The sequence below is a fragment of the Lissotriton helveticus genome, chromosome 5_1 (assembly GCF_964261635.1).
Source record: "Lissotriton helveticus chromosome 5_1, aLisHel1.1, whole genome shotgun sequence".
Taxonomy (NCBI): domain Eukaryota; kingdom Metazoa; phylum Chordata; class Amphibia; order Caudata; family Salamandridae; genus Lissotriton; species Lissotriton helveticus.
The window spans coordinates 250033929-250178107 of NC_136065.1; positions in this window are offsets into that span (position 1 = coordinate 250033929).

Sequence of the window (144179 nt, forward strand, 5' to 3'; positions counted from 1 at the left end):
CTAGGTTCCGAACTGGGCAGCTTGCATTACCTGTGGCCCTATAGCATGACCTGGTAGCCCCTCCTGGCCTGGTCCATCTTGGACCTGGGAATATTAATTGCAAGAGACCTGGACCCATCCAACCACTGGAGTTTCAACCCCCAACCAGTGTCCTTCTTGTTCTTGGCTACCAACTCGCTCACCCAGATAGCACCATAAAAGGCAAGAATAATAACCGCCCTAAATAAACGGACCTCATCCAGTGACCAACAGCTCCCAGGGACCCCAGAATCACTGTTAACCTACCCGTATGAATGGGCTGCATTGCATCAGGATTTGGCCTCTCTAGGCGTCCCCATCCCCGTAAGGACCTTTGAACCATGAAAGACCTGTTACCGTTAATGTACCCCAGCATTTTGGCGAAGAATGATATTGAAGCTATTTGACTCCTGGCAGAAGCCACCAAGTGCCCTTCGCCTCGCAGAGCCCTCGGGAATCCCTTGACTGACAAGTAGGTAAACCAAATCCCGGCCCATGCCTGCCCCAAGAAGTCACAGTAAGCACGGAATGCCCCCTCATAAACCCGCCTGGTCCTGTAAGCTAAGCTGACTGGCACGAGATTCTGTAAGCTTGGGCATTAAGCTGCCACCGATGGTTCAGGAAGGGCGAAGTTGAGTCAGCTGCTCCTGCGTGATGGAACCTGAAAGCCTGCATCTTGAAACGAGACAATGTATTAGCAGCGTTGTTTAAGACACCTGCTTGGCTTTGAACAGCACATTTATCTTCAGACACAACAAAACAGTTTTTTTAGCAACCTTAAAATAATTTTGCATTTTGCAGATTGCTGATTAATGCACTCTACCAAAGTCATATTATCAGACCAGAACACGACTGGCTGATTGCGGAACTGTCTGGCCAAATAGGGAGTGCTAACAAAATAGGAAACAGCTCAAGGAAGCCAATATTGTGAACCAGACCAAATTGTACCCTCTCCCTGGGCCACCACTGCGCACACCATGCTGACCCTAAGATGGAACCAAATCCCTCATTTGCAGCTGCATCTGTGAAAAGACCAAGCTCCTTTGGGTTGCCTGGGCCACACCACTGTGCAATTAAATTCCTTTAGAAATGACTCCCAGATTCTCATATCCTGCCTGACTTCCCTAGACAGCCTTGTACGATGATACTTAACCTTAAAGCCTGACATGGCTTGGGCGATGGATTTAAAAATTGGCATCCCATGGGAATTATCCATAAAATTCAGCTGCCCAACCAAGACCTGCAGCTGGTAGAGCTTGACCTTCTTAGCCCCCAGACATACTTGCAGAGCACAGGAGAAAGTGTGGACTTTCTCCATAGTAAGCCTGGAGACCCCAGCCACCAATCCAACTCTATTCCCAGAAACTCAATCATAGTGGTAGGCCCCAGTGTCTTGCCCTGAACCAGAGCTACCCCGAACTCAGAAATCCTTGAAACGTTTGCAGGGCCCCTGCATAGTGCCCCAACCCAGGTGGCCTCAGGAACAGGAAATCATTTAGATAATTCTGCACCCATTGATGACCCCACCTACTACTGAAGACTAACCATTGGTAACTTCGCTCCACCAGCGGAGGTTACAGAGTTTTGCCTACTCCGCGCTCTATTGCGAATGCGGAGTTTAGGCAAAACTCTGACTCTGTGGTGGAGCATAGTAAGCCAGCCCTTCCACCGTCCCAAATTAATTATAATTTTTTTTAAATGCACTCACCTGCTGTGGCTGCCTCCTCCTTGCCATGGCAGCTCTGCTTCCTCGTCCTCGCCGTCCTTGTCCATTGGTAACCCCTACATTGTACGTCTTGCAAGGCTTACAACGTAGGGGTTGCCAATGGACAAGGACGAGGAAGGAGAGCGGCCATGGCGAGGCGGAGGCAGCTACAGCAGGTAAATGCCTTTTAAAATATATATATATAATTAATTAGGGAGGGGGGAAGGAGCGGAGTTCCACTGAGTTTTTTCCAACTCCGTGGGACTTCGCGTAGAGGCACTACACCAGCTCCGCCCGGGCTTACTGAAGACCCATTCCTGGAAGGCACTGAGCTTCTCAAAGTATAAGCAAGATACCAAGCAGCCCATGGGCATACATTTCTCAAAATAGAAGCCACCCTCAAATTGGAAATCTAGCATGGGAAAATCCTGTAAATACACCGGTTGCAGGCAGAATGTGGATTCAACGTTAGATCTAACCAGCAACGTCCCAGGTCCCAGCTCTTGATACACTGATCAAGGGAAGTATAATTCACAGAGTAAAGAGCCCCATTGATAGCCTCATTCACTGACTGCCCTCTGGGTGGTGACAGGTTATGATTAAGCCTAAACTCCCCAGGTGCTTTCTTAGGAACCACTCCCAGAGAAGAGCACATAAAACCCTCCAAGGGGATTGCACCAAACGGACCCACCACCCTGCCAAGACCCAGCTCCTTCAAGATCTTCGCACTGGCCCTGAGCAGATGTTGTTTTTTACAGTAGGGATAACAAACGTAACCCTCTCTGGGGATCCTAAAACCTTCCTTGAAACCTTCATACAATGTCTGAGCCGCCAAATGATTACTGTACATATTGAGCCATGGAACCATTGCCATCAAGAAAACCGGTGAGGGAGCTTTTTCTAAAACAACATGATAAATCCTGCTTCAAGGTACCTTTTACTTTGGACTTACTCAAACACTTGAGTTCTGGATGTGAGGACAACTCACAGAAGGAGCAACAGTGCTTAAACCTACAACTCCTCGCTGGTTTGCTACAGGAGCGCTTGTTGAAATCCTAACAAACCCCCTTCCTCGCCCCCTCCTGCTGGGCTGTTAGTAGACAGTGATCATGCACAAAAGCCTCTAAGCGGAAATGCTTCATGTGACGGACCAACGTGATTACTTTGATCTGATGCCATGTTAATGCTGGGCTAGTAGCCTTACTCCTCCAGAACTCCTTATGGTACTCCTTCCAGCCCACCCCACTATACACATTGTGAGCGCACACAAACCTATTCTGGTAGCATGTGAGTTGGGCACCCAGATTACTAAAGCGAGACGCTAATATAGCTTGGTAATTTGAGAAGCCTCCAATCCAGTTCCCCAAAGTCTCCTCAACTTTCTTCTTGGCAGCAAGTGACCACATTCCCTATAGTGTGGACATTCCTTGCAACGCTTGGCTTCTTCCCTATCCAATGTATCCACCAATAACTCAAAGATATCAACATATGCCCCCTTCCAGATTTTTTCATTGACCTCAATTGAAGCATGCCTGCCTAGCTGGTCACGCTCAGTTTGCACTTCACCCAAATCGACGGGCGGTAAAGGAGCCCCTGTACGTGATTCAGCTGTTGCCTGAGCAAGTAAAATCATCACTGTCGCTGCAAACTCCTGGGCAACCTGCCACTTGATGCGGGGCCCAATGTCATTGGCACCTTGCCCCCCCACCAGCTGTGGGGTCCCACCCCTAAGCCCTGTTATGGTGAAGGCACCAAGCACACCCCCTTGACTCCATGCGTAAGCTGCCACAGTAACCACAGGCCCCCCCACTGGTCCCACAGTGGCCCCTCCAACCACTGCAGTCCCCTGGGACACCTGGGCCCCCCAAGAACCATCAAGATGAGCCACCAAGAGCCTTGCCTTTTCCAGGTTATCTCAATCACTAGTCTCCTTAAGGGGCAACATCCCAACTCTAGAGAGGAATGGCAACACACTCGCTAAGTTATAAACCAGGTCTGACTGTGCATGTCCTACTATGGGCATAGCCACAACGACTGTGCAATCAGTGCCATTCTGCACAATGCCACCGCCTGTCATCATTCCTATTATTGCAGTGACAGTACACTGTGCTGTACCTTGGCCCGACTCATCTGGTTCTGGGGTCTGACTCACCGGGGAACTCCCTGGTGCGAGGGGGTCCTGAACATATGACAACTTAAAGGAAGGCACCATCTGATCCTACCCTGTCCTCTTGCGCCTTCTCGGCATCCTGACCCTCTTCGGGACTGGGAGAAATGCCTCCTTGGGAAGCACACCCACCCTTTGAGGTCTCTCAACCTAGTCCTTTGGCGCTGCTACCCCTGAATTCTGCAACTTCATTGCGGAACTCGCCACATCAACAACGGCAATACTATGGACCAGTGCCTCCAAAAGCACCTCAGTCCACAAGCACTTAGCTTCAAAGAACTGCATCTATCATGATGCTCATGGGGTACACCCGCTGGTGGGTGGAGTAGAGTGCGACCTATGGACTTTCACTTAACATGGCTCCCTCGAGCCACACGAGCTGACGAGCTCAGGTAACGCACCTACGCGCCGTGAGAGGTACCAGACCGGATAATACTTGGCAGCCTGCACAGCAAGCCCCGAAAAACTGCCTACACTCTGCTGATGAAGGACAATAATCCTGAAACACCGGTGTCCAGAGTTGGCCTGCAACTTTGCCTTTACACTCCAGAATCTAGGATAAGCACACACGCTTCAAAGAACTGCATCTACCATGATGCTCATGGGGTACACCCGCTGGTGGGTGGAGTAGAGTGCGACCTATGTACTTTCTCTTAATATGGCTCCCTCAAGCCACACGAGCTGACGAGCTCAGGTAACGCACCTACGCGCCGTGAGAGGTACCAGACCTGATAATACTTGGCAGCCTGCACAGCAAACCCCGAAAAACTGCCTATACTCTGCTGATGAAGGACAATAATCCGGAAACACCGGTGTCCAGAGTTGGCCTGCAACTTTGCCTTTACACTCCAGAATCTACGATAAGCACACACGCTTCAAAGAACTGCATCTACCATGATGCTCATGGGGTACACCCGCTGGTGGGTGGAGTAGAGTGCGACCTATGGACTTTCACTTAATATGGCTCCCTCGAGCCACACGAGCTGACGAGCTCAGGTAACGCACCTACGCGCCGTGAGAGGTACCAGACCCGATAATACTTGGCAGCCTGCACAGCAAACCCCGAAAAACTGCCTATACTCTGCTGATGAAGGACAATAATCCTGAAACACCGGTGTCCAGAGTTGGCCTGCAACTTTGCCTTTACACTCCAGAATCTACGATAAGCACACACACTTCAAAGAACTGCATCTACCATGATGCTCATGGGGTACACCCGCTGGTGGGTGGAGTAGAATGCGACCTATGGACTTTCACTTAATATGGCTCCCTCGAGCCACACGAGCTGACGAGCTCAGGTAACGCACCTACGCGCCGTGAGAGGTACCAGACCCGATAATACTTGGCAGCCTGCACAGCAAACCCTGAAAAACTGCCTATACTCTGCTGATGAAGGACAATAATCCTGAAACACCGGTGTCCAGAGTTGGCCTGCAACTTTGCCTTTACACTTCAGAATCTACGATAAGCACACACGCTTCAAAGAACTGTATCTACCATGATGCTCATGGGGTACACCCGCTGGTGGGTGGAGTAGAGTGCGACCTATGGACTTTCACAAGCACTTAGCATCCTTTCTCGCACCAGACAAAATTGTAGTGTACGGAAATGAAACTCAGAGGCTCGCTATGCAATATGGGCCAATCAGGCAGGATGCTGTGAGCCACTCACAGGTCATCCCAAGCACTCTCCAACCCTAGTAGAAGGCACCAACGAATCCCAGCTACCCTACAATTAATTGTCTGCTACACCAAAAATCACTGCAGCAGGCAAGACTACCCTGAGCACAAAAATGCCACTAAGGCACTACACTGGTACCGCTCCCAAAGTGTGGCCCCAAACCTGGCGCCTCACAGCTGACAAGACACCAAAGGCCCACTGGTAAAAGCTGCCCCACAAACAAATGAACAAGTAGCCCCAACTGCGCAAACCAGCCAAAAAAGGTAGACAATCCTCACTAAAGCGAGCACTCCTAATGTTGCCACAAACTGACAAAGAAGAAACAATTCCTCACTAAGAAAGGCAGCCTCCCTAAAACGGGCAGCCTCCACTGCCTACGCTCTTAATGCCAGCACCAGATTGCCCCCACTGCAGCTACAGCGGTCCCTAACCTGAGCCGCCAACGAGTACAAAGTACCCTCGTCAGTTGAGCTAAGCTTGAACCCATACGGCTTCCGGACTGAAGAAGGCTGGGCTGCCATTGTGTGGCCCCCAATGATGTGCAGTGTGAAGCGAAGCACGCTCTACCTACAAAACAGAAAAGAGAGAGAACAAATAAAATGCTCCCTCTGCTGTGGGTGAGGGAGCGGAGAGGGCGGTGTCCTTGCGAGGCAGCAGGTGAGAGCGAAAGACCAGTCTGTCCCCTGCGTCTGGGTCTTCTCTTCGTCTGTCAGAAGGCTTCTGACAGTGGTGTGTTTTGGATACGGAGGCAGTTGCCTCATTACTCCACAATCTTTTCTGAGTTTTATAGTTGCTGTTGATTTGTGGTTCTTTGTCACAGTTGAAGTTGGTTCACAAAGTCAGCTCAGTGATGGGCCGCGGTTAGCGGTCAATTGAGTTTGCAGAATTGTCAGCATGTTTCCTCAAAGAGTCTTGTTTTTGTCTATCAAGTACCTTCTGATAGTGATGAGTTTTGGATGCCTGCTGAGGCGATTTGCCGTCAGACAGTGAAGGGTTTTGGTTGCCTGCCGGGGCGGTTGCCCTCAGGCAGTGATTAAGTGTTTAGATGCCAAGGCGGCAGCCTCATTGCTTCACATATATGTTGAGGTTTGTTTTTTAGTCACTGTTTCCGGGTCACAAGGTCATTGCTGAAATGGGACGCGGGTAGCGGTCAAATGGGTTTGCAGAGATGTTGGCAAGTTTCCTGATCAGTGGATTTTCTTTTTGATCCAATCCTTTATAGAATTTCTTGTTAAGTTTGCGAAGATGGTCGTCCAGCATCTCAACGCCTAGGTCTCTGTGAAGGTCCGCTGTTCTGGTGAAGTTAGGAGCCCCTACTGCAATGCGTAAGGCCTTGCTCTGTACTTTCTGCAAGTCTTGCCGATACTTCAGATGGCAGCCACTCCAAACTGGTGAAGCATACGTCATTGTTGGTCGTATAATTGCGTTGATTGCCCGCACCTTGCTCTGCATGGGCATCGACTTGGTACGCCAGTACAGTAAAACAGGGACAAATCTTCCCTTAATTGGTAGTCCTTATATGAAAACACTAAGTAGTCAGAGCTTCAGTAAATGTGGGACACGTGTGGTGTGTCTACGAATTTTCACTAAACTATACGCAGATCCAAATGTCCTAGCGGCTCCACAGCAATCCTGGAGTGTTTTACTGTACTGGAGATTATATGTATTAGGGTTTCCCCTTCCCAGTTAGCACCATACCAATCTGTTTTGAATCCTACACACACGCACATCAATAGGTAGAGCGCCATTTCTTCCTGGAAACGAAAACCCTGTTCCTTGGTACCTATCTTTAATACAATGACTGGCTTCAACCAAATTCTCAAAACAGTTAATATTTACTGAAGAGTATTTTATTTTTCACTATAGTCTGGCGCTGTAAAGGTGCTGGAGGGGTGGGGCTGTGCTGGCCACAGAGCAGAGGGAGTAGTGGTTTGCACACTCCAAAGAGGGCATGACTGCCTGGACAGCCGTCTTACCCCTACCAAATATTCACGCGCACTTTGCATGTTCCCCACCAGGCTGCATTACACAGCCTGGTGGGGACATGCCCAGGCCCCCAGTCCCCATCTGAGCACCAATCCACTGATCTCAGACAAATCACATTGCAGCATTGTGATTGGCTATGGAGAGCCTGGGTGCTTCCTGTTCCTGCGCGACTCGTGGATAAAGAGGACGGAGGAGAGCCAGCCACTGGGAATGTAATCCTCTTTTTTTTTTTAAACTCCCCCCTCCCCACCACTACTCCCCGGTAGCAGCCAGCCCTGCTATCAGTGCACAAATTACACTTAACACTAGTGCCTTTTGGCACTGGCCGGTGATGTTCCTGTTCTGATCCATGTGTCCGTCAAGTCAACCCACTGCCTCCTATGTCCAACTTATCTCAATGTTTGTTCTCTTATTTCTGTTGCGATGCCCGCCATCCCTTCTTTAACTCTGCAGCAGTGTTCCCCAAAGCAAAACAACAATCTACCAATCTCTCTGCCTCCTCCAAGTAGCACTTGAGCCCACTCCTCCACTTTCTTTCGGTAACATTTAAATTTGTGGGTCCATCAGATCATGTACTTCTCTGTTAACATTGCTGCAATGCCCTGCAGTTGATTTCCATAGAATGCACTCCATTGAGATGAGTCCCACCCATTTCTCTGTCTTCATTACTGCTGTAGCAATCACTTTCCTGCCACCTAGTCCTTCTTGACAACATTTATTTATTTTTATCATTTATAGAGCGCAACTGTCACCAATACTGGTATCCTGGCAATAATGTGTAAGTAGAGGTACAGAGCTACCAACCATATAATCTACCCACAGAACATGGCAAAATGATTTGAGAAACTGCCAGGTCTTCAAGGCTCTCTTGATGCAACAGTTCCTTTATGGATCGGAGTAATGGTGGAAGCTTGCTCCAAATTTGGGCCGGTTTGACTAAAATAATGCAACCACCTTGTTTTACCTACTGGACCTTACTAATTCAGACCGGATTTGCTGTGCTAGAGCGCAAATGTCACCCAGGGGTATTTCCTTTGAATGTTTGTCTCAGAGGTACAGGGCCAATGCCTTGTATTGCCTTGAACACAATGCACATAGCCTTAAACAGAATCCTTTGCCTCAGAGGCAACCATTGTAGTTCCCTCCAGGCAATTTCATGCTGATGATCAGCGGGTCTATTTAGGATACGTTTGACTGCTGCCACCTGGACTCTGTACAGTATTTCAGCAGATATTCAGAAGCACTAAGTAGCAAGGCATTGCAGTAGTCTATTTGGCTAAGTATAACGCTACGCACTATAAGTGGTTTGACTTTATTCGGCAATAGTGGTAGCACCTTCCTAAGACTACGCATAAGTGTGAAACATGTGCCTGCTGTTTTTGTGATATGTTTCTCCAAAGATAACTTTTCATCAGATGTGACTCCCGGATTGTGGACTTAGCCTAACTGCAACAACTGTTTTCCAGATGAGAGGAGCCACAAATTGGGTGGCAGAGTCATAGAGATGTTACTTGCTGAACAGCATAAACATTCAGTTTTGTCCCCGTTTAGTTTTAATTAATTTGCGTTCATCTATCTGGAAATGTCCAACATACCCTTCTGGAAGGCCATTATTACCTCCTCTTGATCTTTATTGAAGGACAAAATTAGCTCATTTGCATAATTAATTAGCTTGATGTCATGCTCCTTTATAAGGGTAATGAGGGGCCTCAGATATATATTACACTTGATGGGACTGTGCGCAGATCCACCGGTACTCCCTTTCGTAGATGTTTAAATACCGAATGGTAAGCAGGTAAGAAAACAGCTGGTACCTGTCTGAGACGTGAGTCTTCATCCATTTCAGAGCTGTGCCCCCAATAGCATTTGACGATAGTCTTCACAGGAGAATTGTATGGTCAACCGTACTAAAGACATCCAAAAGGTCTTTAATACGGTCATAATAAGATCAATACCGTCAACTGTCCCCTATCCACTTGTATTCGTAACTCGTCTAGCTTTGGCCAGCTTGAAAATCGGTGATGCAGCAGTCTCCTGGTTCTCCGGTCTTGCTGATTAGACACCTTCTGAGTCCTGGAACCTACCTGATTAGCGGGGTCCCCACTGGGCACTCTCATTATCTCAATAAATACAACTATTTTCGGTGGCATCATATCTTCACTCATTTTCCCTTCTCTCCTTCACTTTCCCCCTCCTCACAGACTAGATCAGGCTTAATTGCTTCACTACCATGCAGCCGCGGCCCATACAGGTAAGAGCGGTGGGTGGGATGGGATTTCAACTGACAATGACGAGAAAAAATCTTTCATGTCATTGTCTGTTGAAATCCACCCCACCGGCCCGGCCCCACCCCTCCATCGCTTTCACCTGCACGGGCCTCGGCTGCTACCATGTGAAAATTGAGGGCCTTGCACTTTTTGAAGAGGGCTGTCTATTATTGGTCAAAGCAGCCTGGAACATATCAGATACATAGGATAAGCATTCAGTATGCAAATAATTGCAATTCCATTTATTGATGAGTCGCTAGGTTTCAAATGTGGCTTGGAAGCTGCTTCAGAGCACCAATGAACAGTTCATTTGGATTTTTGTGATGGGAATCTCTTTATTGCCTTGCCATGTGATGTCCATGGTACACACCATAGCAGTATATGTAGAGATAGCTGCCCTGAACTGAGGTCTTTTCTATGTCCTAGTCAGTAAAATGTTAACATTAAAACTACCATCATCCACATACAGTACATGAGAGGGAGGAATATATTGCTCACTTTATCATCTCAGTTTCAGCCCCATCTTGCCCCGTGCAAATTCAACTACTAATAAATATTTGGACATGGTACAAATCATGTATGGTGTTGTGTTATGTATCACCACTTTCCTTTCTCGCCCTAGCATATGCCTGGCAGAAGGAAAGGAGATGTGCAATATCTTCAGTGTGGCCTAAGGTACATGAAATGCAGGTTAATTTTATTTATTTTATTTGTATGCTTATATAGCGCCGGACTCGACCCCCGAAGGGGTATCTCCGCGCTTGGTTCACCATAGATGCCTAAAAACTGAGTCAAAAGGTGCGCACAAGAGTTAAGCTGTCATAAATAAATGAGTTTTAAGTGATTTTCTGAAGGCCAGGTAGTTGGTATTTTGCCTCATAGTAAACGGGAGTGTGTTCCAGAGGGTGGGGCCCTTGTATGAGAGTGCTCGACCACCTTGTCTTGCCTTCCTGATTAGGGGAATCTGAAGCAGCAGTTGATTACTAGACCGCAGGAGACGTCCAGGCTTATAGATATTACATTTTTCAGCCAAATATTTAGGACCCGAGCCAAAGAGGCTTTTATGTATAACACAACAGATTTTAAACTTAACCCGCTGGCGAATGGGCAGCCAGTGAAGTTTCTTCAGTAGGGGATGTGAGGGTGATCTAGGCGGGGCATTGAGGACCAGTCTTGCCGCAGTATTTTGAGCCACTTGCAGTCTGCCAAGCTGATCTTCATTGGCCGATATAAGAAGGCCATTACAATAGTCCAACCGTCTGATTACAAGGGCCTGGACAAGAGTCTTTCTGTAACTGTCGGGCAGAAACGGAAACACGCGTCTCAGGAGTCCGATGACCCGAAAACAGGACCCAGTCACCTGATTCGCGTGTTCTTTTAACAATAGTGCCTGGTCCAGCCGCACGCCTAGATCCTTCACTGTCTGCCTAGGACATGGAACAGGTCCTAACTCCAATGGCCACATTCCAATGACCATAGGATGGGGGCTTCCCCAAAAAGCATGACCTCGGTTTTGCCCATCATTACATTGTAGGCAATTGGAAGCCATCCAGTCAGACACTGCTCTCATACCTTCGGCAAAGGAATGTTTAATTGCAGGAGTGAGGGTCTGGAATGGAAACAAAAGCTGAGTGTCGTCACCATGCGACACTGGAGTGAACCCATATGCTCTCACAATGTCAGCTAAGGGGGCCACATACACATTGAAAAGTGTGGGGCTTAAACATGAGCCTTGTGGGACCCCCTTGGTGAGCTCCCTAAAGATGGAATGATGGGAGCCCAATCTGACACTTTGTGAGCGGCCTGATAAAAAACTCTCAAGCCAGGACAGAGCCAAGCCGCCTATCCCCACCTTCTGCAGACGACCTGTATTCTGTATTCTGTATTCTGTATTCTCCCTGTATTTCCCATTTTGCAGTATAGCTCCTGATTTGGGGAGTTTTGTACCAAACTTTCATGTACAAGCTTCTCTCCAAGTGTGGCTGAAAAATGTCAAGAAACTCTTCTTGACATGGGTTTGGTTTGACATTAAAATATTGTGTTGTTAGTCTGCCTAGATTGGGGTTATAATGTAGTACATTTAGAACATGTTCCCAGTATATTTGTTTGAGGGTTTTCTTAGAACTGTGTACTAGCTGTTGCGGTTCCACCCAATAGGAGGAAAGGCCGAGTTCTACAAACTATTTCTTGATGTATCTAAGCCAAGGAAACATTAGGTGTCTTTCAACCTCTAAAATGTCTTTAATACCCTCTCTATAATCCACCAACTCTAGGGTTGTCCATATTCTAATCCAATAAGGCAGCGGGCGTCATGTTGCAATATGCCCTATCCGCTTAATATTTAAGTTGTGAAACATTGGGTTAAGTGGTGTTGCCAATGGCAGCCCAATATCCTTCTCATGAACTTGTTATCCCCAGATGTGAATTGTTTAGTGATACCACTGCTCCATAATTTAGATCCGTTTATGGCAGCTGCCTGTGCTTTGTGTTTATAAATCTCTAACACTGGCGTAATTGGCTTACTCATTGATGCGCTGTATTTATTGAGGATAGCCCCAGACCCCTGCGTAAGAACCATTGTGGAATAGTTTATTTGTGATTTCCATACCAGCTTTGAATCAAGTGTTATTAATAAAGAATTCGAATTTAGTATATGTTCTAGTTTTTCAAATATTTATTTCTAGACCTTTTCCCTTACAATATCTATTAAGGTCATCCAATAGATTTTGGAGACCCTTTGGCATCTGCAAGATCAAAATTGTGTCGTTTGCACATAGTAAGGCTGGGACCAGGTTCCCGCTAAGTTTAGGGGGCTCATTTTGGGATTTTGGGAGGCAGTCGACAACATCATTGATGTAGAGTAAGAATAGGGTGGGCCCGAGCACGCATCCCTGTCCCACTCCTCTATCTATGGGAATTGGTTTGGTAAGCTCTCCATTCATACTCCAGCAGACTCTTGTGTAGTTGTCCTGGTGCAGCCTTAATATCTGGTCTAAAATATCTGCGGGTACGCGCTGTTTTTCCGGTGAGGCCCACAGTAGTCCTCTGGGTACAAGATCAAATGGTGCCCTTAGATCTACAAACGCGAGGTAGATATGGCCCCCCTTTATGTTAGTGTCTTTCCAGAGAATGCAGGAGTCTAAATACTTGATCGGCCATGCTTGTGCGGGCTCTGAATCCAGCCTGGTATGAGGATAGTCTGTTGTTATCATCTATCCATTCGTTTAGCCTATTCAGGAGCTGTTTAGGGAAGATTTTGTGTAATACATCAATTAAATTGATGGGTCTATAGTTCTCTGGATTTTGCTTACTCCCTTTTTTATGGATAGAGACTATTTCGGCCCCCATCCGTGTAATTGGGATTGGTGCTCCCGAAGCTATAGCATTAGTGACCAGGTTGACATAAGGGGTCCACACCACTTTATCATGCTTAAACAAGTCCCCTGGTAGTTTGTCTAGTCCTGGCACTTTTACCTGCTTGATAGTGTTGATTGTAGTATTTATAGGTTCAGGGAGCCATGAGACAAAGGAAGCTTAGGACTGTATATCATGTATGACAGTGACCTTGGGGACGAGGAGCCTTAGTGAAGAGATTCCCAGAGGAGCCCGTTTTGAGGAGGACGTGGACATGAAAGACTCTTTTCAGAGTAACTGAAGATTGGGAAAATTCCGGATAGAAGCAGACAGGATTAAGGAAGATGATATCAACAGAAAAATGGCAAGCATGAGGAGAGATCATTCTCAGTTTCATTGAAACAGGAATCAAGAAGTCAAGATGGCATCAGCTCTATCAGAACTTGGGACAAGAGCTAAGCACTCCAACAAGAAACAGAACAACCACTGCACCACACCACAATTAAACCCATATGGGCTTTTACATCGGAGATGCCTGTGAAAAGATATTCTGGGTCGCCAAAATTAGAGGTGGACGAGCCAGCAGATCAATAGCAAGTGCGAAGCCAGAGCCGAGCCAAAGGTCTGGTTTGGCTCTGCAATCCAGTCCATGAGCCGAGCCCTGAAATTATCTAGCATATTAATCAACAAAAAACATATTGTAAAAATATGATAAAGTTTCTACAAAATTCAAAAAAGTGTATTTCTTTAACACGGGGAAGCATTTCATCTAAGTACATGTGGTTATATCACTGCATCGAGAGACATTTATTAAACGTTTATTAACACTCCTTCCCCCTTAATAACACCATTGGTGAACTAAGGGGTAAGTCACATGTGAAGTGTACGCCATAATATGTGGCCGAGATTTTTAAATGAAGCAACAGTATAGTCTAATAAATCTTTGGCAGGCAGAATCCACATAAAAGCTTGGCTCACTTTGGGCTCAAGGATCCAAGAGGAACTTGAGCTGAGCCAGAGCTTGGCATCAAGCTCAAACCTGGCTCATGCTTCTAGTGACTCGTCCACCCCTATTCAAAGCACCACAGACAACACTGCCATACAGGTTAGGTGAAGTGCTCTAAGACTCAGACCCTAATAGAGTGGGATGGAGCCCAAACACAAATGTACACAAAGTCGACCTTTGCTAGGATAGCGCCCTGGGAGGAATACATTTGGTGCCCTCATTGCTGCTGGTGAATAGAATGAGGCAGAGGAGCCTCATTTTGTCTCTTTTTGTGTTCACAGGTCAGTCCCTGGCTGATTACATCAGAGCAGTGTCTGACCTCTGAGCACATATATCTGTGCATCCCCACCAACTCACTTGAATCCCTCACACATTAGCTCCTCACGCTGGTGCCAAGTTGTTGGGTGTAATAATGAGTGGCAGCAGGGGGTGTGAGGGAGAAGGTAGTGGTTTCAAGTTTATTTATTTATAATTATGGAACTCCGAAAAGTTCCACATAAATCACAAAACCACCAACACAATAAAGAAGATTTTGTTTTAAAGATACAATTGACACCAAAAAATATTCCTCACCAACAAGAGATCAGAGACTCTTAAACAGAATCCAGCTATAAAAGGGTCTTCAAATTAAAAACATAGCAGGATATAGTACAGTACAAAGTATTAGTGTCCTTTGTGCCATTACTGCAAAAGTTTAGAAGATAAATAACATAAGACAGTATATATACCATGAAATACCATCACAAGATCAATTTGTAAAATCGCCCACACAAAACAAATGTTAGCAGTTACTTCCTACATATCTAATGTACTTTAATATAAATAAAAAAAACACATTAAAAACGTTACAAATTCTATGACAGAACATTTTGTTAGAGGGGTCATAAAGAGATTTGTGGTGACCTGTATTGTGCAATACTTGCTGGAACTCCATGATGTCACCTGTGGGTTCTTCTTGTACTGTGCATTCTCCTCCAGTGTTCCCTGTTTGGCAGTTGCAGCTGCCCTGTCTCTCCTTCATGCTGGACGGCTCTCTTCTCCTGAATAAATCTCTTACAGCAGTTCCTACCTCCGCCTCATCTTTACATTGGCGACTGAGGATGGTCAGCTGTTCCTCAGCTGTTGGATCTACTCACTAACTAACTCCTAGCAAAACGGTTTGGACTCCTGAACATTTTCCATACCAACGATCTACTTCCTTGTGAGTACTTTCTTTTTCAAACATTTCTCCCAAGTTTCACATTAGAGAGCCGTCGCAGCCAACAGACTCTTTTTCTACCATTTACCTCGTTTTGCGCATCAATCAAACGAGTTCTCACAGCACTCTCCAGCGCTTTGTCAACTGTTACTCTGTTTCGCACTGCCTACTCTTTTTTCTACCAGCGCTACGTTTTACCTACAATCCCTGTGTCTTCACCGTCAAAAGTCAAGTCCTACCGAGTGCTGTCTGTGTTTTCGCTGATCCCATCGGCGCTGCATATTTCTCCACTGCTTGCTCCGCCACCTTCGAGCTCCGCTACAGAATGATGACGTAGTGGAATCCCTCCATTCAGCGTCATCACGTTTCTCGTCTCCTTAACAACCAACAAGACGCCCAGCGCCAGCACGCGTTTCCCCAGCAACCAACCAGACGCCCAGCGCCAGCACATGGTTTCTCAGCAACCAGCAAGACGCGTTCCGCTTATGCCTGTCACCAAGTCATCTACGTCATAAAGCCTTCGCGTCCATCTCATTCATGTCTACTCTATCTTGATTTTGCCAGCTGTCGACTTCAACCTACGCAGCTTATTCATACAGCCGACACATGCCGAAGCGCACAACTCTGAATTCCTTTCAACACTGATGCGCACAGTTTCTAACACTTCATCGGATTTATTCACTTTCAGTCCACGCACGTTAACGCGCTCAGCCTTAGATAATTTTCTACGCTGATGCGCACAGCTTTAAACACTTTACACGCTGACGTACATGATTCAAGCACACTAATTAACAATTCGACAAGGAGGCAAATCTCGCGCTGATGCGCACAGCATTAGCTCAGCCTAATTTTCCTCATTAACTCGCCGGAGTATCCAGTATCTTCACACTGACGTGCACAGCTACTGCACGTATTCTTCTCTACACGCTGACGTGCACAGCTACTGCACGCAGTTTCTCTACACATTGACGTGCACAACTGTTGTACAAATTTTTTTCTTTTTATTTCTTTTAACACGCTTATCTGCACACATTTTACTCCCAACAAAAAGACCAACACATCTAATCTACCATATTTACAACAATTTTTTTACTTGTACTTAAAGGAAAATTGAAGATCTCACAATGCAAAATGTATCTCCTCCTACTCCTTTTCTTCAAACTTCTGGAGACCCTCCTCTTGAATGGAAACTTTGGTTGAGATCCTTTATGGCCTACTTAGGGGCAATTGATGGTCTTAGATACCGTGCAGAAAGAAAAAAAAGTCTAATGTATTATCATCTTGGTGTAGAAGGACAAAACGTTTTTGATCATTTACCGGTTTATGTTCCACCTACTTGCGAAACTCCTGACGAATTTGAAATAGCCATAGCTAAATTAGACAAGTATTTTGTTAAAACCAAAAATATGGTTGTACACCGGTATACATTTTTTACTAGAGCTCAAAAACCCGAAGAAAGCATTGATACCTTTGTTACTGCCTTAAAAATACTTGCGTCTAAATGTGAATTTGACAATTTCACCTCTCAACTTATCAGAGACCAGCTTGTTGCTCGGTGCTCTTGCAAACAAATCCAAGGGAAACTTCTATCCTGCAAAGATCCTTCTCTTGACAAAACTATTGATATAGCCAAAAGTATTGAAACATCCTTAGAAGATTCCAAACAATTAGAAGTTTCTCTTTCCAATACTTCCATCTCTGGTGCTGTTTCCACTAAGGTACCTTTTCCCACCAAATCTCCCATTTCCATTTCTCGTGACCCTCGTGGCTATTTCAAAAGAATAGGAAACACCAGTTTTAGAAGACCTTTCATGCCTAATAGACAATTCAGCCAAAGTACTTTCTGTTATAGATGTGGCTCTTCTTACCATGCTTCCAATTTTAAAAATTGTCCTGCTGCCAATCAACAATGCACTCAATGTGGGAAAAATGGTCATTTTTCAAGGGTATGCATGAGAGGTAGAAGGGGTAATGTACGTAGTGTCATGTGTGAAAATGATTCCTTTCAAGCCTCAATTCCCCTTGAGCTTTCAACTGAACATTCTGAATGTGATGTGACCAATCAGGAATATGTTGTTGTAGTGAAAGACAATGACACTACTAACCGTAATTTTCTTGTCCCTGACCCTGAAGTTGATGCCACTATTGACAATCACCATATCCTACTACTGGTAGACACCGGGGCTCGAATCACTATTGTTTCCCATGAGAAATATTCTCACCTTTGGCAAAATAGATGCCTACTTCCTCCTGATGTCCTTTCTGTGGCTTTTGAAAGAAGCAGAATCAACCTTCTGGGTTATTTCTTGGCAGAAATTTCCATCTTTAACAAATCCATAAAGGGGAAGATCTATGTTGCCAAACGTGGTATCAATGTTCTAGGACTCATACATCAGGCAGAATTTGGTGTCACCATTAAACCTGGTTTACCCAACCCTGTATTCATTGAAGGATGCAATCTCTCCTCCCTTGCATCTTCTACCCCAGTTTGCAACATCTTTAATAGTGAATTCTGGGAGCACAAGTACAAAAAAAATTTTGAAGATCGTTTGGGCAAGATTACCAATTTTCAACACTTTATCAAAGTCAAAGATGGTGTTTCCCCAATCAAACACAAGCTGAGGAACGTTCCCCTCAGTATCAGAGAAGATTTGTCCAAACACCTTAAGTCATTATGCGAGCAAGGAATCATTGAAAAAGTAGAATCCACATTATGGCTTTCTCCCATTGTTCTTGCCAGAAAAAGGTCTGGCGATCTCAGGATGTGTGTGGATTTACGCAGTCTCAATGAAGCTATCTGGGTCGATGGTTTTCCCCTCCCTCGCATTGAGGATTTGATAGCTAAAGTAGGCTCATCCACTTGGTTTTCTAAACTTGATTTAAAGGCAGCTTACCACCAGATTGAGTTACATCCACTCTCTCGACATCTCACCGCTTTTGTAACTCCTGATGGAGTTTTTCAATTTCGTTGTCTTCCCTTTGGGTTGGCGTCTGCCGCCGCTGTTTTTCAGCGTATTATGTCTGAAATGTTTGAGGAACTCACTAATGTTGTTGTCTTCCAAGATGACATCCTTATCTTCACCCAAACTGAACACGAACATAATTTAGTCATTGACCAAGTTTTCAACATTTTGGAAAAAAGAGGTGTAACCCTACAAAAGAGTAAATGTGTGTTCAAAACTAGAGAAGTAGAATACCTTGGTCATACCATTTCTGAATGTGGTATTAAGCCCAGGCCAGGTCTCGTTAAGAGTATCATTGAAGCCCCTGCTCCCTCTAACAAAGAGCAGCTTCTGTCCTTCCTCGGCCTCTGTGAGTTCTACTCCAAATTCATGAGAGACTACGCCAAGACCACTGAGTGTTTTAGACTTTTACTCAAAAAAGGTGCCACCTTCAGCTGGTCTGATGAGTGTGAGAAAGGTTTCCAGCTCATCAAAGAACACATCACCAAGGCTCCTGCTCTTCAGCCTTTCAATGGCAACAGAGAAACTTTTGTCACCGTTGACGCCTGTGAATATGGCCTAGGAGCTGTTCTCTCACAACTAGCCTATGGTAAAGAATTTACCGTGGGGTTTGCCTCCAGGACTCTTCGCCCTGTTGAGCGCAAATATTCCGTTATTGAAAAAGAACTGCTGGCCTGTGCTTGGAGTGTTGAAAAATTTAAATCTTACTTATGGGGCAGACCATTTGTTCTTCAAACCGACCACCGACCTCTTGTCGACATTCTTTCCGGCAGAAATGTCAAGCGCACAACTGCACGTTTGGCTAGATTCTCCACTAAACTTCTAGAATACAACTTCAAAGTTGTTTACATTCCTGGAGGCAAGAACAAACGTGCTGACTGTCTTTCCAGGTTACCCATACAAGAACCTAACGAAAATGAGTGGGAAACAGAAATTGAAGAGTGTTTTGTGGCCAACATTTCACAAATTTCCATCTCCTTCGCTGAGAATGATTGGGTTAATGCTGTTGAGAATGATACTGTGCTTAGGGACGTTGTCTCTTTTATACAGAAAGGTTGGCCCAAGGAAAAATCTCTTTCCCCTGAGCTTCAAATTTATTGGAAAATCAATTCCGAACTTTCCTTGGAAAGTGGCAAAATTGTTAGGGGCAATAAATGTATTCCTCCCTCTGTTTACCGGGAAAAAATTATTGCTGATGCTCATTCTGGTCATCTAGGTGCCACCATCACCAAAAGAAATGTCAGGTCAAATTTCTGGTGGCCAAGAATGGACAATCAAATTGTGGATGCTGTCAAACTTTGCACACGCTGTAACACCAGCGATAAAGTCCTTGTTTTGGAAGGTGTTTGTAATTCTGTTGTTCCCCCACCCAGCAGAGCTTGGCAAAAAATTGGCCTGGACTTTCTGGGTCCATTCCATGTTCTTCCCAACACTTCCAAGTATTTCTTGGTCCTCGTCGATCATCTCTCTAGGTGGGTTGAGGTTGAACCCATCAATGTTCCCAATTCAAAGAGCGTAATTGATTGCCTGACCAAAATTTTTCTGAGAGAGGGTTGTCCAGAAGAAATCCTCACCGACAATGGGGTTCAGTTTATCTCCAAGGAAATGAGTGTTTTTTTGAACAATTGTTGCATCAAATACACTAGAACTCCTTTGTATCACCCTCAGAGCAATGGCAAAACCGAGAGGTTCAATAGAGTTATTGTTGAATGTGTGCAGGCCGCCTTCAATTCCAATAGCTGTATTTTCCAAGCTGTAAAAGATCTTGTATGGTCTTATAGAATTTCCCCACATGTTGCTACAGGCTTCTCTCCTTTTGAATTGATGAGAGGAAGGAAAGCTTCTTCCCAAGCTTTTCCTTTTTGGATGGTCAAGAGTCTCCACAGAGGTTGTGATTTGGAAGTAGCATGGGATTGTGCCAACAAGAAATCTTCCAGTTCTCTGCCTTGTGACGAGGGACATGTTAAGAAGTCTTTTCATAGTATTCATGCTGGTGATTGGGTCAAGATTAAGAATCCTGTCACTGTTAAAAAAGGTCTTTCCAAGTTTCTCAATTCCCAACAAGTTGTGGAAGTTCGCAAAAATGCTGTCAAATTGTCAAGTGGAAATTGGTGGAGCACTTCTCGCGTTGCCAAAGATCCTTCTCGTGCTTCTCGTGCAACTGTTCCTACTCCCAATGTCCAAGTCGACAATGGTTTAAGGAAAAGCTCTAGGTTGATTGTTAGACCCAACAGATTTCATGACTATGTATGATTTACTATTCATTGTAGTTCAAAAAATTTTTTTAGAAAGGGGGGAGGTGTGTGGTGACCTGTATTGTGCAATACTTGCTGGAACTCCATGATGTCACCTGTGGGTTCTTCTTGTACTGTGCATTCTCCTCCAGTGTTCCCTGTTTGGCAGTTGCAGCTGCCCTGTCTCTCCTTCATGCTGGACGGCTCTCTTCTCCTGAATAAATCTCTTACAGCAGTTCCTACCTCCGCCTCATCTTTACAAGATTCCATTACCACTGAGGCCGAAGGAATAGATAGCTGTAGACATATTGGTCTCATCCATTTACTTCGGCACAATAACAAAGCTGGGCAAATAAATAACACGATTAACATCTTGGAGGCCGTTATTCCATGGATTACAGATCGGTGATGAACCATACTATTTCGCCAGTAAAGTATTTAAAGGAAGCACACCCTGCATCAATAGTAACCAAAAGTGGTGCACTCCATGCGGCAAGTTCCATGAAATATAAGCTTGTACTTTATTTATCAAGCAGGATTCAATAGCTGGATGGCTACCCATCTTTAAAATACAAGCTTCCCTATCCCTGGAGAAACTTGAGTCCCAAGTGGCTGTTTCAGGATGGCCCTTAATTGATACGGCAATAAAGTAAAGATCAAGGAATGACCAAATTGCAGCAAATCAATTGCAGTCATAAAACTTCTAAAAATGAATGACTTGTCTTTTAAACCTTCTTAAATTTCTTTTCGAAGCCAAAACCTAAGTGTACCATAATCAGTCTTTGACAAACCTAAGACCCAACGCACTACCCCCGCGAGACCCTGTGCCCAGGTACTTCTCAATCCAACTTCTGGCCTGAGGGAAGCCACGGAACATGCCAAATGAACTGAGGCTAGACCACTTAGAATTCAGCCTTCCGTTGCATTTAAAAAGCCCCACTTGCCTACATCGATCGTACCATACAGCAAGGAGGCAGGGAAATCTGCATGAAAGACCTCTAATAAAAGTGTCAAATGTCTTTTCCGAGTGGACCTATAAAGGGAGCCCAAGCTTTTTCCCTGAGTGTTGGCTGTAGAGGTATTATTTTCTGTATGGGCTTTATTGCTTGGGTTGCCACACACTATTTTTCCTTAGAAAGTTTAGGATTTTACAAGTTCCAATTTTTGGCCGCCCACAGACCATACAATATTTCTATACTTCGGCATCTTTCTCCCATGCATGCACGTAATTTTACTTTTTGATAGATTGATCTTTAGGTTGGGAGCCTCAGAAGGTGGTACAAGAAAGCAGGTTGATGGGATATTAAAAACAGCGCCTGCAGCAGGTTAAAAATGAATGAAAGCACTTTATTGTGAACGACTGGAGAAAGGTGAACGGAACTCTGCTGTCTGCATGACCTTAATGCAGACAGCTCCTTACGCCCTTCTGAAGATTGGAGCCCTGGTCCTTGACCCAGCAGGCCCATGCCGAACCAGGCCCGGAATGTACATTAATTTAAATGTATATGTACATTACTTGTTGGCTAAAAGCTGAGGAGTCGAAACTGTGCCCGAATCTCACATGGGCTTCCATGATTTATTGTTTAATTTCATGACTTATCACATTCTGAACGACATAGTTGTGTTTCTTCAGTTGAACCATTTAAAGTAACACACCTGATAGCAATGCTAAGTTACAGAAATGCGCAGGACAACAAACATGGCGTCCTGCTGACATGCCTTGAAGTGTAAACTTAGAACTGGCTCCACTCGCTTTCACTTGGGTTTACCTATATCATCAGTGGCAAAACCCTGCTTAGGGCGGACAATTGTCTCCTTTGTGACTTTCAGACAAAGCGCTGCCCCATCGGCTCGCGGGGAGGAAGAAAGAGGGCGGGGCTTGGTTAGCGCGCGGCCATATATCTCCTCTCTACTTCCTGATGAGAAAGTGATTTTCTCCCGCTCCCTGTCTCCGCCCGTCCCTCTGGGACCCGCGTTTGCCTTTGAAAGGGAAGATTCCAAAAGGGCGCCATTGTCCTCATTGTTTAGGGGTGACATGGGCCAGAAAGGGGGGTATTTACTGATGTGCCATTCCGGCCCTGAGATACCGGTGCCCCATCGAAGTCCTTTCCTGCATCCCAAGCTCATGGGGGGGCGGCGAGGGGAGGTGGGGGCTGCTCTACATATGTATGAGGACAGGGAAGCGGGAATGATAGAGCGGAAACGAACACAATTTGGGATCTGTATTTGCCTGGAGTATATTATTATTGCTTATTTTATGATGCAACTGTAAATCGCAGAAGAGAAAAAAAACACCAATTAGGGGGGCTTATTTAAAAGCCCCTTGCGCCGCAGGTGCGTCACTTTTAATATGGCAATAAGCGAGGTACCGGCGGCGCAAGGGGCTTGTCAATGTTTATCGTTGTGTATTAGTTGTGTATTGTTGTATTTTGTTTACAAAAGGAAGTTAGACTGAGACCCTCAGTTTAAACAAAGTGAATGCACATTATCCTACTTTGATTCGCCCAGTATCACACGTTGAGGCGAGTAGACGAACAATGATGCCTCAGCTTAAGAAAGGAGGGTTTTTGATCCAAACACCCCGTTTGCACAATGCCTTTTATGAGATATGTTCTCTTTCCTCCTGCTCCTTCGCGCCGCCCCCCCCCGCCTCTTTTTCTCTCGTTGCCTGCAACCCCCCTCCCCCGCCCCGAATAATTCGTGACCTTCTTCAGAGTGTAAGAACGTGGCACATAAAAGTACACTAGTAGCAGCCACAGAGGGGGCCGGGATCCCCACCACTTTCGTTTATGCCTGCCTCGTCCATTCTTCTTAGGCCGGGCTGCACCTGCTCTGTTATGCAGACGATTCCACGGCCTGTTAGCGACCAGGAATGCTGGGGTGGCCTCCCTCGGAGGACTTTCCATCTCACCCCATCACTCCAGGCCAATGGTACATCTGAAGATATCACGGCACCCGGGGGTCGTGAAAGAACCCGCCAAAGGCCTGTCACGCTGCTCTGGGGGTGGGCACACATTGTTGTCTCAATAAAAGTCAACGGAAGTCAGCATCGCCCTACACGGAATAAATACGCGCATGCTAGCGCACCGGCCCCCTGAACACTGTTGTCCTCTGCGCTTCCGCGCCATTGTGTGCGCTCCCAAAGGACCAATGAATGCAGTGGAACTCCTGTCAGATGTCACTTCATCCATCACACGCAGCCCTGACATAGTGTGAAATAGTTTAGTAATTAACTCTTTTCTCTGGGTTGTCACTGGCTGGCTTTTTGTGTTTCCAAACATAGTTCAAAACGACTATAGAAGAAACCTGCCCCCTTCGCAACAGTTTCTGTATGGCTAAAACCGAGACTCCTTGCTGGAACTCACTGAGCTAGTTTATCACGCCCCAAACTCTCATGCCGCACACTTTTAAGGTCTTTTGTTCCTGAAAGGCCTGTTCAGCGTGAAATGAATCTCATGCTGAGCATATTGTATTAATCAGCGAAAGACACATGGAAATATGGAATACATGACAAAACGCACTGTGCACTCCATCATATCTTTCTATCAGAGAAGAGGTTAGACTTTAATTTGGGAGTCTCCTGAGGCGAAAAGCCGGGAGTGAATTATTTCTTTTAAAAACATTTCTGTGTGATACCTTGCTTTTTAACTTCACTCACCTGTGCACCTAAACAGCGCTCCTAGCGCTGCAACGAACGCTACCTGCCGCCATCACTGAGGGCGAGGCGCCACGGCGGACACGCCCACCTCAGCTGGCCACGCCCCCTCCCCGACACTATAAAGTGCGCGCGACTGGAAGCGCGTCACTTTAATTTGGGAGTCTCCTGAGGCGAAAAGCCGGGAGTGAATTATTTCTTTTAAAAACATTTCTGTGTGATACCTTGCTTTTTAACTTCACTCACCTGTGCACCTAAACAGCGCTCCTAGCGCTGCAATGAACGCTACCTGCCGCCATCACTGAGGGCGAGGCGCCACGGCGGAGACGCCCACCTCAGCTGGCCACGCCCCCTCCCCGACACTATAAAGTGCGCGCGACTGGAAGCGCGTCACTTTAATTTGGGAGTCTCCTGAGGCGAAAAGCCGGGAGTGAATTATTTCTTTTAAAAACATTTCTGTGTGATACCTTGCTTTTTAACTTCACTCACCTGTGCACCTAAACAGCGCTCCTAGCGCTGCAACGAACGCTACCTGCCGCCATCACTGAGGGCGAGGCGCCACGGCGGACACGCCCACCTCAGCTGGCCACACCCCCATGCTCCTTCTCACACGGACATAAAAGATGTGCCTTGCCAGGAAGCGCAGCGGACGGGCGCAGCGGGCGCGCCGTCAGCGCGCCGAAGGCGCGCCAAAGGCAAGCCCGTCTGGGCCCGTCCGGGCCTGGACCGGACCCAGGGCCAGTCCCCCTGCCTCTTCCTCTAAACCCACCCGCATCTGCTGGACTACTGCCCAACTATACCTACTCAACACGCGCTCGTGCCCGACCTGCCCTCGCTGCATCCCCAATCATCTGGAATCCGCCCATTATCTTTGCCCACTATGCAACTTTACACTCCCGCCCTGCCAACCTCGTCTCTCCCCTTGCCCACCTCCACAATCATCCTCCTCTAATCAGTATACCCTACGAGCAGGTCTGATCAATTGCCGATCTCTTCCCCGCCACGCCAGTGACATCTGGATGTCCCTCTCGTCTGATGAATGGGATATCCTTTTCCTAACTGAGTCTTGGATCACAGACTCTTCCTCGCCGGATATTTATCTGGCTACCCCCCCAGGTTATGACATCAAATGCCTGAATCGGGCCGGAGGTAAGTCTGGTGGTGGTCTAGCTGTCATATTCAAATCCTCCTTCCAACTGACTTTCACTAAACTTACCGAAATAGGTACAATTGAAGCTATGTACTTTTCAATCTCCGACTCCGCGTCAGCAATCCTAGCTGGCACTTTAGTTTACTGTCCCCCCCCCGTCACCGTCCCCTCCCTCACTGCCCTTGTCCACTTATTGGCCGATCTATCTATTAAACATCAAAATTTCATTGTCCTGGGCGATTTTAACCTCCACATCGACAACCCGCTTTGCGTCAAGGCTACTAACCTGGTGGACACCATGGATAGCCTCAATCTTAAACAACTGGTTGTAGGTCCCACTCATGTGGCTGGCCACACCCTGGACCTCATATTCGCCAACTTCCCGTTCATCACTGTCCTTCAGCCTCTCCCTCTGACCTGGACCGATCACTACTTCGTCCCATTCTCTTTCACTTTAGGACGCAAATCTGCCCCAATGGCCCTTAGGAAGGAACTGGGAAGAAAGTGGCATAAGGTCACTTGCGCTACCCTGGATCCACTATTCCACTTTCAGTCGGAGTCCCTCTCCCCGGACATTGATGAAAATGTCTCCAGATTGAATTCTACTCTCATCAAAGCTATTGATTCTATTGCCCCCCAGATAACCATTTCCTCCTCCAGGTCGCGACCCTCGGCTCCCTGGTTCTCCACCCCCCTTCGGGAGGAGAAAAGCAGATGTAAGGCTCTAGAACGCAAGTGGAGACTTAATTACGACCCTGAAGCCAAACATCTCTACAGAACGGCCCTAAAACATTTTCTTAAACTTAAAAAATGTGCGATGAAAGATCACTTTGCCGCTCAAATTAATAAAGCCAAAAATTCATCTAAAACGCTCTTTAACATCGTCAAAGACTTTATTAACCCTCCGGCTAGGGCCCCCCAGAACACCGCCAGTCAGGTTCTTTGCGAGGGACTCTCAGATTTCTTTCTGGATAAAATTAACAAACTCTGTGTTTCCTTCCCCACAGAGTCTGTCACTCTATCTCCCCCTATCTGTCCCCCTGAGTCCCCATCCTTCCTGGCATTCAATAAACTCAACCTGGACGAGGCTATCAGATTACTCATTGGTTGTAAATCTGGTGCCCCCTCCGATCCGATCCCCGCTAAAATCATGGGAGAATTGGCGCCCTCATTGGCCTGCCCTTTTCTCTCCGTCTGGAATGCTTCCCTTCACCATGGCTTCTTCCCTACCACCTGGAAGGAGGCATTGGTGATCCCCATTCTTAAGAAGGCAGACGCAGACCCCGCTGTCTTTTCCAACTACCATCCCATCTCCCTTCTTCCTAAACCCGCCAAGGTCCTGGAGAAAGCCGTACAGCTCCAACTTACGGACTATCTAGAAAACCACTCTCTGCTCCATGGATCCCAATCCGGTTTCAGAGCAGGATTCAGTACCGAGACAGCCCTGCTGGAGGTGTCTGAGACCATCCGGGAGTGCGTGGACAGGGGGGAGGAGGCCATGTTGGTTCTCCTCGACCTGTCCGCAGCATTCGACACGGTTTCGCACTCCATCCTCCTGGATCGCCTCAAGCAGATAGGCATTGGTGGCACTGCCCTCGGCTGGATCAAGTCCTTCCTCTCATCCAGAAGTCAAAGGGTACTGCTACGCCCTTTCAAGTCAGAGAAAAAACCTCTGTCTTGTGGGGTGCCGCAGGGCTCCGCCCTAAGCCCCCTGTTCTTCAACGTCTATCTGGCCCCCTTGGCGGACGTGGTGGAATCTTACGGAGTCAGGGTGGTCTCTTACGCTGACGACACACAGCTGGTGTTCTCCTTTAGGGACCATTCGGACTCCGCATTTCTCCACTTCCGCCAATGCCTCCTTAACATCAGTGGCTGGATGACTACGAACCACCTCAGATTGAACGCAGACAAAACAGAGGTTCTGTTTTTCAATCAGAAAACCTCTATCCCCTCTCCTTGGTGGTGGCCTACGGCTCTTGATCCTGCCCCATCCCCGGTTCACTCGGCACGGAACCTTGGCTTCCAATTTGATGATTCCTTGTCATGTAAAACGCAGATCAACAAAGTTACTTCCGCCTGCTTCATGAAACTACGCATGATAAGAAAGATCCTTCCGTACCTCCCCATGGACTCCCGCCGTACAGTTACCCAGGCCCTTATCACGTCCCACCTGGACTATGCCAATAGCCTCTATGCAGGGGCCCCCCAGTACCTGATTAGTCGGCTGCAGATCGTCCAGAATGCTGCAGCCAGACTGATCGGTAATATCCCGTACCGTCAATCTGTCTCTGCATACCGGAGGAAACTCCACTGGCTTCCGGTGGCTAGCCGCATCCAGTTTAAGGTCCTCACTCTTACCTATCGAGCCGTCAACAACCTCGGTCCTACTTACCTGCAAAATCGGGTCCTGATATCTCGCTCCACCAGATCCCTGAGATCCAATGACCTCCGCCTCCTGATCTCGCCCCGTTTCAGACTGTCTAGAACCGGTGGCAGAGGTTTCGGTGTCATTGCTGCCAGGCTCTGGAATTCCCTTCCGCTTGAGCTGAGGTTCTGTCCCTCTGAAACCATCTTCCGAGCCAAACTTAAAACCTGGCTTTTTTCCGGACTCTAGTTTCCCCCTCATATCCTTCTTTTTCACTTCCCCTTTTCACTTGGGTACCCCTGGATTTTAGCGCCGGGACACCCCCCAGGGGGTAGCTGCGCGCTCTACAAACTCCATAAAATAAAATAAAATAATACCAAAGTGATGGAAGTAATATGGAAGGATTGATTCTAAGGTGAGGTATACTGAGCGCCCCTGGAATTATGCGGCAGAGGTACAACAAGTTATGCTAAAGTAATGACTTAAATATGTAGCAATACAAGGGTAATTATGTGGCGTTATGTGCCACATTTTGTGGCAGTATTACTTCACTACTTTATAAGTTATACACAGGCAAACACTGACGGATCCAAGTTTACACCTTATAAGTGTACGTGCCTTTTGCAAGCATTATTATTATTATTCTTAATATTATCAACTTCATCATCAACATTGTATGTGCAGAGTCACAAGCTGCTTGGTCTCAAATAGATGTCATATATGGATTTCTCTGCGCTTATGTAAATGCCTGGATCTGTCATGTAGATAGACAAAGTTTTTATGCCTCGTCTGTGTAGAAACCGGCCACCAAGAGGAATTCACAAGCACCTACTTTCACTCCACCTGGTAGAGGTTCACAAATAGAGATAAGTCATTCTAGGGAGGACAAATGATCCCATCAGGTGACAATGAAGGATTGCTCTTTAACTAGAAAACACCAAGAGGGCTTCACTCTGAGTTTCGTCAAAATAGCAATCTAAGCATTTGGCCAGTTTATGTAAAAGCGGGGTTCCAATTAGTGCACAATCTTCAAACTTAGTCAACCAGGCAATAACTGATTGACTTTGTGTAAGCAAGAAACATTTCAGAGTTTTCCATTCTGAAGTGGGAAACCGATGTGGTACTACCACAGCATCCATCATTCCGAGATGTAGACATCTGAATGGGGAAGTAATACTACATCAAGATTTATCTAAGGTGGTGCTACTGTGCTAATGGTGCGCTCAAAATGAGGACCTAATAGTCACTTGTAAGTATATGTACTTCATGCCCACAGGTCAGTGAAAGACTCTAAGACATTAATTAAATGGTATTCATTAATCTCTTGCTTCGGTTTTTGGGTCCTGATGTGTGGGGTTGATCACAGCATGATACTTGATCATTTCATAGTGGTCAATTTGTGGGCTAAATAGACAATTTCTAATTAGCTGGTCTTTCTGTAGTGCAAAAAAGAAATGAAGCACGTCAGAGGGGATAACATAGCATGTGGCTGTGTTTCAAGGAATGTTGCATTCAATAGATCTGCGAGGTGAGTGGATGAACCCAGTTGCAAGGGGCAGCATCACCCGAAGATTCATGGCAATGGTCTCGTCCTGGTGACATTGGTCAAATGCTAAAAATAAATTGGCGACCCGCATTTAAAGGCAGGGAAGTACTCAAGTACTGAAACAGAGCAAACAGAGTCTGAGTCGTGGTTGTGTGGGCACAGAAGGGTGCATCAGTAGCTTAGCCGCAAGACCCAACAGAGGAGTGGTGCTCTTGTGGCACAATGCCAAATTGTGACAATATCACAGCAGGAAACATTCAAGTGTATAAAAGTGTGACAAGTGGCAACTGTTAAACTTTAGTTGTACCTGTAAACGTTTATGGCATGTTAAAATATAATTATTGAACGTAATTAACTTGAGAGGGAGAAAGAAAGAAAAAGAGAGAATGTGGGAGAGAGAAGCAGAGACAGAAATAGCCAAGGCACACTCCTGATTCTTACTAAGTATTGCTTGACTCTTAGAGGAGGTTTCAACAAAGCAGCGGGACAGCCACACTGATGCTGCTTCTCTTCTTGTTGAATGATACTTTGAAGTTCTGTTCAGGTCCATTCCAATTTCTATCAAAGAAATTTGCTAAATATTGGGCTACGGATTTGCTAGCTGATAAGTTGAAGAGTTTGTGATATGAGGCAAGGTGGAGTTCCCTGAGGTAGGGGGTGGTGTGGGTTCATCTATGGCGATTCAGGACAAGTCTTGCTGCGGCATTCTGTGTGGTTTGTAGGCGTCAGAGGTAAGCTGCGATCTCTGCGTAGAGAGCATTGCTGTAGTCCAGTGGGCTGGAGATGAGGGCCTGGGTAATGGTGCATCTTGAGCTTTGGGGATAGCCATTTGAATATCTCATGCATGGTGGAAGGCGCACTCAATTTAAATATAACAGACAGGTTCGTGAGTCCAAATCGTTTAAACCTCTTTATTTTGGTAATTATACCAGGTAATTCACACAGCCAATGCGTTTCGTTCCTTTGACGGAACTTCGTCAGTGCTGAAATGACCATAAAAAATACAAATATTATACACTACAATGGTACACCACAAATATTTGAAAAAACACCATTTAAACAAAAAAGGATGGGATTAAAAACACAACTTCATCTGAATGATGCAAAGATATTAAAACCTATTTCAATGTACATTTGTTTCCACATGTATATAAGAGAACATATATAAGAAAGACATCAATATGCAAAATTCACTCATCACATATATATGTATAAATAATCACACAGCACACATGCATATGTGAGACAAATTACAAGAATAAAGACAAACAGAAAAATTACATATTAAAAAACACACATCCAATGATCAAAAAGGTACTAATAACCGTTTTGAAAAAGGAACGAAAGTTAGTGCACAGCCTTAGTTCATAATATTCAACATAGGTTAAATCCAATTGTGGGTGCTGCCTGGGTAACACCTCTTGTCCAGGACGTCTAGTTAATAGTTGCCACAACAGTGCTTCTAATTGAAAATCAGTCGCATCCCCTGGTGCACGCCATCTCTCCTTAGTAGTAAAACAAGGATTCCTTATTTGTTAAAAGAGTGTTGTCTTCAAAATCACCATTGAAACAGTTTGCTTTATTATTATTTTCCACTTCATTTGTTATTTTTTCATGAAATTCATCTTCATTCCATATTTACGTAGTATATTTACATAACATCAGAGATTCTTATTGCTTTATCCAATGCATTTCATCAGGGAGCATGTGCTACGAAAAATGAATAGAACAAAACATTTCAAAAACTAGAAATAGCATCCTATCCATTCTCAACAGTTGTATAACATTCTAATCATTAAGTGCAACCTATTGGATTGTGCATCCCGTATTGGTGTTGTCATGTGCCCAAGTGAAAAGTGATAGAACGTGCTTTGTGAAAGAAAAATAATGGCGTACGCAATTTGCGCGTACTTACATCTTGATGGTAGTATGGGGGTCCTGGGGGGGGGCGGCCGACCAAAGGGAGGCCTGCCCCACCCGGGGGAATTTGGGGGCCGGGGAAAGGGGGGGGGGGTGGAGCTGGCGCCGCCCGGGGACGGGTTTGGGTGTCTAGTAGCTTTTGGGCTGGGGGGCGGGGCTTTGTTGGGCTCCTTTTGGACTGGGTTTTGGTAGCCGGCCGGGTACGCGGCAGAGACACCATTTTAAGTGTGGTGTCTCGGCCGGCGGGCGGGGGGTGGCGGATGGACATTTTTTTTTCTCAAATCACCCATTGTCACAAACGGCACGAGTAGATAGCCTGCGGAAGAATGGACTTCCTGAATGTGTGTAGATAAAATTGGACATTTCAGGCTTGGGTGAAACGAGAATTTCCCGGCAGGCTGGACATTTCGCTGGTGCAGGGACGGGCCGCGGCAGGAGGTATGCTGGACCCATCGCTGGATGTAGGTGGAGCTCGGGAGAGCAGCATGCGGCTCCACGCGGCCGAGCGGATGGGCCGGCTCTGCCTGGTGCGGGCGGTCGAGCTCCCACGTGGGACTAGGTGAGTCCCAGCTGCCCCTACCCGAAGGGTCCCTACGGCCGCCGGGGTTTTGTTTTGGGACAGGGGAGTAAAGACGCTTGTTCTTGTGCCTGAGTGTCTAGCACTTATTGCAGTATTATACCTCAAATTATACTTTGTTTTCTCTTGTAACTACACGCTTGTCACTTTTCCTCTTGTGCACTTTTTCCTACCTCATGTAATTTTGGTTGCTCGCAATTTTTACTACCTCGTGTATTTTGTTTGCTCACAATTGTCACTATTATCTTTACTACCTCATGGATTTTTGGTTGCTCACAATATTTACTACCTCATGTATTTTGTTTGCTCACAATTGTCACTAGTACCTTATGTAACGTGACGTATGCTGTGTAATATGTTCTTTTGTAATGTTTCTCATTCTGTTTCATTTCTGTTCCTGTTGTGAGGCGCTCTGGCGCCTTCGGGTGGAGCCGCGCTATATAGAAAGGCATAAATAAATAACTACATAAATAAATACTTCTTGGGGGGTGGAAAATTTTAGGAGTGTACGCGGGGGGTATGGACATCTTGGTGGTGTAGGGGGATGGGGGCGGGAAGAGACGGGAGGAATGGGCGTTACGGGGGGGAGGTTTGCTGCCCTTGAAAGGGGGGGGGTTTGCTGACATGTGCGTTTACTACAGCGCATGTGCGTATTCCTACAGCGCATGGTTGGCAAATAGGTTGCAGTGCGTGCAGTGCCACTGGGCTGTCTCCCCTTTTTAGCTGCCCGTTGCTTGGGGCGGCCTGGGTGAAGGTCTGGGGGGGGGGCTGGAGTTGTATGTAGGGACATGGGGGGCATTGATAGGGGAGTCGTTCGGGCCTCATTCGGGCTCCGGTGCAGCTTTGTCGGTGACCTGGGGTTCTGAAGAGGGTGGAGTCTACCCGTCTCGCAGGGTCGGGGGGTTTTGGCAGAGCGTACTGGACCCTTTTCTTGCCGTTATGGTGAACATGGGGCGTTTTTAGGTGCTGACTACTTTTGGGGTGTCGGCCTAGGTGCAGGTTTGGGGGGCTCGAGCGGACGGTACGGGCGTTATAGGCGTGAACAGGGAAAGCGTCTCGGTTAGGCCGCGGGCATATCAAGGGCATTTGGGGGTCGTGCGTGGGTGAGAGGTACTTTCTTTGTAGTGGGCTTTTTCCTGGCGGACAGGCTCTGGGGGGTGACGCACTGTGTGGAGGACTTCTCCCTGGGCGCCAGAGAGGACGCACGGTCCCATGTCGGTGTGGTCATTCTCCGTAGTGAGCTCGACTCCATGGTCAGGGAGCACGCCCGCCAGAGGACAGGGGGGTCGCAACGCGCGGTGGGGTCTGACGCAGAACGGTGATGCAGCCATGTGGGGGGCAGCGGGGTATGGTAGGTGACGGGGGTGTTGGGGGCACTGCGGCAGGGTTTTTTTCCTGGCGGACGGGCTCCGGTGTGGGACGCACCATCCGGAGGGCTTCTCTCTCGTGGGACGGCCGGTTTCGGCGGACTGCCTGCAGGCGCTGGGCGTCTTCCCAGGCCTTGTATTGACAGGGGGGGCCGTGGGCGCCAGAGAGAGGGCACGGCCCCGGTTCAGTGCAGTCATACTTCGTAGGGAGCTCGATTCCGCGACCTGGAAGCACGCCCCGGGGGTGACGTTGACTGAGGGCATGGCCCTATACATTTAGTGACGGAGGGCATGGCCCTATGCATTGGTGACGGAGGGCATGGCCCTATGCATTGGTGATGGAGGGCATGGCCCTAGGCATTGGTGACGAGGGCATGGCCCTATGCGTTGGTGATGAGGGCATGGCCCTATGCATTGGTGACGAGGGCATGGCCCTATGCATTGGTGACGAGGGCATGGCCCTATGCATTGGTGACGAGGGCATGGCCCTATGCAGTGGTGACGAGGGCATGGCCCTATGCATTGGTAATGGAGGGCATGGCCCTATACATTGGTGACAGAGGGCATGGCCCTATACGTTGGTGACGGAGGGCATGGCCCTATACGCTGGTGACGGAGGGCATGGCCCTATACATTGGTGACGAAGGGCATGGCCCTATACATTGGTGACGGAGGGCATGGCCCTGTACGTGGTGACGGAGGGCATGGCCCTATACGTGGTGACGGAGGGCATGGCCCTATATATTGGGACGGAGGACATGGCCCTATGGTAAGGGGGGAGGACCTGCCGGCGGTACGAAGGCATTGACCTGACAGCACTGTGTTTGAGGGGGGTCCGCGGCTCGCCATATGGTTAGGGGTGTGGTCCTGCCGGCTGGGTCATGCGGCACGTCCCGGGTTTAAGCGATGGGGAGTCCTAGGGGGGGGTCGAGGACCGTTAGCACGTCCCTCGAGTGGCGGTTCTTCCTAATATATGGGGGAAGAGTAGGAGAACTGTTTGGATTATCGGGGGTAGGTCAAGCACAATACAGTATTTAGCCAGGTGGAGAGGCAAATTGACGTTATGCTAATTGTTACTGTTTGTGGATTGTGGGAATCAGTTAGGGGAGGGGGTGGGGGTGAGTCAGGAAATTACATATTTATGAGGTTTAGATTGTGCGGCGCAGGCCAAGGATGTTATTGTGTAGGATGCACCTGCTTCCAATAAAGCGGCCTTTATCATACCTACATTGAGTCTCGGGTCGGTGCTTTTCTTCCCCCCCCCTCCCTTTCCCCAATGGGCCCCAATGGGGGTCCTGGGGGGGGCGGCCGACCAAAGGGAGGCCTGCCCCGCCCGGGGGAATTTAAGGGCCGGGGAAAGGGGGGGGGTGGAGCTGGCGCCGCCCGGGACGGGTTTGGGTGTCTAGTAGCTTTTGGGCTGGGGGTTGGGGCTTTGTTGGGCTCCTTTTGGACTGGGTTTTGGTAGCCGGCCGGGTACGCGGCAGGGACACCATTTTAAGTGTGGTGTCTCGGCCGGCGGGCGGGGGGTGGCGGATGGACATTTTTTCCCCTCCCTCCCTCCCTCCCTGGGTCATGTTAAAGGGGGGGCACCCAAGGGCAGGTATTTCTCTTTTTCGGGGGAGTTTCTTTTTCAAGGGAGTTTGGGGTTGTCGGGGGATTTTGGGCGTTGTTTTGTTGGAGGCTGGTGCAAGGGGGTTTCATGATTGGGTGGGGGGTTTCGCATGTCGCTGGAGCAGGTGTGGGGTGCATTCTGCATGTAGGAGCGGTTCTTCCTAATATATGGGGGAAGAGTAGGAGAACTGTTTGGATTATCGGGGGGTAGGTCAAGCACAATAAAGTATTTAGCCAGGTGGAGAGGCAAATTGACGTTATGCTAATTGTTACTGTTTGTGGATTGTGGGAATCAGTTAGGGGAGGGGGTGGGGGTGAGTCAGGAAATTACATATTTATGAGGTTTAGATTGTGCGGCGCAGGCCAAGGATGTTATTGTGTAGGATGCACCTGCTTCCAATAAAGCGGCCTTTATCACACCTACATTGAGTCTCGGGTCGGTGCTTTTCTTCCCCCCCCCCTCCCTTTCCCCAATGGGCCCCAAATTTGGTTTATTGTTCAAATTTCGATATTCACGATTCTACGTAATACTGAAAAACAAGGGGAACTTAATGGTTAGCAACTCGCTAAACGAGCCTGTCATCGATTAAAATGTCACGTTCATTCTATATCGCAAAAAACTTACTGTTGGGACGCTGAGCGTCTCCTTCAATTTTGATCCGTTGCGCGGGTGTCTAGTTTTGGCGTACGGGTTTCAAGACGGTTCGAAAAATAGGCTTGAAAAACAACTTCCTGAAAACAAAGGGGAAGTGTTCTGATTGGTGCCGAGTGCCGATCACGTGCTCGTGAAAGTAGAAGAAATTACCGTTTTCTCATTTGTCTACTAAATTTCATTACCAAAAAGATTTTTATACATTAATTTCATATCGGGGTATCCCCGTATATTAAGATCAGATGGATATCAGAACGCAAAATTTGCTATATACAGAGAGAGAATATGGTCCTGTAACCAGAAAAGAAGGGAAGGAGAGAAGAAAAATGGACAAAAACAGAAAACTTTGCATATTGTAGCACGTTATGTAAGCTGCTGCAAATGTCAAAACATAAGTACGTAAAATATAAACGGGGGTAATGTGGATATTCCCCCATCAATCAGACCTTCAACCATTGCGCACGCTGACACAAAAGGGGAAGAGGGAGGGGAAGGGAAAATGGAAATAGTATCTCACCAGAAACAGGTCTGAATCCGGTCAAACAGTTGACCAGTCGATAACTGGAACCCTTGTCGTGTATACTCGTCAAACAATTCAAAACCACCCGCTCCAAGTTGCAACGATAAACCAGCTGAACTATGCATAAAAGAAGTGTAAATGACAGTCATTAGAAACACGATCAAGGGGAAATGTCCATGAATTCGTGAAAAATAATAATAAGGAGTCAGTATATCTAATTTAGAAGAACTAGTTAAAAATAGACAGCCATAGATAACCCCCAGTTAGCGAACTCAAAATGCAACCATGCATAATAACAGGGAAAGGGCTATCTCGCTAAACCGTCATCGAGTTACACCCATAAGGCAGAGAGACCTGCTTCTTACCTTAATTCCGAGTGGCGTTTCCTACCACCATTGAGTGGGCAATCACTTGTTACCGCCTAGGTTGTTTTCTCCATTGTGTTTCCCGGCATGATAACAGGGAAAGGGCAGTCAAAAGCCTCACACATGAATATCTCACAATGCACGTGGAGGATGAAGAAGCAGGTGGAGAAGATGGAGTTGACCTGAGTTGTCATGGTTAGCTTGTTGACCAGAATGATGCGTTGGTTCCTAGTGTGGTCAGTGGGGGTAGGAGTAGGTCCGAGTTCTGAGGGCCTCCAGCATGCGTCCCATGGGGAGCTTTTGTTTCCGAAAATACCTCTGTCTTGCCCATGTTGAGCAACAGGCAGTTGTCCTTCATCCAGTTGGTGACATCTGTCATGCAGTAGTGGAAGTTGGTCTTGGTGGTGTCTTTGGAGCGGAAGAGAAGGAGATGTGTGCCGTCGACCTAGGCGCTTTAGAGACTGGCAATTTTTTCACTCATTCCAAACTTGTTGTAATCTGACTTTTTTAGTTCACCACAGTAACAGATCGCCTAAATTCCAGACTAATGACAAACAACATACAACATGTAGAGGGTCTACTAGTTGAATTGTTATTGCATATGTAATCTTTCCTATTGTGGGAATGCTCCGTGTGACATTGGAAGTAGTGGGGACATACCCCTGTAGCCACACAATCATCAAGGGTGCCATATCTTCTTGTTTTATGTTGTTTGTCATTAGTCCAGATTTTAAAGGGAAAGGACAATAGGCAATACAAGTATACCTCAGTGTTCCTTAGGTATTTGTATCCCCTGCTCCGGAAGGAAAATATCATAGATGCTCCCTGGAAACTGGTTGAACATATTCTGATTTATAGGGACCACGACGAGATACAGTGATGAAGCATGTCACTAGTAGAGTGAATGAGGGTCTTCAGTCATAACAAATGAGGATGCCCCTGTCTGACTTATATTTGTTTTCTGCCTAAATACCATTTAAACTATCTTTGGATGAGTTGTAGGACATCCTTTTGTGTTGAATGTACCAGATTGCGGTTTGCGCATTTCCTGATATGTTGTACCTTCATTAAGAGTTGTATGTAATGTATTCACAGTATGCATATTTACCCAGGGTGGCAGCCAGAGCTTTGGTTGGATGTTGCATGGTATATGTTCACAGTGTTATGTGCCTGAGAGCTGCATGTACCAGGAGTTTGTGCCACTTATTTAACATTGATTACATGTTTTTTTGGAAACTAGTGGTAAATACGAGCACCAGCATGGACAGAATGTAATCCGATGTTCAGCTCCTAATCATCTGAAATTTACTCTTTGTACTGTTTTTACTTTATGATTGTCACCAGGACGTACAAGTTTTAATTGTAATTAGATTTGTATAGCGCTCACTGTTCTTGACGAGGCGCCTCCAGCGTGAGCGTGCCACCCCACTTGCCCTGCAGGCTCAGGCACGAGGCCTAAGTCAAGATGCTGTAACCTGGGCCCAGCGCCCTTTCCCCAAAGGTCACCACTTCGTTTATGTAAGGGATGATAGCCCGTGCCTCGGTTTATTTAAGCCTCTCCTGCAGTGTGGGGACTGGCAGCCCCGGAAGGTGTCTCCATTAAGAGCACTTCAAGCTGTGCCTGCGCCATCTGTCAAGCTTCCCAATTAAAGATGCAAAAATAAAATAAGCAGGTTTCCCATTACCGAACAGCGGCACAGGGCTAAAAGCAATCTAAATGCAGGATCCGCACCCTTTGTGAAAACAGGAGGGTTCGCTTTCATAGACCGGGGAATGGATTCCCCTTGCACGGAAGGGGGGCGGGGGCACGGAGGATATTTTGACAGGGCATAATGCATCTTTTTATGACCATCGGGCTGTAAATCAGTGCATTAATGGGACAGTTATAGGACAGTGCACTTGGAGGTTGAAAGTATCTGAGAAAATTGCCAACACTGTTTATTTCCAGCTCGCATGAGTGCCCCATTTCACTCCACCGATGAACTCACGCTACATTAGGGTCTGCCTCTTGTCAACACTGTTCTGGGGTATGGAGATACCAGGAGGCAGCTTAGAGACCCTGAAGCGGGCAGAGGATTGCTCCTGGAGCAGCGTCATTTTGCCCCACCCTTTCCTGTTTGACCAGTTTCACACATATGTTTACGTATGGCCTTGTGCATTTGTGCGACTTAACGTTATTAACATAATACAGTGCACTTGAACAGTTACAGAAAGTGCATTTACCGTGTAAGCTCAACAATGATATGTGTGCATATTAATGTTTTCTTTACAATAACACAACGAATTGCAGTTCTCACATGTATCTGCCTTTGTGTGGTTGGAATAATATTGTTATTTCTCATATATCATCATACTCATTTGAATAACACTTTGCATTTATTTCATTTCTGAAAATGTATCTACTTGAATATTACTCTACATCTAAATTGTAACCATATATGTATCTGTAATCATGCATTTAGAAGTGTACTGAAATGCTTGCCGCACTAACTTGACTCAAGGCCTTAAGCATTTGGATTTCTTAATGTTTAACCTCCAACGTGAACATTTGCTTTTGATGCAATGTTTTTCTCTCCTCTGTAGGTGCAGTTGTGTGATCTAATGAATAGAAAAGGCACATTGTGTGAAAGAAATAGTGCGGTTCGGGAGGAGTACTTGTGGAAAGGATGAGGGGGCATATTTACAAGCCCATATAGCCACCACAACTTGACTTTTCAAGGTGTTGTGGTGGCGATAGGGGCTTCGCCTCATTTACAAGGTAGCATTAAGCCACTTAACATGGCTTAACGCTGCCTTGTAAATAAGGCCCCCTTTCACGCTATACTTAGCGTGAAAGGGGAGGGCAATGGGTGTTGCGGTGGGACTTCCACTGCAACACCCATTGACCTTGACGCTGGCCTATATTTACAAGGGTGGAGTAAACATGGAGCCAAAGTTAAGACCAGGGAAAACCTGGTCTTACCCTGGCGCAACAAGGAGAAATGTTTAATTTTTGCTGTTTCCATGTGTGCTGCATTGTGCAACACACATATAAACAGCAAAATGCCATTGATTGTTTATGTGCAGGAAGGTGACCCTTCCTGCACAAGTGGGCCGAGTGCAGGAACCCGGCCCACTTAAAGCCCTGGGGATGGGGTTTCAAAGTGACTTGTATGTGGAGGTGGGTCATTCTCTATAGAAGACTGTACCTCTGTTCCAAGAAGTGTTGGATTCACTTTACTTTTTGATGTGCCGATTCCTCCAGTTGGTAAAACACAGTAAATACCCACTCTAAGTTAAGTTAGTTAAGTTAAGTTAAGTTAAAATTTGGTAGAGCGCAAACAGCTGCCCCAGCAAAGGGGCGTCCCGGCGCTAAAGAACCACATAACTCCACGAGGGACAGAAGCAAGGGCAAGGGACCTAGACGGTCTCTTGCCTCCTTTACCGTTTCTTCGGACGTACGCGTTTTGCTTTTGCAGTATCCACAAGGATAGCCATCCTCTCTCCTGAAATATTCCAGGATACTTGGGCCTGAGCCTCATGGGCCGGCCATGACAGCTGGGTGGTGTCTCTCAGCTGTACCTCCAACACCTAATAGTGGTTGGCACTCTCTGCGCATCATGTGCACGAAACCCGGCTACCTAGTCGCTTTCTGACATTCACTGCATCTAGAAAATACAGCCCTCCCCGTTAGTTAAAGCCACAGTTGGCTGGCACACAGGTGCACCTTACAGCTTAGTGACAATAATAGTATCAGGCTCAGCATCATACATCCTGGCTTAGTCTAAAATTATAATTAACACATATTGTTTATCATGCACAACACATAAGCAGTCTTTCTACTTGTTATTGGCCAAAGTGTAGGTTCTGACTCTGGTGCAGCTCATCGAATGCAGACAAACAAACACCATTCTGAGATGGCCGCCCATTTTTCACGAGATGAGGCAAATGCTGCGTTCTGTTTTCAGGAAAGAGCAAAAATTCATTTATAGATATAGAAATCGGATTGTGTATATTGGATCTGGAAAAGGAATCTAGTGAGAATAAAAATGGCTGAATTGCTTGTAAAATTCCGCTTTTTAATTTACAAAAAACAGTGGTAAATGTAAATGTACAGGAATTTATATAGCGCAAATCACCAAGCGGTTTCTAAGGGAACCCGTCCTGGTATTCCCCTGTGAGATAACCCTGGCAGGGTATCCGCAAGGTGAAAGCCAGGCATCCGGCCGCGAGGGGCCGTTGTGGAGATTAAGCAAGCTATTGCCCAGAGTCGCAGAGTGTGAACCCGTGAATCGAGTAGGCACCGGAGCGAGAATTGTCGAGTCCATGGACATTTTAGGACTTAAGACCCCGCCGAGCCGGGAATTGAACCCTGGTCCCGGGCTGACCTCTGCTTCCAGGTCTGCCTCCTCTAACCAGTGAGCCACACTTCTCCATGGTCCCTACATGTGGACAAGATAACATACAAAAAACAATAATCATACACCTGATAAGTAGTATGTCTTTTGTCCAGCCAGACAAGAACATTTATTTTAAATGTTCTGGTTGATAAAGTGAATTTTAAAAACCAAAAAAGATAACAAGTGGGCACAGCCGTGACCCACAACAATCAAGACAAAACTACAAAGAAATGGCCAAAAGGGCAAAGCGAAAATCTGTCTGTATACTTGTGGTCAGTGCTACAGACTCAATCTCTTGAACATAACCATACCATTGCATCAAATAATATAGCATTATCATATTGCATATGGGGTTTTTTAGTCGACGACGTTTCGATGCCTTTTTACATTTGTGACATCATCAGGACAAGAATTATCAACATTATTGTTTTGTACAACAGTTATTAACACAATGCCTATTATCGCATTCATGTTGGTTTCCTCGTAGGTTCAGGAATACTGATGAGTAAACGCTGATAGATGTGCTTTCTTTCACATCAAGTCCAGGGCTTCCATCAGGTTTGTATGGATTTGCCAGGAAAGGAGCGAGATGGCTCAATTTGTGATGGCCGGAGCGCTATGACGAATACGGCAGTCCGTTGGGATCGATCTTGCAAAAATTCCACAGCAGTTTTGCTTTCACTACCATCTCACTGACAGCAATGCTTTAAACGTAGTATTTTCAAACAAATACCGACCATTCCACAGAGTGTGAATAATGGACTTGATTATGCATGGGCATGTTACTCTGCAACCCTGGAATGCTCTTCAGAACAAAGGCGGTGGTTTCAGAGGCGCTCTCATGTACAACTAAATAGGATCACACAAGGTAAGAATGCAAAGAGCACATGAAGTTAAATACACTGCCAGCATGTGAACACTGGATAGCTGAGGAGGACAGGTGGAGTACTGGCTTTCACCTCTGCACCTTTCAGACAAAGAGGGAGCCAGAGATCCTAGAAATGTGCTTGCGCCAGTAAACTCCACTCTGCCGGTGGTTGGTGGAGTTGTTTTACTGAACTTCGTTCTCCGAGCGGAGCGCGGAGTCGCAAAACTCTGCAAACTCTTCCGGAAGAGCCGAGTTTGGCTCCCACCCCTATTAAAAATTCAGAATTACTGTATAACCCATTTGACCACACAGATAAACTCTGAGTCGAAGAAGGGTTAAGTATAGATTTATTAAAAATTCAAAGCCAAGCTGATATAAATCAGTAACAGAAACATGGTATAAAAATACAGATTCCCTAACCCCTTCCACGCGGGGCTAATTACCCCGCGGTGCGGGTGGGAGGGGGCCGCGCGGGGCGCCGTGGTGCTCGTGACGAGCTCAGTTCATCATGCTACACAGCTCGTCATGAGCACAGCTCCACTGTGCCTCCTGACGAGCTAAGCTCGTCATGAGCGTCCAAGGGGTTAATGGATATCCAAAACATCAGACAAAATGTATCCTCAATAACAGAAAGCAAATGAGGAATGAAACAAAGTCCGGTAAGTAAATTGAAAGTTTCGATCCTCCTGCCTATACATGAGGTTGTATAAGAAATGTATTAAGTACTATTCTACTTATTTCACTCTAGACAGGTTACATTGGGCGGGTCTCCTCCCTGAACCCACTTGTCCCCGTTGTGGTGTTACTTCTGCTGACTTCTACCACATAGTGTGGCCCTGCCCTAGGATTCAGGAGTTTTGGCCCGCAGTGGAGTAACTTGCTGAAGTGCTGCGTGTCTATGAGGGCTCCATCGGCGCTAGTGCGGATCGAGCATTTTTGTGTACTGCCCTTATGGCTGCCAAATGGAACATAGCCACTCAATGGAAAATCCCTGCCCTCCCCACACCCTCTCGCAGTGGCGACGGGGGTGGATTGGTGTGCCCAGCAGGAGACACCAGTTTACGAGGCCTAAGGTTGCCCTTTGAAGCATGGTCGAGTATGAGGGAAATGGTTAGGACAACTGACTTAGGGCTATGCCCTGTGATAAGTGTTTTGGTGCTGCTCTATCCTGAAGTATCATGAAATGTCATAGCCTGAAATGCTGTATCGCTTTCCACTATATGAACAGTGTGTCTTGTTATTCTCATTGTCCAAAACGCAATAAAGCTTGTTTATCAAAAAAAAGTCAAATTCCAAATTAGGGATCAGGGAAACCTTATTAAGGTCAGAGAAGTAAGAAAGATGTCAGCGTAGCAGCACCTCTGTAGAAGTTCTTTACATGGAAAAATATTGCATAGCATGAAGGCACACAACAGAGATGTTGCAAAGGTCTGTACCTCTCAAACTCTAAAGGGAATCTGAATGAAGCTGAAGTGTGTTCATCAATTATATCCACAAAAGAACCTTCAAAAATCCCATGTCACATCTCTCGTTGTTTTCCATCTTCAAACAATAAAACTTGGCAACTACACTTGAGAATTTCGTAAAACAGTAGTCCTCCCTTCATTGGTTAAGGCTCCTTGGGGCATATTACTAAAGTGGTGAAGCATGGCATTACAACAATACGGTGCAGCCCTGCGTTTCCACTAATTTCAGCTTCCTAGCGCCAATGCAGGCATCCTTGCAGCATTCTTCAAGGGTGCCTGCATTGTGGGGAATGATTGTTCATATGCAGGAAGGTGTTCCTTCCTGCTCATAAACAATCTTGAATGGTGTTTTGTAACTTCTATGTGTGCTGCTTAATGCTCCGGCAGTTTTTTAACAGAGGCCTGAAAAAATGGTCTCTATCGGGCTCTGTTTTGTGCCCTGGCACAGGCGGTCCTTTTTTTTGGGACTGCAGTGACAGCAGGCACATTGATGTGCGCTGCTCACACTACTCACTTCTCACTAGCGGAGACGTTACGGCATGACGTCATGCAGGTGAGCGTTGTAGGGGAAGGGAAATCCTTTCAAGAGAGTCATTTTCTCTCTGGATTTCCCTTCTCTTTTTGAAACTCAGGAGCAGCGACATTGTTGTGGTGTCACCAGGGCTTCAAGTGGAAGCTTTTTCAATATTATATACAAGCCATAGTTGCTGCCTGTTTATCTTATGCACCTAACAACCATTGACAAAGCCAATAGTCCTGACTTGTTGTAGGTATGATGTTACTTGTTGTATCATATATCTGGATGCAATGACAAAAACAGCAAAATACAAGTCGGGCGGTATACTATGCTAAGCACAGATTTTTAGCGTACGTGTTTTTAAGCCACGCCCTTAATTATATTGGCCACTCCCATTTGAGAGACCCCTCAGTTTCTTTTCCCACTTAAAGTCCTGCCCATCCCCTTTTGAGTTTGACATTTTCAAGCTCTAAATTCGTAACGGATCCTTTGAGATTGAGGTGTAAAATAAAGTACAGCATTTGGTCAAATTGATTTCGCAATCTCCCGCTAGGAGCAAACTCTGAATGACTGCTGGGCCCTCACATAGGAGTTGTTGGGAGGGTATTTTATTATTCTGAACACTGACTCTCCTGCTCCATAAACCTTTGTCAACATTGCTGACCACTGGCCAGTGATGTGTGAGACGGTACATCGTGTTCTCTCTCGGTGTACCCCAAATCTATGTCTGTGAGGGTCTCCCCAGTGTCATTACTTACTTGCTGACACAATTTTTTAAATCACACGTGGTCTATGGGGAGCTTTTCCTTGGTGTTTTGCTGCCCTCTAGTGGGACTTTATGTGCAATCTCTTAATTATGAAGTAGATAGATTTTATGAAAATACTGAGTACTTATAAACTTTTCACTTCAGGATCATGGCTGGTGTGGGTTGTTTGTCCTGTCCTGAATATTAATACTTGATAAGAAACACTTCATAAAGAGAGATAATAACATCCTTGCTATTACGTCAGCTTCAGATATTTTATCAGGGACACCACATGTATGTAGCTCGTTACAGTGCTAATGAGAATGCTTAATACCTAATTATAATAGCATTGCCTTCTTTCCAGCAGCTACAGGCTGCAGATCCCAGTACACGTGAGCAGCCAGAACTCTGTAAAAGCCCAAGGAGCTTATTTGTTTACACTAGGGGTAGCCGGCGACCATACTTCGCCTGTTCACGGAACTCTGCGGAATTTGGCGGAGGTTTTGGTGACTCAACGGATTTCTGTGGAGCTAAGCTCAGGAGCTCCACCTACGCCAAATTTTTTGTTGATTCCAATTCCTTTTATTTCACAGGCACCTACAAACTTCCATTGCACGGGGGCAGGATGAAGGAGACTAAATTCTATGCATTAGGAGATGGTATCAGAGGATGGTTAGGTCCTGAGATAAGGAGTCAGGAGACTTTATATGAGAATAGTTATGGTTGCAGCCCTAGAGCTCGTGCTTTGATTCAGAGGATCAGTGGAGTTCCAGTGGTTAGTGGCAGAGTGGTAATAAAGGAGGAGTGAATATTAATAGGGTTGCACATGTACAGCTTTTGCTTAGCTTGTGGTGTTATAATAGTTGTATGATGTTTGGCGGAGGTATTTTGAATGTTTTGTGAATGTGTTTTTTAATGTGAAGTTGAAGTTGTTAAGGGGTCCGATGTGGCCTGAGATCCCGGAATGAAATTAAAAAGTGTAGAAGACACTGTATTGTAATAGTCTGCTGAGGTTTTGTGGTGTCTGTCATGAGACGTCGTCCACAGCCCAATTGAGATAGGGACATTTATATTTATGTGTGAAAGTGAGGTATGATTCAAGTGGTGGACCTTTTGCTCAGAGGGAAATTGTACTGATCAGGGTGATTCCCTGCACATCTAGGTTTTAGTCGAATGTGTGCTAGATTAGATTGGAAAGTGTTGTACCGGTTTGTTTCTTGCACAATTAAATTCTATTGATTTCTTTAGTAAAGCAGACAAATTGTTATAGTTGCCATTAGATTGTATTTGTTTGCATGCATATTGCTTAAGAGAGTGTGTTTGTTGAAACAGTAAATGAGAGTGAACCACTGCAAAGAGTGAGACTAACATCACAGTCTGTCATGCTGAGATTAGTCGGTTGGTGTAAAGCCGCGCTAGTATTTGTTGTCCACATCATAGGGTGTTGTGTTGGTATTGGTTGCTGATGTTAAACACCCATTGTGTAAATATTGTTATTTCCTGTTTGGAAACAAACAATTCTAATTTTGATTATTGACATTTTTCCTGAAAAATGAAAGGTTTTAAGGTTATACGAGATGTGATACCTGTTAGGAAGGGAGAAGAAGCACCAACCCAAGATACAAAGGTCATGATATGGTGATAAATGTAGGGTTTCACACTTGTATTTGGCTTAAACAATGGCACAAGATCACTGAAAAAGAAGGTGTACTGGCGTTTATATATATATATAACTCAGCAGCGGCTGGTGCAGGTAAGCGCAATGGAGTGAGGCGGGGCGTTACGGGATGATGTCGACAGACAAAGGAATAGGAGTTATTTATTGACTTATTTTGCCCTATTCTGTCTTCTGTCGACATCCCCCTCACCCTGCCCTCCCCACTGCCTCGCCCTGCTTACATATATATCCACATAAATTCTCTCTCTCTATAAATATATTTATATATATATTTATTTATATCTACATCTACATATATATATATATATATATATATATATATATATATATATATATATATATATATATATATATATATATTCATCATCAATTGCCTGAGCATTAGGAAAGCACACGACTGTGTTCTGCCATCCGGCTTGCCGCTTGTGTGCCTGCTCCCAAACTCCACTTTCAGTAGGATGCCGACGCGGTTCGAGGTGCAATACCTCTTCTTCCAGGGCTGCAAACAAATCACTCGGGAAACGTAAAATTGTTTTTCGGCTCTATTTATTTCAAGCCCCCCAGTGGTCAATTGTTGGTTGTGATGCCACCGCATGTTTGCTGGGACTTGAAGTCCGTTTTACGTTTAAAATTGTTTTTTCCTTTCAGTAAGTTTGAGTTCATTTGTTTCATTATGCATTATTCTTTTCCTTAACCACTTGGCTGCTAAGGCACCTGATGAGCTTCCATTGACTTTCCATTGAAATCAATGGAAAGTCCATGACGAGTTACCCTTGTCATTAGCGCTGAAGTGGTTAAGTAGGTCGTGTTTGTTTGAGACCAGGCTTCATTTTAAGCGAACACTGTGCAAACGGAGTCCTGTGAATGTTCACTACTCCAGCCTCGCCCATCTGGAGAGAAACGTTCCTTTTCCAGCGAGCGATGGTGCCTCTCCCCACGGCCAGGCTGCCGTGTTACAAATTCATCATCAATTGCCTGAGCATTAGGAAAGCACACAACTGTGTTCTGCCATCCGGCTTGCCGCTTGTGTGCCTGCTCCCAAACTCCACTTTCAGTAGGATGCCGACGCGTTTCGAGGTGCAATACCTCTTCTTCCAGGGCTGCAAACAAATCACTCGGGAAACGTAAAATTCTCTTTCTTTTCCTTAAGTAGGTCGTGTTTGTTTGAGACCAGGCTTCATTTTAAGCGAACACTGTGCAAACGAAGAATAATGCATAATGAAACAAATGAACTCGAACTTACTGAAAGGAAAAAACTATTTTAAACGTAAAACGGACTTCAAGTGTCAGCAAACATGCGGTGGCATCACAACCAACAATTGACCACTAGGGGGCTTGAAATAAATAGAGCCGAAAAACAATTTTATGTTTCCCGAGTGATTTGTTTGCAGCCCTGGAAGAAGAGGTATTGCACCTCGAAACGCGTCGGCATCCTACTGAAAGTGGAGTTTGGGAGCAGGCACACAAGCGGCAAGCCGGATGGCAGAACACAGTCGTGTGCTTTCCTAATGCTCAGGCAATTGATGATGAATATATATATATATATATATATATATATATATATATATATATATATATATATATATATATATATATATATATATATATATATATATATATATATAAAGAAATGAAAGATGGCAACGATTGGACCGCACACAAAGGTATGCGGGTGGCAGCGTGAACACAAGGAAGCCAGGAAACATTTGCAGAAGCTGCCTTACGCGTTTCGGGCTGAACGCCCTTGCTCACAAGTCTTCAGGCTAACAGTCAGACAGTCACATGACCCCTTTAAACACAGAAAGTTCCAGCCGATGGGTCCTCAAGTGAAGTGTATTATGGGCTTTGTAGTGCTGCTGCTGAGTTTCACTGGTTTTGTACAAGTGAAACTAGCCTAACTATAACATCCCTTTAAGCTTTCATTTTTTAAGTATTATATTGTATTGTAATTGCATTTATATAGGGCTTACTATCCCTGACGAGGCATTGAAGGACTTTTTCGGTGAGTAACACACTACTCTGGACCCAAAAAGAATTAGTAGTGAATTATTTTCATTGAAAAGGATAGTGGAGGGATAGAAGAGGGAAGGATTTGCATTTATATAGAGCTTGCTACCCCTGATGAGGTGTTGATGCACTTTTTGGTAAGCAGCACGATAATCTGGAACACAAAAAGGAGTTGCTTTTGGCATATCAGAGGAGAGGAGAAAGGCTTCCCTTGGACCCATAAGGAGCTTACCTGCGCTCACGCTGTTGGGGAAGAACGGATTGTGCTGTTTCTTGGCCAGAGGGTGCGGGACTGCGAGTCCCAGCAGCTGGAGCGCCATAACCACCAGGCGCACCTGCGACTCTTCCCGCCCCTCCCCCTAGCATATTGGTGTGTTGCTACCCGCGCACGCAGGACGCGTGCGGGTCGGAGCACGGGGCGAAGCCCGGGCAAAGGGCGGGCCGTTTGAGGCCGTTAGAGAACGGAAGAGACCGGGCCGGGCTCCTCCCCTAACGCCCTGTTTCCCTGGTTTTGTACATTATCTATCTGGTTGCCCTGAAGCAGGACGCCATAACATGGCCAATAGGGAAACCAGGAGCAAGGCTGCTTCTGTGGTCTCAGGCACCTTGGACACATTTCTTTTTAAAGCAAACCTTGTGACTAATATGGGTCCTCATGTGCTTGATAAACCGACTGAGGAGGGTGTAGAAAATTTCTGTTTACCATCCCCAGGCTTATCAACAAATACTAGTACACCACTTTTGCTCGATGCCACCCACCTATCCTTAATGGACAGCATTGACCAAACAATAGAGTCTGTACTACAACAGTTAAGGACACTGTCATCCTCGCCAAGGGATAGAGATACATCACGCATTAATAGTGATGTAGAGCTCTCCCCTGTTGCAGAACCCGCATTGTTCGGGGCCCAGGGTGAGGCTGACACTCTGGCGGAGTATGCAGGTTGCAGAGAAGATCCCGTAATAAAAAGGAAAAGATCCAGAAAGCCCAAAGGTGCTAAAAGGGCTAAAGCTGATTCCGTAATGCCCACTTCGGTGGAAAATCTGGGTGCTACCGAGACTCTAAGTATGGGAAAGGACAGGGTAATGACAAGTGTACCATCAATCGCATCCACACCTGTGTTCACTGAGCCATTTATTTTTGGTGGGGTTACCCCCAACAATACAGAACATCTTATTGCCTCACTCACCGCTGTCTTCAAAAGCCTTTTGGATCCTCTTTTACTTAAATTGGATTCTATAGACTCAAGACTGACAGCGATTGAAAGATCAAGTGTAGGAAATGGAGTTCAGTCTGGGATAGGAGTCAGTCTAGATGGAATTTACGGGGGTGGTGCTGGAGTTTCCCATCCCCCTTCAGTCACCACGGCTCATGTTCCCTTATTATCTACCAGTCCTATTGGGGGAAATAGAAGCAATATCACAGTACCTGTGCCTCAAACTGCACCTGTACCACTCCCCAGGTTAGTGCCCCCAATAACTCCTCCTAGGAGGTCGAAGCAATCAGCTCCGGCCAGCCTATCCACCCAGGAGAGACCATCAAACGCGCTAGCCCACAGCTCCATTCAGTTGGATAGCCCCAAAACTAGGCGTAAGGCAGTTAACCTGCCCCCTGAGGTGGCAGGTTACACTGTGATAATGACGGGGGTTCCAGAGCTGGCCAGCGGCGTAATGGAGTCTTATGATTCCTTGCGCAACAAGGTAATTAGCTGGTTAAACATCCAAAGGCCTTTACCTTCGAACCTAAAAGGAGATGTTCTTATGGTTAGAAGGGTCCCGTGGGTTGGGTACACTGCCAAGAAAAATGTGGGGGATTGCATAATTGTTAGTTTCAAGAGTCCTCAAGTCGTTACTTATATCTGTAACTGGCTTGGTAACAGCGGTAACACATCCATTGAATTGGTCCCCCTTTCGTATTTTTATCCTAATTCACGCAATCCATCTATGAGGAGGGACCATGGCTGGACACGGATGGGTTTCGCTGTGGATGGGTCAAGATATAGGCCCAGGCACAACGTTTACCCTTCCCATTCAAACTATGCACATCCCAATAGATTGACTTGCCTTGATGAAGTAGATTGACTTCGAAGGGGTCTTCCCGTACAATCTCATTGTGACACCGTAAGTGAATCTGTAGGACAGGGAACGGGAATTGGAGAGATTAATATCATCAATAGAGATTTGGATTTACCCCAAGGTGGTAGTCTTAAATCTCCTAGCCCCAGGGGCCAAGCAGTCATCCTATCCCCGAGCCATACGGGAAGCATCTTAACATCCCAAGCTCTGTGTATCCCAAACATAACACCTACTGTTCAACCCATTAAGGAATCACAAGTACAGTGGTCCGTATTACCATCAATGGACACTGTGCTTAAAATAACTGAGGGGTCGCCACCAAAATCCATCATCGAAACCCTGAAGGTCCTCTCCTGGAATGTGGCAGGTATTGCAAACAAAATACACACAGCAGACTGGGAACTTCTAATAGGTACCAGTGATATCTGTCTCTTCCAGGAGACGTGGGCCAGGGAACCATTGAGTGGAGTGGGTTACGCAGGTTTTGAAATTCAGGCTAGGTGGAGTGGTAGGGGGAGACCCTCGGGGGGTTTAGCGGTTTGGGTAGCTAGCCACACTGGGTGTACTGCGGAAAGCGTTTCCACGCTTTCGCAGGACATCCAGTGTGTGCTTCTTAAATGGCCCAATGCTGCAAAACTGGCAATTGTTAACGTATATTCTCTCCCAACCAGTGTAGCCAAGGAATCGCATACTCTGGAAGATCTTTCGTCTGTTCTGGGCACATTGCCAAGTGATCTTAAGATAGTGATGGGCGGAGATTTTAATTGCCACTTTGAACCTCTGGAGGGCCTAAAGGAGGGTGCCCTTACCACTGAAGATGACTTCTGGGGTGTTCCACCATGTTCATCTCCTCATCCCAAATCTTGGTCCCCACTTGCGGTGCAAATTATGTCCCTTACTCTAAATTATGCACTGAGGGCATGTAATGGTCGCACTCTGTCAGACAGCCCCTCATCGTGTACCTTCAACAGGAAGGATCATGAATCGAGGCTGGATTACATTTTTGTTGACATTGGCCTATGGTCCAAGGTCCAGGATTTTAGAGTAATTCCCAGAACAGATAGCGACTATAATGCACTTTTATTAGATCTGAAACACCCGGCTCCTGCTGCTGAGTCACTATCTACCAACCCCAGTGAGGACCCTGGAAATCTGGCTCTTAGTTCTAATAGGCGAAGGGTAAAATGGGGGAAAATAATTAGTGCAGAAGGAAATATAAGCAAAATTTTCGAAATAGCACTCCCGAAGTTCCTAGAAATAGATGAACTAATCAATCAGCCAAGATCCCCAGATTTTAACTATAAACTGGGGCATATCCATGCAAACCTAGTGGGATCACTAGCCGAGGTGTTTTACCCGGTGGCCGTTCCACGACGCAAACAGACCCGAACCTCAACATGGTACAATTCTTCCTGCAAAAAGGTCAAGACAGATTTAGTCGCCTCAATTAAAGCAGGCTCAGATAAGGGCACGTCGCTAAACTTAGGCGCGAGTACAAGGAAGCTATGGCCCTGGCAAAGATGGAGTGGGATTGGAATCGATGGCAGGGCCTCTCCTCTGCATTAGAAACCAGGGACTCGAAGAAATTCTGGTCCCTGGTCAATAATGGAACGGGGAGGTTAAAGCTGCAGTGGAGCCTAACGTTGCACCCTCTGCCTGGGAAGCCCACTATGGCAAAATGTACCAAGACACTAAACAGTTCGCCTATGAAGTGGCCCCTGAAGATATTTTTATCCCTGCAGCTGGTTTTGAATTTACTCTAGGTGAGGTGGTTAGTGCACTAGAGAGGCTGGCAATGGGGAAGACCCCGGGGCTGGATAGATTGCCCGGTGACCTCTTTAGACAATACCCTGAGATCTGGGGCCCGTACCTCCTTATTCTCTTTAATGCCATCTTGGGTGGTATGGAGATCCCCTGTACTTGGCTGGGAGCGGAGATAGTGCCAATTTACAAAAAGGGCTCTCCTCTGCTCCCAGCCAATTACAGGCCGATCAGCCTCATAGATGTACCCCAAAAACTTTTCTCTCGTCTCCTCCTGGACCATCTTCTTGATTGGATGGAGGCCAATGAAATCTTGAGTCCCCTCCAGGCTGGCTTCAGAAAAAACACGTCCACCATGGATCAGATCTTCCGCCTCATCCTCCTATATTGGAAAACGGTGAGGATTGAGGGGGGGAGGCTATACATGGTGTTCGTGGATCTGAGGTCAGCCTTTGACTTGGTCCCACGTAAAAAACTATGGGAGGTCTTAAAGGAGTTGGGTGTTCCAACCCAATTGTTGCACGCCATAATTAGGCTCCATGACGGCAATTAAGCGCAGGTTAGGTGTGGGAGGGTTGGAGCGTTATCCCCAAGGTTTCCTGTTCTCAGAGGGGTAAGGCAGGGTTGCGTTTTGGCGCCAACCCTGTTTTGCCTCTTTGTCAACAGCGTCATATCCCACCTTGACAACGTTATAGACAACGATGCCCCCTTTTTGGCAGGCAGGAGGGTGCCAGCTATTAAGTTTGCTGATGACACCCTCCTGCTTTCCAAAACCCCAATGGGGATCCAAAGGATTTTAGATGGATTTGGTCTTTTCTGCAGACAACATGGTCTAGAGATCAACACAGAGAAGACCAAGTTCATGATCTTTAATCCGTCCCCAAAAACTAGACCTAATCCCACTCTGGGTTCAGTTAGCCTGGAAAGGGTTACTATCTTCCAGTATCTGGGGTGACATTACATGAGAATCTATCCTGGGACCCCCAAATAGCAAGATCCAGGCTTAAGCTGTCCCAACTATCTGGTGCAATTTTGAGGGTCGTAAATACTTCAACCTTCAAACCTATAAGTCCGGCACTAGAAATGTACAAAACGCAAGCCAAAGCGGCCGCATCTTATGGCAGTGAGCTATGGGGGCACAGAGCAGGTCCCGACCTTGCCAGAGTGGAAAAAAAAATTCTTAGACGTCTTCTGGCCCTCCCCCGTGGCACACCTCTGTTTCCCTTAGAATGGACGTGGGTCTGCCCTCTATCGCTGCTGAGCTGGAGTCTAAGCCATTAAGATTCTGGCACAGGCTCTGGTCCACTAGCGAGCTTGCAAACTATAGGTGTGATCTTACCCATGTAATGGACCTGAACCAGCGAGATAGAATTCCCTGGCTGGCTTTTGTCAAGAAAGAACTGTATCGTCTAAAATTGCCCGAGCTATGGGAGACTCCAGAACAAGGCTGCCAAAGGCTCTCCCGTAAACGATTAGTCCAAATCCACAAGGAGAACAGTCTAGATCTCCTCCTGTCCGCAACCAACAACGGCACCCTAACTGATCGTTTCTTGCAATCCAAAAATTCTTATGAATTCGAAGGTTTCATGGATTCCATCTTCCCCATCCTAGCCAGGAAATTGTTTATACAGTGGAGGCTTGGCACTTTTTGCCTATTAAAACTTTCACCTGTAAATGGCTACAGAGGGACGATAAAACCTGTCCAGGTTGCAATTCTCATGATGAGGAGGAAACCATCTTTTCTTTTTTTGTCCTGCATACCTTAGACCAAGTAAATATTGGCTGGTCCCCTTATGTAGGAATCTGGGTTTCAGGAGCCATCTGCATGCGTACAGACTATTAAAAACTAGTACTCTGCCCCATATAGTTTTTGCAGTGGCGAAATTCATTATGGCTATGTGGCAGATTAGGAAAAAATTGTTAATTGCACAAATGCCGAAAACATGAAACTGCCCCTTTTAATTATGAACTGTCTTTTCTAAATTTTGAAATGTCTCTTCTAATAATGAATTGTTCCTTCTATCTTCATCATGTTTGGAATTACCTGGTAATCTATTTTATGTAATATGTTTTTACAATCGCAATGTTTTTAACATGTATGTTTAAATGTAATATGCTATGCGTCTTTTATGGTCTAAAAGACCGAAATAAAGAATTTTTGGATTGGATTGGATTGGATTAGTGGTGAATTAGTATAGGGAAATATGAAATTTATTTGAGTGGTACGCATGTGAGTTTGTTATTTGTATTGAAAAAGGATGGTGGAGGGATAAAAGAGTGAAGGGTTTGCATTTATATAGCACTAGATCTTGCTACCCCTGATGAGGTGTTGATGCACTTTTCAGTGAGTAGCACGATAGTCTGAAACCCAAACTGGATTATTGGGGAATTAGTATAAGGAAATATGAAATTAATTTGAGCAGTGGACATGTTAGTCTGTTATTTGGAGTAGGAGAGGGTTTGGGATGAGTGAAGGGGGTGGAGGATGAAGAATCAGAGCAAAGGGTTTAGAAAGGCTAGTTTGGGAGCTCTGAATAGTAAAAGAGGTTTGAGATGATGCAAGGAGAGATAGTGGAGTGAAGAGTGTAGAAAGGGTTATTTTGTGGATCATAGTAGTAGTATGGGGTTTGGGATGAGTGGGAGTGTGAAGGAAGAGGATATATTGAGAGAAGAATAGGGTACGAAATAGGGTAGTGCATTGGAGAAAGTAGTAGAATGAGGTTTGAGATGAGTCAGAGTGGAGGTAGATGATGTATTGGATGAGAAATATGGTGAGATATGGGTAGTGCACTGGATATGCTGAATTTGAAGCAAAGTAATAAATATCAAGATACTTAAGTACATGAAAGGTAAATATGTATAAGAAAGGTAATATATGTAGATTAAAGTTGTATTTAATAAACTCAGACTTTCAAGTGTTGCTGTACTTTAATTTTTTTGTTGTTGTAATTCAATAGTGAAGCAATTGTAGATAAATAGGTATGATAAAAGATGTACTTATTTATGCAGTCACCTATATACATATTAAGCATAGAATAATGTAACTATAAGTGATTTGAACATTTTTTAAGCAGAGCTAACAAATATCTATATATTTAAAACATAATTATTACACATGTTTATACAAAGGAATGCACATATGTAGGTACACATCTATAGTCCAAATAAATGCTTTTTTACAGAGGGATATGCTGTATATTTATGTTTGAATATGGTGGTTCAAGTCAAGTCAAGTCAACATTTTATTGTATGATTAATTCAAATCTTTACAATTATCCCAAGAAATAATAAAATAGAAATGTCTTTACAATCAGGATTAATACCAAACAACGTTAAAAATGACCCATTGGTTGTATAACTTAGGTGCATGTGTTTAGCCAGCGTATAAAATGTTATAAATACAATAATTAAAATTTAGATCTATTCCAACTTCTATGATCCTGCTTACTAAGTAAACTCTTAATCTGCTTTACATTCAGTCCATATGTTACGCGGTTGACACCGTAGGGCCCAAGCCTGGTGAATCATTCTTCTCTATTTTCCTCCTGATCGGCTTGCCAGAATCATTTTCTTACCTCTGCCAGGTATTTTACTCCCCGGCAGGCCAAAATTATGAAGGATCCATCCAGCCAGCCTATTACAGCTTGCCTGCATGTGCGGATATTCAGTTAATTAAAAATGGGTTTTAAATACCATCTTCTCAGGACCATGACTGCTGGACATACGCATAATAGATGGATTTAGGATTCCTTCTTGTAGCCACACAGTCGACACTGCGCTGTTTGTTTAGTGCATTTCCAGGATGGCTGTAGGTCTTTTGAATCATGCTGACCCATCCGATAGTCTGTGGAGCTCTTTCTGAAATACCCGCTAAAGTGTGATATTAAATATGCTTGCAGTTTTAATGATTTGTAAGAGGTGATGACAGTCCACCCATGCCGACGTTTAGAAATTGTATTTTTATCTTCCAGAAGATTTCCTTTTTGCTGCATCATTGACCGCTTTACTGATACTTGCTTTGTCTGCCCTGTTTTCCCATATGGTTTGTATTTCAAGGTCGGCCAAACAAGTTTTCAAATAACTTCCCCATGGACTCGATGTTTCTTGGTCCACCTGATACATGATTTCTTACCAGCATAAGCTGTCCATTGTGTCTGGGTCTGCGGAATGACGTTTTTGGCATAGTTTCACAAAGCCGCTCATGCTCCGACATGTCTGATGTTGGATGCCAAATTCACGCCGGACTTGCGACAGGGAGGCAGATTTTGGCAGATTGAAAACGGCCTTATAGATCTTCGTCTGGAGGTCATTTAGTAGGTCAGCCTCCTTGCCACACCAAGTGACTAAACTGTAAGTCAAGGTGGGTAAGATTTGAGCAGCTATCACATTTAAAAGATGGTTATGATTCGGGTAATCCGATTTTGTTTTTAGTAGTCAATATGCAAAAATTAGCGATTGCGCTTTGGCTTTTATTGCCAATTTATGCTCCTTATGTGTTATGCCCTGCCCTATTGTTATACCAAGGTATTTATAGGACCCTTGTTCTTCCACCGTTGCCCCACTCACCGACCATTTGAACTTGATTTTTTTGGGATCCACTAGGCTAACGACTTTTGTTTTTGCTTTGTTTTGTTCCAATATTTTCTGATATTGATCGCTCTTTGTAGACCTATTGGATTTTGGCTTAGCACTACAATGTCGTCTGCAGTTTGTAAAACAGTAATCGGCTTGTTGGCCACATTCGGCAGATGACAATCAACTGCTTTCATGTTTTTGCTGATGTCTGAAAGGAACAAGTTAAATAGGCTTGGTCTTAACACGCATCCTTGTTTTAAACCTTGCTCCGTGTCAATGATCGAAGTTGTGCTGCATCCGTTGCCTAATTTCACTCTGGTCCAAGTGTCGCCGTGTAGGGAAATTATTGCGTTTAGTAGTTGGCTCGGCAGTCCGTATGCGTTTAGCTTTACCAATAGACGCTCTCTACTCACTCGGTCAAAAGCTGATTTTATTTCAACAAAACTTTTGTACAGCTGTGTTCTCTTTTTTACTGCTTTTTTGGTTAAAAGCACCAAAATGGCCAAGTTTGTTATTGTGCCCATCCCTTGCCTCAAGCCTGTTTGGTACTTGGGAATTATGTTCTTATCGTCCATTCAATCTAGCAACTGTACTAGGAGGCAAGAAGCTTAAAGTTTGGCCTCAACATCAATTAAAGATATCAACCTGTAATTCGCTGGCTTGCGATGATCTCCCTGTTTAAATATTGGGTGTATTATATTCCCTTTCCAAGGGACAGGGACGTTGGTATGTACATAAATATGGTTGAAGAGAGGCATTATGATCTCTGACCAAAAGTCTGGGTCGTTCTTAAAAAGCGCGTTGGGCAGCCCGTTTGGACCTGCCACTCCTTCTTTCTTAAGTTTTTGTATTATGCCTCGTAATTGTTTGCTGGTGGTTAGAGAATTTTGTTCATTACCCCATTTCTTTTGTTCTCTATCTTCATTTTCTACATATTATCCTGACTCAATTTTGTTTTTATTTTTCCCACTTCCAACACGGGCCCTCGGGAACCTTTAATGGTGCTTAATTCTGTACTGCCGTACATGTTTGGCACGTGTTGAACCCACATTTCCTCTCCAATTCCTGCTTCTTGTTGAAGACTTGCTCCTTTATTCAAATCATTTATAATGCCGCAGAAGTCCCTGCTATTTGTCAGTTTGCCTGCACACAATAGTTTGTTCCAGATGGTTTCCTTATGTGCTGTTTTGGTGTTCCTCAAAATCTTCCTGTATACGTTCCTTATTTCCGTTAATTTACTATTGTTTGGGTTTCTTCTCATTCTTATCGCCCACGATTGTAATCAGAACTCTCTTGTGACCCTTCTCTTTTGGTCTCGTAGGTCGGTGTTGAACCATGGCTCCCTCCTGCTGTTTATTCTTCTTTGACTACCCGCCAAGGCTGGACATTTTCGGATGAGGACCTGGGCCAGCTGTTCCCAGTTATATGGTGGTTATGTGGGGAAGAGCCAACTCATGAGTAGTCTTCTGAAGATAATGTGGTTATCCGTGGATCTTATGTTTGGGGGTAAAGAGTTCCTTAGTTTGGCTGCTTGAACAGAGAAGGATGTGCCACCTATGTATTTTTTCTTGTATGGGGGGATTTTGAGGCGAGGTGCTAATTTAGATCGGAATTTCCTTTGTTGAATGCATTTGGTGAATTTATTCTCAATGAATAGCGGTCCTGTTCCATGTATCGCTATGTGGGTGATACAAAGCAGCTTGAATTTGGATCGTCTGGCAACCAGTAACCAGTTAAGGGCTTTCAAGGCAGGGGAGATGTGGGCTTGTGGCTTTATAAGTAAGAGTAGTATGGCAGCAGAGTTCTGAATCCATTGTAGTCTTTTCATAGTTGTTAAAGGTGATCAGTGGTAGATGCTATTGGCATAATAAATGTTTTAAATTCCATTCCTAACTATAGCATCCCTTTAATCTTTGGTTTTGTTTGGTGAATTTCTATGTTTTTTAACTAGTAGTTGTGTTTGCAGAGTGGTTGAGAAAGGGAGCAGCCTTCACCAGTCCCACTGCCTGGGACTTACTGGAGGTAACAGAAGGAGTTCCTGGCCACCAAGGACCCTTAGCATCCAAGGGGACTTCCTTCCCCAACTAGCAGTGCACCAGGAGGTGCATTCGCAGAGTGGTGGAGAAAAGAAGAGTGGCATCCCAAAGACCTCTCAGCAATCCTGCAGTGTACTGGCAGTAACAGGAGAGGTAGTTGGCCCCTAGGGACCCTCTGGATCCAAGGAACTATAGGGCATATTATCAAGGGGTTTTATCTCCACTTTTTTGGCTTTAAAAGCCAAGAAAGCGGAGATAAAATAATCTCCCTATTACCTAGCTGTCGCTAACACCAGTTAGCGACAGCTAGTAGGAGATAGCGACCATCTTGGGCCCCACTTTGCATGTCAGTGATATTTATCACTAATGACATGCAAAGTGGGCGTGCCAAGATGTTAGCGACTGGAAACAGTCGCTAACATCGCTATCTCTTATTACCAACTTTTGGAGATATTCGCGCTAAGCGCGAATATCTCCAAAAGCTAACACCTGCCCTGAGCAATTCTTAGCCATGTTATCCAATGGGAGGTGGATAACATAGCTAAGAGCATTAGCTCGGTAATGCATGAATATCGCTGACTTTTCAGCGATATTCATGCATTGCGGCCGTTTTTTATCGCATTTGCGATAAACCTTGGTAATACCAAGGTTTATCTGCGGTAAAAATCGCCGCAGCTCAGCGGTAAAATTTTGTCTCTAACCAAGCAATAGCGATAATTATCGCTATTGCTTGGTAATATGCCCCTTGATCCCTCAACCAACACTATGCCAGGAGGTGTGTTTTCAGAGTGTTGGAAAAGGGGGGCGTGGCCTCCGACCACCTTTCAGCAATGCCGCTGTGTGGGACTTACTGAAGGTAACTTGAGGGGTTTCTGGCCCCCAAGGACCATCAGGAGGCAAGGGAACTTGATATTTGATATTTGAAGGGGTATTTCTAAAGCGCAGCGTTCGCTCCGGAGGGAGCATCATGGCGCTAAGATTCCTGAAGCCCAGTGTAGGAGGTTAACGGAGGCTAGATAGCAGCTTTAGACCAGTCATCGGGGAGGTTAAAAATCCAAGTCTTTAGGAGATGTCTGAAGGGTTTCTCCAGGGTTTGTTGTCTCAGGTGTTTGGGCATGCCATCCCAGGCTTTAATGGCCAGGAAGCTTAACGTTTTTCCACCTTTCGTCTTCAAGTTGTACCTGGCAGGGGACATGAGGTTGTCATGGGCGGAACGGAGGAGACGAGTCGGAATGTAGTGGTGGAAACGTCTGATTAGATATTTCGGGCCAGTGTTGTTGAACGCCCGGAAGGCGATGGTACTTCATCCCGTCACTTGCAGTGCACAAGAATGCACATTCGCAGAGTGGTGCAGAAAGGGGGCATGCACTCTGAAGACCTTTCAGCAATGTATACACAAAAGAAGCTACCCTGAGTGTAACAAGACCTAAGCTACAGGGTGTTTAGTGGAGTGTCTGGCATCTGACAAAACGTGAATGACTGTCCTCACACACCACCAAGTGTCATGCTTCATCATCAGCAGTCCTCGCTCTCTAAAAACTTTGTTTGATAGAGAGCGGGCCTACACCTGGAGACAGGGAGGCACTTCTAAATCTAAGTGTTTGCCCGTGACAATGAATGACAGTTAAAAATCAGTGTAATCGCCCAAAATACATTTATTCAAATGGAAACTACTTGATATTAAAATAAAAGCGGTGAAAAAGGGGAATTAATACCCCATCACCTTAGTGATAGAAGTTGTCGACATGTTTCTGAACTTATGGCCCAAAGGGTCCACGGCCTTCATCAGGACGAAAATAGAAATGTGGGCTCCTGTCTTACCAAAACATTTGGTACGAAATTACCACTGGGTAGGTGAACCTGCATCCGACTCTACCTGAGAGAGCTTCTAGGAACCTTTCAGAAAGAAATTGAGATTGCCATCAGAGGTGAGTATCCTGAGAGGAATTCGGTCGAGGTGAAGTTAAAAACTGCAGTGAACATTGCCCCACATACAACAACATATATATAGTTGCATTTGTGTGAAACACGTGACACTGCAAACGTGAGGCACATATGGTATGTCATTACACAGTTGTGTGATACCAGCTCACAGCCTTACCCTGTTGGTGGTTACTACACACCCCATGGGAGGAGGGTGAAGTAGAGACCCCTAGAGTCACACACTGGAAGAGAAAAATTGAATTTCACATTTAAAGGAAATAAAAATAAAGATGAAGACTTTCCTAATTGGGGTGCTGTAGCTTCACATAAGCATTCATCCACACTACCACTCATACTCTTACTACATCAAGGTACGTCTCTCTCTCTGTGGTCCTAGCTGTGTTCGCTCCTCCTCCCCATCGTGGAATGAAGGGTATGAGAATCCGGCTTGAAATAGTCGCCCAAAGTGGTGAATTAGTAGCATGTGTGGTTTTATAAATGCCAAAAATGGTTTTCAGTGTCTAGAAAACTCTCTGCATGTGGGCAGTCATATGCCTGACCATCGCGTCAGAGATCAAGTGCGGCAGAAAATGAAGCCTATCAGCAGAACACCTGTAAATTCCCCAGTGTCCCATCGGAGGCCGTCTGGACGTGCCTGGGCTTTGTGTCAGAATGAAATGAAACCAATCGAAATTGCCTGCATTGTTTCGGATGTGCACGTGTGTACCGAGCTGTCCCACACGAGTTTGCCTGGGCTATGCATGAGTTCAAGTTGTCTGGGCTCTGCGTGAGCAGAAAAAAGGCAAAACAGAAAGCAGAAAAACAAGCAGAAACAGCAAAACAGAGCAGAAGAAGCAAAAAAGAGGGCAAAGAAATGAGCAGTAAAAGCAAAACAGAGGAAAGAGGGCAGAAAAATTAGCAGTAAAAGGCTAAACAGAGGGCACAAAAATGAGCAGCAAAGGCAAACCAGAGCAAGAAACAAGCAGAGGAGGCACAAACAGCTGACAATAGGAAACTGCGGGCAAGCTGGACAGGAGCTGGCACAAGGACCTGCCTAATATTTACACAAATTAAATCTCAACTGGAAATACTTACATATATAAACATAACAGGTGCCCCAATTGAAATTCCACTCCTGTAAAGGACAAATGATTTTGACTTCCTGGGCTTGACAAAGGCAAAGCAAGTGTGTTTTCTCAGCTATTGCACATTGAAAGATGATCTGAAATGCTTTGTCGAGCTGAATGCATCGGTGATCTGTTGGAGCGCAATGTGCAGTGACTGTAATGAGTGGGTTCTTTCTTGTCATACCTGGTAGGAGCAGAGTTCATGGTACTTCCTTTAAATGACTATCTAAATGCAAATATGCAAAATCACCTGAAGCTTCACCGGTTTTGGCCCTCCCTGTCCACCTTAGTAATATGCAATAGTTTTCCCGCCTTTTGCCAGAATGATGGACTGCTTTCCAAAATGCCCCCAGCACGTTTCCTGCTGACTTTGGTGACACGTTCTAGATGCAGAAGAATATGAGGACATCTCCACCAAATAAAGAAGCACTTACTTCATATAGTTAAGAGGAAGGACCCTTGGGTGGTAGAGATTTACCTCTTTGTGTGCTCTTTGTCTTCTTTATAGAAATATTCATGTTATCACAATTTTCTGGATAAAGAGGCATGCAAAACAATCACATTGCCAAAACTCACACAAGGTCACTGGTGACATTTCCTTGAGTTCTATCATGCGGCTGTAGTGTAGAATATGTAATGGACATTTACCCAAGGAGGTAGCACTTAGTAATTAACCAGTAGAAAGTACAACACTTGGGTAGATATTTTGTGCAGAGCTGTGTACTCTTGTTGAATAAAAAGGAAGGTGAAGTTGCGGTCTGGCCCAGTCACTGACAGTTACTGTCACACAGACACTCAGACATCCAGTCACACACCAATTCAGCCACTCACACACCCAGTCACAGACCCACACAGACACTCATAGACTCACTCAGACAATCATGCACCCACTGACAGACCAACTCAGAGACTAACACACCCACTCAAAGACCCACTGAGACACTCACATACCCACTCACAGACACACTCAGACATGAATGCGCCCAGTCACAGACCCACTCAGACACTTGTGCACTCACTCACACCCCCAGTCAGACACACATGTACCAACTCACATATCCACTCAGACACTAATGCACCTACTCACAGATGCACTACGACACTTGTGTACTCACTTATAGACCCAGTAAGACACTCATGCACCCACTCACACACCAACTCAGACACTCATGCACTTACTCACAGACCCATACAGACACTCATGCACCCAGGCACAGTCCCTCTTAGACAGTCACAGACATAGTCAGATACTCATGCACTCACTCACATAGCCATTTAGACTCTCACACACCCACTCACAGACCTTCTCAGACAGTAATGCACCCATTCACAGACCCACTCAGACACTCATCCACCCACTTAGAAACTAAGGCACCAACTCACAGACCCATAGCATGACTCACACACCCACTCACAGACCCACTCGGACACTTACACACCCATTCACTGACCTATACAGCCACTAACACACCTACTATTAAAGTTACAGGTTAAAGTTAGGAAATAACATTTAACATCCTTTGAAATTCACTCAAAAAGCAAAAGGTTGCAGGGACGTTACAGTTAGGAAATAACATTACAAAACTTTAGAAATTCAGTGGAAAAAACAAAGGTTAAAGGGACATTATAGTTAGGAAATAGAATTAAAAAAAACATTAGAAATTCACAGAAACAAACAGAGGTTACAGGGATGTTATTGTTAGGAAACAGTATTGTAATTTATTTTGAGTAATTCACTGAAAAGGACGAAGATTACAGGGAGGTTATAGTTAGGGTCATATTTCACTTATACAAAACCATCAAAATTTAGCCGTTATAGTTACCTGAGCTAACTATAAGTTACCCCCCGCAATACACTGCTTATGACCTCACATATTACATCACTCATGACATGGCCAGTGACATCACAAATAATATCACTAATGACATCATCTGCCTAATGACACACAACCCTCCTTACACCCCATGTAAACCTCTCATACACCCACTTACACGACTCACCCATTCCAACACCCATACAAGTACTAAAAAAACACTCACTAGTTCTTACACTCATGCACTCATATGCCCATTCACTCACTCATACAACCAGCTTTACAACTTATACAATAACGTATACAGTCATGGAGTCATTCAGACAGACGCCCAGTCATCTATACAGCTAATATTACTCTCTCTTATTCTCCTATGCAGCTACTGATAGAGCCATTTACACACACATATACTCACTCACCAATCCAGATACTCAAACACTCAATCATACAGATATACAGCCACCCAGACACTGACTCACTCACCCATGCTGCTACTTACACACCTACTTACTCATCCATACAACATTAACACAACCACTCACTCACCCAAACAAAGGCTCACATACTCATTCATACGGATACTAGCACATGTACTCACTCACCTACACAGTAACTAACAGTGCACATTCCCCCATATATTCAGTCACACACTCACTCATATGGGCACTAACACAGCCACTCACTCAACCATACAGATACTCACAGATCCTCTTACTCACCCACACAGACTCTCAAACATCCACTCACTTACCCATACAGCCACTCAGACACTAACTCACAAGTACAGCTACTCACAACCACTCAATCACATATAGCACTACTCACACAGCTACTTCTTCACCCATACAGCCACACCAAAACCACTCACTCAACAAAACAGCTACTGACTCATCCACACAACCAACTGTATAGCCACTCAAATACAAATACAGACACTCAAACATTAACTCAGATGAAATACGTTATGCATAGTTTCACTGACAGCAGTACTGTAAGAATACTAATTTAACTTATGCAGAAGCTTATTACCTATCTTTAACTTTCATAAATGTTTTTTACATACTTACACTGACTGGATGATGTCACCAGTGATGTCATTTGAGATTTCATCAGTGATGTCACTGACCCTCTTGTTTATTAAATTAGTAATCAATCTGAAATGCATGGATTTCTTGGATATCTTGCCCATTCTCTCAAATATTAGTTGTTCCCTCGATTTTACCTTGCCTTTCCTTTTTGCTTCTTCAATGTCATTTTGTGCATATCCCCTTTCCTGAAATCGTTCCAAGGGTGAAAACTAGTAGTATGCAACAGAGTGTTGCCAGCCTTAGGCCTTCTAAAAAATGTGGTCTCTAGTCTCTCAATCCCAACATATACTGTTAGGTGCAGGAAATTCACTTCAGGCACTCTCTTGTGTACCCGGCCAAATCACAAACATGTTGTTGATAAATCAACATCATAAAACCACAGATTATGACCATTCAAGTTGGAATTCTGCTTGGAGCACCTGCTCCTCCCAGCAGCCCATATGCAAATTTGCATTGCTGGGGGTGAAGCATGTGCCCATAGCAGTTACTCTGATCTGTAGGAACAATTCATTGTTAAACAGAAAATAGTTGTATTCAATTGGTTGCATGCTTCACTCATATTTATTCATTGGGCAAAGAACTAGATTACTGCCCTTATCAGATTTTCTGATGATGCAATCAGTCTTATTGCCCAGCTTATTCATTAATGCATGACATTTCTCCAGATGCTCACTATTGATTTTCGCATATTTCTCCATACTGATGTTCAAATTCTTCAAATCTTGTATCACTAATTCATTGAAGATATCTAGGGCATTGTTTGTCATTGCTGGTGTAAATTTGGAATGTAGTTTCAATTATGTTGGTACATAATCATATAAGTCTAATCCTTGATGTACTACAATGTCAGTGTCTGATACTGAGTCCTAGATGGTGATATTTTCATTCTCTAACTCCTGTAGTACTTGTATAAAAAACACACACACACATATATCTATATATATATATATATATATAAATATATATATATATATATATATATATTTATATATATATATATATATATTGCCGCTCACAAAACACTAATGCGAGGCACTCTCAGGCGGGTGCTGACAATGCGAGGGTGCACCCGCATATCCATTACCGCTCCAATATCCATAAGTAGATTTCCATCTAAGGAAAAAAGCACTCACGGGGGCCGTTTGTGTCAGTTTATTGAGAAACGAACACAGCAACAACAAACAAACAGACGCGTTTCGGTCGTAACCTTCTTCTATGTTTACCGAAGCGTCACAAAGACCAACATTTAAAACAGGTACATCAAAATAAACAAAGGACGATAACCCTTGCAGGTTGGTCGAGGAGCATGAGCGCCATCTTAACGAACCCAAAAACAATGCATATACTGTTATTATTGTGATTTAAAGCTTCATAATATGCTCAATTTCATTCAAATCGCATACATTGATCATTTCAACAGTAAATAACTGGCAAATGATTAAACTAATACAGCCCTTGGATGGGCAGACTGGAGAAATCAACCTCGTATAACCACCTATATATATATGTAACAAACAGCGTAACTTCTTCCTCAAGAAATAACAGCGCAGGACACCTCAAGATGCTTGGTTTAATTTATTTGCAAAAGTGAAAGCTTCCTACCGACGCGTTTCACCAGTTAAACTCGTGCAACTTCCGTTTACATACACAAATCATAAAAATTAAAAGAGGACCAAACTCTTACTCGTAACTATTTACAAGGCAGACATTTTGTAATGGTGTTTCCATAGTTATTCTTGAAACATTGATAATTTCTTAAATAAAATTCAAAGACTTAAACATATGCCTTAATCAACTGAGTGGCAATTCACTTAATCTTCAATTAGCAGATCAATATACCCTTATTTACACATCTCGAAAATTCATTGGGGCAGATTTATGATAACTGGCGCATCCCCAGGGATGCACCAGTTATTTTGCGCCGCTGCTCCGCCACCCATGGTGCGCCGCATTTACAATGCGGCGCACCATGGGGCAAAAACGGCACAGATGCGTGACGCATCTGTGCCGTAAAGCTGGTGCATTGCTGGAGTTGCTTCGCAAGCGCGACGCAGCTCCAGCAAGGCTCGGGGGTGCCCCATTTTTACAATGCTGCGTCAAGACCTACGCCTGCTTCAAGCAGGCGCAGGGTTTTGACGCAGCATTGGCCTGAAAGTGACTGAGTGAAATCTTATAGATTTCACTCAGCCACTTTTGCGAGGCGCACCTGCCCCGGAACGCCCACCCTGCGCCGGAACGCCCACAAGTGGCGCAGGGCTTTACAACGTGACGCATCTGCCTAGATGCGTCACGTTGTAAATGGGTCGTAGGGATGCACCACGTTTACACCGCAGTTGCGTGACGCAAACGTGGCGCATTCCCAACATAAATCTGCACCTTTATATTTTCGTATTGCGTGAAATCTGCAAAGTAAACAGATCAACTGCTCAAAAAATAAATATTTATTGTTGTAATTCATTCTCATCGATTATATACAGTTGAAAAGTACCTTTAACCACTGTTGCTTATAATCCAGTTTTAATTTATAAAGAGTTGGAAGCTCGGTGGATGACCTCCTCACTGCCATCGTTATGTAGCCTGCAACAATTATAGTCCAGCCCCAGTGGGCACATAATTCACATGTATTCTTGCGTCTTATCCAAGTGGGCATAACAACATATATCATATCAAATACAGGGATAATATACCAACCACAAAAAATTATATAAACTGTTTTACAACTTGTGTCTGATTCTTCTCATGTTACGATTATTCCACATGGAATCTTGGTCCTATTTCCAAAATAAAACAAAATAACAAAAAAAAATGTTTGTGAATAAAGCGAAAAAGGAAATATCATTCTAAAAAAATCTGGTTCTTCATATATACAATTAAAAACAAGACAATATATACAACTAACTCGCTTACAGTCATAGGACCTGACTAAGGTTTGTGCTCAACATATCCACAGCCCTTATATGTGGATATGCATTGAGCCATTTTTCTAACAAAGCTTATTAACAGTATTTACAAAAATCATCTATACAAATTGAAGGCTAGCATCAATGTTTCACGGGAAATTGCTTACTATTCAAGATATCACCGAAATTGCCTAGTAACACTGAAAACAGCAACTTTATCATAATATTTATACTCAAGATAAGTGTCCAAAGCACTAATTTCGGCTGATTATCCTGGGTAACAATCCAAAACACGCCATTCACGACTAAGCCTTCCCATCCGGTGGACCGCAAGGCCACTGTCAAGGACGTCCCTGCCAATAAAATGAGAGTTTACCTCCTTGGCCCACACCTGGGAAAAATATGGCATCTATTAATCTTCAAATACATATAAATTATAATGTTCAAAACAAGAAGGGATAAACAGAGTACTACTACCAGTCAGTGAAATTACCTTGTTTTAAGTGTGCACTCTTCAGACAAATATCAATGCTCCTTCGCTTTGATTGGGCCTCACCAAGAATTGAAATGGGCGAGACCAGTCAAGGTTTTATAGTTCTTTTTCATAGAGCATTTTTAAAGGGACATCCATGCCAACCATCACCTACCTAAACAGACCCCCAGTTTGTATGCCTGTTCCTTTAAATACATCCAGGAGTATCCACTTCCAGCTTACCACATATTTTCATCTGCAGGGCAATGGTCATGCATACCATGTCTCATGCTCAACACTGACAAAACAGAAGTAGTTATCTTCAGCAAGAACACTTCACCCTGGAGCTCCAACTGATGGCCAGCTGAACTTGGACCCACACTCGGCACCCATGGCAGGAACCTTGGAATAAACATCGACAGCAAAGTGGACCTGACCTCACAAGTTTATGCTATCACTGAATCAGGCTTCTTCACCCTGAAGATGCTGAGGAAGATCTTTAAATGGCTCCCAAGCTACCCTAGAAAAACTGTCACTCACGCCCTAGTCACCATCAAAATCGACTATGGGAACTCCTTCAATGCTGGAATCACTCAGCAACTCCCTGGAAGACAAAACAAATCCAGACCTCAGCAGCCAGACGCTTCCTCTATCTCCCACACAGGACTCACATCACACCACACCTCAGGGAGCTCCACTGGCTCCAGATATACAAAATCACTCATTTCAAAGTCTTTAAACACATATTCAAGGCACTACACACATTAGGTCCCACCCACCTTAACAGTTATATCTCCTTCCACCAATAACCCAGACACCTGAGGGGGCGGAGCTTGCTCGAGACTGGGATGGCTGCCTGAGTCTTGAGCTCCGCAACACCAGGTATTTATCCTTCATTAATCCGGCAGCTTGCTGCTATTATATAGCTAATTAACACAGATACGGATGGCGTAACACGCCGAAAAAGAGTGATGAGTGGTTCCCGTACTCCCCTGCCCCAGTGCTCACCGTGAGACGGCTGGGCTTTGTTGGTGATCCTCTAGGCCACTGATCTCCGGGCTCCGCTGCAATGCGGGGCAGAGCGACGTCTGCGAGCGTGCGGCAGCAGACCACCAAGAGAGACTGGTACCTGGACCCTGGGCTCCGACACCCGCAGCGACTGGACCCTGGGCTCCGACACCCGCAGCGATGTGCGCGGCACTGCCGGGGCATCGGGAGTGCAGAATAGTGCCCCGGGCGGAAGTGCAGTGAAAGCTGAGCTGCTGGGGGTCCTCCGGGCCGTTGATCTCCGGGCTCCCTCGTAGTGCAGGCCAGAGCAACGTGTGAGTGTGCGGCGGCAGATCTTCAAGAGTGACCAGTATCCTGTGCCCCGAGCTCCGACACCCGCAGCGATGAGAACAACACTTCCGGGGCATCGAGAGCACAGGGGAAGGCCCCGGGCTGAGGTGCAGAGACAATCAAGCTGCATGAGGCCAGCGACATACATAGTCCCCCAAGCTGGATGCAAGATAACGCACTGGTGCAGCGGGCTGCTTCTATCCGATACGGAATTGCGGTGAAATTGGCACCCGCAGCAGTAGCCGACCTCAGTCTGGCCTGCTGCTGATTAGTCCTCTGAGGGAACACCGTAGACAGCCCTACTACGATTCACGTACCTGGAGAAGGTCATGGAACGGACGGATAGAATGCAATCCAAGCTTACGTTTGCGCAAAAACGCTCTAAGTCGCAGGACACCGCGACAGGAGAAGCCCCTAGGACTCCTGCTCATATGGAGGAAGAATCAGATATCCGTAGCATGTCTAAGGAGAGAAGGGTTTTTTAGGGTACAGGGAAATACAAGGCGCACAGCACACGATAGTGTACAAGAAGGGTAGGTCCGGGTGCAAATAGGTGAGGGGACAAAGGCCCTAAACCCCTCCGAGTGTGTGCAGAGCACACGCAATACAAAGCAAGAACAAATACCAATTGCACACCAAATTACAGTAAAGAAGGAGATGCCTCAATGGACATAAAGGTACAAGTAACAGTGGTCGAAGCAGAGGAGAATGGTTGTTGGATGAATCCTCTTTTATTTCATGAATGGCCAGCCGACACGTGTTTCGTCGTCAAGCGGTAACAGTGCTTGCACGACTCATCAGGGCTGTGACGAGATGAAGAAGGACCACAGGTCGCTTAGCCGGTGATACTTCCGACCCGGCCGGGACCAGGCTAATGGTGGGTAAATGGATGTGGCTCCAGATCCAGTGGACGGCTGCACTGAGGGGAATGCTCAACGGGGGAGGCAGTGCTCCAAAGGCAGGAAGTTCGTGGTGCCACACAATAACGACACGCATTCACATCTAGATACAGGAGTATCCGAGTATTGAGTCCGGTAGTGGCAGGCGAGAGATCGCTCGTTTTCAGCGGGATCCGAAATCAGGTTGACAGACGGCGGGGAGGGTGCTCCCACACAGAAGTTCCGGGTACGGAAACACGTGTCGGCTGGCCATTCATGAAATAAAAGAGGATATCCGTAGCATGCTGCTGTCCATGGAAAAAGGCCTACAGATCGGTATCACCTTGCTGGGCACCAAGATTGACGCCCTCTCATATCGGATGGACAGAATGGGAGAAAGGCTAGACAAACACGCTAAGAGGTTAGACATGTCTGAACGGAGACTCATGGAAGTGGAGGAGGCGCAAACCACGCTAGATACTGACCATAAACAGCTTGGGAGGGTCATACGAGTATTACAAGATAAAGCAGAGGATTTGGAGGCCCGCTTGAGACGCTGCAACCTGCGGATCACGGGGCTAATGGAGACGAAACAAACCGGAAACATGAAACAATTCGTGGAGAAGATGTTAGTGAGCCTTCTGGGGGCAGAGGTCTTCTCCAACATGTTTGTGGTGGAGAGAGCGCACCATTCCTTGGGACCCCGACTGGTGCTAGGAGCCCCGCCGCGCCCGATAATAGCGAAACTGTTAAACTACCGAGACAGAGATGCTGCTTTGCGGATAGCGAGGGACAAGCAAGAGCTAACATATGAGGGATCGTCTATATCTCTTTTCCCGGATTTTACCGCACGAGTGCAGGAGGCACGGGGGCCATTTACACCCAAGAAAAAACAGCTGCAGGACCTGGGCCTGGACTACGCCATGCTCTACCCGTCCAAACTCCGGGTAAACAAACAAGGGCACTCCCACATTTTTACTGATCCGAAGACTCTCCAGAAGGCCATGAGAGACTGGTCCAAAGTACAGAGACGGAGCCCGAAACGACAACTTCTGGACGAGGCAGCTGGTGGTTCATTGGAAGAGCAGGACTGAGACTCATTGATTCACACAGCGCTGATAAGTATTGCAGGGTCGGGGCGGGGGAGGGGGGCACAGGGAAATATGTTGTTATTGAAAATGTTGGTGAAAGTAGACTGTCGTCAGTGGCTTTTATTATCTATGTGACCGTGCTGGAAGTGTCCGCTGAGATTTGGGGCCAGATGTAGGAGCCCTAATACCGGTCGGAAACAGACGATTTTGGCCGTTTCCGACCGGTATTAGGGTTTTCGATGTAGGGCATGCATTTACAGAATCGGTATTTTACCGAATCTGTATTTACCGATTCGGTAAAATTACCGAATCGGTAAATACAGACTCGGTAAAATACCGATTCTGTAAATGCAGATGTAGCTGGCACATGACAGAGTGCCACAGGGCTTTAAGAATCGGTATTTTACCACCCAATCCAATTGGGTGGTAAAATACCGAATCCAGGTGTGCATGCACATGTGTGCATGCACACCTGTGCCATGTGACACACAGACATGCCCTTAGGGCATGTCTGTGTGCCACATGGCGCACATACCTATTTTTGGGGTGCCAGAGGGTGTCAAAGTGACACCCCCTGCACCCTTGCTGGAATCGGTATTTACCGATTCGGTAATTACCGAATCGGTAAATACCGATTCCAGCAAGGGTGCAGGGGGTAAATACCGAAATTTAACGATTCGGTATTTCCACATCTGGAAATACCTACATCTCCCCCCTTAATATTTACCGATTCATAAATACCGAATCGGTAAAATTCGGTATTTATGAATCGGTAAATATCATTTACCTACATCTAGCCCATAGTGAACTGCTTTAGAGATGAACTCAGGGATGATATCTTAGCTGCAGCGCAATCTCAGGGGTAGTAATTTGGAATGAATCTTCAAGAGTGACCAGTATCCGGTGTCACTGTTGAGGTACAGAGGTAAGACAGCGCCAGGAGACCTCACGGTGATTTGTGCGCTATATAATAACATATGACTATAACTATGACTATGACAGTGACATGCTACCAATGGCAGTGGGAAGCCTATGTTGCGAGCTGCAGGCGCTATAAGGCGGTGGGCGGAGGTCGGGTTGAGAAAATACCTGTGTTTGGCAGATAAGAGTATACAGAGCGACCTCTGCCTGCGAGTGTAAACACTTCCACAGTTAACTAAGTTTGGGGGGGGGTGAAGGTGGGGAAGTTGCAAGGGACATCGCACAACCGAGTTGTGGGTGGTCTGCTGTGGGAGGAGGGAGGGTTAATGTTGTTTTTGATGTTAGAGATGTCAATTGAACTGATGTACGATGCACTCAACACTGGTACACCACATACGATAGGACATGTAGTGACGTTTGGCAGGCAGGATGGCCACGACTAGCAGAACTGTTGCCCCAAGAGCGACTGATTCCCTTAGAGCACTATCATGGAACATCAGGGGCGTCAATGACCACTGTAAGCTCCGCAGGGTGCTGAGTTACCTAAACAGACTTGATATTGATGTGGCTTTACTCCAAGAGACACACCTTCTGTTACACAGGGGAATTTTGGATAACAATAATGCATCAGGCTTCTCAACTCATGCTAGAGGGGTTATGACATGGGTCAATCCCAGATCTGACTACATGATACAACAGGTGACGGCAGATACGGAGGGTCGATTTGTGATCTCCAAATTACAGGGTAAGGGATTGGAACTGCTTATAGTCAATATCTATGGCCCAAAGTTTGACTGCCCGGAGTTCTTTACAACTATAGCTAACACGATGGGGGAAGATAGGAGGATACCAATTCTTTGGGTTGGCGACTTCAACCTAGTTAGGAACCCTGAGATAGATAGATCCGGGGGCCCGGTGAGAAGGCCGGTAGCGGCGGCCAGGACTATTGAAAGCATCATGATTAGCAAGGATCTGATGGATGTGTGGCGAGAGATCCACCCACATGACGTTGGCTGCACACATTACTCTGCATACCATAACCTACATACACATATAGATTATTGGCTCGTGTCGTTGTCTCTCGTGTCTGGGATTTGCGCTTGTCAGGTCTTGCCGTGCACTTTGTCTGACCACTCTCCGCTTTTACTGGTTTTGTCCACACCCAAGAAAACAATACCACCGTTTACGTGGCGATTCCCACCCTATTCGCTTCTGGATCCAGTCTTTAAAGAAGAGATGGCGGAAGCTATTGGCGCATACTCCCCCACTAATATCACTCAGTGGATAGTTTCCAGACAGTGTGGGAAGCTTTCAAGGTGTACATTAGGGGGGTGGCCATGACTAAACATTCGGGGGTGCTCTGCTCCATCCGACAGAGGTTAACTGCCTTGGAACGGGAAATAGGGGATCTGATGGCACGACAGTTGGAATAGTACAAAGAGGAGGTAGCAGACGCTATGAAGGGCTTGCTGAAGGAGTATCAGGAAGCGATGGATAGCATATGGGGAAATATGCCACGGCGCACACATATGGGAAGGGTGACAGGCCGGGATCTGTGCTAGCCAATCTGTTAAAAGCTGAGATGCAGTAAAAGTTTGATAACTGCTATCCGCTCGGAAGGGGGCAAACTTCTTATAGAAGAAGGGGACATTGCACAAAGGTTCAAACAATACTATTCGGAGCTGTACGCATCCCGTTCGCCGAACATGGATGACGAAATTTTAGATTATCTGGAGCACATTAATTACCCTTCTTCTCCGATACACAGAGAGAGTTCCTCATGCTCCCAATCAAAAAGGATGAGATCACAGAAGCACTAGCGGGAATGCGGTCGGCCAGCACCCCGGGGACGGATGGTCTTACGGTCAGCTTTTACAAGGCGTTTATTGACATACTGCTCCCCCATATCACTACGTTGTTTGACGACCTATGTGTGACAGGTGTGATGCCACAGACCATGAGTGAAGCAATACTAGTGGCTATCCCTAAGCCGGGTAAGGCCCTGGAGGAGTGCGGCTCTTATTGGCCGTTGTCTCTGCTAAATGTGGACACCAAGTTGTTCGCCAAAGTACTGGCCAACCGCCTGGCCCTGCTGGCGCCGGAGCTGGCTGCACCGGAACTGGCAGAGTTTATCCCGGACAGGAACCTTGCCTATAACTTGGGGACGGTTTTTGGCACTATGCAGCATGTCTGATGGGACACGAAGCTCATCGTGATATTCTTGAATATGGAGAAGGCTTTCGACTCTCTGGAGTGGCCTTTTATGTGGCAAGTGCTGACAAGGATGGGACTAGGTCCTGTTTTTTTGCAATTGTTAGGAGTGTTGTACAATTCACCATCTGCCCGCATACGGCTGGGGAATCTGGTTATGGGAACCATCCTTATCTCCAGAGGGACCCGACAGGGATGCCCTTTGTCGCCAACGCTGTACGCCTTAGTCGCTGAACCTCTAGCATGTGCGTTACGTGAATATCACGGTCATAGAGGTGTTCAATTTCTGACCAATAGCATTGTAATCTCTATGTATGCGGATGACACAATGCTATATGTGATGGACCCAGAAAGCAATCTGTCCCCGGTCCTCTGAGAGGTGGTACACTTCGGAGCATTATTGGGGTTAAAGGTTAATTGATCTAAATCAATAGCCTTTCCACTCACCATGGCCACTACACAATTCGAGATGGAATATCCGCTACAATGGACTGATGACTCGGTAAGATACCTGGGCATCAGGTTACACGCATATTTGGAAAAAGTGTTCGTGAGAATTATGGTACGGCGGTAGCCAAACTAGAGGACGACATTGAAACCTGGATCGGCCTGCCGCTGTCTCTCATGGGCAGAGTCTCGATCATGAAGATGGTGGTGTTGTCCTGGTTCTTATTTCTGTTTGTAAACATCCCGATAGTGTTGCCACGCTCGTTTTTCATCAGACTTAACAAATAATTAATACGACTGGCTTGGGCAGGCAGGCGCGGTTACAATGGCGTGTGCTTACCCTTCCATACCACATGGGACGGCTTGGAGCGCCCGACTTGGAGCTCTACTACAGAGCTGCACAGGGAGCGTAGGCACACAGCTGGATACATGGAGCCGAAGACGTTCCATACCTCCGGCTTGAAAGGATATTCACCGACCTTTTCCCACTATCAGCTGTTATCTTGGAACCGGTAGACCGTAGAACAGGGATTCTGGATTCCCTCAACGCAACAAGGCACGTGTGGCATTGGCTAATGCAGCAGCAAGCAGGGGCATTATTATACTCCCCGGAAATGCCAATTCAATGGTTGGTCTGGCTAGACCCCTGTAGAGACGGAGGGGTCACGCGAGCATTGCACGTGTTAGCTATACATAAAGCCGGTGACTTGTTCTTAGGTGGTATTGCAAAGACATGGGAAGAGGCCACGGCCACAGTGGAAGCCCCTACACTGGTGCAACGTTTCCAGTTTCACAGACTGCGCAAGGCGCTGCATCAACAATTAGGGGATGATATGGACGAACCCCCGGAGGTGCGGGAACTGACGTACCTCATTAAAACCGGATCCCCTCGGAAACTTGTCTCCAATACTTATAAGTTGGCAATGTCCCACAGAGCAAACCAGTATACGAAGGCCAGACTGGCCTGGCAGCGCGACCTGGATGTGACGATAGACGACGCCATGTGGTCTTATTGCTGTAACAACATGAAACTAATCTCATTACATGGTAGACACAGACTTATACACTTCAAATTCATCAACAGAGTGTACTACACAACGGAAAGACTGCACAGATACAGGCTGAGAGAGGAGGCAAAGTGTGATCGATGTCACTCTCCGGCAGCAGATTTCCTGCACTTGCCGTGGAACTGCCCAGGAGTGGTTCGATACTTGGGACAGGTATTTTGTGAGTTGAGCACAATAGTGGGTTTGGAGGTTCCCATCGACTCGGCCGTGGCACTATTGGGATATTCCAAAGTACTGCCAAAGGCAATTCGCAGATTGGTGGACATGGGCTTATTGACGGCAAAGCGCAGAGTAGCTATGTGCTGGATGAGGGCACCCCTGTCTACGATGTCCCAGTGGTCACGAGACATTCTTTATTGCTGCACACAGTCAGAAACCTTTGGTGAACTGCTTCCCCTCAGGAGTAGGCCGAAGAACTTCTGGGGGATATACACAACATACTTGAACAGTAAGGGGGAGGATACCACTGTAGAGACAACGACAGCGATTGAAGTTGGGACTGTTTCCCCCGTCTCTCTGTAGACAGCGCCCCCTTTCGACACTGGGTACACATACCTTGCGGGGCAACGGGAGGCGTTTGGATTGACGGATGGCACAGGTGACTTAGATGGTAATTAGATGATAGCGGAGGGAACTACTAGGACGGAATAGGTTCAGCAGGGTGACGTTGGATGGGCTTCATGACTGTAGGCTGAAGTACAAAGTGGGGGTACCGATAGCGGCAGGCAGAGTTGACATCTCTTTGTTTGTTTTAAAATTTGTGTAATGTTTCTGATAACTGGTGCGCAGAGTACGCTCCTCACATGAAAGATGAGAGCTACAATTCTTAATTGTGACGCTGCCCGGCCTCCGGGATGTGGGCTAAGAAGCTGTGTAGAACGCTAAACATTGACAAGCTGCTGGCCTCAGGATTGTGGGCGTAAGCTGTGTATATTGGTGACAACTTTTGAAAGAAAAAAAACTTAAAACCAAAAAAAAGAATAAAACCCAGACACCTCCGCTCTGCAGGACTCCTCACACAAAGTCAAAGTCAAAAAGTTACTTTATTCGGTTAAAATTTAAAAGCATCAAAGTACACATCACAGAGCATAGCACATTAAAACAAATTACATTTATACAAGAATTCATTCCAGTTCTCACACATTTAACAGGTTCACCATGAGACATCGAATATTAGGCCATCCTACCAGACAAAGCATACCTTAGTATTTATATAAATATTTAAGAAGTTTGTCCTAATCAAAATATCCACCCTTACAAAACAATTTTACCAAAGACAGAATAAAAATTAACAAAGTCCACGCTATGGTACGGTGAGTCTATTCCTAGGCCTAATTGCCCCGGTGATAAAACTTGCAACCCCAAAGGAGACTACTGGGGATGCTAACATTTGTAAGTAAGCCAAAGCTGGCCTAACCTGCTCAAAATTACGCCCTCTTAATAGTGGGATGATAAATTTAATGCGTAACAAGACATAAAACTCGCAGAAAAATATCATATGTAGGGTATTATGTTCTGAGAAGTTGTCACAGGGACAGGAAGCCAACATCCCTTCTTTAAAAAAAACCTTTGGAAAGGCAAGTAGCTAGGGCACCATATTATGCTTAAATCTAATTAAAGCAAATAGATGGTACGGTTTGTTTATATATGTTAAACCTAAGCTCAGCATGACAAAACTCCTCACAGTGGGTTTAACTAATTCCCTTTCTTCCCTTATTAACATAGATCTAGCCAAGAACTGCTGTTTTAATCGTCTGATAGCTGACTTACCAAGAGCTCTAGGGCTTAGGAATAAGTCAGGACAACCGAGAGATTCCATTTGAGTCTTAATGTAACAGACCCAAGGTATTTCTAACCCTTTGTCCAGAGAAACACAATCTTGGATGATCAATTGGTTCAAATTAGGGGGCGGTTGGGCCCAAATTCTCAGCTGGCATAATAAAGGGGCAACCGCAATCTGGTCCAAAATAAACCCAGCACCTAGGTCCTCATGAATGTTAAAAATTGGGGTGGAGGCCAGGACTGACAGCAACTTATGAAAAATTTGTTTTCAACTGCCTGAATTTCACCGGTCTCTATATATCCCCAAACATTGCTCCCATATGTTACCATAGGGAGGCACTTAGCATTGTAGATCTTCATGAGGGCAGGGAGCGGTTTGGAACCAGTTCTTCTAGCAAACTCTAGGTTGGCCCCAGAGGCTCTAGCAAGGGTGTTCTTTTTGTGGACACGCTGCATGGACTACGAGCGTCTTTCATCAACAAGAACGCCTAAATATGGGAAGGCGGGGACCTTTGTAAGTTCCATCTCCTTACAGTAAAATTTAGCCTTCCTTGCTCTAGCTGTACCAATAGTCCTTGAGTGTGACTTTTTAAGATTTATAATTAGGTCTAGAGAGTCCATAAAATCTATAAAACAATCTAAAAGAGACTGCAGCCCTCACGACGTCCTTGCCACCACAACCGCATCATCGGCATACAGTAAAGCAGGGATCAGTTTTGAGCCAACTTTTGGGACATCTTTGCAAGAAGATATCAGGGCATCCCCGAGTTTATTGATATAAAGTGTGAACAACAGGGGAGCTAAAAGGCACCCCTGTCACACCCCATTCTTGACAGCCCATGCTTCAGTTAGGCCACCATCTTCATTATAGCAGACAGCGGCTGTAGTGTTTTCATGAATGGCCGCCAAGAAAGAGATCAAATCTGCCTCCATGCCGATACTATGAAGGGATGCCCAAAGTTTTGATCTATTTACAAGGTCGAAAGCTGTGGTTAGGTCCATGAAAGCCAAATGGAGATTCACACGTTTTGCGACCCTGTACTTCCCTATTATTAAATGTAGATGTAGACATTGTCCCACTGTGCCCTTTGCCTGTCTAAAACCATATTTAAGATCTGAGATGATGCTGTTTTTGTCCAACCAATCTGTTAAACGGGCAAGAACAACTTTCCCCATTATTTTAGCTGCGAAATCCAAGAGTGAGATCGGTCTATAACAGGCCGGATCCTCTCTTGAACCCTTTTTAAAAATCAGAACGATTACCGCCTTTGCCCAAGACGGGGGAAAGCCGACCTGGGTTGCAGCATTAAAAACAAAAGTTACGATTTTTGCCCAAAGAAAAGGATCTGCCCTGTAAAGATCAGCCGGCACCCCATCCGGGCCTGGTGCCTTCCCTCTTGTTGTTGACATAATTGCCTCAGTGACTTCGTCCAGTTTAAAGGACAGGGCATTTGAAACACAACATGTCTCCCCTGGCCAACTAATAGGTCCCTGGCTCACGTCACTGTATACGCCCCCAAAGTGCTGAGCCCACCTCTCTGGAGAGATAAGACAATCATTTACAGAGTTAGTGGTATCATCAAAAGTGGTGCTATTTACCACGGTCCAAAAACTAGTGCTATTCGCCAAGACACTCGTTTGGCTAAGTTCATCCCAAGCCATCTCTCTTAGCTGAGACTTTCTATTTTGCACTGCGGTTTTATAGGCCCTTCTGGTTTGCTTAACCCTATCAGGGTCCCTAGGCTTCACATTAAGCTCCTACAAGAGCGCTCTGTGCTTACTAACACAGGCTTGGTCAAACCATTTTTTATGTTTCTTGGGCCTTAATTTGCAAGGGACTGTCAAGTTTATCGCTGCCTGCCTGGTAATGCGGTCAAATGCACCCAGAATTATTGATGCATTGGAATCCTGGTCCATACAAATTCCAAACTCCTCTACGCAATCATTGTATAGATTTTCAAGAAAGCTGTCTGGGGTGATTACCTCCCATATTAACCTGCGAGCTTGGTCTTTTATGGCGATATTGGAGTTAGTTATGTGAACCAGGGGTTTAGTCTTCTCAGTAACAGAGATATTAATAGTCAGAGTCAAAGGGTTGTGGTCACTCAGGCATGTATGGGTTACTCAAAAAGTACCTAATAGGTTTGTCAATAGTCCTGAGACTAAAATGTAGTCAATAGTACTTGGGTCACCTTGGCCCTTGCATGTACAAGTGGGAGATGAAACGTCCGACTGTACAGGGCAGATCAAATTATAGGTCGATAAAAGGCTCTCTAGAAAAGACCCAGAGTTTGTATACTCAAAATGTGTTAGCCCCTGCGGGCCATACTCCTCTTCTAGTCTTGACATACAATTTGTAGGACAAATGTGAATGTTAAAATCACCAAGGATTAATATATGGTAGGACATGTCAGCCTTGGCCCCATAGTCATCCAAAAAGGCAGCAAGAAGTCTTAAATGCTCTAAATCATCACTCCTTGTAAAAGAATTATAGAAATTAACCACTAAAAGTTTTTCCCTGTTAGTTCGACTGCTAGAATGTACGGTGAGCACGTATCTATTACCTTTGCCCAATACAATAATTTTAGGCTAATTAGCAGCAAAAGCCCCCCACTCAATCTCCCCTTTCTAGAAGGAACAGCATTTTTACAGAATGACAAGAACCCGTCCAGAAAGTAGGGTTCTTTTGAGTCCCATGTTTCCTGCAGAGCAATGATGTGGTGGCTAGCAAGGAAAAGTTCCCAATTAATGTCCCCCCTTTTGGATCGAAGACCTGCTATGTTCCATGATAGAATTATTAATCCAGGAACACTAGGTGACTGCAAAGTGGAATTAGATTCAGTGGGTCCCTGAGTGGGGGGATCAAGCTCTTCGATAGGAGGTGTAAGGGGTGGCAGGTTAATCGCGGGGACTCCTCACTTATTTGCCTTGCATACATAAAACCAGATCAGACAGACGGGGTTCTTTTACATCACTCCTAAAATGTTGAACAGCCTCCCATTCCACATCAGAGTCTCCTCCTCCCTTCTTGAATTCTGCCAGAAGCTTAAGTTCTGACGTTTCAATTAACTAACCACCATAGACAGGGCTGGGCACACACAACTTCTCAGCACCAGGATTCCATTGTGAGTAATAGTGCGCTTTACAAATAGACATAACAGTACATAACATAACATACCCCAAGAAGTCTTAGACAAAATTTTTGTACTGCCATCCAAAATTCATCCATGCCTTACACAATGACCCAACACAGATACATTCTCATACTATTTACTGACTGCTCATTTCCACATACCAAATCAGACTCTGTTCTGTGATAGAAACAATTGAACCATTTGGAAAAATCACCTGACCCCTACTATAGAAAATAGCTGTAATGCCACATTAACAGGGAATTGTGTGCTAAACAAATGCCAAATTATAGTAATATTAATAACTTGTTTTTATTTAGTGGTTAATACCTTTCTGTTCTGTTTTTTAGTGCTGAAGACAAAAGATTTTATAATCATGGCTTGTGTAGAAAACTGAATTACTATTTGTGCTGGACAGGTGTTCACGTTAGAGCACTTGGGCAACCTTCTTCTCAATGACACAAAATAAATAAATAAACCTGTGCTCAATCCCTAGTAATATGACTCAAAGCAGTCAGGCCTAAATCAGAGGCAATGTGTTAAGTATTTAAGCATTGCATACATAGTAGACAATGTCTCAGAACACAATAAAATTCCACAACCAATGTTAAAATGCGGAGAAAACATGTATGACTAAAACTACAATAATCCAATAAGGGGAATCAGAGACATGCATTTTTAAAGAGTTGAGTGAAAAAAGAGCCACAAAGCACCAATAATAGTCTATGGAAGTGGTAAACCAGGAACTAGGCATGATTTGAGGCTGACCGCAATGAAGCCCTGGTTGGGTACACCAAGTGTATTGATCATAGTGAAAGTTTCAAAGAAAAAAAGTTTGAAAATGTTTCAAAGTCCTAATTGAAATAGGGACTTTGTCATTTAAAAAAAAAAGAGTTGTCTTCCCATGTGACAAATCTGAAGTTGTAGTCACCACTGTGGAACTTATGGTAGGATAACTGTTGCAGGTTGGTCTCGCTAAGACTCTGGGGCTTTTGAGGTTCTTACCTAAAAAAGCTCTGTAAGTCCCAAAACAGAAAGATTTTTTTCAAAGATGCTGGAGTCTTTCAAGGAAATTTAATTTCAAACTGTTGGTCAGCTTCTTTTCACTATAGGTCCCGTTGGTACTGGCACTCTGCAGCAAACGTTTTTAAAAGTTTTCAAACTTTTACCGGTGCCCAAACCACCGCAGGAGTACACTTCTAAGCCCCTTAAGACACAGATGTGGGAGGGCAGGCACCTAGAGACTCTCCTGGTACCAGGCCGAGGCCACCAGCAAAGTCCAGACTGAGTTCTAGCTGCTACTGTTCAGCTGAAAATTGTAGGGAAAATGCCTCTCACGGTTTTTGTGTCCCTGTTGCCACACAGGTGGTCAGTCAATAGACCTTTGGAGTCCACTTCTTTGTCCTGGGTACAAGAAAAGACAAGCCCAGTTCCTTCAGAGCTCTTCACAAGTTAAACACAGCAGGTCCTGTCCTATTCTATTCTTTCGCAGGCACAGAAAGTGTTCTGATGAAGGTGAGTGAGGACTAGCTTTGTAGAGTTCACCAGCCTGTGAGTGAAGAAGACTCCTGGGCACTCCCTAACCAATGGGGTAAAGGGTAAAGGTTTCTGGGGGAAACCCTACTCACTTTTTCAGCAATTCATGTTTGCCTTACTGCAAACAATCCTACAGTGCTCTTCACCCTCAAACTCCAATATCGGGAGACATTTCTCCTCTTGTGCAGGGCCTTTGTACCCACCCAGAGGTGTTGAGTGGATAATGAGCAATAGAGGTGTGCAGCCCACTGAAAAATAGAGATGGACTCAAGCCTGAAGTCTGGCTCAGCTTGAAGTGCTGTTGGAACCTCGAGCCCATAAAGAGCCAAGCTTTCATATCGCTTCTGCCTGCCATCTGCTGCTTTACCCAGAATGTGGCGTTTCAACCAGAGCTGCTAACTTTGGAACTGGAGAACAAGGTTCAAGTCTCAACACATTGGCTCAACATCCTTTGAATCTGGCTAAATTACTTAATCTCCCAGTGTCTAAAAAACTAATATTACCTTGTGTAATGCAAATGTTGGTCATGAAAGGCGCTCCAATATCTTTGGGTTGAGTTTGTGCTATATAAAAACTGCAGAAAAATACACAGAGAGGTAAATAGAAATGCTTAACATAAAAAAGAGAGACAACTAGAGTAAGAATCACTATTAGGATATTGCTATTTAGGAAATGCTAAACCATTTGTTCCAATGGGGGACCATAGGTACGAAGGGTTTTGCATTTCCAAATTTGCGATTAGGGAAATGCAAAACCAAGGGTGCCTATGGGCCTAAGGCCCCCCTTGATGCCCCCCCCCAAAAAAAAATAAGTGGAGCACATGTAAAGCGCACAAATGCCTCAGGGACATATGTGCGCTACATCGCACTTAAAAAAAATGCATTTTGGGTGCATTTTTTTTAAATTGCACATGTTTACCATTGACTTGTAGTCGATGGTAATAACATTTCCTAAATGCCTATTTTGCATTTAGGAAATGCTTTGTACATGCGCTTAGGAAATCACAAATATGAAATCCATTATTTGCGATTTCCTATTTAAGGAATCACAAAATGTGATTTCTACTGGGTAGAAATCACACTTTGATTCCGTATCCTCCTTTGTACAGATGGAAAGGCAAATTAGCACTTCTTAACAGACTGAAATTGCGAATCGGTCCATTACGAAATGCTGAATCTTTTCGTACATAAGGCCTCATGTCTTTGCCAGCTACTGCATGACCAGTGACAATGTTGTTTTGGGCTTAGTCACTTGTGGACCATTCCATTTCTAATGTCACACATGTCCCACTCTTACATTTAATGCATCCTGCTTTGTGGGCAGCACCGTGCGCTTAGGGGGGGATTTATTCAATATTTAAAATCAGGTTTTCTTACTTCTCAAAAGAGTTATTTTGACTGGTCGGTGAACAGGGTTCGGGCATCAGCTGTCAGGCTAGACCGAGTAGGTCTAAAGCCATGTTTTCTCTGACACTGTAGTGGATGGCACAATAGGTGCTGCAGTCCACTAGGGACATTTAGCTCTCTAATCTCTAAGGGGCAGATTTACAATAAGTGGCGCTTCCCTGTATATCAGCAGGGATGCGCCAGTTATTGTGCGCCGCAGATCCGCCATCATGGATACGCCGCATGCGGCGCACGATGGGGCAAAAACGGCACAGATGCGTGATGTGAAGGCGGCACATTGCTGGAGTTGCGTCGCAAGCATGATGCAGATCCAGCAATGCTCTGAAGGGCCCTATCTGTACAATGCTCTGTCAATCCTTAAGCCTGCTTCAAGCAGGTGCAGGGTTTTGACGCAGCATGGGCTCAAAAGTGACTGAGTGAAATCTTGTAGATTTCACTCAGACACTTTTGGGAGGCATTCCTGTGCCAGAACGCCCCCCCTCTCTCCCCCCTGCGCCGGTACGCCTACTTCTGGCACAGGGCTTTACAACGTGACACATCTCCCAGATGCATCATGCCTTAAATACCCCGCAACATGGTGCAATGTGACGCAACGGCGGCGTAAAAGAGGCGCAAGGGGCTTGTAAATCTGCTCCTAAGTGTATTTCTGCACCCTATACTACGCGCTTGTGGGAAAGTTAAATGTCCCAATCAGGAGTTCAAAATTATCAGCACGTGAGTCCCAAAAAATGATAACCTTGTGGCACTCACTCTAAAAGGGGACATTTTGTAACAGCTTCTATTAAACAAAACATGAGGTAACGTACCTGGCCCTGGAGAATGACACAATTGTTTTCTGTAGCCCACACTTAATTAAGCTATATTCTTGAGAAACTTTACTGCATAGAAAAATCTTCACATACCGCCCCCGTGGTGAGAAAATGTGGGCCTTTAGCACTTTTCATTTGCGTAATGTCCTCCTCACCGCACACCATTACTCTCATCTGAAACTTGCAGCTCTGCCCAGTGCAAAAACACTGTTAGCCATATGTACAAAATTTCCATTTTGCATTTCCTAAATAGCGAATCCCAAGAGATCGTTATTTAGGAAATGCAAAATGGAATGTACAAAAATAGAGATGTCCTAGTTGCGATTCTAACAGAGTAGGAATTGCTATTAGGAAATTGCTATTTAGGAAGGGCAAAACCAAGGGTGCCTATGGGCCTAAGGCCCCCCCCCCCATGATGCAACCCCAAAAAAATGGGTGCACAGGTAAAGTGCACAAATACTACATGGTACTTTAAAAAATGCATTTTGGGTACATTTTTCAAAACTGCGCATGGTTACCATCGCCTTGTAGTAGATGGCAATAGCATTTTCTAAATGCCCATTTCGTATTTATGAAATGCTTTGTACATGTGCTTAGGAAATCGCAAATAGGAAATCCCTATTTGAGATTTCCTATTTAGGGAATTGCAAAATGCGATTTCCGCTGGGTAGAAATCGCATTTTGCGATTCCCTATATGCCTTTGTACATATGGAAAGGCAATTTAGCATTTCTTAATGGACTGAAATTGTGATTTGGTCCATTTAGAAATGTTAAGCGCCACATGTATCATGTATTTTACTAGTCATAAACGTCTCGATTCGCAAAATCATGCGTTTGCGACCGGTAAAATGCATTTTGGTATCTATGTATTCCAATTTGCGATTGGGTAACAAGTTACCAAATCACAATTTGGAATTGCGAATACATACCGATTCGGTATTAGGAAGGGGCGTGTTTAGGGCGTTATTTCTTAATACTGAATCACAACGCTATATAAGAATGTTTTGCCACCGAAATGCAGTCGCAAAACATTTGTATTTTACCACCTACTTCAAGTAGGTGGTAGCCGATTAGCAAACAGGAAGGGACACCTTGCCTTTTGTGAATGTTCATAAAAATGTTTTTTAGGAGCAGGCAGTGGCCCCACGGACCACTGCTTGCTCTTGAAAAATGTAAAGAAAACTTTTCAGTCATCTTTTTTAAACGCAACCTGCTTTCCTTTAAGGAAAACAGGCTGCATTTTTTTTTTTAATGACTGCTTTATTTAAAAGCAATCACAGACATGGTAGTATGCTGACTCCAGTCGGCCACCATCACAGTGATTTTAGCAATTCCAATGGGTCGTAAATTGCGACCTGCCTCAGTAATATTAATGAGGTATGTCCATTTGTGACCCATTAGTAAACGCTAAATGAAACTCATGGAGTTTCATACGTTTAAATAATGATTACCTAATTACGATTCGCAGAGAATCGCAATTAGGTTATCACTATTTAAAATAATGATTAGTGTGGCCCAAAATCCTTTTGTACAAATGGCCCTATAAGTGTAAACATTCTAAACCAGCTTCAGCCCAAGCGTTCCTACCAGACATTCCAACCTGACTCACGTCATCATCATAATACAGAAAAGCAGGACTTTAAGTGGGCTGGGTCTCACCAGTGCTGAGCACCAGCAGTTTTTTTAAAGGAGGCCTCAAAACGGGTCTCTATCGGGCTCTGTTTTGTGCCCTGGCAGAGGTGGTATGTTTTTTTCGGGACTGCAGTGACAGTAGGCACATTGATGTGCGCATGCTCACACTGCTCACTTCTCACTAGTGGAGAAGTTACGGCATGACGTCATGCCAGGTGAGCGTTGTAGGTGAGCGTTGTAGGGGAGGGAAAATCATTTAAAGAGAGTCATTTTCTCTCTGGTTTTCCCTTCTCTTTCTGAAACTCAGGAGCAGCAACATTGCCCTGGTGTCACCAGGGCTTTAAGTGTTAACTTTTTCAGTATTATATACAAGCCATAGTTGCTGCTTATTTATCTTATGCAACTAACAACCATTGACAAAGCCAATAGTCATGGCTTGTTGTAGGTATGATGTTACTTGTTGTATCATATATCTGGATGCAACGACAGAAATGCAAGTCGGACGGCACACAAGCACAGATTTTTAATTTGTGTGTTTTTAAGTCACGCCCTTAACCGCATGCGCGCTAGCGGTTTTGCCGCTGCGCTTTAAAAAAACCCGCGTTATGTGACGAGCTCAGCTCGTCATCAGCGTAGCGCAGGTTACGCCCATGACATGAGCGTAGAAGGGGTTAATCACATTGGCTACGCCCTTTTGGGAGACCCCCTCCCCCCAGGTTTTTTCATCCCTCTTAAAACCCCGCAGAAAAGTAAGGGAAAATAAGAGCAATGGAGAGAGGAGTGACGGCAACTACAGCTGCTTTTGTCTGCCCCACCCCCTAATCTAATCCCTCAGGGGGGGGCTGCTTTCCCTTTCAGCCCCGCCCGCGTCACTTTCCCAGCCTGTAAAACAGTCTCTAAGTACTGCTGTTGGTGGGTGGTACGGAAGGGGAGCCCCTGTGCTATTGTTCGTAGTCAATTAATCTCGTATAAAAATTAATGGCTTTCCAGGCTACCACAAGACATCAATCACAAGCCTGAAGCCCTCCTCGGTAGGGTGGGCTGCAGCCTGCTGGGAACTTCCCCCGCATTTGGCGGCCTCTCTCACGTCATCCACCAGAGATTTATTTCACTTCATCCTTGGCGTTTCCGGGAAGACGCTAGGCCCGGGCCTGAGGGGCGAACCTGCTACGACTTCTGTATACATTTGGGGAGCTGGTGGGGGCACATGTGCGCAAGGACGGGCAAGAAAAAAGCGGCATAAACGTCATCCTGCTTCTCTATCAATCATGCTAATTATTCGATTTAATACATCGGCATTTATTAACTGAGGTATCTCTGATTTAACGTGTTTAATTTAGATGTTTTGTGAATAGCACCAGCACGGAAGCAATGGTCCGGCACTGAACTTTCCATTTGAAATAATGTTTTCAGAGGTTTTATTTCACTTGGTTCAAGTGAGGGTGAACCAGAACTCAAACTCCCACAATACATATGGTTACTAAACAAGAACTAACGCCCTGGGTACACGTGGTATGTAATCATTTGATTTGAAATTATTTGTATTTATTTGGAAGTGAAATGAATTGGCTCACTCTGCTTATTATTGGAAAGGCTTTGACTTTTGAAGCGCTTTTTTAATACCAGAAATCCTTAATTCAATTAAATTGACAAAGCCTGAGATAGGGAGGGAAAGAGCGTTAGAAAGCACAAAGTAGAAACACCCAGATGTGAAGAGAGAGAAACCTCTTCTCGTACATTTATGATACGAATACGTTTTCCAATGTTTGTGTACCTCACAAAGAATTCTAGGCTCATTCTCGGATTAAATGACAGGCATACCTTGCACGAGTACTCCAATTTGCAAAAAAGTACGAACAAAACATTTTTTCTTGTGGAGTAAGTCCGGCCGCTTCACCATATTAAATATGAGTGGGCTACCTTCCATTTCCCGACATCCAAGGCTATCTGACTTCTGCCTACTACCTACACAGTGTTTGTCAATATGTGTGTGAAAGTCAGGGGTTTGTGTGTTTTATCTGCATTTTGGAAGGACGCCCTTTTGCAAGTTCCCCTTTCCTGCTCCTAGCCAGTGTTGATTTGTTATTTTACCTCATCATACTTTGACCCACAGCAAGAGAGAGGGAAAGGGGAGAAAAAAAGGGGAGGGTGGGGAGGGGGTTATTGAAAGAAAAAATGGGTAATCAGTGACAAAGGCAGAAAGCAGGAATGAAAAGGGGCCTGGAAGAATGAGATGAGGGGACAGGCAGTGTCTGGTGGTGGATGAAAGAGGCATGAGCTGGAATCGAGACTAAGGGGTGTTGGTATTCGGCACCCCGACATTTAGAAGTGTCGGCTGTGGCTTGGGAGCAAAACTTAAGGCCCCAACTCTTATTCCTTTGCGAATTAAGCACTGCCTCAAGCCTAACAACAGAATAATGTTTTCCACTGTTGATAGATCGAATTAATTGTAACATTTACAAATCGTGAAACTAAAAATAATGATTTAAATATTTAGTATCTCAGATTGTATCTATTGTGTGATGCATAACAGGCAGCAAGAGGAGAGAAAGGCAAAGGAGGATTGATGGAGTGAGTGAGGTTCCGTGATTTCGAACCAGACTCCATTTTGTTTGAGTTGTTCGTGACGCCATTTTTGTGTTGCCCTCACGTAGGCCGTGGAGGTAACCGAACGAACAAAGTTGCATGGGCCTCATTGTTCATGTATGCATTAACAGGCCCTTTTCTGACTTGTGAGTGAATTGCAAAGACGCTGACCCCGTCACCTGTAAGTGACCCTTTCACGAAGCCAATTTCGCTGGCTGATCGTTGTCTAAAATTGCCAATCAATGTTTAGGATATCGTTAACTTTTAGTTTCTTGCACATATCTTATCCTACTCAACATCTGAATTGTTTCTTTCCTTACGACTTTTCATTACATGGGTAGTGCTTTCAATTATGGGTTTGTCCGGCTTGTGGAAATTGAATTTGGGACAGTCCTAATAATTAACTTGTGGGTTGGGTTACTGTAAATTGGGTTTTTGTTAATGTGATACTCAGTTAGAAAATGTGTCCTATTGGTCAGAATTTTGCACAGTGGGTGTACATTTATAATAAGAATATGGTGTATAAAAAGTGATGTCTTGCTCTATGAAATTGAGCAGTTTCCTGAGTTGTACACCATGTTGTATTGCTGGGATTACTGTTACTAGCTGCAGCTAATAAATTTGATCTTTGACGCCATCCAGAAGTATTCCGTGTCTCTGTATTCCAAGACAGGAGAATCCGAAGACTTCGGGTGTGTCCCTGGCACCGCTGGCTTCTAAGAAAACCCGGTTCTTCATGAGCAAAGAGAAAGGAAGAAGAGGAAAAAGGGAGAGCGTGACCATGAGGATGTTGTTACATGCCCCTTCACCCCCCTGCGACTTTCAATTTTCAATCACTATAAGGGTCTGGCAGGGCTTTAAGTGGGCCGGGTCCTCGGGAGTTCTAAACATAGGTGCTGGGACGGGTCCCTATCGGGCTCTCCCTTTTGCCCCCACCCTCAGTGTGAAAAAAACTTAACTCTGCAGCAGTACCACCCTTTGTTGCGTTTGATGTAATTTCAAGGAGTTCTTTTACAGTCTCACCATTTCAGAACCGAAGCATTTAGAGTACTATATACAACAAAGCCATAGGTGTTGCTTATTTATCTTAATCAACTAACAACCATTGACAAAGCCAATAGTTCTGGCTTCTTGAGGTGTAATGTTACTTGTAATATTATTTATCTGAATGCAATGACAAAAGCAGCAAAATACCAGTCAGCCAGCACTCTATGCTTAGCACAGATTTTTAGCTTGGGTGTTCTTGACTCACGCCCTTAATTACATCAGCCATGCCCCTTTGAGAGACCCCCCAGTTTTTTCACCCCACTTAACACCCTGGGGTCTGGCATTGTGCGGAAAGAGGTGATGTATAAAAGCATCAAGCCTTTAGAGAGTCAGGTCATGTATAGTTAAAACTGTGCAGCGATGGTCCCATATCATAAGCAGGGCCCACTGGAATTATGCGGCAGGAGAGGGTCAAGTTATGCTGCAAGGTTGACTATATTATGCGTCAAGAAAAGGCAAATTATGCAGCATAATGTGGCACACTTTGTGATAGTATCAATTCATTATTTTGTCATTTTTTGCAGTTATCAACACCTCATTAGTACCAGTTTAAGACCTAAATATAGCAACAAGCAAAAGAAAGATGACCACTCGAGCTTTACAAAGGGCCTTTCACTGTGCAGTAACAGGTGTCGCTGCACTTTTAGTAACTTTTGAACCGTTTGAGCTAAAATCTATTTTGTATTTAGGTAACATCTGCAGATTTTGCAGCAGATGATTATGTGGGCAATGCGACAAAACCGTAATTATGTACAAAAAACACAACGACCCCACAATCACATAATTCCAGTGGTCCTGCTCATAAATTGGGTTGTGTTTCATAATGAGAAGTACACATGAGGGATCTGTTAGGAAGCTGCGACTGTAAATTGTGACCCACCATTGTCTAGCAACTCTCGTAACCACATTCCCAAAAGCCCAGATAGACAGTGGCAGAGTGGGTTCTGGTTGGTGCATGGCAAGTCACCCTAAGTCTCCTAGCACGTGATAATGGCAATGTAGCAGGCCCCGTTCTGTCAACTGCACTGCAAGCGCAAGCAAGGGCCACTGCCACCCATCAGCTAATGCTGTTACTGGAGCTCAGGAGCTAAGTTACAAAGTTACTTTTTGGGGGGCCCAAACTAAACGAGGTGCAGTAGCTGAAGCCAGTGTGGCTACTGTGATGATAGAAGAGGTGTTGCCACTTCAGTGCCATGGTGGGGGTGTTAGGACTGCCGAGGCACTCTTTTTTTGTATGTTTTTTCCAATTTTTATGCAAAAAATACATTCTTGCCAAGGTCGTGCTTATTCGCTTTGCCAATCCTCATTTTTTATTATAACAAAGGCAGTAGGCCTGATCAATTTATTATAAAAATCATATGTTCAAGGAAAGAGCCTTTTAAAAGTGAATTATTGCATTTTGTTAAAACCTGCTTACAGGTATTTTTTTCCGTGAAATCTCAGAAATTGTTATAGCTGGCAAGGATTTTTGTGTTGTCTGTATCTTTTGATAGAACATTTTCACTGTGATAATCCTTGCTAGAACCTCTCAGGGTGGCCTGACCTGAGCAAGTGTTTGACAGATCCGTACAATAAAAAACATTAGAAAAAACTCTACATACAAACACATATGAATATATATCTATACACATTCTGGTTCTCTCCGTAATAGGGTACTGCATGGGGCAGAGGGTTAGTCCTTTTTTTCATTTTCTGCCATTGGCTCTATAACCCTCCAAGTGATGGCATTTTGCTTGATCACAGGTGAACATCAGCCTGAAAATGAGTGCACTTCAGTGCCTGGGCTGGTGGTGGTCTAGTTTTCATCTTTTTTTCTTTTATTGGTCCCTTTTAGTTTATTTCAGACAGTTATACCCAATCACTTGCACGTCAGTCATTTATTTTTCAGTGTGCTAGATCCTGTGTGGTAACTTCTAAACTGGGTTGCCATATTGGAATGGTATTGGTAATAGTTGTTAGAGCTGGGATCTTTTGGAGTGGTTTCACCTGTCTTTTTGCTTTTGGCCTATTTTTGACTGCGTGCTGAATTTCGTTTTTACTGGTTTTAGAACTCTAGGCACTTTATCACTGCTGACCAGTGCTAACGTGCATGTGATCTGTGTCTGAAATGTAATGGCATTTGGTTTCTCCATCATTCTCATATCTGATTTGCTAATAAGTCCCTAATATAGTGCACTACTGCCCAGGGCCTTTAAATCAAATGCTACTAGTGGGCATGCAGCACTGATTGTGCCACCCATTTGAGTAGCCCTACGAACCTGTCTCAGGCCTGCTGCAGCAGTGCCTGTTTGTGCAGTTTTAAACTGCCATTTCGATCTAGCAAGTTTGCTTCCATGCCAGGCCTGAACCTTCCTTTTTATTACTTCATGTAAGGCACCGGTAAGGTAGCCCCTAGGTAGCCCCATGGGCAGGGTGCAGTGTATTTGAAAGGTAGGACATGTGCTGTTGAGTGTCACGTCTTGGTATTGAAAAACTGCTAAATACATTTTTCATTACTGCAAGGCATATCTCTCCCATAGGTGGGCATTGGAGCTGCCTTGTAACACTTTAAAAGTGTATCTTCCAATTGGAAGCTGATAGAAAATTGTAATTTGGTGTCTAGGGACTCACAATTTAAAAACACATCTTTCAGTGAAGTTGTTTTTTATATTTCAGGTCAGAAAATTCCACTTTTAGAAAGTTCAACATTTCTTACTTTCGGTGCCTCTGCCTGTCCCTAGAATACATGTCTGGGTTGGATGACAGTTGGGCTTTGTGAATTCACTCTAGGCAGTAACACTCAAAGGGAGCTGAGGTGTGCCAAGTATATTCTGATGGCCCATCACCAGGCTGATGGGTCTTCCTGAGCTGGAGTGGTAGGAGGAGTTGACACTTGCACCTGGATAGGGCTATGCCTGACCCCACAGAAATAGCTGCCTACCCCCTGATGTGTGTGGCGCCAGAGCCAAGAAGGGCAGCGTCTTGTGCACTGCAAAGACCTTTCTTTGAAGTCTCCCTACTTTCAAGGTCAAAATGAATATAAGTACTGAACCTCTGACACCATATTCTCAGAAAACATCTGGTCTGAGGACATTCTACAAGGAAGAAGAGCTGTTGGACTGCCAGGAGGGACTAACTTTTGTTGCTTGCTTTGTTGTGTTGGCCTGCTGTCTGCTGCTTCTTGCCTGGGAGTGAGAGGACATGACTTTGCTCTCTGCATCCGGTTTTTTAAAGTTTCTCCAAGGCTTGAGTTGAGCTTGCCTCCTGTTGAAAGTCGGAGGACCATCAAAGACTTCATCTGAATCTTACTACCAGCACCTGGGCTCCTCTGCTTTGAGGCCTGACCTGCCAAGTGGTGCCAAACCCAGTCCTGGACCCTTGGAGGTGATTCTGGTGCTGTAACCAAAAAATCTACGCTTTGACTCCAAGCGTCACTTAGGAACAAGCGTCTCCCTGTGAAATCGCTGCATCACCACTGCTTGCACTGAAGCTGTGTCACCGCTCGCAACGACCGCGACTTACAGTGCAAGCCACGACTTCCCCACAGTGCCTATGAAGTACCATCGCTGCATGAGTCTCAAGCACTGCTTCATCAAAGTCCATGACTCACCGCTCCGATTCTGATGTAGCACCTGCAGCCTATCTCTAGTTCCCATAGCGTTTGACTTCCACAGAAGCTTAGGATATTTGAATCTGCCTTGACAGGGAGCAAATGGCCTGCACGACTTTTGTAACAACTTCAATTGAAAACAAATCCTGCAACTCCACTGCTAAAGGGGTACGCTGGTACCAAGGACCCCAGGACCTAAAACAATGATCTGGGGTGTCACAGTGGAGGAGGTCAGGCCCTTGCTTCTTTCACTGAAGTGTACAATTCTCCACTCTGATGCTAGGCACCAGCTGTGCTGCTACCCTCCCTGTAACACTGCAGAGTGAGTGCTGCAGAGGAGTAAAGCAGTTGATAATTCTTTCTGCTCCACAAGTTTTATACCTGACTCCAAGGACACCATGATTTTACAGCGTCACAGTTTTTAGGCCTTTCCTACGAGACTGCTTTTAGATGTCTGTGGGCAAAAGCAGGAGAGGTCGGTGCAGGTAAGCATGGTGAGGTGAGATGGGGGGAATCAACAGACAACAATGACGGAAAATAACATAAAAAAGAATAACACGTGCCTTGCAGCGATGAGACAAGTGCAATGTAAGTTTTTTTCTTTTTTTAATGTTATTTTCCATCGTTGTCATCTGTCGACCCCACCTCACCCTGCACCATGCCTCACCGCGCTTACCTGCACTGGCCGCTCCTGGGCAAAAGACTATTGTTGACCACAGTGTTTCAAGTGAGATGAAAAAGTGGGGCGTGGTCTCTAAAAGTGGTGTGACCTAAGTAGCTAAGGGTATGGCTTATGACATGTGAGTTATAATTTTGTGCTTTACACAGCATGCTATCTGACCAGCATTTAAGTGCTTCTTAGTGAGTTTTCTGCTATAACGCAACATGCCTTAAACAAGCTAGAACTATTGGCTCAGTAATAACTTTTTAGCAGTTTGATATGAATGAGTAACAACAATGATATTATTGTAAATAATTAGAATTGAGTATTACAAATGGTACATATGTGACTATCATTCTGTGTGCAGTGCACAGAGGTAAAGGATTGAATGATGTATTCTCAGCACTACCATGACCCACTGACTCTCAATGCCTTCAGCCCAACTCCAGAGCTCTCAATTGAGCTCCATTATGATCACCGCCTCACAACCAGAACTCACCTGGACACCTAAATGTGAATCAGCTCACATATGCCATACAAGAATTAGAAAACCCAACAGCTCAGCCTTGTAAATCCGAGACCTCTTGGTTTTGCCAAAACTTAGTAAATTCCAACTATAATACAAAATTACACTCTAGCAAAGAGAGTTTGCAAATGTTAACCAATCCAAAGTCTTTACTAATGCGAAATATGCATTGTATATGTAGTAACATTGCTAATACCATTGGCAAAGTCAGTGGGTCCCAAAGGTGAGATACACTGACTTTACCAATGCTATTGTCTATTTAGAAAATACAGTGCTCCCAGTATTAGTTTGATATAATCCATGTTAACTTATGATATATATATACTAGTTCATTATCTGGTCTGGTGGGTCTGGTGGCTCAGTGGACGAATGCATCCACTGAAGGAGCCTGTGTTTAACCTCATGGTCGCTGGTTCAAATCCCAGCGGGTCCACTCAGCCTTTCATCCATCTGAGGTTGATAAAATGAGGACCATTTTGGTAACAATAAACATCTGTTATTCAGCACCAAGATGCCTCCGGGTGAACGTGCGCTTTACAAATACACATGTTATGTTATCGTCTCTCCTCGCCATCAGACAGGCATACAAAGTATGCAAGAACCCATAGAGCTTCATTGGCAACAGGATAGCACAAATACAGGCTGTACAAGCCCGATTACTAACCAGACAACCAGCAGAGACCAAAAAGATTTGCCAAATATTGCTGGTCACTGGAGGACACCTACGGGTCCCAAATAGTCACTTACTCTGTGCACTGATCCTATAATGAACAAGCATTTGCAATGCAATAGGTCTCGCATTAGGAAAGTTTGAGATATTGGTATTGTAAATGACAAATTTTTTATTTATGTTTTGTTTTTGAAAATAGCGAAATTAATAGCTTTGTCATTTACAATGCCAATAGTTATAACTTTCGCAAATGTGACACCTATAGCATTTGTAATGCAATATGTGTTGTATTTACGTGAGTTACATGTATAGATATTACAAATAACAATGGCTTTTAATTTTTTTTCATAATGAATACCTAAATAAAAGTTATTGTAATTTATAATGGCAATAGCTTAAACGTTTGTAAATAACTTTTGTGAAGATTATGTTCAGTGTATTTTATTGTGACGAAAATCCAAGAACAGAAGTGAGACATTAACATCTTTCTGTTACATTTGTAATAAAGCTTGAAACATTGAGAGAACATATTTGAACCAGTTGTTGTTGAATGGTTGCACAGATTGATGCTGTGGTGGCGCTGAGTGATGTTGTGATGGCGAACGAGTGATGCTGTGGCGTTCAGTGATGCTGTGGTAGCGCATAGTGATGTTGTGGTGCCTCTGAGTGATGCTGTGGTGGTGCTGAGTGATGCTGTATGCTATGCTATGTTTTGTTTTGCTATCCTATTTTTTGTTTTGTTATGCTATGCTGTTTTGCTATCCTATGCTTTGATTTGTTATGCTATGCTATGCTGTGTTTTGTTATGCTATGCTATTTTTGTTATGCTATGCTACGTTTTGCTATGCTATGCTTTGTTATGCTATGCTATGTTTTGCTATGCTATGTTTTGTTATGATCTGCTATGTTTTGTTGTGTTTTATTATGATATGCTTTGTTTTGCTATGCTATGTTTTGTTATGCTATGCTATGTTTTGTTGTGTTTGGTATGCTATGCTATGTTTTGCTATGTTATTATATGTTTTGTTTTGCTATGCTATGTTTTGTTGTGATTTGCTATGTTTTGTTATGCTATGTGTTGTGTTTTGTTATGCTATGTTTTGTTATGTTATGCTATGTTTTGTTATGCTATGCTATGTTTTGTTTTGCTATCCTATGCTTTGTTTTGTTATGCTATGTTTAGTTTTGCTATCCTATGCTTTATTTTGTTGTGTTTTATTATGCTATGCTATGTATTATTATGCTATGTTTTGTTATGCTATGCTATGCTTTGTTATGCTATGTTGTGTTATGCTATGCTATGGTAAGCTTTGTTTTGTTATGCTATGCTATGTTGTGTTTTGTTATGCTATGCTATGTTTTGTTTTGTTATGCTATGCTATGTTTTACTATGCTATATTTTGTTATGTATGCTATGTTTTGTTGTGTTTTGTTATGCTATGCTATGTTTTGTTTTACTCTGCTTTGTTATGTTATGCTATGCTTTGTTTTGTTATGCTATGTTTTGTTATGCTATGCTATGTTTTGTTGTGTTTTGTTATGCTATGCTATGCTTTGTTGTGTTTTGCTATGCTATGTTTTGTTTTGTTATGCTATGTTTTGTTTTGCTATGCTATGCTTTGTTTTGTTATGCTATGCTATGTTTTGCTATCCTATGCTTTTTTTGTTATGCTATGCTGAGTTCTGTTATGCTATGCAATGTTTTGTTATGCTATGCAGGTGAGGGTGTGTGAGGGTGTGTGAGGATGTGTGAGGGTGAGTGAGGGTGAGTGAGGGTGGGTGAGAGTGTGTGAGGTTGAGGGTGTGTGAGGGTGAGGGTGTGAGGGTGAGCGAGGGAGTGTGAGGGTGAGGGTGTGAGGGTGAGGGGGTTTGAAGGTGTGAGGGTGACGGGGTGAGGGTGAGCTTGTGTGAGGGGATGTGAGGGTGAGGGGGTGTGAGGGGGAGGGTGTGTGATGGTGAGCGGGTGTGTGAGGGTGAGGGTGTGTGTGAGGGTGAGGGGGTGTGAGGGTGACGGGGTGTCAGGGTGAGGGCGAGTGAGGGTGAGGGGGTGTGAGGGTGAGAGGGAGGGTGTGTGAGGGTGAGGGGGTGTGAGAGTGTGGGGTTGTGAGGGTGAGGGTGAGAGGGTGAGGGTGTGTGAGGGTATGAGGGTGAGGAGTGTAAGGGTGAGGGGGTGTGAGGGGGTGTGAGGGTGAGGGTGATGGGGTGAAGGTGACAGGGTGAGGGTGTGTGAGGGTGAGGGTGTGAGGGTGTGAGGGGGTGTGGGGGTGAGGTGGTGTGAGGGTGAGTGAGGGTGAGGGTGTGTGAGGGTGAAGGTGTGTGAGGGTGAGGGTGTGTGAGGGTGAGGGGGTGTGAGGGTGTGTGAGGGTGACGGGGTGAAGGTGATGGGGTGAGGGTGTGTGAGGGTGAGGGTGTGAGGATGAGGGTGTGTGAGGGTGAGGGGGTGTGAGGGTGGATGAGGGTGTGTGAGGGTGAGGGTGAGAGGTTGTGTGCGGGGGTGTGAGGGTGAGCGGTGTGAGGGTGAGGGGTGTGTGGGTGAGGGGTGTGTGGGTGAGAGGGTGAGTGAGGGTGATGGTGTGTGAAGGTGAGGGTGTGTGAGGGTGAGGGGGTGTGAGGGTGAGGGGATGTGAGGATGAGGGTGTGTGTGAGGGGGTGTGTGAGGGTGAGGGGGTGTGAGGGTGAGGGGGTGTGAGGGTGAGCGGGTTTGAGGGTGAGCGGGTGTGGGGCTGTGAGGGGGTGAGGGGGTGTGAGGGTTAGAGGTTGTGTGAGGGGGTGTGTGAGTGTGAGGGTGTGTGAGGGTGAGGGGGTGTGAGAGTGAGGGGGTGTGAGGGTGAGGGTGTGTGTGAGGGTGAGGTTGAGGGGGTGTGAGGATGTGTGAGGGTGAGGGGGTGAGGGTGAGTGAGAGAGTGTGTGAGGGTGAGGGGTGTGAGGGTGAGGGGGTGTGAGGGTGAGGGGGTGTGAGGGTGAGGGGGTATGAGGGTGAGGGGGTGTGAGGGTGAGGGGTGTGAGGGTGAGGGAGTATGAGGGTGAGAGGGCATAAGAAGGTGAGAGGGTGTGTGAGGGTGAGGGTGTGTGAGGGGGAGCGTGTGTGAGGGGGTGGAGGTGTGAGGGTGAGGGTGTGTGAGAATGAGGGGGTGTGAGGGTGAGGGGTGTGTGAGGGTGAGTGGGCGAGGGTGAGAGGGTGTGTGAGGGTGAGGGTGTGTGTGAGGGTGAGCGTGTGTGAGGGTGAGTAGGTGTGAGGGTGAGGGTGTGTTAGAATGAGGGGGTGTGAGGGTGAGGGGTGTGTGAGGGTGAGTGGGTGAGGGTGAGGGGGTGTGTGAGGGTGAGTGGGTGAGGGTGAGGGGGGTGTGAGGGTGAGAGGGTGTGAGGGTGAGGGGATGTGTGGGTGAGGGGATGTGAGGGTGTTTTTTCTGTACTGTCTAAATATATGCCCGTGTTTTGCGGCGTTGTAGACTTGTTCCCTGGGTGCACGTTTTTGGGTGGCCGTTCTTTGTGCCATCGACATAAGTTCTCCCTGAGGACCTGTGCAAGGTCAGTGGGTGGTAGCCTTTCAAGCCCTCGTTTCTAGTTAAGCGGGTGGTCGGAGAAGAGGGTGCCTTTGTGCATGGCTGTGTTTTGGGGGGCGTTAAGAGTGTAAGATCCTCGATGTTGCTGAAGTGTTTTGCAGTCGTTTGGTGTTGTGATCAATGTGTACTGTAAAAAAGACGGGCGGGCGTCTTTTTTGCCCGGCATTGTTTAGTGTTATGTACACTCCTCGAAGGCGGATGCAAACAGGCGTTTTTAAAACTTGTGGTCCAGTTGTGGTTGATGCGGAGATTCGTTTCTTGTTAAAACCTGTTTTGATGGTGATCATCCAGTTGGAGACCATGGGTGCATTTCTGCTGAGCTCTGAGGGCATCGGAAGAGAGCGGCTCCTTCCCACTGTGATTAAACAAACATATGCCCCTTTTTTTGTTGACGTACTTTGGATGGAAGCCCTGGAGCTTGAGGCCGCGCGGGGAGGACGAGGCCCGGGGACGGGCAGGAGGCTGAAGCTTTTCACAATAAAACATGGCCTCTAGATGGCAGTGAGTATCCACCACATAAACAATCATGCAGTCGGGCTGATGCAAAGAAGTCTATTGGAGCAGTGAAAAACAAGCTCTCGGCATTGCGTGGGGGCACGGGGAGCAGAGCGGATTCCTTTGAAGTCTAATGGGTGGGCGGGGGAGCGGATCCTTTGAAGTCTGATGCCTAGGCTCACAAGTTGATAACAAATGGTGTGTGATGTGATGTGCACGCGCCTGGCTCACTTGAACTGTATCGAATCGCTGTTTGGGGAGACTTTTCGGAAGCCTTACTATAATCTCGCCTACCATCCCTACGGGATGGAATAGACGAGACCTAAAAAAGGGTGATGATAGCAAAGCTTTTGGTAAATCTCTTTCACTGACATCTCATAGTGACAAACATATAATGGAGTAGTCTAACTCAATCTGTCTGGGTAGGTGTCAGATTCCCTCACAATCTTTATCGACTCGACATCTGTTGCTTCTCGCAGACCCATAACATTACAGAATGAACTATGTCCTACCACAGCAGGAACATACAATATAAGCTGTCAAAGCAATAACAGCATAACACAAACTATAAAAATCTGTCACACTTCTTCATCCATCACTCTGCTATTCTCTAGATTGCATAACATCTACCTTGATGGTGATTATTCATAACATGGATACACTTCCCATGCAGACTCAAAACAAAGATATCACTTTTCTAACCCTACCCACGGTGTGTATTGTGCTACCTGCAAAGACAAGCACTTCATGCCCCAGATAGGAGGAGTAAGCGCTAAACAATCTCAAGCAATACTGTACCTATTTATTTTTGCTTAAGTAAAAAACAGTTCCTGAATAGTTAATCTTGTCATTTGCCTGAGTTAAGCAAAACAATGGCCCTAGACTATTAATTAAATTGACTTAATCCACAAAATAATTTATAGATTAGAAATGCGATTCAATCTGCATTTAAGGAATCAAGCTACATGGGAGAAAAGGTAATTAAATAAGCAATGAACACCATAACCACATTTCAAATTTATATTTAGCAAAAAACAAAATAACACAGTTATTTACATTGTCAAAAGAATTATACTAATACACGGCGCAAAGACTAGGAGAGCTATAGTCAAAGGTGAGGAAAGGGGTGCTCAAGTGAAAAGAAGGAAATGCAGAGACAGTTATGATATACGTTTCAAATATTTACAAAAAACAACAGTCAAGCGGTATTGTTTCCGCTGATTAAATACGCCTGTCCAAATTGTTCAGGGGAGGAAAGGGGGGCAATAAGGGGTACAGGCATATAAACTAAAAAGTGTCACATGAAATGGCTCTTAATACAGAAAAAAAATTCGAGACCATTCCATCACACAATAAAATATTTATGAACATACCAGCGGGCAGCTAATGTCTATAAGCTATGTCTATAAGCTATCTAAAATTTAGAAACCATAGTTCTTTAAGAATAGTTCTTACTTTAAGCAGAAGATCGTGTCCCGAAAAATATGAAAAAATATTTTGGGGCTGCTGAAAAATTGCTGTCCGTGAACTGGAGGGAAAATTGTTCATGTGACTTTATTTTTAAAGTTGAAGGCCGAATTCAGGGAACGCCGTGTGCGAGCTTGTTCAAAAGTCTCTATTTCTGCTCTGGTGAGAACATCATATCATTTAGGCTTTCGAAAAAACTGTCAACAGCTTCCTGGGAAAGTTCCACTAACTCGGAAATAGGTGTAATCATGCATTCGTGCGCATGATTGTTTCCATTGACATTCTGATTCGCATTGCTGACAGAAGGTCGTACCTGTTCGATGCTGCTTTCATCTTGAACCTCACTACCCCTTAATCGTAGTGGTGAAGCTTCCACGAATGCCGTCATCAGGATTGGTAGCCTTTGAGGGCAGCACAAAGCATGAACCTTGATCGGGCTCAACAATGTTTCTGCATCCATTGGCGCATCGGATTGTAGCGTCAGACAGGTGTCTAACACGCATTCTTCTCCGCATAGCAGACACCTTAATACAGGTAAAACACATCTTTGCCACATTGGTCGAAATGATAGAAACCAAGTCATGTTCAGGTCTCTAAGCCGGGAGAGTCCCAGGATTTTTGATATCCGGTCCCGGTATCCAATGGCTAGGATTGTTTCTTCCCTTGTCGCAAGAGTTTTGTCTGTGACATGGGTTGCCATACCGAAAAATAAGGACCAAGAATAGGATTCCTGCAATTAGTCCCAAGATCAGGGGAAGTCCGCCAAAAATCGAATGGACGAAATCTGGAAAAATACCCAGTATGGCTTTGAATGGTGTTAATGCCATCGAAAATACTGTCTTAAATACCTTTGAGACCCCATTGGTATCAGAAATATTTAAGATTTCGTTTAGTATTTCTGCGAAATGTATGGGGGAATTAGTTGATAACAATGAATGTATCTCTGCAGTCGTCCTTGCGACTTGTAGATCATACGTTTCTTTTGATGACGTGAGCCTTGTAGGCGTCTGAAGAAGCACTGTTTTCATTCTGCTTAAAGTATCTATTCGAATAGAAGTAATTTTCAAATTGGGCCATGCCCTTGCCTCCCTGTCTGGAAAGGAGCTGGGGAACAATGAGCGTCCACAGCACTTGACCTTCGCAGTCGTAGTTACTGGATAAGGAGTCCCGGGCATAAGACTACAACATCTGCGGTCTACAATTAGAATGTAACTCCCATTATAGAGTCTTTGAAAGAATGGTTCTATTTCTGTTGCAGGTGCGCCTTGCTGGTGACATGAAAGGTTGTATGAATTCCCTTCACAGGCTCCATGCAAACTAATTCCGTTACACAGAAGCGTGCCGCTTAGTGACATCGCACAATTATTGCCACTAATGAAACACTTTCTGTCCTTTATTACTGACACATGCATGTGAATAGGGCAGGTTCCATGATGTTTTAATGTACCCCTTTCACAATTTCTCGTACATGCCAGCCTGTATATATTTTTGGCAGTATTGAAACCTGAAGGTTGAGATTGGAATATTTATTATCCCATGTATTATCCATTCACTGACAGGTCGTTCTGACATTGTCACTGGTAATCTTTCGAGTTTTTCAATGCTCAAGATTGTATAATCAGCACCCTTTTGTGCCATACTGATTTGTCTATCAGTAAGGTTAAAGATTTGGAATAGTGACGTTGTGTTGATTAAACGCCAAGGCACATAGCCTGAACGCAGATTTTGTAACGTCCAGCCAAGCTGTACAATAGAGCGCAATTGTGACTGACCGTGTTGTAATAACAGTAAGTCTTGCGACAATATGTCGATTGCTGAAGACACAATGCTGTCCAAAGAAAAAATTCTGGAGGACAGAGTCATTAACCCATTGTCCACTACAGAAAGTGATTTTTCCAAATTAATACGGTCAATTTCCCGTATTCTCTCTGCTGTTTCAATTTGAGTAACCTTCCAGGCCTCATTGTATGCTGCATATACAGAGGCTGCTATGAAACGTTTTTGACGCTGTTTGCGCGGTCCCATAATGAAATCACGCAAGTCAGCACCATCAGTAAGTAAAGTTAGGTGTTGTTTAATTTCTGCCAGTGTGGAAGTTTGTAGCCATTGAAGGCATAATTTGCCCACACTGTAGGTGGTTATTATCCCTGGGTGATGTCTTTGGGGATATCTAGGGTCTGGCCTGGTCATTTTGAACCCCTGTGTTTTGTTCAGGAATCTATCTTGACAGTTATTTGTATCTGTGGGCCAGATCAACCACTGTTTCCAATCAGGATGTGTTCTGTTTTGGTTTAATACATAATTTACGTCTATCTCTTCATCTGTAGAGCTATTGCTGAACATTGTTGGCTTTGGAATAGACGGTTTATTTAAGTCTTTGATTTTGGCTAGGCCAAGACAGGTGGATTGTTGAACAGTGTCATTTAAAAATATCATTTGTTCTGGGATCATGCAGGCTCTAAACATAGATTCTATACCCTGTACTTGCCATTCTTTTGTACCCCAAACACTTTTCAATTCAACATTCTTGTCCCAATAATCAAAACCAAAAGTATTCATTTTTCCAAAGAATGAGTCTGAATATATCAATTTTGTGTTGGTTATCATGGTCTTTGTCCCTGTCTTGTTTGACAATTTAAAATAGAATGCTTCAGCATTACTTGTGTCAAAACCTGAAAAGTATGAATATTTGTCATAGAAGGTCCTTGAGCTTCCTTTTGGAGGGGTTGCACAATGTTCCCATTGATTATAATTTAAAACATTTCTAGGTTGTGCAGATCTATGTAAAAAATGGTTACCATAGTGGTTATAACAGTACATACTATCATAATTTGTAGAACCCTGCAAATAATCATGTTTGGTAAATTTAGCAGACATTACTAAGTCAGACATCATATTATTAATGCTTTCGAAGTCCCAATCATCAGCAAATGAGCTTGGTTTTGCAAAGTCACTCAATGATATCTTAATTTGGTGTGGATATTTCAGGATTTCGACCGGACCATAAATTTCATAGTCAGTGTTGTCCCAGGCTACCCCACCAGGTATCGGATTGGCTGTGAAGTTGACTGAAGAAAGTTCTCTTTTCTCGATGTGTGAAGATGTGTGTGGTTTGAGGATCAAGTTGATTTTCTGACTTGCTGTGTCCATTTTTGCATATTTTCCCTCAATGAAGCGTCCCAAAGTTAGTATCATGATGAGCCAAAGTATGAGGATAAATGCACCAAAACCCACCCAAAATTCAATCCATGGAGAAATCAGATATGTTTCTTTCAGTTGTTTCAAAAGTTCTTTAGCTTTATCTTTAAAGGTTTTTGATGATGGCTGTGTCTTTGATTCACTGAAGCCTTCAGAGGAATCATCGAAGTTTATGAAGTAGCCGGATGCAGTTCTGTCAATTGTTCCAATTGGTTCAGGATTTCTGTTTCTTGCATTTTCACTTGGTACTTCATTATAGATTGGTGTGTCTCTGCTAAATGTTTTTATTTGGGTTTTCAGAGGTCTGAGTTCTATTGCATTGTTGCATAGTCCTTGTTGTTTCTCTGTAGGCGTTTCGAATGTGATGAGCCTCTTCGTTAGGACCTCTGTACTGGTAGCAAACCTTGGTGTTCTGCTACTTATTGGGAGTCCACTTGGCCTACTGTTTGTTATCCGCCACATGTTGTGGTTTTACCAGGTCGATGGATACAACTCGGTTCTCCTTTTTTCCAGCAAGTGGCGGTAGTACAACTGATCTTGTCCCGTTGACAGACAAGACAGGAACTGCTTTTCTGTAAGAAGGCCCAAATTCCTTCTTTACCGCGATCTTTTCCCTGACTAGATCCCCGACTTTTGGAATCCAGACAGGTCTTGCTGGGACAGGTGGTGGTTCTTCAGTGGTTGTTGGCTGTTGTTTCAATTTTATGTTGCTCAGGTCTTTTCTTGTTTTGTTTAAGTCCTGCAAAATAGCCAAACGGTCTTTGATATCAAAGCTTTTTTCTTTCACCACTGAAGTCTGACTATCAATGTCAGAGATCAACATCCTAGTTCCAAATAATAATTCGTACGCACTGAATCCCTTCAGAGAATTTCTTGGCAAGTTATTTAGACTACGTTGGACACTTATTAGATGTTTGACCCACCCAGCTCCCGAACCTAATACCTTTGCCGTTATAGATTGCTTTATGTCACGGTTTTTTCTTTCAACAATTCCGTTCCCCTCAGGGTGAAATGGACAAGAGTACCGCAATGCCACGCCCATGCTGACCATGGCCTCCTTGTAAGCTCTAGAGCTAAAAGCAGGACCGTGGTCCGAATGCAGCATGCCAATTGCGTATGTGCCGATAAAGACTCGCAAATCTTTTATAACAGTTCTGGCGTCAGCCGTTCGCTGGGGCCACATCCATATGAATCTCGTGCATGAATCCACTGCGACCAAGATATATTTATAGTTACCATCCCTTTGTAAGGGACCACAGTGGTCTAGATAAACACAGGCTAATGGTTTATCCGAGATTAGAAGGGGCGTCTGCGCTGGACGTCTCACCGTTGATACTTTCATTTTTTGACATATTTCACATTCTAGAACATAGTTCCTTGTTTGTCTTCTCATTTGTGGCCACCAGTATCTCTGTTTTAATAATGATACTGTGGCTGAGACGCCAGCATGGATGGAAGCAAGCCCTTCGTGTGCCGCTATTATTAGTCCTAACCTGTGTTCCATGTTTGGAATTGCCCTATCCCCCACTCCAGGGATTCGAGCAAAAGGAACATTGTTCGCATCAGTTATGTATGAGTATTTTACTGGAAAGCCTTTCGGGAGTGTTTCTATCGAATCCTTTTCTGAAGCGCTGACAGCTTGTAATATTTCGCTGTCTATTTTTGTTTTTGACCGGGTGATGGCAGCTACGGAAGCCGTTTGCACAGCTGCTTTCGCGGCCTCATCAGCCAATGAATTCCCTGCAACGTGAACGCCATCACGTTGATGACTCAGCGTATGAATCACGTGAGTCTTTGGTAGTTCTTTTTGTAAAAGAACTACTTGTTCCCAGAGCATTTTATGCTTGATTGTGCCTCCTTTTGCATCCTTAAAACCATTCTGAAGCCAGATCTGCAAATATTCATTATAAGACTGAACGCAATAATACGAATCGCACACTATGAGTGTGGGGAATTCTCGATCGGTATTTTCAAGCGCCATCTTGAATGCCAGTAGTTCAGCTCGCTGAGCCGTACAATCTCCTAAAGATTGTGTTTTAGTGATTGCTGGTTTAAATTTTCCTTCGTGCCAGCGACCTTTAACGATCGCGCACGCAGCACTGTAAGCTTGCTTACCCCCCACCGCGGGTTGTGCTGATCCGTCTGTATATATTATACAGTCGTAGTGTTCTAGAGGCAAAATTTCGGTCGGCGGAGGACATTCAAATTCATATTGGAGAAATTCTTGTGTTTTTAAATAAGGATCAAATTCGTACGCCACGTCTGTTGCAGCAAGAGAATTAGCCCATTGTATCCATCTCGGATGGAGAGCCTTAGCATTTGGAATGCTTGCTTTCGTTACAGCCTCTAGGGCTGGTATCGGTGTCACGATTATTATTCGTTTACCTTGTGCCAGGGCTCGTTCTTTTGCTATAGCTGTCTGTGTTGCAGTAAGAATTTTTTCCGTTGGGCTAAATTTCATTTCAGCCTTAGTGTACAAGTGTGATTTGAATGCAATTGGTACCTTTTCTCCCTCATTAGAGGTCAGGTATGTGAATCCGCATCTCCCTGGGATGACTCGAATCACAAGATTGCGTGTGTTATCACGTGTTTCTAATTTTGTTTTAATTAGCATGTCTGTTTGTAGGGATCTCAAAATTTCTGTGTGTATTTGAGTCCAATTGGATCTTTTAAAATCGGGTTTTATCAGATCATAAAGGGGTTTGACCCTTTCTGCGTAATTTGCAATGTATGTTCTTCCGAAATTTAGGAAGTCTAGAATTGACTGTAAGTTTTTTAGTGTTCTAGGTGCTTGGAGTACGGCACATTTCTCTAGGAAATTGTCAGCCAGGCTTTTGCCTTCGCTTGATAATTCATATCCTAAGAACAGGACTGTCAGATGGGCAATTCTGGATTTTTTAAAGTTGAATTTGTAACCCTCTGCTGCGAACCCAAGTATTATGGTGTTCACTCTTTTCAAGTGAGTCTCCAAGTCATCATCTGTTAAGTATATGTCATCGACATAAGATAATGCTTCATCATCATATAGTTGTAGTAATTCTGTTACTCTCGCTGAGAATACCCCCGGGCTGTTCTTGTACCCCTGGGCTAACCGACAGAATTGTTTTTGAGTGCCATTTATTGAGAATGCAGTTAAATATCTGCTCTCTGGTGCTATGTTTTGACAAAAGAATCCATTAGAGATGTCTAATGTTGTTTTGTATTTTTTGCGCACTATGTTATTCATTAGTGCAGCACTATGTGAGTTTTGCACTGCAAAAGTTTTGCAACATGTGTTAAGGTGTCGGTAATCCAAAACTAGACGGTATGAATTGTCTGGTTTGGAGACCGGAAACAAAGGGTTGTTCATTTGTGAGGTGCAAGTTTCAATCACCCCCTGGTATTCTAGCTGATCTAGTATTTCTTTTACCTGTTTTTTAGCTTCTTGCTTAATTGGGTACTGCCTTTGTGCAGTAGGTTGTGATTTTAACTGGATTTTGTGAGGAGGAGAGTCCTCATCCCATCCCACGTGATTTTTATATAAAGCAGGAGCTAGAGCCACTGCCCACTTTCTAGCAAGTGTGTATTTTTTATGAATTGGGATATGATTTGAGAAGGCAGGCATAATTACTTCTTCGCCATGAGGGCAATCCCTGACAAACTCTGGTGGCCAGTTTTTTTCAGCTAGAAGGATATCATAGCCCTTGGAGAGATTATCCCAAAATAGTCCCCTTATTTTTCTAGTCTTATCCCCCTCTATACGCAATGTTATTTCGTATATTTTGTGAGGTTTGCTAACTCTGGTGTCCGCAGTTTCCACTTGAAGATATTCATTCGTGTCCACTGTCTCCAGATGATTCATAAGGACTTTGCGAGCTATGCTCACTTCTGCTGCGCTGTCTAGCATTGTCTGAGCCCATTCTCCGTTTTTCAGTTGTGTCCTCAGTATTCTCGGCATTGTTAACTATTTTAATGCTGGCTACCTTCTTTTTTGGAAATTGTAATTTCTTTTTTAGCTGAGCAGGTTCCTTGTCTTTGGACTTGGCGTGCTCTTCTCTTTGTTCTGATCGTCCTCTTCTTTCCGATTTTTGCGAGGAAGTCTGAAAAGATTGAGAGGGACGTGTATCAATGTCTTGATATCTATCAGGCTTTTTTATATTATCCCTATTTATAAGGTTATATCTTTTCCCAGAGGGGTCACTCTGAGGTGACCTGTGTCTTTGGTTCGGATATTTTTCTCTTCGCCTAGGAGACCTTCCTCTGGACTGGAATTTCTTTTCTTTAGGATTGGATTGTTTGTTTCCATCCCAGTTCTTTTTTGGTGATGTAGAATTATTATTAAAAAATATTTTTTCAGGACTTTCAATTAGTTGCGGTTTTACTGGTATTCCACCTAAACTATCTCTACCTAGTTCCTCATAGGATTTTTCTATGATTCTGGCAATTTCAGCTGGTTGGTCTGCTATATCTGTTTCCTTTAACCTCTGGCGGATCGCCACATTTGCTGCTTCTCCCTTTATGTTGGCTAATAATATAGCCGAGACCTGCTTGAAGTCTTTTAGTAATTTCATACCAAGAGTTAAAGCGGGTTCTGGACCGTATTCGTCTTGAATTTGTTTTAGCACATCTGGTATTACCGAAATGGATGGAACACCGTGCGTTTTTGTGTAGATGGAAGCAAAGACTGTACCCCAAGTGTCACAGTCCTCAATGTGTGGTGCGATTCCCATTGGAAGACAGATAGTCAGAATCCTGTGCTTTTCTAGCGGGGTGGTGTCTGGAAACACCGCCTCTATTTGGGTGATTTTCTGCGCTAGCCAGAATGGTATTTGTTCCCGTTTAGCCGGTACTTTACCTAGGCAGGACTGGATGTTCTGTGGTGTAATTTTATTTGTGTTCCCCTGGTGAGGGGTCAGCTGTGGGAGTTTAATCGCTGGCTGAATTGTTGAAGTCCGCATCACATACTGGACTAATTGTCTATGTATTTTTATTAATTGTTTTAGCTGTGTTAATAGGTTAGCTGCAGACATCCCGTCGATGTCTGGATGTGGTGTGTATCCGGCTAGGACCGGCCACGTTGCTCCTGGTCTACCTAAAGGACCGAGCCTGGTGATGTGATTATTATGTTTTAGGGCACCATCAAATAAGAGCAAATGCTCTTGAAATTTGAGTGGTACTTCCACCTCCTCGAAAGGAGTGTAATTTTCAGGAGGTTCCTCTATTTTGTAATAGTGGAAGTACTTTGTTACAGGATTTGCTGCTGGAAAATTTATCCATGAATAGTATACCTCTGTCTGCCGTTATTCGTGTGCCTCAATTACGAATATGACTGTGCCACCTCTAGGTGTCAGTCCGTTTTCTATAAGTTTTAAGGTTATAGATTTCCTTTTGATGACCGGGATGAGTATTATATCCGGGTCTGCGTCTTGCATGGTAGCATCAGCTGCCGCGAGTTCAGTTGCTAATCTAACTGCCTCTCTTTCTTCATCACTGTCTACCATTTTACTGACAGGATGGTTATTTTTTTTGTTTGTTTGCAGATCAGGTTTCTTATGGAAACAAAGATTAGATGCACAATATTTTGGAACAGTGTATCCTTCAACGTTGACTTATACCAAGAACCATACATAGGAGTTCCCTCCTGCGAGGTCTGGCGGATATAACCTTTCACCCACTCCAGATGTCTTTGGAGTATTATGGGAAAAGGGGTCTGAGTGAGAAAGCACGACTGAGTTACTCTAAATGTCTTACGTTAGTTTTATCGCCCTTTCAAAACGCGTTGGGCGCCATGTAGTGTAGTTCCTATCATCCCAATAGGCTCTGCGCATTGGAATAATACCTACAGCAGTAAAGGCCTAGGCCAGACGTTAACTAGGTCTACTACTGTCGATACTAGACTTAAAGATTTGGGTTTTGCCAGCTAGCTCAGAGTTCACTAGAAACTTTCTCGAATGTTCAGGAAGGACTTAACTTCCCTGATTAGACAAGAAGGGATTTAGTTTCTGACAACCATAGAACATGACAACTTTGCTCTCCCCTAATCAAGAGTATATCTCGAGAGTCGTGTGAACAAAAGGCAATTTATTTTACTCAGTCAGTACGTGCATTCTTAGTCTCATCAGATTGTAGAGAAAAGGAAGAGACGGGCGTGTTCAATAAAAAGGTGCTATTTATTGATCAGTCTCTTTTCTCATACAAGAGAAATGGATCGATATTATTGCAATACTTATAGCTAAGTAAAGTGCATACATTAAAAGCAATAGTATAAAATAATACTGTAAAAACATTGATATGGTTTCTAAGCCATAAGATGTTTTAAAATGAATAAAATATATTACATACACATATACATTTGACTAAACGTACTCAACTGGTGTTTCTAAATACGCCTACCCCGTGTACCTGACCTAAGCCTAATACGTGGGCGGGAATAGAAAGTTACAGTTTAAGTTAAGTTTGTTTTTGCCAAGTGAATAACTAAAGAATTCTCTGTGAGGGGTTATTCAGTTCTGTACCTGGAATCTAGGTTGAATGAGGGATGGTATCTCTCTCTCTGGTCTCGATATTCCAGGCTGCCTGCGAGGGCTACCCGGAAGCGCCGGTGCTGGATCTCTCGGCAGGAGAAATCAGCGCGTCTCGTTCTCAGCGCGTCAGGAAGGCGGGGCTGCGCCAGCGGGGTCTGCTCTGCTCTGGGCTTCGGCAAGTATGGCTGCTCCGTCTCGTCACCACCGCGTGTGTTTGCATAGGGCAATATCGGTAATATTTATACCTTTAAGGTGCCGAGATTGACGTAAGGATGGACATAGATACGTCAATAAGGATGTCATACGACTTGCTCGTTAGCACATTCTTTTGCTGAAGTTCTCGGTGAAATCAAAACAATGGCCGCAGGGTTTTGCCCAGGTTGTCATAGGTTTGATTTGTTATGAGAACTCCGTATGCCTTATCAGGGGCTGGAGGAATATCGCTTGTCTAATTAGATCGCAAGCGTTATGACCTAATCAGATAACACGTTCCTGTGCCGTAGTGTGACTGCGTCAGATAACGGTATCTGCATCATGGGGGTTTTCTGCCTCATGGGCTGACTGTTAGTTAACTTGTTGGTTTGTTTAACCAGAATAGGGTCAGGAATAGGGGGATCGATTCAGAACCTATAGGAATACATCACAATGTATGATGCTGTGATATCTATTTTTTTAAATTATTTTTGGTTAGCAGATATGTTCACTAATAATAATACTATTACTAAAAAAACATAGAGGCATATTAGCAAGAACCTCGTTAAAATTTTCGCAGTTTTAGTGGCAGGAAACTGCCGCTAAAACGGCGATAATGGGCTTGCTAATATGCGTTATAGAATTCCAATAGAAGCCCAGGTTAGATGTCCTGCCGCTAAAACGGTGACAATTTTAACGAGGTTCTTGCTAATACAGCAAGCACAAAAATGAAAGCCTTGAAATTCACCATTTATGGCTCAGTGAGATGAACTTTCACTGCTGAAACAAGCAGTTATGTGAAGCTCTCAAGTTTGAAACCTGACTAAGGCGACATCCCGCCCAGTATTTTTATGGACATTCTGTAATTTCGTACTTAAATCCACCGTCTGTTATTGTCCTATTTACCGAAACCTTTTGCTCATAATTAAAGAGAACTGTAGTGAGATGTGGCAACAGCGGTCTAACAATTAAGTGCTCAGAGACATTGAAGCAGAGCTGCCTGGGAGCCCTGCCGCGCATGTTTTTCTGCTTTTGAACCTTCAGGCAGAGTTTGGGCTTTGATCCTCTGCACTAAAGTCAGGAATCATATATTAGCCGCTTGTACCACGCATGCAGGGTGAGATTTATCAAGGCTTTGTGCCTGCGCAAAATAACAAAAAGTGTCAAAAGCATCAAATAGTCTCAGTGCTTGATTTGTAAAATAATGAGTGGGAGTGTCCAAAGCTCTGCTTGGAATGCTCAGAATTATGCTGTTGGTGCTTTTAAATTTTGGTATTCCAAATACCAGGGCTGCATAGTCTTGAATACACTTAATGCAGCATTAATTCACTTCCAGACACTCCCTACCCCTTTGTCTCATTCTTGCAGGTTCCTGATTTCTTCATTTTTTGATGAGTTTTCTGTCTTTCTTTTCCTTTAACTTTCTATTTTGCATGTTTTCTTTCCCTCGCTCTCTGTAAATGTCTGATGTGGTAAAATAAGTGCTGGTGGGCACCACCGGCAACTACCAGCTCAAATTAAGCACTGGTATTGATAAACTGCCTAAATGTTGGTATACACTAGAAAGTACCCTTAAAGCAATGCAAAGAAGAACTGTGTGCTGCTTTGCACTACTTAGCATCAGGGGAGGTATCCACTGTGTGGTACATGAGCATTCCCATGCGACCAAAAATGGTTTTTCTTGCCAAGCCTTATCTATTACAAAAGGTAGACAGGGCTATGTCCAAAAATGTAAGCCTCCTAGAGGAAGATGTAACTTTTGAGAAAAGGTTTTTTTCTCAAAAGAGTTCTGACTTTGTTTATAACTGGGTGTTGTCTTTCGGTGCCTCTGAAGTCTATAAGAAGTGCAAAAACAACAGTTGATGGACAGAATGCAGAACAATGTCATACATTCACCCCAGTGCAGAGATCTGGGCCTAAATCCATCGTTTTTTTTGCTCACCATGCCATTCCAGTTTGAACCCAGCCATATGCAATTCAGTCTTGACCATGTGCCCCATGGGAACAGTCCAGCCCGAACTGCCAAGCCAGGTCATTCCTGGACTGGAAACAAGCATCCAAGGACCAGTTTCGGGCTTTCAGCCCTCATCAGCCTGAATTGCTTGATTCCAGTGGCATGGAGAGCACGGGACTCACGTCTGAGCATACCCGTCCCACTCGGGGTGACAAATGCAAAAACAACAGTTGATGGACAGAATGCAGAACAATGTCATACATTCACCCCGTGGAGAGATCTGGGCCTAAATCCATCGTTTTATTGCTCACCATGCCATACCAGTTTGAACCCAGCCATATGCAAATCAGTCTTAACCCTGTGCCCCATTACGTCCATCATCTTGTGTGTTTTGCTGTTCACCCTATGTGGGAAGGGTATGCCCAGACGAGGGTCCCGTGCTCACTACACCACTGGAGTCAAGCTATCCTGGCTGATGACGGCTGACAGCCAGAAACCGGTCCTAGGATGCTTGATTCCAGCCCAGGGAAGGCATGGTTTGGCAGTTCGGGCTGGACTGTTCCCATGAGGCACAGGGTCAAGACTGATTGTATTTGGCCATGTCTGAACTGGGGTGGCTTGGTGAGCAAAGTAACATGGATTAAACCCAGATCTGTGACTGGGGGTGAATGTTTTGCCATTGTGCAACATTCCGTCCATCATCTTGTGCGTTCTGAAGTCTATAAGAGGCATGGTTACTCTGTTTTTTTTCTGGGGTTGTTCCTCTAATTGATTTTCTTTTCAAACCTGTTACAGAGACTTACCCTAACTCACACACTTTTTTGTGTGTGGCTCAGCACACACTTAATGTTTGATGGGTGACAGCGAATGGGCTTTAGAGATTATCTGGCACTGCAAGCACTTATATTGAGGAAGAAGCACATTGTGCTGTACATGAAGTGGCACGTAACATACCACCAGTCTCAACATGTCGGGACCCAAGCAAATGGGCTGAGTCTAGGGCATTACTTTAGTGTCTGGTTCCCATATTGACCTCTGCAAAAACTGGTGGTATTTTGAGCGGCATGTCTTAACATGGCAGCCATCATTGATAATCTCTGAAGAGGATGCACAGTGGTCCACTGGGATAGCTGGCACTCCTTAATATTTTCTTTCTGCCGTGCAGATTTTGCTGCAGATCTCGGTGTACATTCATGTATGTGATATATTTAACTCTCAAGTGCAGTATTCACAGCCTTATGGGCCAAATACTTTTAGAGGTAACACACAGATCTATGAAGATTGCTTAGCCAAGTTCAACATTTTAACTCTGCAAGAAAGGCTGTGAGATACAAGAATCCAAACAAATGTTACTATAAAAATGATAGATATATTAATGGAATATAAAAAGAAGAGACTCAAAATAGAAGAGTTCAGCTAAAAAAGACAACGTGTATAAGATCCAGCAATGGAGTTTAAAGTAAGTTTTGATTATGGAGGTTTTTTATAGTCTAAAGGAGGATACAAATGTTAAAGTGTTCTAAGAGACTTTAAGGGTGTTTTAACCACGTCTTCCACTATTCGCATTTACCTTGAGCATGTAGTTAACTAAAGTTGATGTTTCTGTTATTGTTGCCTAGGATACAGAGGTAGACCGTTGGACAAATGGATGGATAGATGGATAGATGGATATATGAGTGTATGGACACATTGATGGATGGAGAGGGTGTGGGAGGGTGGTTGAATGGATGGATCTGTGTGGATGCATGGATCTGGGTGTGATTATGGATGAATAGATAGAGAGATGGATGGACGAACAGACGGATGGATCTGGGTGGGTACATGAATGGATGGATATGAACAATCTCTTGATATGTACTGTCTACATTATAAACACTACAATTGCCTGTTGGTTATTAAACTCTCTGCTGAGCCTCAGTGTTACATGGGCTGCAGCTTGCTGTATTAGCAGGAGTGACAGGGCTCTAGCTAGCAATTTGGGATAAAGAAGATGCTGCTACCCAGATTGATACCAGGAAGGTATGTGAGAAACAAAAGAGGTAGCCATAAAGCCTTGAAGGCCTTCACACACAGTGTATTATCTAGGCTTCTTTAATCAGGCGCCAAGACCCATAGGGCTAAATGGGCTTCAGCAACACTCACCCAACGTGTGCCTCAGCCCAGGCTACTGCGGCTCGAGCTGCTCTAGGCTACGTTGGGCAGTGTCTTAAGTCTTATCTTTGGTACACCCGAGTTTTTCATAGGTCTTTAAAGACCATTTGCACATTTACATACCTTTATAAACTGGTTACAGAGTCTACGTTTTTTTTTCTCGTTCCAGTACCCCTTGGGCCCCCACTCTGCCTATTCCTTACATTTGAATTTTACATTTACTGCCCTAGTGTGAGAATGCATTTCATGAAAAGGAATATAAAGTAGGGTTGTCAGAAGAAAAATGACAGCCATGTGTTGTTTAAAGAGCCTGCAAAGACCTCGTCTTGACACTAAATAGGGTTTTAAATAAAAAAGTATGTATTCATTTGTAATGTGACTTTTCTGTCTTTGTTCCCTTTTATTACCAGTCATGGATCATTCAGGGAGCCCTGCAACACAATTAAAAGTGCTTTCTATTTATATTTGCTGTTCAAAGTATGCACAGATAAGTTCTGAAAATATGGCTTCGGGTGACTCTTTATTTGTTACAGTCTGGGACATCAAATTAATGAGCTGGCAGCCATAATCATAAGACTGGAAGTTTGTTGCAGGATCAGCAAATTTTTTTCCCTCCACCCTCGCTCCCTGAATAATGCCATAATAGCAATAGTTTAACATATATCTGAAACCCTACGCCGCCACCAATAACATGCTGAGATACTTTAAGTGTTTGGGAATTCACCCTGCATTCAGACAACTCACTCCTCATTCTCGCCTTTCACTTTCATGCTCACCCTGCACTCACAGCAATCACAGTGTACTCACAGCTCTCACAATGCACTCACACAATTCACCTGCTCACCCTGACTCACAGTGATTACTGTGCACTCACAATGCACTTGCGCTGTTCACCCTGTAACTCACCCTGCAGTCACATGAGCACGCTACTCTCCCTGCACTCATGTGACACTTCACTCACCTGTCCCCCTCACAGCTCAATCTGCAATCTCACTCAAACGAGTTATCACTAACCATGCATTCTTTCGTCCCACTCTGCACTTCAATCTGCACCCAAATTGATATGGTCACTTCACTCACCCTTCAGTCACTCCTCTTACCCTACTCTCACACATCACTCATCGTGCACTCACATGGGTACTCCTGCCACCGACACAGTGTAGAGGGTTAATGTGCATGCTACATAGAACATGTACCATGCAGATCACCAAACTGAGTGTGAGTAAACTATGAGTAGCGCTACAAAAAAAAAAGAAATGTTTGTCTGAAAGGGGCTACAGAGAGATAAGGTACATTGTTGGTGAGTGGTGGTGAGGGAATTCATGGAGAAGAAGGAAATGGGAGAGGGGGCGCCAAAAAAGACTGCACCATGTGCGACCAGTGCTAGGGTCAGCCTTAGCCACCTGAAGTTCGAATCTAGTTCTGTCCCTGCTTGTAATACGATACAAGTATGCATCTGACAAGTCTTTGAGCCTCTCAGTGGTAAGGGAATGCTACACATCATTAAAGGTAAAATGGGAGTTAGAAGCACACTGCCACACATACCAGCAAAAGTCGCACCTTTGCATCCTGGTAAGTGCAGTACACAGTTCATGCTTACTTCAAAAATAGCTGTTAAAGTTGTTCACCAATGTTGGTGCAGACATTGCTGTATATTTCTAGAAACTTGTTTCTGGGTTGAGCCCTTCATCAGTAGAGAGCTGCAGTATTAGAGAGCAGAGAAAAATCATTGGGGTTGCCGGAAAGATTTGGTCCTTCTTAACAGTAAAAAAAGACCCTCATCCGTGGAGTTCCACAAGGATCTTTACTTGGACTTACTCTACGTCTTCTTCCAAGGCGCCGGTGTTAAGGAGCTCTCATTGGGAGCTCCCAGGCTAGGATCACCATATGGCGTATATCCCCTGGAAGAATCCCCTCCAGAGTGTCAGCATATCTGGAAACCTCTAAAGAAATGGGAAGAAACTGGAAACCTCTAAAGAAACTTTAAAAATAACCTTGCAGAAAGAAAAGGCAAAGCTGGATACTGCGGCCAGCGAATCTCACCGGAGGGTAAAGGGGCAAGAGAGCACATGAAAGGTATTTCACATTCAGTGCCTCCCCACTCATGTCCACTGGACAAGACCAATTCCCATGGCCCATTCCCTGACTGCAAGAGAAAACCTGGCCCTGCTGCTGAGGCCCACAGACGTCACTCCATCTTTGCCACTCGAGCATGCTGCTTGCGTGACCCAGGGATAGGAAGAAGAAGGCAGCCATGTTTACTTGAGATGAGCCCGCCACTCCCCCCACTCTCAACTGTCCAGCGACATGCACCACCCGACCAGTCTGGCTCCAGCCTCGGGCAAGTTAGAAATAGTCTTTACTGACATCATTTCGTAGGGCCTTCACTTGTGAGCCCCCACTGGTGTCTAGCTTGCCGACCCCGGGGACAGGAGGATATGGCACCCATGTATCCCCGAGGAGCCTGTGGCTGCCCCCGCTCTCGACTGCTCTACTCGATTGCTCCAGCTCTAACCGTGGGTGAACAAGAAATAGTCGCTGGTGGCTTCACTTCCAGGAGACCCCCCTCCTGAGCCCCCAATGGTGTCTGGCTTGCCGGCCCTGGGGAGGAGACGGTGCGCATGTTTTTCTGAGGAGCCTGTGGCTGCCCCCTCTGCCTGGCCACCCAGGAACTCGCTTTAACTGACCCCCATGCTGCCAGGTTAATTCATGAGTGAATGGGGTTCTGAATATGGTGGCTACAGTACCTGGAGACCGCCGTCCTTGTTCTCCCGTGGGCATGCAGCTTGTTGGCCCTGGGAGTGAGGAGAAGGAGGCAGTAATGGCTGTCTATGGTGAGCATGGCATCCCACCTGGTTCCCAGCTACTTGGCGGCTCGAATCACTCGCTCACCCCGGCGCTGTGGCTGTAATAGAAGGCAACCATGTAGGGGCACCCAGCAGCTGCAAATATTGAGGAAATGTCCCCACCGACCCCCCCACTGGTGGGCGACTTACTTGTCCAGGGGAATATTGACTGCTGTCTTTGGGAGCATTCTTGACAAAGCAAAGCTCAATATCCTGGTACTATGTCCTTCATGTCAGCTTAAGCCTTTTGCAGCCCTCTAGTGTGATCTGGTCCTGCCACACATACCTACACACGTAAAAGCTGATCTACAACTTGCGCAGTGGGGCAGATTAATGTCAGACACTCCTGCAAAAGAAACTGCATACCCTGGCACTACATCCTTTCTCCATCAACTTGTCAGGGAAATGCCTTAGCTACCTGGAACTGAGCAGCTTAGCACACCCAAGTTGGCAGCTACTGTCTATCACATACCCCTTGTGTGCATTGGTGCTATGTCTCTGTGCTTACTCCCTGCGACTGTGGTTGCCTCATATGTAATTTGAATAACTATTATTTTTATCAGCTATGTATGCAGTTGCTGTATATTTGTCCTTATTCTTTGTAATTGTATTCACCCTATTTGTAATTCTCGTAACTGCTATCCTTCTAATTCGGTGTATTGCTTGTGTTTACATCCTGTAACACTGTCCACTTTATATGTATCTCACACAATGCTACTATCTGTCATGCGCTTCTTATGTTTACTGTCATTATCTATCCATATAATGGGATTTACCCAATATGTAACTCATGTAACTGCCAACTATGTAAATCACTCTGGTACCTTGAGGTCGAGTTTGCCCTATACAACACTCTATAAATAAATAAAATAAATATTCTGTGACAACATTACCCAACTCACCAGCATCATCCACGCCCATGGAGTCAACATCATATCCTATGCTGGCGACATCCAGCTCATATTCCCCCTCTCTAACAAGACGCCAAATACCAGGATCAACTTATCCTCCTGCATGACCAAAGTCACCAGATGAATGAAAACCAACTGCCTGAGCTCAACACAGACAAGACAGAAATAATAATCTTCGACCAAGACACCTCACTCTGGGACTCCACCTGCTGAACCCAGACCCACACCCCTATGGGCAACACAGGCAAAGAACCTTTGTCTCCGTCTCCTGCTTCCTCACTCTCAAGATGCTCAAGAAGATCTTCCAATGACTCCCCACCAACAATTGCAACACAGTTACTCAAGCCCTCATTGCCAGCAAGCTGGACTATGACAACACATACTATGCTGGAATCAACGCTCAATTGACCAGAAGACTCCAGACCAAACAAACCTCTGCAGCCAGGCTCACCCTCAAATTCCGACCCTGCACTCACATCACCCCAAGAGGTCAACTGACTACCAATCCACAAACAAGCATAATATTTAACATAACGTAACGTCACGTTACCTATCCATACTAATATAATAACGAGAGAGCCCAAACCTTTGAGGCGGGTAATCTCAGGAACCACAGCACCAATCACAACACCCAATACAGCGTTGGAAAGGGAAGTTGCAGCAGAAGGACATAGGCTATGCAGACGCCCACCATGTACATTTAAAAGGTAAAAGAACCGTGCCAGCAAAGTAGTCCCTTGTGGGCGTGTCTGCATTGTGCTGTGGGCGTGTCAAACGCTGGGGGCGTGTGGTACGTTCCGCCCTTTATGCCATGTCTCATATTGTGTGCTGTGGGTGTGTGCTGGCGGCGTGGGCGTGTGTGGGGGGCGGGACTGCGAAAAAAAAAGCAAGCGTTGTGCCCAATATTTCATTGTTTTTTCTTCCAGTCTTCTGTACTTTCCAGCTCTGGGTGTCCACCCTGCTCCCTTTAAATACCCCTGAACCCCATAATCATAACCCACCCTTACTCCTTAAAATACCCCAACACCCTTAAACACTAACCCATCTTAACCCTATAAATATACCCTGTACCCCAAAACCCAAACCTATCCTTAAACCCTAAAAATACCCCTGTACCCCAAAACCCAAACCTAGCCTTGAACCCTATAAATACCCCTGTACCTCAAAGCCCAAACCTACCCCTGAACCTTAAAAATACCCCTGTACCCCAAAACCCAAACCTAGCCCTGAACCCTAAAAATACCCCTGCACCCCATAACCCAAACCTACCCCTGAACCCTAAAAATACCCCTGTACCCCAAAACCCAAACATAGCCCTGAATCCTAAAAATACCCCTGTACCCCAAAACCCGAACATACCCCAGAACCCTAAAAATACCCCTGTACCCCAAAACCCAAACCTAGCCCTGAACCATAAAAATAACCCTGTACCCCAAACCCCAAACCTATCACTGAACCCTTAAAATACCCCTGTACCCCAAAACCCAAACCTAGCCATGAACCCTAAAAATACCCCTGTACCCCATAACCCAAACCTCCCCTGAACCCTAAAATACCCCTATACCCCAAAACCCAAACCTAGCCCTGAACCCTAAAAATACCCCTGTACCCCAAAACCCAAACCTATCCCTGAACCCTTAAAATACCCCTGTACCCCAAAACCCAAACCTACCCCTGAACCCTAAAAATACCCCTATACCCCAAAACCCAAACCTAGCCCTGAACCCTAAAAATACCCTTGTACCCCAAAACCCCATACCTATCCCTAAACCCTAAAACTACCCCTGTACCCCATAACCCAAAACTTTATCTGAACCCTTAATATACCCAAACACCCCAAAACATATAGCTCAGTACCCCAAAACATATACCCCTATACCTATACTTACCTTATCCAAACATTTAAAAAAAAAACATGCTTTTACCATTCGTGCATTTACAACAAATTTTGTTGTAAATGTAAGCGTGGTAAAAGCATATAAAATGTAATGCCATGCGTTATAATGGCATTGCGGAGTCATGGTACTTTCGTAATGAAAGTATGCGGAGTGATGGTATGCAGGAAGAAAGTTGCAGAAGAATGGGTGTTTACCCTCCCCGGTAAGTACATTGGTGGCACGGCGGCCCACATCTCCAGCAACATACTCATATTTTTTCACCACCGATTTGAAAAATGCATAGGTCTCTCTCATTGATGGCCAGCACCGACATACACTTTTAGACACACCTCCTGCCAGAAGTTCTAGAGTTGCGAACTTTAGAGCTGGGGAGCTACGTTCGAATCTTGGCATCAGCTCAACATCCTGTGATTCCAGGCAAATCGCTTTGTCTCCCCGTGCCTACCACAAATGAATGTGTTCTTCTGTAATGTAAATTGTGCTCATGCCATGTTGTCGAAGTGCATCAGCAGTGCACTGTTGATCGGAGCGTTTCACAGGCCTGTCATAGATAAGAAATACTATCAAAACGAAATCCTACAAAACAATATACTACTGGCCGGCAGCAATTCATACCCGGACAACGTCGGGACGGGCTTATAGTCTGATGAACAGATGTTTTCTGTGAAAAGCCTGTACAATGATCCGGCCAGGTTTCTGGGCAGAAAAAAGAGAAGCCATATGGCTTTGATACAAATGATGCAGCTCAATGGGCTCACTGATGTATGGGAGCAGCAAAACATTGATGGAGGGGGGAGCGCATATTATTCAATGCCACATAAATCTTTAGCTAGACTGGACTATTTTCTGACCTCACCTGCATTGATATCCATTATTAAAATCAGAAGATTACCGCGGGTGATGTCACATCATAACCCTCTGGCCCTAGATGTCTCCATTGTAAATCTTCAAAAAGAAAAATTTAACTGGACTTTCGAGAGAGCTCTGCTTCATGATCCCAAGTATGTGGCACAGATGAGCTCTTGGCTAAAAGAATTCTTTAGAATAAACAGAGGCTCCACCTCTCCTGCAATAATCTGGGACACTATGAAGGCTGGTATAAGAGGGGAAACCATTAGCTTTTCGATAAGGAGAAATAGGACAGAGAAGGAGGAAAAAGAGAGAAAGTTAAGAGTAATAGCTGTCACTGAAGAGGAATTAGTGGAAGCAATTAGGGTCAAGCATGATCTAACAGGGATACTACAAAACTTAAGCATAGCAAAAGCAGCAGTAGGTGAGGTACTTGCAGTTAAAGCTGCTCGAAAGTATACAGCATGGAAGCAGGACCAATATGAGTTCAGTGAGCAGATTGGCCGTATATTAGCTATCAGAACGCGCCAGGTGGCCACTAAAGGGGAGATTTCACAAATTGTCTCCGAGGCAGGGCTCTCGGCTACAACACCAAGGGGGATCTGTTCAATCTTCCAAGATTATTATCAGAACTTATATAATGCCGATAACAACGCCGATATTGGGGAGATTGAAAGATACTTAGAAAGCGCACAGGTCGAGAAGTTTACAGCAGTAGATAAAGCAGGGTTGGAAATGGATTTTACGATGGAGGAAATACAAGCAGCAATTAAAGATCTACCTGCTGGAAAAGCTGTGGGCCCCGATCTCATTCCGCTGGAATTTTATAAAATTTTCCTACCAAATCTTGCAGAGGATATTTATCAGCTTATGGTGTCAACACAGAAAGGAGCAACACCTCCAGAGTCTTGGGGCGAGGCTACTATGGTGGTATTTCTGAAAAAGAATAAACCTCTAACAGACCCCGGGTCTTACAGACCCATAAGCTTGATGAACAGCGATACAAAGATTTTCTCTAAGATCCTAGCTAATAGAGTAAGCTCAATTATCGGCAAAATTATATCCCCTAGACAACATGGGTTCATCCCGGGCAGGGGCACGGCAGATCACATCAGAAGAGGGTGCACCATGTTTGACGGGACGGCTGCCTCACGAGACCCTATGGCTCTAATATTACTAGATGCTGAGAAAGCATTTGATAGGGTCTCGTGGGGCTTCCTACTGGCGGCATTAGCAAAAGCAAATATCGGCGATGTTTGCATTAAGGCTCTAAGCGTCTTATATGTGAACCTGACGATAAGACTCAGGATAATGGGAGAACAGAGTGGGATTATGCCCCTGCTCTCCGCTGCTCTTCGCCTTCTATATAGATGCCTTTATTAGAAAGATAGAGCTAAATAAAATATTAAACCAATTGTGCTGAATGGATTTGAAACAAAAATCCTAGGCTATGCCGACGATTTAGCTATAACCTCTGCGGATCCGGTTAGGGCACTTTTGGAAATAGAAAGAGAAGCTAATCTATTTGGGGCATTGTCGGGTTATAAATTAAATCAGAGCAAAACGCAAATTGTAATTAATAAAAGGATAACGATGATAGATCAAAGAGTAACGGATTCTGCAGTATATTTAGATGTAACAATAACTTCAGATCTTTCTAAGATAGTTGAAATGAACCTGGGACCGGTAATTAAAAAAGACCAAGAAGGACCTAGACAGATTAAATAATCTGCACTTAACAATAATAGGGCGGTGCAATTTAATAAAAATGACATTCTTGCCTAAAGTACTATACCTGTTTCGAACTATCCCACTGAAATTTAATAATAAATGGCTTGGGGAAATAGAGGGAGTTACAAATCGTTTTATCTGGGCCAAGGGAAGAACACGACGAGCACTAAAATTCTTATCTCTGCCAAGGGAAAGAGGAGGTTTAGCAGCTCCCGATTTCAAGGCCTACTATTGGGCAACTGTTTTACAATATATTAGAGGGCTAGTAGGCGGGAATATGGAGGACCAGTGGAGAGAGGGGGAAAGCGTCCCCGACACATATGAGTTATTAATCAAGGGTTCCAGCAAGTGGCTTCTTACTTTTAATGAAGCCAGCTACTACAAAAAAGTTAAGTTTAAGACCCTTGGACCAGTAGTATCAATCTGGTCTGCCCTCAGGAAGAAAATAAAAATGGGGAGAATGAATTTTTACACACCTCTGTACAAGAATCAACTTTTACCTGTGATATTCCACGACTATGTAATGAAAAGATGGGATATATTGGGAGTGAAAACTATTGGGGACCTCATAGACATGACAGGCCTCATGACATTTGAGCATTTCAAGCAGTTATACAATTTAGATCGTAGAGATTTTTTTAAATACTTACAAATAAGGTCAGTGTTGGCAAAAAAACAGGGAGGGGAAACCAACTATAAGAGAGAGGAAATTATGGAATTTTTAAGAGATCAGAAGGGTTGTTCGATATCCCAGATCTATGGGGAATTGATCCAGCTCAAGGAGGATGACTGTGGAAGGGCTGCACAAAAATGGAATTCTAAGCTAAACCTATCTGGCAATGAGGTTGTAAAATCATTCCAGTTGTCAAACTCAGTATTAAGAGTGACTAATCTACAAGCTCAGCAATACAAGACTTTATTCGAGCTTTATTACACACCATACAGAATTGCTCAATGGGGCGGAACAACGGGGGTTGTCTGTCCCAGATGCCAAGCAACACAGGCAGACACCATACACATGTTTGCGGCCTGTCCAGCCCTGGGTCCATTTAAAAGCTCAATAGAGAAATTTCTCGATAGAGAACTAGGGATTAATATCAGTATAACGAATGAAGTAATGATTCTAGGGGTCACCAGGGACGACGTAGAAATATCTCATTTAGAATTTGTATATCTAGCAATGACCCTAAGCCAGTTATGTATCGCAACAATGTGGAAAGATCCAAACCCGCTAACATTCCAACAATGGCTATCACGGTTGCTAGCTATATATGTATTGGAAAAAGCAATGTATGATAAAAAAGGCCGAACGATAAAACAACTGGGTAAAAGAATATGGGCCCCCATAACCGAATGGAAACAAAGGCTAGAAAATAGCTAGAAATCTATAAATTATCAACAGCTCTTCTCTTCTCTTGTCTCTCTTCTGCTCTTTTCTCTTCCTTTGCTCTTTCTTGTTGTCCAAATGTAATTGGATAATATAATTTGTATGTTGTTTCAATACGAGGAGTTATACTGTATAATTTTTTATATATGCATTCCTTTTCCCATGTATATAAGATTGTGATATATGAATTGGATAATGATAATGTCCTATGTCTGATGATGATGATTAATAAAAAATAAATAAAAAAAAATAGAAAAGCCTGTACATCCAGCCTAGTGGATGCTTGTTCCATGTGTCATTTATTGTGCAGTCCATTAAAGAGCCATATCTCACCAGGTCTCAAACCCATTCTTTTTTTATTTTTATTTTTTATTTCAAAATATTTTTATTGGAATAAATTTGACATATACAGGATAAAAAGAAAACATTTGTCACAATTATTGGCTGTTACGACAAGTATACTGTCTGGCTTGTGGTGGAGCACGAGAGAGAAGGAGAAGAGAGAGAGAGAAGAGGGGAAAAAGAAGGGGGGGTGGTTTATCGCCCCAAGTGGGCATCCAGGGCCGCCCACATGTCACCTCTGGCCCTGTGGTTTGTGGCTTGGTGCTTGGCGGTGATGTTGTCTGCCCCTCGTAGGAATATTATCCAGTTGAACCAACGTTTGAACGTTGCTTTGCTCGTTTCAAACCCATTCTTTAATTGGTGTTCTAAATTCCTAGATTCATAGAGATGCCCGATAGAACTTTGTGATTTTGGACACGCAAGATAAAAGTATTTTCAGAGTCTAGTCCAACTTGACAAATGCCACCATAGAATGAAGGCAATGTAAGTTCATGGTATTTCTTTAGCAATATTCTTAGATATGCTGTCGAAATGGAGGATAATTTCTCTTCAACAACTAGCGTCACAACCCATAGCACCAGGTGTCACAGTAATAGAGGAAACTGAAAGTCAGTAAGTGATAACAACCTATGGCTTACTTAAACTTGTACATGTTTTTGCCCTGGAGCATACTGGACGTACCATCATCGTACAATTGCCTGTTGGTATGTTGGTACATATGGTATCTTTGATGAGTAGTGACTAATGAGACATTTTGTACATTTTACGTAAAAGCACTAAGGTCCATGTTATGAGTGTCTTCGGTTTGGTGCAATATTTGCTGCACCTGAAAAAATCTGATTCCCCTTGGAGTCCTAATTTATAGGATGTGACGAATACCACCAATACCAAATTGTGCGAGAGTGCAGCATATTTCTTTTGGTGCTTACTACACCAAAAATCACATGTTCCAGTAATTTTGACCTTTTCCAGAAATAAATTATGGCAGGATTGACCTGCTGACATTTAACTCTGAGGGTCACACTTTATAACACCTGATAAAAACTGGGTGTGATAAGATCTACATAAGTTATAATTCTGAGCCCTTTGGAAACAGGGATATATACAGAGTTTTGAAATTAATTGGCCACTCATAATAAGGCTTTAAGACTCCAGTTTAGAGCATACAGAGAGCAGGCAAAAGCTCCCATGTGACAAACTTCTGCCACCCACCTCCCTGTTGCATGAATTAGAAGCAGGATCAAAGTCAGGCAAAGTCAGGCTTCCTTCCAAGATTCTGACAGAATCCATGCCTCTTTTTCCAAAGGCAGCCTGCTAATAAATCAGCAAGTTAGAATTAGGCCCATAACAGCTTCTTTAGTGCTTGGTCAGTTCCTGTGATTACCCTGCTCTACCTTCATGCACAGTAGTGTGAGAAAATCGCAGACATTCTTGACCACAGAGATGCACCAAGCACTGTACTGGAAGGGCACCCTCCCCAAGACCAGCCAGATGGCACTGCATAGCTGCCTAGCAGAAGACATCAGTGTGGTTGTACACTCTACTGTCATGCTAATGCCCACCTGGCACAGAGGTAGAAAACAGAAAGGTGATAGGTGGAATGCTTTATTTAACCTCTGACACTGGGTATTACTTGGGGCTGCATTCTAATCTACTATAATTTTCCCATGAGGCCCCTGTTGACAGAGAGTCATATGCAGATTTGTCTTAGCAATGCTCCAATAAGAAACGTTCAGCCTGAACTCCCAGCCTAGGCCCTCCCAGATGAGAACACCAGGTACCCCCTGATGGTTTATGCCCATTGAGGCCTTGTGAGTGAGGCATATCTTGATTCCTCTGCTGGTACAGTGGGTATGGTATCCACCTGTGGGCGTGCACATCACACTAAACGAAACAAAAACCTGATGGGTGGAATGTTTGAATTAATCTCAGACACTGGTAATTACCCAGGGCTGCTTTCCAGTCCATAGGTGATTGCGTGCCATGCTGCTCTGAAAAGAGACCAGCACTAGGCAATTCTCCCTTGGACCTGTTGCAACAGGAGCAGATCCACCCGAAGCAAACAACCAGTCCGCCTCCAAAATCAGAAGGAAAGACGCCGGCGACCATGACGGAGAGATGGCGGGTAGCGACCATATCAGACACAAGACTCAGCCAACGTCAAAATCGGCAGTAGCCAACTCATCTTGACACCACTAAGATAAAAATATACATAGGTAGCCACAGACAGATGAAGACATGTATGCGATCACTCACTGGGAGACAGATGAGCTGTGAACATGGACAACATGGTTTTTACAATGATGGAGAGCAAGACAGACACACTGATAGACACAGACATGTTAAGAGATAGGCACACACACACACTGATACGAGTCTCAAAGAGATGCACAGACAATAGACCCGTTGTCAGACATACAAGCAGACACAGTAACAGGTAGGCAGACTTATGCAGGAAAGGAGAAACAAACAACACCCTAATATGCGCACCCAGACACTGAGCGACAGTCACTCTTAGAGACGTTAATAGACAGACTGGCTGATTTACAGGCAGACACTCTAAAGGGGAAATATCACTCATAAAAGTATAGATATAAAGAAGTTCCAGTAAGCAGGCAGACGCACACTGATAAATACAGACAGACAGGCACGCTGTGGACAGACTGACACATGGATCGACAGACGGGCACACATTCTGAAAGATGTGCAGACACTCTAAATCGATATCAATAATCGATGAATTGTAGACGAACAGAAACGTAATAGAGTGAGAGATTCTCTGATCGACTGACAGATCGACACACTGATGGAAACACAGACACCCTGCTAGAAAGAGACCGATAGGAGGGGTCCCGAAGATAGCGCAGATGGACCTGAAAAGGGGACCCGAGGGGACCCCCTCCCACCCAGATAGTGATAGAGATCGCCCCCTGTCACACTCCCCACTCACTAATAGAGCAGATAAGGCTGCAGGTGGACCGCCCTCCACCCACTAGCGAGCATTGAATGCAGAGCGATGGCTGCTCCCCCCCCCCCCCCCTCCCCCCCATTTGCCACATAACACCCTCCCAGGTGATAGAGTTGTGGTTTGTGGACAGGCCTCTCTCTCCCTTGTTTTGCTCCCAGGCTGGGCTGTGATCTCGGCTGCTCAAGAAGCCGTAGAAATGAAAGCTTGGAGGCTGTCAAAAGGCACCCTCAGCTTCCTACGAGTGCCCCCCTTCACCCCCTGCTGCTCTGTACTCTTCACACTCCTAATCCAATTGGTAATTTACTTTTCATGGCTCTCCTCTCACAGTGTGACCTTCCACCCGGGAAACGCATGCATGTGGGCTAGGAGCACCCCAGACCCCCGAGAAAGGCCCGCCTTCTGCTCTCTGCAGACTGCACCCCTTTCCCCTGCACCCCACTCTTTGCTTTTCCTTTCTCGTCTCACAGGGAGCCCAAACAGGCCGAGCACTCTTAGTGGCAGAGTAATCTGAAAAACAAACATCAGCCTTTCTTGTTTTTGGGAGACGGGAGGGGGCCAGATTATTGTCAGAGTGTGTTTGGGCTCAGGGCTGCTTAACCTTGGATTAAAAGATCACCTTGGAGCTTTCAAAGCTTTAGCATCCTTTGAAGGTTTCATTTTTGACTCAAAGGGGCAAATTGGAGGGGGGTTGGCTGGCTAGTTTTATATTCATGGTCGCGTTGGAAGTTTGCGTAAAGTGCTTTTAAGAGTATAAAAATGGCCCTCGCAAGTCACTGCGTGCAGAGCTTTTCATCTCTTTGTTCGCCACAGAGAGGCTGGCCCCGGGGCCTCTCCTTAAACAACCCTCTACAGCCCTTTGTCACTGATAGCCATTCAGGGCCACTCAGATCTTGTTAAAATGTAGAGGTCGGTGTCATCAGCGCAGTGTGGGAAATGGCCTTCCCTAATGACTGGCCAGAGTCTCAGACTGCACAGGGCGAACTGACTGCTTTTCCCACCCTAAAATAATCCTCTTGATTGCCCTTGCGGCTTCAATTTTTGATTACATCTTTTTTAGTAAAGCATTTTTTTCCCATGTGTGTTACTAAAAGTTGTTGTATTATGGTCTGTATTTATTTATTTTTTACTTCTGTACAGCACAGCATATCTCGTTTGTTAGTGCTGTGGTGTAATAAGCGCTATGGGCCCTATCAAACATGTTGAGGAATCACGTTATGTCCAAAGTGCCTTCCACAAATTGATCTTTGCCACCTCGAAACTGAAGTCAAAAACTCAGCACTCTGTGTGCATAAATGCCACCCTCTAAGGGCCAGATATACAAACCCGTTGTGCATGCGCAAACGGGCTTGCGACCCGTTTGCGCATGCAAAAACCTACATACAGGACCATGTGCAAAGCCTATTTAGCGAGTCACAATTTATTTGCGACTCGCTAAATAAGTTTTGCGACTCACTATTAGGAAGGGGCTATCCCTTCCTAATAGCGACCGCAAAGCCATGTACCAATGTTTTGCGACCGCAATTGCGGTCTCAAAACACTCGCAAATTAGCACCCTCTTCCAGAGGGTGGTAATGGAGTCGCAAATTGGAAGCAGTTCCCAGGGGAGCCCCTCCCCTTTGTGAGTGGCTCTGAATATATTTTTTTAATGCCAGGAACCACTACCTGCCCTTAAAAAATGGAACGAAAAAGTTTCATTTTCTTTTTTTTTTTTTTAATGCATCCCATTTTCCTTTAAAAAAAGATCTGCTTAATTGAAAAGCAGTCCCAGAACTGGAGGTCTGCTGAGCTCATCAGGCCACCATCCCTGGCAGGGCCAGCCATTCCCAATGGGATCGCAAATTGCGAGTGGCTCGTTAAAATTAATGAGCCTCACATTTTGCGACCCCATTGGGAATCGCAATCAGTGTCTCTAAAACTGTTGTACATAGTATTTTGCGAGTCGCAAATTGCGAGTCACAATTGCGATGCAATTTGCAACTAGCAAAATGCTTGGTCGTACATCTGGCCCTGAGTCTTTCCAGCTCTTCTCTCTCCCCTGACCCAGGTCTTTAACCATAGACTTACCCACAAGCCAAGAGAGTGCATGTACCTCCCTGGAGTCCTTGAAGGAGAACCGACATTCACCATGAACATCACACACAGCCATGCTAACGTGGAAGGAACCAGCTTCCAGCAGATACCATTAACAGAGTATCATGCTATATTTCCGGGAAGAATTTTAAGCAAAACTTTTACAACCCATTCTGTAGATCACACTATATGCAAGATATTAGTGCCACATCCGTACCTATCATCCTTCTCACCACAGGACCACCAAGTAGTGACTCCTGGATAGTGTAACAACTCTCCACCAAAGGCATGAATTACACAGCTCCCAAGGGCAGAAGTAAACAACATGTTAATGTAACTTGCAAACTTCCAAAGCCATAAGAATAACTACATCCCAAGACATAGAATGAACAGCACAACACAGGTGGCTCCAACTATCTCCAAAGGCTGAGGCTGAGATTCCATAGAAGAAGATGAGAGCCACATGTGAGTACAATCCACATATCACTCAGAACTTCTTTCTCTTTTATTATCCATTAACTTACCCGTCGCGCGTTGCTGCGATCTCAGAAGAAAGGAAATTTAAGGAAACTTGTTATGATAACATTCAATTTACATTGTGTCATTTTTATTGAAACTTATTCATTTTAATATGGAAAACATGTTAAAGTGTTGTTTTAATTCTATTTATTTATTAGAGTGCTTGTGGATACACAGTATTTTTTGTTTTTCCGTCTGGTGCGTACACAAATAAATCAGAAGGTTTTCCGATGCGTGAGCTGGCCACATACAGTTGTCCATGTGAGAAGCACGGATTCTCCAAATGTAGTCCACACACTTGCAGCGATTGTCCTTGTGCTTTGTTGATGGTCACTGCCAAAGCGAGTCGCACCGTAAACTGTAAACGTCCAGTATTGGAAACATTATAAGGGCCCTGGGGGGCCGGGGGGCCGGGGGGCCGATATTTAACAAATTTTTCTATTTTTTTTCTTTTTTTTTGTTAGAAACCTTCGCGGGAGTGTTCACAACAACTTTTAACATTTTTTTTTGTTGCCAGAAACCTTCGCGGGAGTGTACTCAACAACTTCCCAAAGTTTCATGGCGATCGGATGAAAGGTGTAGTAATGCATAAAGGACAAACAGACATACTTTCATTTTTATATATATAGAAGATTATAATCAAATGCATTACATCTATGCAAGACACCTGCACCTCAGAACACCACATTCGCCCATGTAAAATGGACCACAACGGCGCTTGAGGAACCTCATCACACAGCTGCAAAAATGCACAATCAATTACGCTGGACATTTGCTAAATTCCCCAAGAAAAAAACCAAAACGACCCCTAAATGATATAGCATTCTTAAAAATCACCAGTGCCTTGTAGAAACAATCGAAGTAAGCAGGAAAAGAGAAGAAGCTACGGGTAATAGATACAAACAAAATTAAGTATTGTAGCCCCCAGCATACAGCTGTAACATATATCAACTCATACAACCATTTGCTGTGATGACCACTACAATCACTAGTAACCATCCGGGAGCCACATCACATTACATCGAATGAAGATCCCAATCCTTGGCACAACTTACATGTGGCACAAAGCCAAAGAGCCCTGAAGTAAAGTTAATTTTGGCTGCAGACATTTAGATGCTCCCACAGCTCTGGATGAACAACAAGGGAGCACCATGATCTCCTAATAAATAACATATAAGAACAAGCATTAGCAAAAGCAATGCATCTGGATTTTATTTTTTAAAATTCTGTTTATTCAACCATTTGCTCAGATACAATAAACATAATTTTTTACATTCAAATAAGCACAGGTTTAGACACCACTGTTGTCTCCGCCCGAGCCTAGGGAATAACAAAGGTCCATTGATACAGAAGCCTGCCCGTTACACCTAAATTTATTCAGCTAGCCGGCATAATTAGAACATCAGTGCAGGATACAGGGGAGAGAGCTAGCAGCAGCAGATATGGAGGGCTTTATGTAGAAAAGTAGTCTCAAGTAGTACAGTTTGAGCACCTAAGTAGAGGTGAAGGATACACACAAACAGCCAATTTCATTAGGCGAGGAATTCATCCTTTAAACAGAAAAAACGCACAAAAGGGAGTGCCTAAAGAGTCTAACAACTGTATTGTAGATTTTGTTAACTTTGTTTCTTCTCTCCTCCTTTAATGAAGTAAACATAGTTCAATGATGTCAATATCACTGTACTCTTCTCCAATATCAAAATAACATGAGAGCCGTGGTATGAGTATCAAAATTGTAACCATTAGTTAAGGAATTATGCATGCAATGCGGTGCTTTGAACATACAAAATTCTACATGTATTAAAATGCAATCACATTTTACATCCAGTGATTGTCGACTGGCTTGACTAGATGAAATATACCAGAATACAACTGTGGGTGTGTAGTAATTACCACAGATCTTGGAATTCTGATGCCTGTGTATACAAGGGTATGTGTGGGCATCGGTGATGCACCGTTACATCGCAACTTTTACAACGGGAGTCTTTTACAACGGAACTATTACAACGCAGGATCCATTACATCGGATGCCATTACAACGCATGGCATTACATAGCAGATGCTATTACAACGCATGACATTACATCGTAAGTATAGGTAAGTATTTAATTTTTTTTATTTTATTAATATTAATTATAATTAAATATATTTATTTATGTTTTTTAATATTATTAATTTATTATTTATTATATTAATTAATTTAATTTTTAAAATAAGTACAGGTGTACAGGGGTGTTTTTAGGTTTCAGGGTAGGGTTTGGGTTTTGGGGTACAGGGGTGTTTTTAGGTTTCAGGCTAGGGTTTGGGTTCTGGGGTACAGGGGTGTTTTTAGGTTTCAGGGTAGGGTTTGGGTTTTGGGGTACAGGAGTGTTTTTAGGTTTCAGGATAGGGTTTGGGTTTTGGGGTACAGGGGTGTTTTTAGGTTTCAGGGTAGGGTTTGGGTTTTGGGGTACAGGGGTGTTTTTAGGTTTCAGGGTAGGGTTTGGGTTTTGGGGTACAGGGGTGTTTTTAGGTTTCAGGGCAGGGTTTGGGTTTTGGGGTACAGGGGTGTTTTTAGGTTTCAGGGCAGGGTTTGGGTTTTGGGGTACAGGGGTGTTTTTAGGTTTCAGGGCAGGGTTTGGGTTTTGGGGTACAGGGGTGTTTTTAGGTTTTAGGGTTGGGTTTGGGTTTTGGGGTACAGGGGTGTTTTAGGGTTCAGGGTTGGGTTTGTGCTTAGGGCTAATTAAATTATATTTACCATTTATAAATTAATTAAAATATATTTATTAAATTAAATTAATTATATTATATTAATTACATTTTTTAATTAAATTAATTAAATTAAATACATTATTTTAATTAATTTAATTTAATAACAATTTAAAAAATATTTAAATTAAATTAATTTCATTATATTAATTAATTAAAATTAATTACAATTTTTATTAAAATTAAATTAAATAAATAGATTTAAGTCTATTAAATTAAATTAATTACTATTTTAAAATGTATTTTAATTAATTTAATTAAATTAAATTAATTAAATTAACTTAATTACATTTTTTTTAAAAAGGTATACTTACCTATACTTACGATGTAATGCCATGCGTTGTAATAGCATATGCTATGTAATGCCATGCGTTGTAATGGCATCCGATGTAATGGATCCTGCGTTGTAAAAATTCCGATGTAACGGAATGCGTTGTAAAAAACCGCGTTGTAGTGACACCAATCCGTGGGCATCTGACTTTACTGGTCCACTTGTACAATCCACAACCTAGCCACTTTTCCAAGTCTTCTACACATCTATAATTGATTTACCAGAGCATATTGAGATAATCCTTATGCTGCTCTTTTGTCATAAACGAAAAATACTTAACAAGCATTGGAAATGCAATAGGTCTCGCAGCATTAGAGTTAGTGCTTTTAGAATTGTTTATGGGTTTTTTTGTAAATCTTTAGCATTTTTGTTTCCTGTAGCCAATGCTAAAGAATAAAATAAAAAAAAACATAAACATTTCTAAAATCTCTAACTCAAATGCTCCGAGACCTATTCCACTGTGTGAGGGTGAGGGGTTGAGGGTGAGTGAGGGTGAGTGAGGGTGGGTGAGGGTGAGTGAGGGTGAGGGGTTGAGGGTGAGTGAGAGTGAGGGTGAGGGTGAGTGAGGGTGAGTAAGGGTGAGGGTGAGGGTGAGTGAGGGTGAGTGTGAGTGAGGGTGAGTGAGGGTGAGTGAGGGTGAGGGTGAGTGAGGGTGAGGGGTTGATGTTGAGGGTGAGGGGTTGAGGGTGAGTGAGGGGTTGAGGGTGAGTGAGGGTGAGGGTGAGTGAGGGTGAGGGGTTGAGGGTGAGTGAGAGTGAGGGTGAGTGAGGGGTTGAGGGTGAGTGAGGGTGAGGGTGAGGGGTTGAGGGTGAGTGAGGGTGAGGGGTTGAGGGTGAGTGAGGGTGAGGGTGAGTGAGGGTGATGGGTTGAGGGTGAGTGAGGGTGAGGGTGAGTGAGGGTGAGTGAGGGTGAGTGAGGGTGAGGGGTTGAGGGTGAGTGAGGGTGAGGGTGAGTGAGGGTGAGGGTGAGTGAGGGGTTGAGGGTGAGTGAGGGGTTGAGGGTGAGTGAGGGGTTGAGGGTGAGTGAGGGTGAGGGTGAGTGAGGGTGAGGGGTTGAGGGTGAGTGAGGGACCGCAAAGCTATGGGGGGCAGAAATACCACAGGAGGGGGCTATAGCATAAATACCACTGGGAGTTGATAGAGCGGGAAAACGGCCAGAGATTTGCAGGGCAGAGAGAGCACCACAGCGAGACAGCAAGGTGCGAACTGTGTGAGATATTGTGACCGGCGCACGGTGGGGCATTCCCAGGGTAGAAACGCACTGGGACAGTGGCAGGATAGAGAACCCGCGCGAAGCTGGAATGGCAAGAAGATCTCTGGGGTTGGTATGGGTTGAGTACCACTAAGGCTGGTAGGAGGGGTGTACCACGTGAGACTGGGGAGTGTGAAATAGGAGCAGCTTTGTGAAAAACGCCGGAGGGTGGTCCGTGGAGAATTTGGAGATTATTGAAAGCATGGCGGCGCCCCCAGATGTTCTTGTTCTGCGTACAGTGTTGTGGACGCGCAAATAGCCGGAAATCCGTGAATTGCTCACGGCAGCAGCGGCGGTGTTGCAGGACTCCTGCATGGTGCTTGCCAGAACTTGGATAACTTCAGAGAATACGGATAAAGTACATTTCAATGCACGCAGGAGACTCCAGGAAAAGGTGCAAGGCGCACCGAAAATGGAACTGCCTGACAGGATGCAGATTTAGAAGGTCGCGTGCCAAATGCAAATAATTAAGACAGTGCTGCATTCCGTAATGTAGCCCGTGAAGCAGCATGCTGGAACAATGACAGAGGGATCTGCTTAGCAAAACAGTCATTCCAGGGAAAACAGCATGACCAGGCGAGAGCAGAATGCTGTGACGCACTTAAAGCAGGCATGGAAATTCTGCCAGGCTAACTCAATCTATCTTCGATGATTCAAGTCTCTTCTGCAGGTAAAGATTACGAAGCGGACGGCACATGAGCGTTTGTTATAATGCAAACCGCTCGAGCTAACTCGACAGACGTCTGAAGCAGGACCAGGGCGCCTAGAAGACCACCCGAGGTGATACACAGTGGTATGCAAGGGATGGCACCCACTCATTCGATCTCACGCAGGTTCACATAATAACAGCTCTCTAACACTCTAGGTCAAATTTTGAAGTGGATATTAGGGAGTCAGGGAGGAGATATGGTGGTGGTGGGGGGGAGGGGGGTAGTGTTGCTAAAGGAGATTTTGAAAATCGTCAGGTCATTTAAGATATAAATGCGCAAGCGATAAGGATTAACACAACCAAGAATGGGGAAATGAAGCAAAATACACGCAGAATGGGGCAAGTGGCAAGACAAACTTGAAACAAAAGGGGGAGGGTAAGGGTTCGTAGGCATGCTATAGATGCCGATCCTGCCACGCCTCTGTAGCAAACTAGAAACTATATGGTAGGCAGGGACATTCGGAAAGATGTCAGCTACTTTAGGCAGTGTTCTATCTACCGTAACAGCATAAAAAATGTTTTTAAAAACGGTTCGACTTAATGGTTTGACGGTAAGAGCTGTAATTTTAAGTACTGAAAAATAGAGCTTGTGCAAAATTCCATGAAAAATAAACTGGAAATCTTTAGATTTATACAGCAGCTGAGGAAATTGCCCACTTATTTTCATTTTTTTCCATTTCAAGATACTTATTTTTTTTCACGCTGCATACAGACATGTAACATAATTTTGTTAAAGATTTGATCCAAACTTCAAGTTACCGGCAATATTTTCCATTATACAGAAAACCATGGCAGTTCACAGCAGCTGTGCTTTAATGTACAACAAATCGGGAATCTTTTTTTATTCCACTGATACATTTGCCTTTTAGCGGAATTGGAAGTAACATTTTCTTAACAGCTAAGGTGTGTTTAAATTGTGCCTGTGGTGGTGGGCCCGCACACTCGATGGTGACCCAGAGCTAAACAGAGAAAGACAGAAAACGAAGAAAGACCGAGGAAGATATAGATAGAAAAACAGTCACAAAGGAAGACAACAAAGATGAAAACAAGACGGAGGGAAGAGAGGGGAGGGGGGAGGAGAAATGCGACACGGCGGGAAGGGGAGGGGGCGGAGCGGGTACAATAAACAAGACGGAGGGAAGAGAGGGGAGGGGGGAGTAGAAGTGCGACAGGGGAAATGCGAGACGGCGGGAAGGGGAGGGGGCGGAGCGGGTAAACAAAGACGGACGTGCGGAAATTGCCCACTTATTTTCATTTTTTTCCATTTCAAAATACTTATTTTTTTTCACGCTGCATACAGACATGTAACATAATTTTGTTAAAGATTTGATCCAAACTTCAAGTTACCGGCAATATTTTCCATTATACAGAAAACCATGGCAGTTCACAGCAGCTGTGCTTTAATGTACAACAAATCGGGAATCTTTTTTTATTCCACTGATACATTTGCCTTTTAGCGGAATTGGAAGTAACATTTTCTTAACAGCTAAGGTGTGTTTAAATTGTGCCTGTGGTGGTGGGCCCGCACACTCGATGGTGACCCAGAGCTAAACAGAGAAAGACAGAAAACGAAGAAAGACCGAGGAAGATATAGATAGAAAAACAGTCACAAAGGAAGACAACAAAGATGAAAACAAGACGGAGGGAAGAGAGGGGAGGGGGGAGGAGAAATGCGACACGGCGGGAAGGGGAGGGGGCGGAGCGGGTACAATAAACAAGACGGAGGGAAGAGAGGGGAGGGGGGAGTAGAAGTGCGACGGGAAATGCGAGACGGCGGGAAGGGGAGGGGGCGGAGCGGGTAAACAAAGACGGACGTGCACGCGCTTTTAAGCTCAATGCGCATGCGCATTGAGCTTAAAAGTCACGGGCACTGCAAGGAATCGCCACGATTCCTTGCAGTGTGGATAAAGAGCGGATAAGTCCCAATACTCTCGCCTTGCTCGATGCGCATGCGCATCGACAGGCGAGACCTAAAAAAGGACAAAAAACAGGATCATTGGGTTTGGCGGGGGCTGCTACTACAATTATGAACTGATTATTGTTTCTTTGAAAACGGGGACCACCCAGAAGCAGACTATCCTCCACCTCAACAAACAAATACGCACCATAATTATAATATAATTCAAGTGTACATTTAAAGTTAGAGATGGTATATCAAAGATAAAGGGCTTTAAATGTATGATATTTTTAAACCAATGATCTTTTGAAAAATATGTCTGCTGCAAATGAGGTAGTTTTAATTTTTAATTTGATTATTTCTCTACTCGGTTCTTCAATCATCAATCCCTCTCCGCTAAGTCTCAATACTCTGAACCAAAAACAGGAGCCAGGATGTTGAGATGCTTCACAAATCTGAATAATGACACAAAAAGGGAAAGGGATGTGTTCTGCATCATACAATTTGACCAAGTTGAGAAGCCAGAATAGAACCTCAGTCGAATGGTTTCACAAAACATTTATCCGACCCATTAAATCACCTGTTATGGAACTGTCCTGTTCTATATAAATTAAATGGTTTTGTTGAGAGGCAGAAAGTGTGCGGAGATGTAAGAGAGAGGCCAAATGTAGTCCACGCATTGTTGTATATGTTGGTGGGTGGCTGGAAGGCAACACTGCCTGCCTCTCCTTGAAAGCAGGTCAGCAGAACTTGGGTTTTATTAAATTACAATAAAGGATAGTTCACATCAAGGTAACATAGGGGCATATTATCAAGGGGGGGGCGATAGGCACTTTTCGCCGGTTTAGCGCCCGTTTTCGGCCGCCCTATTATCAAGCTGTCGCTAACAGCAGTTAGCGACAGCTTGAAGGCGATAGCAAGTGGTTTGGGTCCCGCTTTGCATATCAGCGATATTTATCGCTAATGACATGCAAAGTGGGCGTACCCAACCCGTTAGCGACTGAAAGCAGTAGATAACGTCGCTATCGCCTATTCACAAGGCTGGCGTAGCGATGGAAATATTCCCGCTATCGCCAAAAACTAACGCCTGCTCTGACCAGTTCTTAGCCATGTTATCCAACGGGAGGTGGATAACATGGCTAAGAGCATTTCGTCGCTAATGTGAGAATATCGCTATATTCTCAGCGATATTCTCGCATTACGCCGCTATCGCTGGATTTTTTTGCGCTATGGAGAAAAACGTTGCTAGTAGCATGTTTTCTCCGCTAAAATATCCAGCGATAGGCAGCGATAAAAAAAGTCGCTAAGCGCATTTAGCGATAAATATCGCTAGTTGTTGGTATTATGCCCCATAATTTGTTCCTGTGGTATGTGATCATACTCCAATGGTGCAAAAAAAGCCTTGTGTGAGATCACCTAGTTGGGTTTCTTTAGCTGACATGCTTGACAGCAGTGGCGTAACGAAACTTGAGCCCCCCCCCTGCAAAGTTCAAGGAGGGTTCCCCCCACGCTCTGGACGCAGTCAGGAGGTTGCTGCCCCCTTGCACAGTGCTGGAGAGGACCCCCTGGAGCTCGGGGGCTAATGTTAAGCCACTTGCCCCAAGCCCGACTTGAGAATGGCTTTTCATGCACTGGTCTTGTCATGCCTGCATGGAGGCTAGATCCTGCTCTTCGGTACTCCAGACAACAATCTGGCGCCTTTAAAAACACCCCGAATACAGCAACACAATCCATTAATGGAGTAAGGGAGTAAAAATTGACGTTCCCAACAGATCTGGAACTCCTTTGGCTCCTAGTGCTGTGTTCTCTTTTCATTTCACTTCTATAGCTCTGATGCACCTTCCGGAATCATTAGGAAGCCACTGAGAAGGGCGGGTGAACGTCTAAAATGTCGTTGATACTGTTTCAAGCATCTCAAAAAGTGATGTCACAATCCTCAAAGAATTATATAAAATTCTAATTAGAAAACGTTGCCTTGGAAACTTAGGCAATTATAGTCACTTCAGGGCCACAGGAACCCCCCGCCCCCACATAGCCAATATCCCGCAAATAACACACAGACACCAGTGTTGAGATTGGGAAATATTGCTGCAGGTTTATTTGTTACATACAACATTATGTAATCACGTTGGGTTATCTTATGGGCAATCCAAGGGCAGGCCGCATTCTCGCCACCTGCCCCCCTGATGAGCCAAACAGCACAGTGGCAACCAGCCAGCTGCTGCACCATTATGGTAATACACTACTCACGCCCCTTGCAGGGCGTATCTAGGCAAACCCCCGGTTGCACAGGCCCACAACCGCCCGAAGGACTACTGGGGCGCCGACTCGGATTCCTAGACCTCCCATGAGGTTTCTAGGTTAGGCTCTGGCACCCCTATGTGCCCGCTGAAGTACTGTTTCGCACCTCTCTGTTTCCGGATTGCCCTGTAACTCCACCTGCAACGAAAAAAGGAACACATTAAACTCCCTCAGGAGCCCCCCCCATACTTGACACTCAGGGTTCGAGGTAGGGAGGGAAAGAGTGTCCCGATGTGTGCCGCAACGTCCGGAGCGCCAAAGAGGCCGCACAATGGCCGGGGAGTGAGATATACCCTCACCCTGCCCGTGCCCCCGGACGTGCGTCACCAGACCGCCCCCCTCCACCTAGGCAACATGCCCTGAGGAGGGGTGGCCAACGACCAGCTGGGGAAGGGCGGGGGCAGCCCTCCGTGACTAAGGGCCCGCCCTCCTGATGGCCACCGGGTGGCCTCGGGCAGGCGCATAGTCACTTCAGGGCCACAGGAACCCCCCGCCCCCACATAGCCAATATCCCGCAAATAACACACAGACACCAGTGTTGAGATTGGGAAATATTGCTGCAGGTTTATTTGTTACATACAACATTATGTAATCACGTTGGGTTATCTTACGGGCAATCCAAGGGCAGGCCGCATTCTCGCCACCTGCCCGCCTGATGAGCCAAACAGCACAGTGGCAACCAGCCAGCTGCTGCACCATTATGGTAATACACTACTCACGCCCCTTGCAGGGCGTATCTAGGCAAACCCCCGGTTGCACAGGCCCACAACCGCCCGAAGGACTACTGGGGCGCCGACTCGGATTCCTAGACCTCCCATGAGGTTTCTAGGTTAGGCTCTGGCACCCCTATGTGCCCGCTGAAGTACTGTTTCGCACCTCTCTGTTTCCGGATTGCCCTGTAACTCCACCACAGCCTGTGCGATGGTCCCCGCCGTCGCACGGGTCCCCCACCAACGCTACTCCTTTTACCTGCAACCTTTGCTCAGCAGAGCCTTTTTTTTAAATCGAGGAGGAATAAGTCTAAGCCAACCGGCGTCAGGACTCCATCCACCTCGAAGTAACCTTTTACTTTGTCCTGAATCATTTCATGTCTGAAGAAGCCCCGACCCCTCTGTTGGGTAAATTTCTTCATGGCACAGAGCTTTCCTTCCTAGACTTTATAATTGCTTGGCACAACTTAGCACCTCACCAGGGGCATAAGATGCATGCCTGAAGAACGCAGGCCCTTCTGCCCCTAATCTGCAGATACCCTGGGTCTTATCCCTCACAAATTTGTGTACCATCCCTGGTTCGAGAGTCATATTACCAGGAATGACAATGGGAAGAAGGGGCCCCTACTGTTGAAGGCGCTTCGTGTCAAATTAACGGCGTTCCAGCACCAGCCCTGACACTTGAACACCTTTCACGACAAGCGACAGCAGGCTACACCCAGCCAGGTTATGACTACTGCTGTAACGCCACTCTCCACACAACATAGAGACAGCGTGCTTACAATAACGCTTCTGCTGCTATCCTACAAGCGCACAGAGGCATGGAAGGGATAATAATATCCTATTATGAATAGGACGATGACCTTGCATGTGCCAATACAAGATTGAAAAGTTATAACAGCAGGCATCACCCGCCCTCTCGGGTTTAGTCTGGGGACAGCTTTAGGCCATGCTACCTTTCTGAACACTCTCTGGCTGCATGCCAGCCTTGAGAGCAGAGGTGGCAGCCCCAATACGGGATGAATGGCTGGAGAACCTTTTCCCTTGCCTCAGCAAACCAGCTCTATCAAGGCACGCAAGCATATTTTATCCATTTGGTATTTGGTCAAGGGACTCAGGTCAGCATGGATGATAGGTAACCTGGGACCGCAGGACGTAAAGCGAGGAAGGACTTGAGGGTCTCTACAGGGCAATAGCAGGGGTCACCCAAGGGTGCCAACCGGGAAACCGTCCCTTTGCCTGTCTGATCTGTTTTCGACCGTCTGAGAGTGATGTACAGGCTAGCTTCAGAACTTATGTCCGCCACCCCTAAGACATCCCCAGCCAAATCTGGCAAAGATAGCTGTCTGTGGGATTACTTAAGACCACCACAAAGGGATTGCCGGGACAGAACTAAGTGCCCCCTTGAGATCCCTACCTGCATCAGTACACGCCTGAGCATATACCCCCGAAAACAAGCCTTCTACAGAAATAGTGTAGACTATCCCCGTTTCGAGAGGCCAAACCCTGGAAAGAGCCCCCGAGATGAGGGGCCTCCCTGTTGATAGCGCTCCCTAATCTAAACACTAGGCGAACCTGCGCATAACACTGAGACCCCACCACACACCTTCACCCAAGCATCAGCAGACTGCCCGGTAATGTATAACTACTTCCGAGGCGCAGTTCTCCAAAGTCACTGAACTGTGCTTCGTGAACGCTTGTGCAACTATACCCCAGCAAGTACAGAGGGGTATTCAGTGCGCAAAGCCTAGGAGGACTTACATTTTATATACAGGCTTGCAAATGCAAACAGCTGGTATCCCATGCCCCCTCGACCTGGGGGCAGCTCAACCATGCTACCTCATGAATAGCTGGTCTATACCGTTGACTTCGACCCCCGACCTAAGGGATTAATAAGCTGAACCAAGGTGCTCCCCGTATAGGCCAACTCCTCACCTTGGGGGGGGGCACACGGGAATCTGAAGGATACTCAAGTTCACACAATGCTGTTTCAATGCAGCCCCGGGGAGCCTAAACCTGCTAACCCAGTAAGAAACCATGGGTCCAATTCCGGCTAGGAGCCCATTGTGCAAGCCAACGCCTTAATATGGAGAGCGAAGAAAAAGGGGGTCTGGAATGACAGATAGACATTCAGTGCCTTCATATGGCTGTTATTTCACTTCCTGGGCCCTTCTATATTGAGAGTCTTCTGGGGGCCCACCTCTATCGGTAATATTGGCAGTCCCGGCTCAGGCAGTGGCGCAATTGCCCTGCTAGTACATGAACTGAGTAAAACTGCAGGCTGTAGACCCTACATGCTACTGAGAAGCAGCTGGTGCACCCGAGCTGAAGGCTCAGCAGATGGGCTGCCTTCCCGCATCCAGAGCCTTGGGAGAACTGACAGACGATAGCAGTATTAGGGAGAGCAAATTGACTATTGTTCTACATAGGATAAGTTAAACAGTGCAGGTCCCGGGAATGCGCATAAGAAGGACTGACTACCACTAGGTAAGGCCCCAGGGTCGTTATGCGCATGGGTTATATATGTCCTTTTAGCTCAGGGCTAGACCTAGGCTTTGCTACTGTTCTAATATGACGCATAGAAAGATAACCCATGGAATTTCTTCTCTATCACCATCTGGCAGATAGCCAGCAGGTGGCGACAGTGAGCTATTATAGCACCACTGACCTCCAGCACCCCGTGATCACCGATCCACACACATCCATATGAATGGCGTTATGCATGTTAGTTGGCTAATGATCTGTGTGTCTTTGAATATGAAAATCACACTACAGGGCTCTCCAACCTGGAGGTAGGGCTGGGAGATGTCGCTATGGCATTCATTTTAGGGGTCATGTGGCTTGCTTCGGGTGCCCCGTAGATGGTCTGTGCCCTGGAGCTCATTCCAGGTAGCACTTCTTCACTCATACCCCAATCTTTCCTAACGATAGTAATTTTGCGTTTTAATCGGTAATCGTTTGTTTTATGAACATTTTGTTAAATGTGCAATGCAAATTAACGCTTCATCTCAGCACATTCTATTTAGTGTACACTGAGGCGCTCTGACAATCCTAATACTACCGACAACACTAAAAGCAATCGAATGACGAATGACGAAATGCACCTAAATTAAACGGTATAGTACCGTTCCCTGACATCTTTAGGCGCAATGATGGCCCACGGTATTTAGGGACCCATTTGCACGCCCCGTGCGTCACCCCTGCATCACTTTTAACATGTGAAAAGTGACGCAAGGGACCTGCAAATCCGCCCCTTAGTGCGCTACCTTCAGATATTTGTGATACCGCCGGCATGTGTATAGGGAATATACACCTTCTGAGATCAGTAAAGCATATGCTGCCTATTCCTTACAGAGTAACGAGTGCAGGGCCTTCATCCCAATCCGCAGAATGATAGGTAGCGCCAATACTGCCTCAAAGCGCTATAAGTCGGCAAAATAACAAAGTGTGGTTCGTTCTCCAGAATAGGATCACACAATAATTTCAACGCGAACTAGGCCCGAAGACATCGGATATCAGAGAGCTTTACACAAGCACGAGTTTCACACATTCATATTTGTTAGGTAAAGGGGGGGATCTGCCCAGAATCCAGGATGTTGAGCGTCCCCGCCGAGACCGAACCCGGTTCCCCACTTGGAGGTGGACGCTAGCGCCGTAGATACTCGACTTACAGTAAGGCCAGCCAAAGGAGGAATTTGCAACCACACGTGAGGAATGCAACAATGGCTACTTTGAGGGGCCCAAATATTTCACGAAGACCCCAGCTGAACTCGAATAGAGGTGAGTGTCAGGGGGGGGTCCGCCATAAATTGTCAAAAACAGCCTCGATAAAGGGCTGAGCCGATGAAAGAATGTGTGAGGCGGGAGGAGGCCCGAGAAATGGAAGAGGCGAGGCTGGGAAGGATCCCAGTGCATCTGGGAAAACCCAGCGCTGAATAATGTGCATTTCAATATAAGAAGGGCACTGTGCGTCTCCGTACCGCACAGCGCTACACACCGTGGATTTCATGAGAAGGCACTGCGCCTCTCCTTAGAGCACCGCGCGCAGCACTGTGCAACGTGCATCTCAATAGAACGGGCACTGCGCCTCACCTTAGAGCCCAGCGCTGCACACTGCATC